A 144,179-nucleotide genomic window follows, 5' to 3' on the forward strand; every position below is an offset into this window, starting at 1 on the left:
TTCTTGTTGATTCCACGGAGGGCTTATGCTTATAGGAAATTGTGGTCACAGGGATGCAGGTGAGCACAGACTAGACACAGAATCAAGTTCCCTGCTGGTTCAGTGGCAGACTTGTCATTTCCACAAACTGCTTAAATGTCACTAGAATATGTGGGGCTGGCCTGTGGGTCCAGAAAGTTATGAGGAGACATCTATAAGCTTTATAGACTAAGGGGACACATAGACAGAGTCAAATCTTCAGGAACTCACAACAACCACAAATATGTATGTGTCTAATCAGAGCTTCAAAATACATAAAGCAAAACTGGCAAAATTAAAAAGAGAGGCAACTTGGCAATCACAATTTTAAAACACCCCTGTCCGAAAATAATACAATATCTAGACATAAATAACATTGCTCAGGTCATTGATGTGATTATTGTTTGTAGAGCATTACTGCCAACAGCAGCAGAATACAAACCCTTTTCAAATGTATATGAGATGTTCATCAAGGTAGATCTTAGGCTGGGCCATAGAAAGACCCTACATATTCAAAAGGATAGAACTATACCAAGTATGTTCTCTGACCATGATAGAATTACATTAGTCCACTATGAAGAAAATCTTTTAAAAGGCCCAACTTTTTGGAAAGTAAACAACACATATTTAATATAATCTGTTGGTCAAAAAAATATGACAATGGAAATAACAAATATTTTAAACGCAATAATAAAAACACAGTATGTCAAAATTTGTGGGATTCAGCTAAGTCAGTGCTTAGGAAAAAATGTGTAGCTTTAATGCCCATACATAGATCTAAAAAAAGATCTGAAATCAATGACCTAAGGTTCCTCTTTAAGGAGCTAAAAACATAAAAGCAAAGTAAATCCAGAGTATGTAGAAGGAAGAAATATATAGAGATAAAAGAAAAAAATACCAATTAAATTTAAAACAGTAAAAAATTATCAAACTAAGAGAGCCCAAGTTCGGTTCTTTGAAGATAAAATTTCAACAAAATTAAGAAACACCTAGACTGATCAAGTAGAAAAGAATGAAGGGCAGTACAAATCAACACTATTGTGACTGAAAGATGTTATATCTGTTGATATTAAGTGTGTAAGATACCATAGCTACAGATATTAAATGTATATTAAAATAATATGAAGAACTTTATATATGCCAACAAGTTAAGCATCTTGGTGAAACAGATGCATTTCTTTAAAATATAACTTATCAAAATGGCACAAGATGAAATAAAATCTGAATAGCAATTTATAAAGAAATTTATAAAAACTCTCTAATGAAATACAGGACCCATGATTTCACTGATGAATTCTATCAAACATTTAAGGAAAAAATAGCACTAATTTTACACAAACTTTAAAAAAATACAGTGACCAAACATATCTCTTATCACTTTATAATGCCAGTCTAATCCTAATACCAAAACTTACAAAGACATTACAAAAATTACAATCATAAATCGATATTCCTCAGGAATACTAATGAAAAATACTTAACAAAATACAAGCACATTAACTGTAGCAATTCTTTGAGGCAGTATAGTGTAATTACTGTTTCCAACTCCAGCATCTCTTTCCAGGAACTGGAAGAGTTAACAATCTACGAGGTACCCCGACTCTCACAGTACTTGAAAGACTCATGTTAGAACTTGAACTTCCAAAGGGAAAAAAAAGTTATCTGAGTCCCCTAAAAGGTCCTTTTTCCCCCATCACTGTCCTCTCTTCTATAGACTCCACTTTATCCAAGCCGGGGCCCTTTGCCATAATACCCTGCCCACCAATAGCCACACCTCCTCCTTCTCACGAATGGAAGTGAGAGACCATACCTTCCTGAGGTTTTTCTTATGTCAATGAAAATTTTACCAAAATCCACTAAAATATATCCTCGTACATCTCACTGCTTGAAAGTATGTTTCCTGCCCATTGATAAACAAATTCTTACCAACCGGGCGTGCCACGTGGAGAGCAGCTTAGGCCTGAGCTTTCACCCCCTTCTTTGGCAAGAACAGGAATGACCCTGACAGATTCAATGTAATCAAGGGCCCAAACCTGGAGCTGGGAAGCCCCGGAGAGAGAAGGGCTGCAACGACCGCTGGGGGAACCAGCAGTGCTCACTGAGTGTTGCTGTCTGTGCCACAGGGAATGCCATCAGGCATGTGCAGGCTGCTTAGATTTCTGATGTGTTCTTTTCATTTTATATTTTGTGACCCGCTGGTCTCTTGCAAAGGTTTTTTAGTATCAATAGAACTAGTGAAAAGCTGAAGCACGGACCTATTCTGCCCTTACAGGGAAGACAGCGTGGCAGGAACACTTGGTTGGGAGGCTGCCGGTTCAGAGTCTGAGAGAGGATTCCAAATCAAGGTCTTAGGGAGACAAGATGCCTCCGAATCCGTCAGGTTCCCCCAGAGGATGGCGGGAAATCTGGGCGACTTTTGTGCCCTAATTGCTCTTGGGTAATATGGGGAAGATCCGGGTATTTGGAGAGCTGGGGAGGGAGATTTTGTGGCAGTGACTAACTCAGCAAAACGACTTCTAAGAAAATGTGGTCAGCTTTATACTCTCAGAGTCCAGGCTACACAGCACTCTAAAAACTCTTGCCTCTGTGGCCCGATTAGATGGGAAATACATTTTTTGTCTCAGATATTTATTTAAAAGTTTCATTTTCACTTAATAAATCCATAGCCATGGCATTCATGGAAGGTTTACCCAAGTGGTAATTTATGCTTATTGAAGAATTACTTTTGAAACTGCATGGGCTGCCTGTCACTGAGGGAAATTGTGGCCACTCAGTTTTTAGACTTATTGGCTGTTACAGATCTGGGAGTTGATATATATTTGAAATGTTTATGCCTTCTCTTTCTTGTTAATTATCGATCTAAACCTTTATGCAGTCTGAGACATTTGTGAACAAGGCTTTCATTAATCCCCGAGGCTGCTGAGGGGTCTGGGCAATGGAATTCCCAATTTACAGATATGCAGGGAACTAACAGGCTAATTTCCAGGGTCATATAGTGGGGCAGGGATGGCCATGCTTACAGAGTTTATAACAGGGGTACAAGACATCTAGTTTGCTCACCAAAGATGACCCTTCAGCTGTACCTAGAGTACACAGTCAAGGCTGCCCCAGAGAGAAAAGGGGACACAGACACATCCCTTCACAGTCCTCTGGGGCCTCCTTTACATCAGGGACACCTATCCTGTGCCCTGCTGCAGCCCCTGCCTGAGTGAAATCTCCCTCCTCGGGTATTTATCCCCCATTCTGAAGCGGGTGAGGGAGACTTCCAGACAACTAATCTCTGCGCCTCTTCTCCTTCCCCTACCTCCCACCCACCCAGCCCTCCTGACAATGGAGGGTCTTAAAAATATACACACTGGCTAGAATCTCTCAGAGAGGAGTCCAAGGTGAGGTGGTTTCTCAACTCTCCTTATTGGTAGGAGGCAGTGGCGGGTTCCAGGACCGGCCATGGACGCGGAGGAACAGAAGCTGCACCAGCCCACACATGGCCCCACCTCCTCGGGCCACAGGATGAAGGGAAGGGCATGGTGCCCTGTTCTAGGTCCCCATCTGTCTTCTTAAGGGCCTTGGGAAGAGCTCCCAGCTCCTTGCCTACTCCCAATAACTTCCTAAGAGGATTCCTTGCTCAAGAACAAAACTGAAACCTTTTCCTTCTATAGACAAGACCACCTTCACCCCCAAGCCTTCCAGAAATATTCTAGTGCCTCTGAATTCTGGCTTTGGCCTTGCTGGCACGTTTCTTACCTTCTGTTTCCTTGAAGGCCATGACTTTGGAGTAAACATACCACAGACTGATGGGGAAATGGAAAAGCAGACATCAGGTCCTACAGGCCTCAAGTGCTAAGGTAGAGAATCAGAGGCTGCCTTGGGGGCTGCAAGGAGCCCTTTCCAAAGTGCCTACTGGACCCTTTGGAAGCTGGAGAAGGCCCAGCCTCCTTCCTTCATGGGCCAGAGGCACTGTGAGCCCTGCAGCACTCCATGCCTTGTGTAAGATCTAGAGGGTTCTCAACTCTAGACCAGCCAGTCTCTCCCCGAGGGACACAGGACATCCGCACTGGAAAGGCCCTGAGAGCTCTCCTTGCCCAAGCCCATCATGTGGAAGAAATGAGGGCACTGAGGCCCCAAGTCCACGTGGAGGCTTCGGTCTTTCAATCACATGCTCCTGATTACGGATTCAAGAATGAGGGGCCCGATGGGGGTGCTCGCCTCCAGGAGGCCTGTGGTTTTATGTGTGTGAGCAAACATTCTGTTTAAATAGACCTTCCTCCTGCCCCCACCCCTGGCCCCGCCTCCGCCCCCCACCCCGTCTTTATTCATTGCTAACAGATGCTGCGCAGGCTGCAGCCAGACAAGAGCAGGAGCACACGGGCTCCCACGCGGGGAGGAGCGGGAAAACTGATGAGCTGCCACAGAGCGGGGTGGATGGGGGCCTTGGCTTTGAATTTCAATCCCCCCTCCTGCTCCCCTCACCCCCCACTAAGCAGGCCTTCAGACAATTTCTGCTCTGTGTCCTTCACATCTGAGAACAGCAGATGAAAGGCGGCCTGTGCAAGCTGCTCCAGAGTTGGTGCTCCTCTCGACGATTGCAGTAAGGACCAGGACCTGGCCAATGATCTCCTCCCAAGGTACTAGCTAGATGTGAAAGGGAGGGAGGCCGAGAGCCCTGGAAGAGCAGCTACCTCTCGTGCTCGTGCCCACCCCCTCTGGCATGGAAAGTGTACCCCGTCTCTGCAGCTCCAACCACCCTGACCCAGACACCGAGAGGCCAAGGCTGAGGAGGCAGCTAGGGACATGCAATAAAGAGACTTGCACTAGAGCCTCATGACCGCAGCTCTCTCTTGAGCCTCTTAGAGTCCATCTGAACACCCTAACATTCTGACACTGTACAATGTCACATGAAAGATCCCCTGTAGCAACAAGCTGGCTAAATGTCCTGCTGGTACAATCACTGCCCTAAACTCTAACTCCTGAATCCTCAGGGCCCAGGTCAAGGGACACCTCTCCCTTGGAGCCTACCCTGATCCCCAAGTTAAGGTGGTCATTGCTGCCTCTGGGCCCCATGGCTGGGCAAGATCTAGCACGGATCAAGTATATAACAGAAATCTTGATGGGCTTGGTGTCAGGGACCTAAATGAATCCTGGCTCTGCTATGCACAGCAGCTGTGTGACCCTGACCACGTCCCATGGACACATAAAAATGTGGCTTCCTTACATGAAAAATAAAAACTTTGGTATCATTCCTGCCATCTACACCTTCACTCTTGTGGGATCCAATGAGAAGCCAGGTGTTAAAGGGCTACGTCAGTCGTACAGCAAGTTCACAAGTAAAATGACAGTGTGATTGCTGTGCCTTTGCTACTTCCGTTGTTACTACTCCAGTTTCATGACGGTTCGTCACGCACACTGGGAGGACGGCCCGCCTGAGGAAGCCCAGTTCAATTACTCAGTGATCTCCTCCAGGAGTTAGTTTCTCTTCTCCTCTTCTTAGGGTCAGTTTCAGCACAGAGCGGAGCGGGGACAGGAGGTCCCTCAGCTCTGAAATCATGGAGATTGGGCCAATTCTCCCTCCCCCCGTCCAAGTGTACTGGCCCACAGGCCTGATCTGGGTGCTCTCATAGCCTCAAGAGTCCCTGGACTCAAAGTGGGCAGAGACCATCGTCCTGGATCTAACACTGTATGCGTGCAAGTTTACAAAGTGAATGCGCCACGAGAAGACATGGAGGAAATCTAAAGCTGGGTGGAAAAGGTGAGGGGATTAAGCAAAACAAACAAACTCACAGACAACAGCACAGCAATTGCCAGAGGGAAAGGGGGGGAGGGGAGGTAGAAAAGGGGAAAGAGGGATAAGTGGTGATGGAGGGAGACTTAATCGGGGGTGGTGAACACACAATGCAGTACACAGATGATGTATAAAGAGCTGTACCACCGAAACATATATAATTTTAACCAATGTCACCCCAATAAGTTCAATTTAAAAAATTAAAATTAAAATAAATAAGTGCATATTATTACTAAGTAAAATACGCCAATCTGAAGGACTACATACTATATTATTCCAACTACATGACATTCTGGGAAAGGCAAAAGTATAGAGACAATAAAAAGAGCAGAGGTTGCCAGGGGTTGTGGAAGTAGGGAGGGATGACTACGCATTGCACCAAAGAATTTTAGGGCAGTGAGAATACTCTACATGACACCTTAAGGATGGAGACAAGTCACTGTTCATATGTCCAAACCCACAGAATGTACACCACTAAGAGTGAACTGGAACCTAGACTCTGAACTTGGGGTGATAATGATGTGTCAATGTAGGTGCATCAATTGTAACAATGTAGCCCGGTGGGGCGTAGCTCAGAGCATTGGCTTAGGATCCAGGAGATAGGGGTTCGATTCCCAGCTGGGGGTGTGCAGGAGGCAGCCGATCAATGACTCTCTCATCATTGATGTTTCTCTCTCTCTCTCCCTCTCCCTTCCTCTCTCTGAAATCAATAAAGATATAAAAAAAATTGTAACAATGTAGGTTCATCTATTGTAACGATGTAGGTGCATCTATTGAGGGTTGCTGATAACCGGGAAGGGAATGCATGTGTTGGGGCAGGAGGTAAATGGAAAATCTCCATACCCTCCCCTCAATTTTGCATGAAACTACAACTACTCTAAAAATCATAAGTCTTAAAAAAGGGGGAGGGGAGGGGAGGATGTGTTCCTCATAACAGAGGCTAATTCTCTTTTTTGGAATCCTGAAAGCTGATCTGGCTGTTTGGCTTCTCATGGGACTTGGGACCATTTTCCAGGCTTCCTGAGGCACAGCAGAGGACAGGAAGTTAGCAGGGCTGTTAAGGACCAGAGGCAAACACAGCAGGAGGAAGTGGACAGGAGAAACACAGAGCAGGGCACGTCCAGATGCCAGCTCAGGCGCGGGCCTAGATGGAGGCTTGAGGCTTCTGAGTCAGGGTTCCTGAAAATGCTGCAGGAGCAATGCAACGTTTCTTGCCCTGTGGGCCATGGCATGAGCTAAGAAGCCAACCCTGGTGTTTCAGAGCACGGTTTGTTACACCAGACGCCAGAAATGGGGGCCAAGCCTTCTGTGTCCTCATGTTACTTCCTGCAGAGCTTCACCAATTACAGCCCTCATTACTGTGGCATCAGCATTGCATTTTGTCCCTTCATGGGCAGACCAAGAGCAGCAGGTGGACATTAGGGAGGGGGTGGTCTTGGGGCTCTTGTTCCCTGTGAGTCTTCCTATGGACACTGTCTCTAGATTTACCAGGGTGCTTCCTAGCCACTGTCCTGACTAGCTTTTCCTCAGAGGTACTCTGGGCCACAGCTGTGTATGGTGACCTGCAGGGGTGAACTGTGAAAAAACCTGGGGAGAAGCTGCAGCACAGGCCCGAGGGCTCAGAAAGTGCTGCTCTGAAGTCCAGGAGAAGAAAAAGTTCTGTTTGTGACCATGGGGATGAAACTCCCCTAGTGCCCAAGCACAGACTGGAGGCAGAACTTAGGCTTTCCCCTGGCTTGTTATGGCCCATGATGCTTCAGGGACACAAGTGCACATGGAAATTCTCTGGTAGACTCGAGAGCTGCCCTTCAATATGCAGTTGCTGAGACCTCCATGCCAGGAGCCAGCCATCCTTGGCCACCCTTCCACCAGCCCCAGAACAGGGTGCCTGTCCCTAACCTCAACTCCTATGTCACCCATGTTGACCTCTGCCCCTGAATTTATTACATGGTATTGAAATTATGTGTTTACTTCTCTGGCTTCCTCAAAAACAAATAAGCTGCCAGATGTCAGGGATCCCACCTGTGTGACCAGTTTTGGTGACCCGACCTGTCTTTGTGACAGTGGGCAGGCAGTTAGTCAGTGCTCAGTAAGTGTCTGTGGAATGAATGACGGAATACCAAACTCTTTAAGGAGCCAGGAAGTCACAACAGAGGACTAGAGGGGCAACCGGACCTCCAGAATCCAAGAGGTTTCAAGCCGAGAAAATAAGCAATAATAATAAAGTAAATGTGTAGATAAATGGGTACATACATAGATAGATACATATACAGACAGATACAAATACACAGGTACAGATAGGTGCATTAGATACTAGTCATAACACTGCATGTAATATATGGTTCACTATATGAGCACTAAATATGTGCTATGCATGTTACAGATATTATCTCATTTAATCTCCTACCCTATGAAGTTGGCAATACAACCCAGCTACTTCCATGTAGAAATGTGGTGCTGAGGAGGAAATCTTCGTCAGAGACACCCTCTACAGATCTCCTGCCTGTGCCTGGGGTGACTGATGGGTTCATGCTCCTGAGCATTTGGAGGAGAGGGGGACAGGAGACACTGCCGTTCACTGAGTGGCACATGTCCCAGGCAATGGGCTGGGTGCGCTACACACATATCCTCATTTAAGCCCACAGAAACCCTGAGCAGATTGTATTATCATTTACAAAACTTTAATAAATGAAGAAACCAAGACTTGAAAAGGGGATGAGATAAGGTATTTTGAAATGAGCCCAGGCTACAGGCAGGTCCACAGAACCCGCTATATAACTGGCACTCAATAAATATGCATTGAATTAAATGAAATGGAATGAAACTGAATATCCTCTCTTCACAAAGTCAGGTTCTATGAGGGTGCCTCATTTCACAGGCCTGGCAGACTGCCACCCCCAATCTCTCTGTAAAAGGCTGCAATGAGCCCCGGGAGCCATCTGGAGAAGCAAGAGCAAGAAGTGGTACCTCCCACATTAGTGAAAGTGTGCGGTGGTCATGAATTTGGGCTGAGGCTGCGGCCTGTGGGCCACAAAGTCTCACCAGCCATGTAAAGAGAGATGTATTTATGCAAAAGACTTGCCAGTAGGACTGCGCAGGGGTCTCCTCCCAAAGCACCTTAGGAAGGCAGTTCTGGTGGTAGCAAGAGTGGCTGTGAGCCAGCTGAGAGCAGTGTGCATGCCCCTGCCCTCAGAACATAATCAGAATGTCATTTATTATATTTGACACAGCTGTCTGTGGCACTTGGATGGCTGGGTCTCCAGCAGGGACCCAGAGAGGAACAGGGTAATCATTTTAAATAACTGAAAATAATTTGCTTTAAAAAATGTATATATTGGTTGTCTCCTACCTAGAAATGTCTCTCAGTGAGAGAATGATCATTTTGGATTTCTGCAGCTTGCTTGGAAACTAGCACTTACAACATTTTCAGTTGGTAGCACTGAACGTCTATCTAGCTTAATATCACCAGAATGGATATTTTAATTGGAACGCGAGCGAGACATTCCAGTGCATGAATCCTCCTGAGAACCCCGACATCCGCTCCTTCACCAAGCAATCTGGTCATGGAGGTGGCTTATAATCAACAAGAAAGTCAACTGGAGACCCCACCCTTTGGACTGTTTTGCTTGTCTCTTGAACAGGTCAGTTACTCATTCTCATGGCTCATAACTGGCTCAATAATCAGCAACTTCCCGAACTGCACAACAAGTGAGGGGGGAGGTAGATGCAGGAACGGGGAGAGCTTAAGAGCTTGAAGGCAACTGCAGTCAAAACAGGTCACCCCTTTTGTTTCTGCAAAACGTCCCTCCCTGCTACTGCTCCACAGGCGCCAGAGCCCGCTCCCCGCTTGGAAGCAAGCAGCAGCTTGCAGCAAGCTTTTGTTGACACAAATTCCATGTTGCCTGGTGCTTTTGTTTGTTTCACACATAATTCACATTTTTCTATCCTACATGCATTTTTCATGGTCCATCCTGAAGCAATGTCCTGGCTTCCATCTGGGACTCCCCGTCTGGGGTCAACATCCCTGCAGATAACTGGGCTCAGGGTGTTGATGGAACACTCAGCGGGATGGAGCTGACATAGAAGGAACTAAATTCCTGCGATACAGAGATTAAAAATCATCTTGGATCAGATCTGAAATCAGACATGAGAATGAGCCTCAGCTCAGGTGGCCTGGGATGAAGGACACAACAGAGTCAAATTCGCTCCTTCCTTGTTCTTTTCTAAATGAGTTTTCACAGAGGCTAGTGTGGGGACAGGAGGAAAGTGTGTAACTTTTGCATGAGTCTTGGAGGGGGTGCAAGGGCAAAGAGCAAGAACAGAGGACACAATGGGTATCATCAGTGAGACCGATGGCATTTGTGGGATAAGGGACTTGTCACAACTCCTAAAACCTTCAAGGAAATGTCCTGAAAGTGAAGATCACCTCTATCTCCCACCTCTATCTCCTTTCACATGAAAGGAGTTTTTCGAATGTAATCTGTTCCGGAAGACTGTTCGAGTTCTGAAATGTTCGAAAACTGAGGGATCCACAGCTGACAGCTGGGCTTCAGGGTCTTGCCCTTAGCAGAAGCCACATGGCACGTTCGACTTCCCAGGCATGTTCAAAAACCAAAGTATTTCCTTCCGGCTTTATGGTGTTTGTAACCCAAAATGTTTGTCAACGGGGACATTCGAAAACCAAGGTACCACTGGCTTTTTTACTTATAGCCAATCCCATGGTAGACCCCGTGGAAGGTTAGAATGACAGGACTAGAAAAAACACCGACGCCAGCTTCCTGTATAATGCAGGTCTCTGCTCTCCAGCGCCTCCCGCGGCACAGGCACCCCGCTAACAGGGCAGGGTGCTCACTGTCTCACAGGGCACCCATTTCCTTACTCCACACACCTCTCCGACCAAGTTCCTCCTTCCACTGAGACCAAGCTCAAGACCCCCCTGTCTTCCATCGACGAGTGTCAATTATGCTTCCATGCCACAATGAATGAATCCCTTCCTTTAACCATGGCTGGAGCATGTGATGTTCCCAGCATGGGTTTTGCCCTCCTTCTGTCCTGAGTTCAAGCCCCAGCTCTGCCACTCACTCACTTTGGGCAAGTTACCTAAGTTTTCCAACCCTCGATTCATCGGCAAGGAGAAAGAGCAGGACCCAGCCCACAAGACTGGTCTGTCTTCAGGAGACAGCACTGGCTGGGCCCCATGGCCGAGAGGGAGCGCATGGTGTCTTGTCCTAGCTTTGCCAAGGTAGGTTGTGTGGCTCATATAATTCACTTAACCTTCCTGCAACTCACTCCTGCCTTTTCTAAAATGTCACTAGTCCTGCTTTGGAAATCAAATGCAAACATGGGATTCGCACATCTGGGTACCCGTGGGTCTACGGCCCAGCCCCAGTGCAGGCAAACAGTTAGTGCTCAATAAAAGTCTGTTGATGAAGTTCCATCTGTCTTCCTGGGTGAAAGATGAGGACCTGTGGGCCCGGAAGGGAAGGGAAGGGACTTTAGAGGAGGTTTCCCACTTGGCAGGCTGTCTGCAAGGATCAAGTGCAAGGGAGCAGAGGTGTGTGTTTGGGCTGCCAGAGAAAGAGCTGGGAGGCAGGGAAGGATTTGGGTGTCACCTGTTGTGAAAGAACCAGAGGAACAGGAGTGATGAAAAAGCAGATCCCTGGGCTCCGGAAGGTGCTTTGTGGTTGTCTCCGTAATGCTGATCAAAGGAGCTTCAGGGGGAGGTGAGTAAAGAAGGGCCTGGTGTGCTGAAGGGATGGTGGGCGGACAGGGGCCAGGCTGGGCAAGGGCACAGGCATGAACCCCGCCAGGAGGTTTCTCAGCTGAGGGAGTGTCCCCTGAAGCCCCAGTGCTAAGGAAAAACAAGGCAGGGAGGGGTTGTCCAAGGACAGGATACAGCGCTTTGCAGTCAGTTTTAGGTTATCTCCCATCCTCCGAGTCTCACTTCTCTTTCAAGTCCAACCTCAAATTTACCTTTCCCAGAGGCTTCCCCTCAACTCCAGAGCTCCAAGGAACCCACCCCCTTCTAAAATCTGTCAGAATTTTGGTCTTTATACAGTACACTGTAGTTACAAGTGAAAATGTGACTTCTGGACAATTTACCTATTACTATCTTAAAATAAGGATATTGAACATTTTACAGGTAAAATATATCACGTTCCCCACTCAGCCACCTATCATCCCCCTGCAACACATGTCAATTCTACAAAAGGGATTCCTAGCCCATCCTGCTCTCACTTTGAACCCCCAAGTGCCTCACTTGCCCCTCGACTCTCGGTCCTGCTTCTGTGTCTGAAAGGACCAATGGCCAGCCCCCTTTTTCTGGCCATGGCCACCTCCGCTCGTGTTCTTCCCCGGCTTTCCCACGGCAGTCCCTCTGCCCGTACACCACCTCGTAGGGGCTTCCCCACCCAGTGGGCTCAGAGAGCAGCGAGGGACATGCTCCCAAAGAAGGCGTGGAGGCCCAGCTCTGTTCTCCTCTTTAATTTCCCACCACACCTACAGCAGAGCCGTCCACAAACCGGTCACTTAGGAAGGGCTGGTAAGCTCAGTCTGTCTTTGAAGGTTGTGGCAAAACAGCCAGTGAAAGGAGCAGTGAGTGCTGTGCATGAGGATCGACCGGGGCTGGGAAGAGCTGCCCCCAGACTTCCCTCAGTCACAACAGTGGGTCTTGCACATAAAAGGTGCTCAATATGCATCTGTTGAATAAAGTCTAGAGGTCAAGGCAGACGGAATAATATGGAACACCCCAGTGGAAAAGTGGGGAGGGAGGCAGTTACTGACAATGCGAAAGTATCACCCTAGACAGAGCCCCTGCCCTGAAATACTGGCCTTCACTTACAGTGCCATGCAGAGTGGCTGCCACTCTCCCCCGAAGTCCCCGACGAAGGCGGCCCCTGGGTTGTGCTGGCCACGCAGGTGAGGAAGGTGGCTAATGAAAGAGAAGTTAGCCCAGCTGACCGTCCTTCCCGCACCACCTTCCACCTTCCCTCTGCCTACGCCCGGACATTCCCAGGGGAGTGCTTCCCCAACAACTGGCTCCTGCCCTCCTGAAAACTCATTTTGCTGGAGTTCAGTTATGTGTTGGCATCGGAAGACTCCTAACCAGAGAGGTGGATGATTCATTTGTTTACCTATCACACTGGGATTGGGACGGAGGAACAGCCCTTAAGGACAGGAAGACGCATCCAGTGGGGATAAACTCCAAAGCTACGGCCATTCTGAGAAGACAAGTGCCCTGCTTCCCTTTCACCATCATCATGCCTACATCCCACCTCAATATGCCTCTTCAAATCCGCTCTTTCCCCACTGGTGTGTAGGCAGCCCAAATGGACCTCACATAAATGCCAGGTTCATGGTTTTGTTCTTTGTCGTAACAATTCTTTATTAAGTGCCTCTATGTGCCTGGCATAGTACTAAATGCTGTCTTATATTTTATATCATTTAGCCACTGTATCAATGATTATAAAATTACTATTGTTATCGTTATGTTACTACTGGGGAAATTTAACTGCAGAGAAGTTGAGTTACTTTCCCAAGGTCACACAGCTAATAATAATAAAGTTAGATTGGAATTCACAGTTTCTGAAGCAAAGACCAGCGCCCTTTGCATTATACCACACTTGCCTTTAACAAGTGTATACTACTGCTTATAAATTCCATGGTAGGGAAGACATATAGTTTTATGCATTACATTTAATTTATTAATATATCTGTAATTATTTTAGTGTTTAATGTAAATATGGAACTTTACTGTTGTTTCCATTGCTAATTTTGCAGTTATCCATCTGTATCAGCGACATTTCTAACATTAATTCTTTAGACATCTGCAATGAAGTACTTTTTATGTTTTCCATCTAATTTGCACTCCTCCCACAGTGGGTATGAACCCTACTATTTCCTTCTCAAACTGCACCCCGCAGGGCAGGTCTATAGCCTCCATGGTGGTAGTTCACACATATTAGGGGTTCAGTGGGATACGGTGTTTTTTAAGTCCTAAATAACACTGACTCGGGACTTAGTCAACAGGGAGCCATGGTCACAACCAACACTCACCATCCTGGGAAAGAGCAAGTGTCCAGGAGCTGAGGCTGGAGGTTATGCAGGTGGGATGTGTGGATCTCTCCTTCAATCCGTTTTGACATAAATCTGGGAATAAAAGTGGCTAGTCCCTGGCCCAATCATCTGGCCTGCAACCTAGTGGGTTTGGGGTATGTGCAGTTTGGGCTGAAAAACCCAAAGTGTCCAATAAAAACAAGAGCTTAAAATGGGAGACATTGACACAAAGTGGTGAGAAAACAAGCTCTGTTCCAATAAAGACACGAAAGAATTCCCCCTTCTGTAGCAGTGAGGAAAAGTGATGACATATTCGGTCTCAATCGGAATTCATGAAAACAGAGATTTCTTGCAGAGGGTGAAAACATATTATTTGGTGTCCTTGTTCAGCAGCAAATGCTAGCATTTCACAACAGGTGGACTTTGGAAGCAGACAGGGCAGCAGGAGAAGGCAGTCGTCCTAAGAAGAGAGCTTGGGCTCCTTCTCCATGTTCACATCAGAATTTCTGAGGCCCACTGTATTCTTCTACGTTGTTTCTGCCTGTTGCAAATTAAGTTTGAAATGCCTCCTCCTGACATGTGGCAGTTCACCTCGGTGCCCCTTCTCCAGAGAAAAGTCTTGCCCATCTGTTTTAGGGAAACTTGGCATCAGAATCTGATTTCTCTTGGAAATTTTAGGATAGGGCTGGTCATCAAAGCACATTAATCTCAACTAAAGCTGCAGCTGGACACATGCATGGAGTGCCCACTGCCTGGGGCACAAGTGCTCTCCCGTATGTGCTGCAATCCCGCAGCTTGCTCCATGGCACCACGTTCCCCTCCCCTACACACCCAAGCTCCCCATCCTGCTGCTGGGATGAGGTCCCTGGGCTTGTCTGCATAGTTGAGCTGCCGACTCCACCCATCCAACCTGCCTTCTCTGTTTGTCCACAGGAGCAATCAGCATAGCCCTAAGAACTCTGTGCTGGTACCCAACATGCTCGTACCTTTGCCAGCCTGCTCCTACCCACAAGTCTGGATATGTATTTCGAAAGTTGCCAGTTACCTCATGCATGTAAACACATATAGAGACACACATATACATATATATGTATATATAATACATGTAAACACATATATCATACATCTAAACACACACATATATAAATAAAAATATATATATGCCAAGTTGTGTTCTGTAGTGCCACCAGGAGAAATGCATCTATTGTATTAGAGAATTGCTGCTCAGGAACACGGGCCGTTTGCTTGGGGAGCATCCAGACCTCCTGGCCCATCTGGAAACAGAGAGAAATGGCCATCCTTATTAAATTTCCATTTCTAAAACCATAATGGTAGAAACACAAGTCTAACTTAATTTGAAGGGAAACACTGTCAACCCTCCTGAGAATGACTGGGTTTAGATTCTGGGTTCTGTTTCGGGGAGGCATTCTTGTTTTCTAACTGCCTTCCTTCTATTCCACAGAGGGCAGTTCCATTTCAAAGAGAATAGTAGTTAAGGCTGTTTTTCTGCATGGTAAGGGATTTGCATGCCACCTCATCACAAAGCTATTTATCTTTTTGAGTAAAGTAAAAAATAAAATGATACCAAGGTACGCTTGCCAAAGAAAGCTTAAAAACCCAATGAAGGGTCAGACATACGTGGTTGCTATAATCCACAGGTTTCTTTCAATTCAATAAAGACAGTGAGGCACAGAGAGAGTAAATTTCCACATTCCCAAACACAGGATTTTAGATTTGGTTCAGGAAATTGCCAGTATAATATGGGAAAGGTAATTTTATTCCTATTAAGTTAATTGTATCACTATTATTCATAACATCCTCCTTCCCTTTGCTTTTCTCAGGTTTATCTATTGGTCTACTGTTACTTCATTTTTCCAGATTAACAGTGGTTACAAAAAATAACATTAGCGATCACTTTAAATAACAGGCTTGGCCATCAGCTTCCAAGCAAAAGAGCAGTGTGCTCACCTACTCAGTTCTCCAGCGCGAGTTACAGGTCTGAATGGAGGAGTGACAAGGCTCACGAACACTGGCAGAGTTGAGGGTGCTGCTGAGGTGGTCTCTCTGGCTCCAGCCAAGTTTGAGATTAATTTTGGGGCAAGAATTACGTCTTTAGGGATGCTAAACACACACACATACACAAAACAGTTAGATGGCCACAGAAAGCATGGCCTCTCCACTGCTCAGGCAGCGCTCTCTGAGCGGTGGACTGCCACGGCACACCACAGAACTAAGGACAGAGGGTCAGGAGGTGGAGGGGACCATCCGTGTGGTGAAAGGCACTGTGTTGAGTCCCCAGTGTAAAGGCCCCACGCTGACCATCTGCAGCAGTGACAAGCAGTGACGCTGCTGGTCCTCATTCATTGTCTCTCTCTCTCCAATGGAAACCACTCCGACGCAGACTAGGGACGCCACTGGGTAAAAAGAGCAGTGGAGGAAAGTTGGGGACAGGCGATGATGTAAATGGACTCGTTGAAAAATCACTGTGTCTTAATTCTAATGCCTTGTTATTTCTAGCATATTGAAATTTGTGTAACTCCAATGTGCAACCAAGGGGCAGGTCTGCGTGGACTCCTGTCTTAGTAACAGCTGCTATGGAACAGTTCAATGAAAACTCCAGTAAGAAAGGTGTAGCGTCAAGGACAGCTCCACATGGGTTGGCCACTCTTGACGTTTTTACCAGTCAGATGTAACCAAAAAGTAAAAATTAAAAAGGACAATAAATTAGGCATATAAATATCAGTGTTAGATTGCCATTCCTTTAGTCTGAAATTATATTCTTCCAATACATTTTGGTGGTAAATCACATATATATAGTGGGAAAGGAGGATGACTAGCATTTGTTGTTTTTTGGGGGTTTTTTGGCATTTGGTTTTAAATGTTCTTACCTATTACAACAGAAAATTGCCAATTTTTGAATACTTATGTGCACTCCCCACACTATTTTGTTTTAATTTTTACTTTTTCATGAAATTTAGAAGTCTCAGTGCCACTGATTTGTGAAGCACACAGTATTTTCAATAACAAGTTAGGCACTATGGCAGAGCGCAAAAATGGCTAACATTCTCCATCTTCCCGGCATCCATGTCCCCCTGACTTCACAACTCCTCCCACAAAGGGGCACAGGCTACTCCTCTCCCCTGGGAATCCGCCTGGTCTTGTGACCTGGCAACAGAATACCATGGAAATGGTGTCCCAGTTCCAAGTCTAGGCCTTGGTCACTTCTACTCTGTTTCTTGGAATTTGCAACCACCATATGAACAAGTCCAGGCTAGCCTCAGGAGAACAGAAACCTTGTGCTCAGATGTCCCCATCACCCCAACAGCCAGCAGCCAGCTGAATCCCAGAAGCAGAATCATCCAGTACACACACAAGTGAGCCAAGCCCAAGTCGCCAACTACAGAGTCAAGTGTTGAATAAACGGCTATTACTCTAAGCCTCTGAGTTTGGGTATGGGTTATTACACCAAAAGCCTGGTATAGTCATGTCTACACGCATTGCCCAGAAATTGGAACAGACATTAGAAAATCTTGTCATTCAAAGCTCTGAAACCAATCTTGGAATAATTTCTTAACATATACCTTTATCTAAAAGATAGCTCGGCAATCGCCTTTCCTGGTCTTATGTTAAAAGTTGAAGAGATTTAGGTGCAGAGCTATTGTGAAAATCATGCAAGCTCACACAACTATTGGTAGAAAGAAGCTAGAAACCTAGGACGATAGAATGATTTCTTTTTATGCTCTGAGTGCACCGAAACTGCCTTTGTTTATATATTTCACAGAGATTAATTCGTGTTTTTATGACACTATGAGTTACACTATCAATCCTCTGTCGAATAACTGAGACTCCTGAAGGTTTTTTTTGATGATCCGATTAAAGGGACAGAAACCTCACCCCTCACAGGCCGAGCTGACCTCATTTTAAGTTAGAAGGATTTTCAGTGCTTGTCAGTCTACTTGAGAAGTTAGGAGTTGAGAGACCTCTATCAGGAAACATGGGTCCTAGTCCTCTCTGTGCTGGCTGCTGGCCCCTGGACAAGTTCCTTTCCCACTCTGCTCTTCAGATTCATTCCCCATCTGTGAGGTAAGGGGCTGGATGCAGTGACGTTTAGAGTCCTCACCATTCCAACAGCAGCTCAAGCCCTTAATCTGGTCACTCAGTGCTTGGAAACAAGGCCCAAAAGATAAGTGCATTTAAACTCTCTGGAGACTGAAAATTAGTATCTACTTTAGTAGAATCTAGTCTGTTGCTTTTCCAAAATCCAAACAATGGAAAATTTGTTTACAGGTGTTATTATTGTGGATTATTATGTTATTCTTACAAAAATAAGAATCCTACTTCATCTTCTTTTTTTTCTGAGGTTGCTTTTCTGCACAGTGACTGCTTTTGCACAGTCATTAAATATACTCTATGACTTGAGTTAAAGTGTATTCAAGGATCCACATGAAAATAAAACCAGGCGCATTGCAACCTCAATTGTGATATTTATCACCGATGGCGCTCACATGACTGCAGAGCCCCATAAAACTCTGGAGGGGTTACCTTCGCTTAATGGCGTCCTTCCCTTTCACTCACCAGCCACTTCTTATTGCAAACAGCTGCTTGGAAACAAAAAAACATTTTCTATTTCCAAGGGACACTGCTGGCTCTCCAAGTACTTCGCTCATTTTATGTAACAAATGTTTAAGTTTAATCAAATTTCTAATTCCAAAAATGAGCCAATCTTGCATTTTGAACCACTAGCTCATGAGACCTGTGCATTGAAAATAGTACAAAAGAAATCAAATTCAAGAGCCAAAAAATTAAATAAGTAAAAAAAAGTGAAGTGTGTGGCTCCTACGGCTTCAGCCTGCTCCTGCGATGGCTCTGCCACCCCCTTGGAGCAGCTGCTTCCACCCATGTGGCGATTCTAAGGGGACAGGCCGACTGGGCATGTAACGCAGCCTCCTTGGGTTTTGACAGAGAGCTCATTCTAAATAACCCAGTAAAACTGCATCAGCACCAAAGTGAGGGAGGAAAACAAGCGTCGTATAAACTTTATTAGCGCTCTTTATTGTGAAATAAACTAGGCTGACACTTCTTTTGGAGGGGGAAATGATGCACACAAAAAACATACCGTATTTTTACTTACTAACGTGCACTTGTAAAATGCATGGCATGCTGTTTTACAGGCAGTAGCATATAAAATACTTTTTCCAGATGTGGATTCATAATTCTCCAAAGACTATAACAGTTATCATAAGATTTATGGAGGATAATTTATTAATCACATTTTTTTTCCTCTTAGAGATCTGTTTGGTAAGATGAAAGAGAACTTTAAAATGTCATTTTAACCAAATGTAGATGGCATAATATCAAGTTACTCCTTTTGTTCGAATTATTTTTAATGACTTTATTTGTTTTATTGCCTCCACAAGTCAGTACCAACTTGGTGGTAATGATCTATTCAGGAAATCTCAAGATTTTTAGAGTAAAATAGCATGGAGCTATTTTAAAAATTAAATGAACTGAACTGTGTGAACTGATTAGTGTTCGTTTATTTGAGGGGTGTGGGAGCTCCTAAAGCTTACTTTTTATCAATTTGGAAGAGGCAAATCTTGTGAAAACTACAGCTCCCTGGACCATCACATCGCTTCCTTGAGAGGAATTTAGAAGCCCACGTGTGTCTGAAGTGCTACAAGTAACACGCTGTTAAATAAAACACACACTTCAAACATGGACTCCTTTAATCTGCCTTAGATTACTGAAAACACAGCTGTGTTACATCCACACGGAGGGCCTGAGTCACGTGACAGCAAAAAAGGGCAAATGACCTTTTTTTTGTCATCACTTTATTTGAAGTAAGTTTTGTCTAAAGCTTAACAACGACAAAGAGGAAAAGACAATTCTACAATTGAGGGGATTCGTGACACCTAAGATTTCCATCTTCTCAATCCCAGCCCCTCCTCTCCCATCCTTTGCTCCCTTGCCAGAGGCGCGTGCACCAGACAATGGCTAGAGATCAGCATTGAGCGGAGCATTAGCATCTAGACCCTTTTTCCACCGAGATTCTTACAACAGCATCAGGGTTTCCTCATTTCTAATATAAGTATAACAGCACCTTCTTTGCAAAGTTATCGCAAGGATTAAAATGAACAATGCATCCAAGTCACCTACAGCCTGGCAATAACTGGCATTCAACAAACAGGAGCTATTATAATTAGCATGTGTGCAGGTGTGTGAGAAGTGCATTTTAATTGAAAGAACAGTACGGTCTAGTGGTATTTATTGATAGATTTTAAAGTAAAAGGTATGAAATTATTAGGAAACAGGAACACGCTGAGTAGCTACCATGTGTAATCCACTATTCTAGTGGATTTGTAAGAGACAACAAAATATATGAGAGGAGCAGCTACATTTCAAAGTGTTTATGCTCTATGAGGGAGCTCCACACAGTGTTGAAACTTTTGACAGCATTTTAAATAGAAGGGATATGAGACTATGACCCAGAAGTATACATGAGGTGTCAGGTGTGGTTTCCACATGAACAGTGTGGACAGTGACTCCTGAAAGTTGAGAGGAGGTTGAGAACAGATGAGCAGGCCATGAAGATGTGATACAAGCTGGGCTTGAGAAAGTGGGGGGAGTCCAGGAGAAGGACAGTAAGGAGCAGCTGATATCTGAATTCATGGGTAATCTGTGCTACTGAACAGGCTGAGGAATGAGCCCGTGATGCCAGAAGAATGGATCTGAGAAACTAAGGACCAGGCTCAGTTTCTGTTTAGAGACAGAAGGCCTCTCCCAAACTCTCTGAATGGCAGAGGGAAGGCTGAGGTTAACATGAATGTCAGTCCCTAAAGGCCAAGATGCTCTACCTCTGATTAGTGTCTGGATGGGACTTTCACACATGGTTCGGACTGCGGCTGTTTTCCATGAGTGAGGACACCAGCCCTGGGGGAGCCGGTGCAGAGCAGCCTTTCAAGATCACAGCCCCCCGACCCATACCTCATGCATCGACCCCAGCAACAGGTTCTGAACTCCTGGCAACTCTCTATCCACCCACCGGATGCCACAGGACTGTGAGTACCTTGAGGACAGGGACTATTTTCTCTTGGTTTCCCCTTGATTGTGGACAGAGTGCATAGTCTGGAGATGTCTGCTAAATGGTCTGTCTTGGCTAGAAGGCCAGTGGTAATCGCAGTTGTCAAAATAAGGTGTTTACAAGACTCTGTTCTGTACAGAGAGTGCCATGTGCAATGAGGAGAACACAGAGGGTGGAAAGGGAGTCGTGGAACCCACTTGGGACACTGAATGGAAGAACTACCCCACACCTCCTTAGTCTATGAGTATAATAACCTAGAAATGCTCTCTCTAGGGACACTTTCAAACTAGCAGCCAACTGGCCATGGTGACCTACTCAGAATTAAACCAGACTCCATCTGGATTCCTTCTCTTCCAGAAGAGGCACCAGACAGGACCCGGTCATGAGCAAGAGGCAAATGGTCTTGCGCACCCCACCCAGGAGCCCTGTGCCCTGAGAATATGCAGACACTTGATCTCTGCCTGAGCCTTACAGCTCACCAAGCAGTAGACAACTCAGCACCCATGGGCTGTGGGGAATTTGCTCTCCTACTGAGACAGCTGTCCCTAATCTGGAAAGCAAATGAGTGTTCTATCCACACGGGACAACAGACTGTCCCTTGCCAGCACGGGGAAGCTCTCCCCAGGTCCACTGTTTTAGTCACCTGGTCAGAGTTCTTCTCACCTGGAAGGCACTATCGAAAGTCTGGGCGAACTACCCCAGAATAAACTCAACATCTCTTTCAAGCCATGGCTACTCTTTTCTTGACAAACGCTTCTTAGCTGAGACTGTGAACATAAACCAGTGGTTGACACATGTGCTCAACAACAGAGAGGCCATGTGGGGAGCAGTAAAGCAAGCCTCACAGGATAAGTCAAAAATACACCACCTTTGTAGTCAGTCCAATCCCAGGACCAAACTTTATGGCCCAGAAAACATGCATCACAGAATTTCATAGGTAACAGAGGAAGCAAAGGGTAGGTAAATCTTCTCTGAAGAGGGGCCGTGCCAGTCTTTCCCAGAGTGAAATGGTCAAGGAAGAGAACCCTGGGATATGTGGTTCTTTGTCTCCTTTTGCTAAGCTGGGGCCTGATCATGGCAGGCCTTGAATGGCTGCCAGAGGCATTTACACTGGGTGATGCGTATGGACAGTCATAGAATAAATCGTCAGCATATAGTTCACCTTCCTTCCTCCAGCCTCCTCTGTAATGATTCCTCAGGGAAACAATAGCTCACACATATGTCTCAGGCAGTCTTCTAGTGCTTTGCCTAAGTAACTCAATTACTGCTCACAGCCACCCTAGGAATCATACACTGTTTTTATCCCCATTGTTACTAGCCAAAGCACTATGACAGTGACAGACACCCTGGTAGGGAAGCCGGAGTTCCAAAGGGTGTTTTATCTTCTAATAGGCACATGCCTTTCAGGGCCCAGAGTCCATAAAAAAGTTAGGTCTCAACACACCTATGCTGAAATGCAGATAGTCTATGGAGCTGGAGACATAAGCAGCATTTACTTCATTAGTATGCAAACAGCACCACTGCACACTCTCTTCGCCAGCTCGGAGAACAGGAGTCAGAGCAAAGGTGGAAGCTCAGGGTGTAAATTCACCATCTGCGAGGAAATGTAACCAGATCCGAGGAGTTTCCACTTTGAAGTCTTCCCGAGTCTGTGTGGGTTACAGGTCTGAACGCATCAGCAGCTTTGACAGGTGGCTTTATCTTTCATTTCAAAGAGGGCAAAAGAAAAGCAAGGAAACCAAGCACAGAGGAGGCCTGAACATTCTCCCCGAGTGCTCACAGGGCACTTCTCCAAGCTCAGGTCACACGTCCAGAAGAGCAAAAGCAGTCGGGCTTCGGGGCATCCCAGACTTTGTCCCTCACAGTCATGTGAACAATGCCTCTCTCTAGCGCAGGGCATCACTCCTAGCCTGGCCATAAATGTGGCCAGTTACAACGCACAGCCTGCTAGTTACAACATACACCCTACTAGTTACAACACTGCTAGTTACAACACACAGCCTGCTAGTTACAACACTGCAAGTTACCACACGCTGCCTGCTAGTTACAACACATAGTCTGCTAGTTACAACCCACACCCTGCTAGTTACAACCCTGAGCCTGTCTAAGTAATACCTTTAACATCCTGAGCACAGTAGGACATAGAGAGGTGAGTATAGCCAATAGTACACTCTGGGTATGTGGTCATTGACATGTCATTTAAATCCTACCTATTTCCAAAAGGATTACCTGCTATTTATCCATAAAGATGCAGCAGAGTGAAGTCTGGGTGTCACCCAGTGCAAATTCAGACAAACACAAGCATAGCCTGCCAGAAATTCTCCAGCATAAGGTCTCCAGGAAGCCCCTGGAAAGGTCAATGCTGACAATCACCACATCCTACAGCCTGTGGGAAACGGGGCCCCTCTCCATGAGGCGGTACTCTGTGTGGGGGAGGAACTTTCTTCAGGAGAAATGGGTGTGGAGTCTGAGATCAGGCGAGTTACTCAGCCTTGCAGGGAAGAGTAATGGCATGTACCTGGCAAGGGGACACTCAAATGTCTTCCAGCCCATCTCTCTGGGCGGCCCTGGAGTCCTCAGGAGAGGGGTTGGGAGAGTGGGTCTCTAAACAGCTATATGGTCAGAGTTCCCATATGAGACTGAGGGTGCTCAGCAGCATACCTCATGGATGTCCTGGGCTGAGTGCTGGAGGGCAAGGTTTGGCTTATTTTCAATAAATGGCATTTATCTGACTTTTTTTCTGATTGCAAAAGTAATATATGCTCATTACAGAAAGATTGGAGGAAAATGGAAAAACACAAAGAGGAAAACAAAAGTCACCTTGCAGTCCCACCACCCAAGGCAAAAGGAGCATTTTGCTTACCCAAGCCTTTTTTTAAAAACAGTGAGTATGCTTTTTAAAAACAAAAATTAATAGTGCTTTGTAACCTCTTTTCCCTTAGCAATATTGCAAGAAACTGTCCCCCCTCAGTATATACTGTTCCACAATAAAGATTTAGTGGCAGCCTTGGCCGAAGGGCTCAGCTGGTTGGAGGGTCACCCTGTGCACCAAAAGGCTGCAGGTTCAATTCCCGGTCAGGGCACACACCTAGGTCGCAGGTTCGGTCCCTGGTTGGGACACGTACAAGAGGCAACCAATCAACGTTTCTCTCTCACATTAATGTTTCTCTGTTTCTCTCTCTCTAAAAATCAATAAAAAAAATCCTCAGGAGAGGATTTAAAAAAAAGTATCTGTACTTGAAAAAAGTATTTAAAAGAAAAGACTTAGTGCCTAAGGTCCCACTGTGCCTATCTGCCCTAATTTACTCACACTTCTTGCTCACCATTGGTTCAGTTCCATCTTTTTTGAGGTCATAACACAGAAGTGAACCTCTTCTATGCACAACTTTGTGTACCACTCTGATTACATCCCTAGGATAAAGTTTTTAATACAACCACTAGAACGAAGGGCTTGCATTTCCTATTTTCAAGATTTCTGTTATCTACTCTAATTTTGAAGTGACTGAAAAACCCATTCTGGGTTGCCTGGTTGATGCCCTTGGCTCCATGGAGATTGGACGTTACTCCATCTGCTGTGTTCCAATGGCAGCCCTCAGGTCAGTTATCCGATAACTGACCTTCATGAGTTTGTGAAGTGTTTCAAAGCATGGATTTGGGGGCCAGGAAGGCCTGGTTTTGGGTTTTTGCTTCTCTTCTTATTTTTCAACCTGGAGAAGATTACTTAACCTCTTTGTTTCCTTTTAGACTTACTGTTACTGCTCCGACACTCCGCTCACAACCATCTCCAGCCTGCCCTGAATTCATAGTTAATGATGACTGTCTTATGTTATGATTTAGTTAAAAGATATGAGAAAAAATTACTGTATCAGAATTTGCTGGGAGTTAGCAAGTGAGAGAGCAATTAAGAGTCAAGGGGAGTTCTAGAAAGTACCTTAGGGATCAACTAGACCCCCCTCTCATGGGGTCTTGAAATTAGGGAAGGCAAGAGAGGATAGGTGAGGGTCAGCTCTGTTGTCCAGGCTCTACTGCAAGTCCTTGTACTCGAGCGTGTATCTCACTGCCTCCCTCACCAGTATTCTATAGCTCTCTGAGGCAACAGAGGGAAACAAGGAAAGTAAATTGCATTCCCCAGAACTTTCAGCATGGAAGAATGTGAGGTATTTGACCTGCGAAGGTCTGATGAAAAAGAGTGGGAGAGTGTGACATCTCCCCCGGGGCAAGAGGGATACCATCTCAACCCCGCCACTGGCTAGAATTACATTTTGTGGGCCCTAGCCTTGAACCAAGACAGGGATGGGAAGAGAGCTGGGGTTCCAGTAATAAATGGTGGGCATGAGCTAGACAGTCACTCTTGGTCATCTATTCTTTCAACTTTAGTGGTCACTATAGGCTCGTACGTCCTGGGAATCACCATTAAAAATGAAGACTGACTGAACCAGGGGTTCTTGAACTGTGTGAACAATCATAATTCCTCTGAGGAAAAAATCTCTGTCCTCTCTACCCAAAAATTGAAATTCAAAGAAATTCTTGCAAATATATGAAAAACCATCCTATGATCCCAAGATAAAAACATGACATAAAGTTAAAACAAGGGTGGACTTATCAGGCACTAAGGTAGGCTTAGCACATAGCTGGGTTCTAATGTAAGTTCGCTGATTGCTAAAAACAACGGGGAAGCACATTGGTTTAATGTGGTTATTAGCTACAAGTCCAAAGCATTTAAATCCATCATTAGAGACACAATTATTTCTAAACTTAAGTTCAAGGAAAAAATTATCACACAAATCTTGATAGCACACAACCCAGTCTTCAACTTTGATCCCCTTCAAGCAATAAAACGCATCTATGAAATGGAGAGAACATCCCTCCACTGACCTAATTAACCAGTTTTCAATGATAAGCAAAGATCCCCGGTGCCCACAGCCCCTTCTTCCTGGTGAAGGAGAATCCTGTGGCCCGTCATCACTAAGAATCCCTTTCCTAAGACACGATGACTAGGACACGCCTCAAGGCCCATTATACTCACCCATTCATTCATTCACCAGTTTTTCTAAGGGCCTGTGCAATGCCAGAAGTTGGGTTAGGCATTGGCCAATAGGAACTAACAGACACCAGATAAGAGACTGAGAAACTACTGCCAGGAAGAGGGAAACTGATGAGACACGATCATTTTCACTGTGAATCTCTGCATGCCAAGAAGCAACTCTGAGTTATGAGAGTTCTTCTATACTGTGTGTGGTGCCAGAAGCTTGTTAAGGCTGGGAGCTGAATGTTGTGTCTGTGTTACCTGCAATTTTGATGGTGCCACTGGGTTTTCAACAATTACGTGCTGATAGAGGGGCTCACATCCTCTCCTGAGCCATTAAGTCCTTCCTTGGACACCTGCAGGTGTTCTGTCTGACTCCTTCTGGGGCCTGGGATGTGGTCCTTCTCTTGGTTCCAAACCTGGTCCCCCCAGTGCTGCTAAGACAACACTTCTTTTTCAAGCCTGACTCTGAGGACCCCTGTGGCTTTCCCATCTCTGTGTACCAGCCATGCCCTGCACCAGAGGGCCCAGACCAGCCCTGTTCATGCCTCAAGCTTCTGGCAACAGAAGTAAGAGATAGGCAGCAAAGTATGTCTTTCTTTTGTTACTTTTAGCTTCACAATAGTTACAAGGACTATCCCTGGTCTCAGTTGGATGAAGCAGAGAGCTGGCTTGTGGCAGTCAGGAGTTGGTCACAATGATGCGAGATGCTCAGTGCTTTTCAAAATAATTATTGAAATTGCCAATTTAAAATAATATTTAAGATACATACAAAAACCCCTACAACAATAATGACATAAAAACCTAATTCCTTTAATGTAGTTTTTAGTCTCCTATTTTTAAAGAAAAAGTTCAACCTTTAGTTTGGGTACTTCCACCACAACTACAATTCTGGAAAAATTTAAGAAAGAGGGAATAACTTTTAGTATAATTATTCCTAAAATCAGGCCTATAGGGAAAACATCACTGTGATGTAGAGCTGTGCAATATGGTCTCAGCTAAGGAAACCAGGAAAAGCCCAGTATCTCAGGAGACATCTGGTCTGTGGTATGAACGGGTTTTGCTGCAGTCCCTACCCAGCAGCAGCAGCAGCTCACATCCACACTGTGCTCTGTAGGGGCCTCCGCTATGATGAGCACTACACACATTATCTCATTTAACCCTCAGTAACAGCCCTATGAGTCTGTTATTACTACTCCCTTTCTACAAGTAAGAAAACTGAGACTTTAGAGGCTAATCATTTGTAGGTGACAGACTGTGAATTAAAATTCAAGTCTGTTTGAATCCATCATTCAAAATCTTTCTACACTTGACTACTGTATTATATTTAACAACTGCCTCTTATAAAGTATAGAGCCAGATCCTGAGATTTCTATATTGCATTTTCTAATATAATGTTACTTACCACAAGGGATGTTTTGGTTATGGTTATTAATATCACCGTGATTAATGAAAAACATCATAAACAATTATTACTATTGTTAAAACGACATGTATTTATGTCGTTTACAGTTTACAATGTACTTTTACAAAGACTGTACTATTAATTTTTCCACAACTCTATGCTGTAGGCACATCCTCAAAGAGTTTAACTGGCTTGTACAAAGTCTGTCAACCAGCTAGTGTTGGGCAGACCCCACACTAGTGTGGCCCTGAGAGTGATGCCTCCATAAATTTGTGCCACAGGTGCTTGCTTGCCTCACCTTAGACCCCACCTGAGGCTGAGCCTCTCCCTGAATTCAATTCTCTTGCTTATGCAGGTTTTATCAATTTTCATCATCTTACAAAATACTGATGTTCCCAATTAATTACAAAAGGTTGGCACAATAAATCAACAGTGAGTAAGGAAGCCCGAATACAAATGCAGCCAGAATTCCAAGACTCTTGGCCAGATGCAGTTTCCTCTTGGGCCCTCAGACTGGGAGCTCCTTGGAGACAGCAACTGTGAATCACTCATCTCTGCACCTCCAGCCTTGGACTTGGGCTTGAGGCACAGTGAATACTTAACGCTTCCTGAATGATGAATGGATAGGTCAGTCAGCAAGCCCTTCTGAGCATGGAGCTCTTCGGTCCCTTCCTGCCCTAGTGCTTCCCCTTTTGACTTGTTCCTACCATTTGGAGAAGATGGAAGGAAGGCAGGCAGCCCTGCTGAGCCCCAGGCCAGGTAAGGCGTGAGTAAAAGGGGCCATGAAGTACAAGCTTCTACTCCCAGCTCTCTGCTGGCCATGTCTCCCTGCTTTGTGTTGACTCAGATCCCTGACCCCCAGGTGCCTCCCTCTGTCCTCTTGGAGGTCACCAGGGAGAAGTTCTTGCAGTTACAGAGGCTGCCATTCACCTCCACTTCCCTGTCCCAGATTATTCTCAGAGAAAACTGGGCCCTTTTCATCTGCAATCCAGGGGCTTCCACCCCTTAGGAGGGTAAGATCCAATTTTACATAAAGAAGGGCTTCATTCATTTCTTCTTTCTATTTCAGGAAGAGAAGCAGGACTGGTCCCAGTTTTTAGCATGGACTGAAAATGGAGCTTTGCCAGCTTTCTATATTTTACCCTGCCCTGCTCTGCCAGCCAAGGCAGGGGGGGAACAAGCCGCCTGTGTTCCTGGAGCATTTTTCTGAGAACAGGAAAATGTCAGTGATTTGGATAATTGAATGTCTGGATTAAAATTTACCTGTGCCACATCTCCGAATAAAAAGGGTTTTGATTAAACAAAATCAGCAAAGCAGACAGGATGATAAAGCAGGATTTCTGTCTGATTTAATGAAGTAATCTTTTGCATTGACTGTATGTTTAAGTAATGTTAATTGTGATCCAATTCAATCTTCTTATTGAAAATATATCCCACAAGGCCCTCTACTAATTAGGAAACATTTGTTAGTCCAGTTTGGGTGTATAAATGGCTCCCTTGGTTCTCATTACTTTTGACAATTCAGAGTTAGTCCCTCTTGCCAGGCAGTGTCCAGGTCAGTGAGATTTCACTGGAAGATGTCTCCCAGGAAGGGCTGGAGACAGTTACCCTGCTGGTGAGTTTCGTGTTAGAACCAACAATGGCCTGAGAAGGGTGATGAAGCTGCCTGGCTGCTCGGGTGTAAGGGGCGGTAACTGTGGACTGACAGAGGAAGTGGAATATATATAGAAACGTCTTTGGACAGATTTCCAAAGCCAGATGAAGCTACTCTTGGGTTCTGCGATCCTTGGTAGCACTGAGACCTTTCAGCATGCTGCTTTAGGTGATAAGATGTGTAAAAGAGGTGAAGAAATTGGCCCGTGATGTAAGAATTCAATCTGTGCCCAGATATCTTGTAAACAAGGAGGGATTTCCAGTGCAGAGGGACTCTGTGCTTTCAGGGGCTTCCAGGGTAAGGCAGAGCTGAGGGAAGCAGCTGACAAAGAGCAGAAGGAGTCTGCTGAGGGCCCTGTTCCTTCCTGGCCCACAGGATCCTGCCAACCATCTGTGGGCACCCTGACTCCCCTTAGAAAATAAATCTGGCCTCAGAGCTAAAAGGGTCTCCAGATGTTACCTGAGCAATAGCATTACAATCAGCTTAAACAGAAATATCTACCTAACAAGACACCCCAGTTCACTGATGAGACCAACAGAAACTTAGTGATAAAGGGGAAATTCAGGTTTTCTGCCTCCTCAACTGAAGGAAATTTTAACTCTACTTGGCTTTCCATGGCCCTAAGTGCTTGCCCACCGCACTGACAGCTGAATGAGGAAGGCTCTGAACACTTTGCCTCCCAGACAGATCCGGCTGCTCAAACCCCTCCAACTGCCACCTTCCATTTGAATGTTTTATTGTTGTTGTTATTTGTTTCTGTTTGTTTTCTATCTGTAGGCTTCTCTTACTTTCCTCTCCACACACTATCTACCCATATCCTGCTTTCCCCGATGTGTCCCACAGAGTCCTCCTCTTCTCCAGATCTTGGAAGAACATGTCAAAGTGACCACAGCAGCTCTCCAGGCTTCTGCTTTCCACCCACCTACAACCCCAAACAATCAAATGTGCAATCAGAATAGCATCCTCCATCTCCCGTATAACTTCTATCCAACAGAGAGCTGTAAAATCAGCTGGCACGTCAACCTGAACCCCATCAACCTAGCCAAGAAGGCCTGGTGTCCTCCAAAGGGGAGGCACACCTGCCCAGACCACCTGCCCTGCTTCTACCCCAGGCCACTGAAATGCTCCCATGAGCTCTCAGAACATCTGTGTTACCAAATCCAGAGTGTTCCGATTCCATATCCCAGCTCCCTAGACGGTAACTCTCAAAAAACTGAATATATATCTCGGTCACTCTGCAATCCCCACACACTCAGGCCTAGCACGTAGCTGTGACCAGCAAATGCTGTCGAATGAGTAGCCACTTGGGCCCCACTCCTCCCTCACACAGATTTCTTACATACTCTGCCTTATGAGCTCTTCAGGCTCATGCTCTGCAAGCTATGGCTGCCCTGTCCTCCCCCTCCCCATTCTGTTCTCACTGCCACTGTGATAATATTTGTGAACTACAAGTTACCCCTCTAGGATTTAAACTAAGCAGTACCAATTCTTTTGCCTTTCTTCACAAAACTTGCCTTTTTCACCATTATCTTCCGTCTATTTGGACTCTCTCCAAATGGTCCGCCTCCCTTCTGAGTTGTAAAGCTGGGAAAGAAGTTAGGTTTAAAGGCCAAACCATTAGGTTTTATCTGCTCAGATGGGAGCCCAAGAGTTTGGCTTCTTGCTCCCGGAGGGTACTGTAAGTTTCAATTTAGCAAGAATGACAAAATCGCCCCAAGAGCAGCCACGTCTAGGCACTGGTCACTGTTGCAATGGGGTGTGAACACCGCCCATCACTTTATGAGCATGTTCTAGGTCTGTCGCAGGGAGGACTGTGTCTTTACAATGAAGGGGGAACTAACTGGCAAGACTGCGATGATCCAGGATCCTCTTGTGGTCTCCGCACTTCCACTGGGAGGCTTATCCTCCTCTTCTGTTTACTAAGGCCTTTTAAAAATTATTATTATTAAACACCTAGGATTGTAGGGTTCATGAGCTGTATGATAGGAAGGCTTAAGCTCAAGTTGTCTGAGTTGCTTTTGGAAGTTGATCAAAACCCAGGCTGAAGCTCCTTCCCGCCTGGCTCACAGGGCCATTGTTATTGTGTTTAGCTTTGGATAAACTTTCCTATGGAAGGTGATTGCTCACAGCAGTTCATTTTAAACGTGCAGGCTTAGAGCCGGCTTCATGTGTGAGCGCAGGCCTGTCATCGTGCATTCCAGGTCACTCTCCGAAATGAATTTGTCTTTCCTCGATGTTTCTCGGAGCCGGGGAGCAGACATTCCTCCGGCTCTGCATTAATCCAATTACTAAACACCTGCAGACATGCAATAACAGTTTGGGTGCCAAGAGCCTTAGAAATGGTTTTATAGACGAATGTAATCGGCTGTCCTGCTATCAGGAGTCACGTTACACACCTGCCAAGATCCAAGCCGAAAAAATAACATTCACGCTTCTCACTCCAGGCAGGAATGTTCGGGGCATATTAGAGAGACAAGGTGACAGGCGTGTTAGCCTGGCCGCCACAGAGCCCATGACATTACACGCTGTGCAGCTCTTAGTAACTGTATTCAAAGTCATTTCAGCACTAAAATATTTACAAGACAAGTATGACAAAACAGGATTTTTTCCCCCTGCCAGGGACAGTTAGGGCAGACTCCTTCCCCACCCCAGAGCACCCAGCGAGCACCATGACTCACGCTGATCCCTGGGCTTCGGGACACGTCAGAGGTGGCTTCTCGGGGGATAATCTCCAGGATGCCCCAGGGCCGCGGGGATGCCTGAAATGAGAAAATAATCCCATCCCACCTACTCTCTCCACCTCAGCGCAAAGCTCCTCAGGAACGGAGACACTCGGAAACCACAGAGGCCTGGTTTCCCCCCGGCCCGGGCGCGGGCCTACAGCGGGGCTGCGCAGGGCCTGCCGCGGAGAAACGCGAGACGGCCGCAGAGCTTTTTTTTCTTTTTTTCTTTTTGCTAAGGTTAGTGCAGGAAGTATGTTTTTTTCCCAATCACTTCTTTTTTTTTTTTTAATTGAATTTATTGGGGTGACATTGGTTCCCCAAACCATACAGGCTTCAAGCGCACAACGCAACAGACCGTCACCTGCACGCTGCACGGTCGCCCATCGCCCAAGCACAGTCTCTCCGCCCCCGTTTCCCCCTTCGCCCGCCCCCGCCCTCCACACTGCGGTCTGTCTCTATACATGAGGCGCATATACATGCTATTTTGCTTAATTTTTAAGTTTGTGGCAATTACAGTTTACGGTCAACATGACCGTGTGTTAGTTTCGGGTGTACAGCACGGTGGTTAGACTAGGACGCGGGAGAGCGCGTCAGAACCACCCAGGTCCAGCCCTGACAGAATTTCTTTTCCTCAACTGGCGCTGAAGAAACCCTACTGCTGCCTAGGGTGACAGTTAAAGAATTTGTCGTCGGCAGACACCCCTGAGTTCAGTGTTCTTCACACGAAATACTTTCCCTACAACCGGAGACGCCGTGTAATTTCATTTCCACCCACCTGCGCGCTCACAGGTTGGACACCCCGTCGCTCCTCGCGGAGGACACAGGACCCTGTGGAGACCCCGCCGGAAGTGCGGGTGCCGGAAGTGCGGTGGGCCTGGGGGAGATAGGCAGAATTAATTCCTGGGTGAAGGGTCATTTCCCAGGATGCACCACGCACGCCTGGCCGAGCGCGCTCCAAGTAAACAGAGGAAGCCCTTTCCCTCTCCTGGTCGCTGAGTCTGCGAAAGGAACCGCTGGAAACGTGGGCGACCAGGACACAGAGAGTACGAGGTGTCCCAGGAAGGAGGCACGGCCTCCTGAGTTAACCCGTTGCCTTTGAACAAGCCTCACTTTGCACCAGGAATTACAAATGGCCTCGGACAGGCCGCCCCTTCCCGCATCACCGCGCCTGGGGCCTGCACCCCTCGGACAGGCCGTCCCTTCCCGCATCACAGCTCCGGGGCCTGCACCCCTCGGACAGGCCGCCCCTTCTCGCATCACCGCGCCTGGGGCCTGCACCCCTCGGACAGGCCGCCCCTTCTCGCATCACCGCGCCTGGGGCCTGCACCCCTCGGACAGCCCGCCCCTTCCTGCATCACAGCTCCGGGGCCTGCACCCCTCGGACAGGCCGCCTCTTCCTGCATCACAGCTCCAGGGCCTGCACCCCTCAGACAGGCCGCCCTTTCCCGCATCACAGCTCTGAGGCCCGCACCCCTACTCCGCACTTGAGCAGGATGAACTCTGCGCCCTGCAGTCTTCCCCCCAAACCCCCGGCCGCCAGAGCTCCCGGGGCGGAAGCAGCCTCCTGTTTCTCACCTCGCTCAGGTTTGTCCCTCGCAGCGCCAGGGCCCAGGCACTCAGCGTACAGAGAGGGCCCCTTAGAGTTTAGTCTCCTTGGATTTTCTTTCTAAAAAAATACACAGCGCAGGGGCCTCATCCAGCTCGGTTTCCGGCTAGACTCTGAGGGCTCACTAATCAAAGTGTGGCCCCTGGGCCAGCAGCATTGGCATCACCTGCGAGCTGGTTAAAAACACAGATGCTTAAGCCCCATACTAAACCCACTCAATCAGCACCTTGAATTTTCAGATTCCCCAGGACATTCAAATGCATAGTAAAGGTAGGAAGCCCTTAAGCTTTGACCCATCTCACAATGAGACCCTGCAGTGCCCTGAGGATTTTCTAGCTCTGGCAGAGAAGATCTCCAAGCAGAGTTGTCTGTGTGACCCACAGACGCACAGCTCAATCCAGGCCCGTATAACAGACAAAGACACTGATGATCCAGGAGGTCTGAGCCAGAAGAGAGGAGACAGCAGGATCACCACGTGCTGGAGAGGACGATCCAAGGTCCAGAATTAGGGATCGCAAGCCAGAGGCGAGGCTCCAGAAGTTGGCTCTGAGGAGCATTCCGAGGCTGGGGCTCAATCTGCCAGCCCCTCCCATGCAGCCCAGCGTTCCCGGCCCACATGTAACCTTCAGCCCCTGCCCAGAGCAGTCAGCATGACAGTAATAATAGTAGTCACAAGAAAATGCAACCTCTATCATGCTAACAGCTTTTGAAAAGTAAAATGCTGGGGATATGATTTCAATTAAAACTCACCGTTGTCTGACTTGTCTCTCTGCATAGCAAAGGTTCACCTCCTTTCGCCCTCTTAGCTCCTCTTCTAAACTAAGGCAGACAGGAGGAACTGTCATGCCTGCTCCCACCTTGAGGTGCAAGGGTCTGTGTGCCTGGCATCACTTCCCATGCCCAGGCCTGCTGAGCTCGCACAGTTAAAAAAGAAAGAGAGAGAGAGAGAGAGAGAGAGAGAGAGAGAGAGAGAGAGAAAAGAAAGAGAGAGAGAGAGAGGGAGGGAGGGAGGGAGGAAGGAAGGAAGGAAGGAAGGAAGGAAGGAAGGAAGGAAGGAAGGAAGGAAGGAAGGAAGGAAGGAAGGAAGGAAGGAAGGAGAAAGAAAGAAAGAAAGAAAGAAAGAAAGAAAGAAAGAAAGAAAGAAAGAAAGAAAGAAAGAAAGAGAAAGAAAGAAAGGAAAGAGAAAGAAGGAAAGAAGGAAAGAAGGAAAGAAAGGAAAGAAAGGAAAGAAAGGAAAGAAAGGGAAAATGGCCTTCGTGCTAACTCACCCCAAATAAATCCCAAGGGCTGCAAGCAAAGTCTGAGTCTCTCTCCCTGCCTCTGTCTTGGTTTATGAATAAACAGTCCTGAACTTAAAAGGAAGCTGCTCTTGCACAAATGGAAAGAGCCTAAACTCCCTACCAGGGCTTGTCTCATGTAGAGAGGCTAAATGATCTACCTCATTTGTGCTGAAGGTGGCTTTTTCTAAATCAGTTTCGATCACCTAGCAGGTGAGTGCCAGGGAGCCAAGCAGGGATGGGGAAACACTGGCCTAGTCAGAATCCTGGTGCCTAATTTCCCCAAGGAAACAGTTGCTGTCATCCTGGAGATCTCTAGTGCTCCCTTTCCACAACGTGCTGATTAGAATACAACAAACAAGGGTGGCATCAGAGTCACTCGGCTGTGAGTAGACAAACATGCTTCCTAAGAAACATGCACCAATGCAACAAATATCTGTTGAGTGTTTGGCCCTCTTTCTGGACCTTCTTTCCATCCTTTCTTACCCAAGTAGCGCCTGTTCATTTCTGACAATTAGCTCAAATGCTATCTACACCAAAACTCTTCCAAATCCTCCCAGGTTTCCCAAATGCTCCCCCTTTCTGCTTGGGGTTAGTATCCTCTGATGGGGATTTTCAGGAAAAACAAAACTAGCAATCGTTGCTGAACCGGTATCTGTTTATTACCGTGAGGTGAATTAACTGTGGCTTTGAAATTCAAATGAAACTATTTCTGTTATTATGTTATATATGTGTTCCTGTTAGACCTCACATTTTGTAAAACCACACATTAAAAGCAGGGCTTTAGGGAAAATAAGGTTAAAGGCAGACCACTCAAAACACTTGAACTTTCAACCAGAGCACTGACAAAAATAGTAACAACGAATTACTGTTACACAAATAGTAGCAATTTGTTACTATTATACAAATTAAATAGAGTCCTTAAATTGCCACTGGTATTTGCTGCTGGCATGAAAGCATTCTATCCTTTCCATCTTTAATTTTTAACTTAGTCTTTTAATTTCTGCTTTTGAGACATAGGTCTTGAAGGGCATTTGTATCTAAATGGAGATCAGTTTCATCAAAATGAAATTCATAATCCAAGGCGTAAACCCTCTTAATCGTTAATATATATATATTTTAACACTAGGGGAAATCTGTTTGTAGGTTCTCTACTTGACCTTACAGCTTTCCCAAACAACTTGAAACAAAAGAAAGTGTACTGGTACTTACAGCCCTCATAACAGTCACCTTTTGCTCCAAAATAAAGCATTCTGCGGGATTTTCAGCTTTTTAAATATATCACAAAGGCTTTCTCTTTGAGAACAAGTTTGTCCCTTTTTTAAAAACACTGAAATGTTCAGTTAAAAATCACCATTATACTAATTACCATTCTTCCTATTGAAAGATACATGTTGTAACAACAGACTATACACATTTGCAACTAAATACTATTGTGAAAATAACATCCCTTAAATAGCAAGAGACCTGACTCCACAAGGTGTAATTAAGCTGATGATCTCATAATGGGGAGATTGTCTTGGATTATCTCCGTCTGCCCACAGTAATAACAAGGGCCGTCCTGAGAGGGAGACGTGATGACAGCGGCAGAGGCTGGAGTGATGTGCGACCACCAACCAAGGAATGCAGGCAGCCTCGGCCAGCTCGAAAAGTCAGAGATGGCTGCTCCGCCAGGGCCTCCGGAGGAACACAGCCCCCGACCCACTCTGCACCCCTGACCCCGGAACTGAGAGGAAGGTCGCGCTGCCGTAAGCCGCCACGTTCATGATACCGAGTTACAGCAGCAGTGGCGCTAATGCAAACAGCAAGGCCACCGCGGCAAGGCCAGCGTTCGCCATCATTACTTCGTCTGCCTCATTTACGATCGTCACCTCCCCAACTTTTCAGCTGGAGAACCATTATAAAACTTTTACTGTGGGCATACCACCTTAAGAATTTCACAAGCATTGCCTCATAGCAGATCCTCGTGTACTCAAAGATTGAAATAATATGGTGATGATAAAAAGTCCTTTGTTAAATATTCAATATAAACTAAATAAATTCTTACACTTACTTTATAATGCCCCAAATAAATAATCCCTAACGGTACTGCACTGAACAATATTAGACCGTAGGAGTCCGTCTAGCTCTTGTTTTCAAGGTCTGAGGATCAATTGCGTGAATAAGAGTATAATGGGGCGGAAACTTGATGTGATCCAATGTGGGAGAGCTGCGACTTGCTTGAACCAAGAGAACGTGGTGGAAGCTGGTTCTAGGCCAGGCCTTAGGAGGCCAGGCAGCTTCTGCTTTCTGTCTCTCAGAAGCCAGCCTCCCTGCAAAGATGCTTGGGTTCAACAGAAAGGTGAGCCGCCACATGGGGAGAGAATGGCCACATCGAGGGCAACCGAGGCTCCCAGCCAAACCCGCCTGGCACAGAGAGCAACATCTCACCACGTCCACCCCCATCACACAGTCATGAGCCAAGCAATGCTGGCGGTGTTTTAGCCAGTGCATTTTGGGGAGATGCGTTATGGAGCAACAGAAAAACTGAAATAGGGAGTCGGGAGTGGGCGGTGGCTAAGATCTCTTCTTGTCTTAAAATCCGTTGCTTTTCATTGCTTCTCAGCACAAAGTCATCATCTGAAATTCCCCAAACTAAGGTGTGGTAAGTTGAGAGGACGTTATTTCAGGAGACATCCTCCTACCTCCACCCCACAGGGCTCTGCAATTACCTCCTGCCCCAGTCATGACAGAGTTCAGAGGCCGAGCTGGCTTTCCCCAACCCCCGGCATCGATCAGGAGATGAGATGCCCAGGCCTTGATGCCCAGAGCCCCTGCCAGGGGAAGGGAGGGGGAAGTGAAACTGGTAGGGATCTGTCGGCCGGATGACTGAAGAGGATTCTGCTATAGTAACAATGAGGGTTGGGTTTCATAAAACCCTCGGATCGTAAGTTCATGGCTGGAAGCAAGGCCCCCGGCCCCGAGGCAGTTAGCTCGCTCGGCCGTGGGGAAGGGCCAGCCCAGCCTTCACGGCTCTGCCTCCTCCGCTCTGCCAGTGAGACCTGGTCTCCAACTGCAGGCGGCCGGGCGACAGGTGAGAAGACGCAGGTTGGCCCGGGGATGTGCAAAATCAGCTGCCCACCTGGTGTGACTTAGAAACGCCACCCAGAGAGGGGAGGTGGAGGGTGCGACCATCCTGGGCACCTGCGACAGAGGAAAACGGGAGGAGACCAGTCAGATCCTGGAGGAAAAAAAACACCCAAAATGAGCCTCGACAAAAAGAGGTCAGGAGAGCGTTCCAGAAAACCCCCAACACACGTTTACAGTTTAGCGATTTCTGCGTTTAATGATGTCAGGGGTGGTTTCACAGGTTACCTGGCAGGGGTGGAGGGCCTGTGATCTGGGTAATGACAACCACATTGCGCAGGCTCCCCTCTCAAGAGGCGCGGAGACCGGCTGCCGAGGAGGCCCGGGGAGCAGCCGGCCGGCTCTGCGAGGCGAGCCCGTCGCGGTCCCTCGGATCTGGAGCCGAGCCCGGGCCCGCACGCGCGACCCCCTGCGCCAGGGACTGAGGCAGCCCTGCTGCCTGGAGCCAGTGCCGCCCGCCAGGGAGGGCTCGCCGCCGGGCCCTCCCCCCGGGCCGCACGGCTCTGCGGGACCAGCTCCCGCGTACTTCCTGCGGCAGATCGAGACTCTGGTTGAAAGCACAGCAACAATAACCCAATCACACCCTATCGAGGGCATAGGAAAGAGCAAAAAGGTGGGGATACAGGGAATTTCAAAAGGAATTAGACCAGGGACTGGACACCCCGGGGACCTCCATAGGGTCTCCCTCTGTCTCTGCTCCCCCGTGTGCACTCATTTTCTTTGACAAGCTGCCCGGCGTGGAGGGGAAGGGTGTGGAGGCTTCCTCTAGGTTGTAACTTAAGGGTGGCAACTCCTGTTAAAAAACAATAAGCTAATGACCTGGTTGACCTGGCTTGGGACCTGTTCACCCCCGAACCATCACTGCAGCCAAGGCAACGGGGTGCTCTGTCATCCCCCCAGAACCACGTGCTCGTTGTAGGAAAGAAGCGGGTCCCACAAAGGAAGGAAAGAAACGCGATTTTGAGAAGACAAACACTAACGGAGCGTAACACTTCCCTCCCACACCGTCTCAGCTGGCGGACCGACCGTGTGGACGTCCTGAATGTTCAACAAGCAAGGCAGCCTGGGCTCTCACAGAGCCCCCGACGCCAGATCGGAGCCTCCCTTAGTGCCGAGAATCATCCTATTATTTGCTGAACTGTCGGGGAACAGAAGGGTTCCCGGGGGGACCCACCTGCACGGCAAGGACCGCGTGAGAACTCGAGAGGCGGCGGGAAGTGGGCGCCTGCCGGTCCATATGAAAGCATTTCAACGTTTTCACAGTTGGATTGGTCGTCCCACCGCACACAGGCTGCATACGGTCCCACGGACACGGCCTCCAACTAACTCCCCCAAGCGTCCAGCACGTGCTGAGACCCTTCACGGCTCGCGCTGTCGATGAAGGTTTCTGCTGATTGTTTCAGCTCTCACGTTAACAGCTTGCCTGGAAATCCCTGGAATTTTTAAGATAACCTTTTTCATTAAAAACCAAACCTCATGGAAGCCTGGAAACTCAGGAAACTGGCGTGGTCCCCGCAGCTGAAGGCGTCTCTGCTCCCAGGACGCCCAGGGACACCAGGGAGAAGAAGAAACTCCACATTCGAGAGCAAGTGTTCTCTGCATCAGGAGCCAGATGAGTCCCAAACGCTTGATGTTGCTGCCTCTAAAGTTTGGTAAAAACACAGATAGGGGTCTTTTAAGGGTTTGTTGTGTTTCTTTTGTCATTGTTGGTTCATGATTTTGCTTAAGATTTACCAAAACTGAGAACCAGGGCTAAATATTCCTCACAACCCACTAATTGTCCTACAGACACACCTTTCTGCTCCTTCCTAATCTCAACTGGACTCAGCCCAACTGGACGGAAGCAGTGAGCTCATCAGGCCGATTGAACCCTCCTGCCACACACGTGCTCCCACCTCGGTCCCCAAATGACCATACTTTCAAGAAAAAAGACCACAACTGATACCACTGAGATATTTCAACTCGTTTAAAAACGATCATATCCTTCCCTAGAGTCATTGTTTTTCTGTTCCTCTGTCTCTTTCAGGGCTATCAGAATTCTCTGAATTTTTTCCCATAAAGACACCTCCGGCATGAAAAGCCGCCTCCCCCAGCACACACACACTGGGCCATAAACTGTAGAATCAGTCAAGTTTTAAAGTAATAAAAAGTATTCTTTGTCAGCCAATCCTTGGGGTGCTTATAGGTTATTTGAGGCAGATTGTGGAATTTCTACTTAAAATAGAGGAAGCCCAGATGCCCTGGGGAGCAGTGGGGCAGAGTGGGAAAGAATCCCACGTCTGAGGAAGCATCACCCAGCTCTTCCTTCGTCCACAGTGCACTGGCCACTCTTCCTTTGTTAATGATGCCTGCTGGGCCCTCACCAGATTCATCTTTCCTGGCGTCATCGAAAGCCCAGGTTCAAGGCCGTCCCTTCCCAAACGTCAGGAGAAAGCTTTGCTGCTGACCGTGCATCCCAGAGAGCACGTTCCGGGCCTTTGGAGGACAGGCCTGTCCTGCTAAACCTCATGGCGTCAGCTTCCCACACGAGTGCCTGGAGAGCTCCAGGGGCCCCTCGGAGAGCGTGCGAGCTCTGTGCTGATCGGGCTCCTGTCCCTGTCCCTGCTCCCCTCACTGTGCCCGGGGCCCTCCCTGTGCCCGGGGCCACGGAAGCACCAAACCACCCTCCGTTCTGCGCACACAAACGCACAGCCTGTCCCTCTCATGCTCTCTGCCATCTGAAATGCCCTCCTTCCGCGTTACCTGCTGGAACATCAGCAGAGTCTGCTTGGCAGGTGATGGAGAGCCAGGTAAGTCACTGGCATTCAGTGACCGGCAACTGTTCTTCTTTATCGTCGTCATCGTCGTCATCATCATCATCATCATCATTGTCACTGTCATCGTCGCTACCATCATCGTCATCACTGTCATTGTCATCGTCGTCATCATCGCTACCATCATCATCGTCTCATCATCATTGTCATCGTCATCATCATCATCATTGTCATGGTCATCATCATCGCCACCATCATCGTCGTCATCATTGTCACTGTCATCGTCGTCATCATCGCTACCATCATCATCGCCTCGTCATCATTGTCATCGTCATCATCATCATCATTGTCATCGTCATCATCGCTACCATCATCATCATCATCATTGTCATCGTCATCATCATTGTCACTGTCATCGTCGTCATCATCGCTACCATCATCATTGTCTCGTCATCATTGTCATCGTCATCATCATTGTCATTGTCATCGTCGTCATCGTCGCTACCATCATCGTCGTCGTCATTGTCATCATCATTGTCATTGTCATCATCATCATTGTCGCTACCATCATCGTCGTCATCACTGTCATTGTCATCGTCATCATCGTTGCTACCATCATCGTCGTCATCACTGTCACTGTCGTCATCGTCGCTACCATCATCGTTGTCATCATTGTCACTGTCATCGTTGTCATCGTCGCTACCATCATCATCGTCATCATTGTCATCATCGTCATCATCACAACCATCATTGTCATCATCATTGTCATTGTCATCATCATTGTCATCATTGTCATTGTCATCATCATCATTGTCACCATCATCATCGTTGTCATCGTTGTGATCGTCATTATCATCATCATCATCGTCATCATTGTCATCGTCGTCACAACTACCCACCACCATGCTTGCAGTTATTATCCTCAAAGATGCAGCTCAAATGCCACCTCGTCTGAAAAACACGTTTCTGATCTTCCTTTCAGAAGGAAACCACCTCTTCATACTCGGTGCTTCTTGTCTGAGCTCATCACTTATTTCACTTTACTTTGCCTTCTAGTCAGCCTACACTGTCACTGCTACTGCTGTTATTTTTATAAATAAGCTCACCCATCAACGTCTGCTCTCCCTGAGAACAGGAATCCTGTCTGATTTTTGGAATGTCCACCCGCATCTCGGTCATGCGTTACTCTTTCCCTTAATAGGCGCTTGGTAAACACTAGTCGAAATACATTACCAGTGAGATTACCTTATTTTGTCCATGTTTTAATTCTTGATCTGGGTTCTTAGTTTCGCTGTACTGCATCACGTACCCTATAACCTCCTTTGTGAAGTTAAGCATGCTTATCTTTTCAAATATTTATTTCAGAAACTGATTCTGAGACCAGTACATTAATGGTCTCAATCAATAATATAATTTGGATACTCTAAAATGAGCTTCACGCCATGCAAATGTGATTTCCTTTTGGATCTATGTAGAAATAAAGGCTAGGTTGCTCTCAGTATTTTCACAGGATATCCTCTGACCCCTAAATTAATTTAAGTGTACTGTAGGAAGCAGCGAAAGGTTTGTTTGGGTTTCAAATCCCAAAACCTGACCCCCTGACGCTCAGCACCAAACTACACAGGAAATTTCTAACAGTAAATCAAGAAGCAAAAGTGCATTTATGACAGAGCCAAAGAAAAGGAAAGTGAAGACTGGGAATGACCAGTAAGATCATTTTTATGCTCGTTTAAAGATAGTCTGTCAGCATAGCAGAAATCTAGTCATTGGCTGCACCGTGCCATGGTGTAATTCTTTATGAGAAAACGCAGTTGTCCCATCTTTATGCTCAGCCACTTCAGCAGGGCTCATCGCCCTGGCGCTCGAGGTATGTGGAATACACTGACCACAGTGCCGTTTCCCAATCAAAGAAGTCACTTCCCAAGGCCCAGACATCAGTTCTTCGCTTGCAGTCACCCTACCTCTATCCAGTCTCCCCATTTAGATCTTACCTCTGTGCGGGTGGCTCTCAGATTTATAACTGAAATCAAGCCTCATTGAGTTTAGGACCATATACCAACTCAGCACCTCCAGCTGCATAATCCACAAGGACTCACAATCAAATGCCCAAGGCCACTGTCCAGAACTCAGACTTCAAAGTAGCCCCTACACTAGCCTGGCCCCATTACCATCAGGCCATCTCTCCCGGGAGGGATGTCGCAAAGCCCCTTTCGAGAGGTTTTTCTTCTTCGCATCCAACTGATTGCGCTGGGTCATAATTCTTGGACCATGCTTTTCATTCCAACCTTGCAGCAGTTCCCTACCTACCCCTTCAAAGGACCGCATGTGTGGCTCCCCTTAAGACACAGCTCTGGCCACGTTGTTCCCCGGCTCAACCACCTTCCATGGCTCCCATTCTCTCTCTGTCCAAGGCTAGCCGATCATCCTAATCTCCACCCAAAACTCCGTGCACACCAAGCACACGTGCTTTACGCTACAGTTACATGTATAGTCTACATAGTATAGTCTATAGTGCTCCTCTCTGCACCCCCTCTCTGCACCCCTCACAGCCTTGCACTGAGCACACGGTAGGTGCCATTACATATTTATGAACTGAATCTCACATTCTTGATTCTGGAGCCCTATGTCTGGACTCCACTCAAATGAAGCCTTTCTTTCTTCATATACTATTTTGTACCTGATGCAGATTCCCTTACTTGGAATTTCTGATAATTTGGCCGTAAGTCAGGCTAGATTTTATCTTTGTCATAGCTACTTGAAAAGTAAATTAATCATGTAAGTTAGCTAGCATGGCATATGCTTCACCCAAAAATGAACAGTTTCATGCATTGAGAAGGACTTTTTATACTCAATTAGTATGCTTTTTAATATATATTTTCTTATATCTATCTAACCCTGAATGCATCTTAAATTTATCAGGATGCATTTCTTGTTTAATATTTTATAATCAGACCAATCCCACTTCAATGACTCAAATCAGTGAGACTCGTCCTACTTTTCAGTGATAAATGCAAAGAGAGTCTCCTCTGCATGACATCAAAACTGACTACCCTTTCCTACTTCAAATTCATGTACAATTATCACTGCAAGCCTGAGGTGTCCTCCTGGAGGCGAGACCAGCAGCTGCACCATCTTGCGCCCCTATGCTTTGGACACCTGGATGTCCTCTGCCTTGTGGGCTCCTCCTCTGAAAAGGACAACAGTGACTGGTGCCCTGGTGTCTAGGCTCCAGCAGGGCCTGGCCATGCGAACCCAGAAGCATCTCCCTTTGTCCAAGCAATGAGGACTGGTTAGCTGAGTTGCAAAGAATAAATTCTTACTCCCTGGTTACCGCCAGGTGAACATAACTGGCTCTGGAACCAGCCTGGAGTCTGATTTTACCTTTTTACCGCCAATCTGCTGTCCAGGCCTCCTCCACAGACCTTGAGGTTTCTATTATCCCCACTGTCCCAGCCACAGCACTCAGTCATTGCTGCTTCTAGCATGACATGGGAGAGATTTAGAGAGTTCTAGGTTACAGTGGCTACGGACATCATCAAACCGGAGGGAAATACTTGGTTGGATGCTTCATGTGGCATTAATTAAAAACAACCTGCATTTTCACAATGCAGCTGCACCACCCACTTCACTCCTCTGCAGTTTCCAGTCAGCAACTACAAAAAACTTCTCAGAAGACACCCCTAATTCACTCCACGGCACAAAATTCCAAAGGACCGGCTCTTAATTAAAGTGTGTAGGGGAGACATTTTCCCATGCAAGTTACCATGTGAGTGGCAACCCAGTGTCGCCATATCCCACCCCATTTGCCTTTGCATTCACACAGGCAGGGAACTTGAGACCTAAGGAAACCAGCAACTCCTTGGAAGGCTGCCACCTGCTATCAGGTTACTTCAGCCCAGGGGCTGTCCTTCAGGATATATCACATTAGGAAGGACTTGCCTGGGAAAGCGGAGGTTCAGGACAAGTTATTGAGTGTGGGCTCATGTCTACAAACACAGATATTTAGGCAAGACCTTGACGTGTTAATTTAACTCTCTAGGCCTTGGCTTTCTCATCTGTTCAATGGGGATAATCATTTCCACTCGCTTTTCAAGGTCATTTTAAAATAAATGGACATCGTTAGTAAACAGCAGCTCAATGTGTGATGCAAGTCAAGGGAAGCGAGCACAGCGCCGGGCTGTGGCAGGAGGCCCCTGCAAGCACGCCGCCCGCGGGACCGCCTCGTAGCCCGCGGTGAGCCCCAGGCGGATGCGCAGGCCCTCACCCCTGCAGGAGGACCTGATTGAAGTCGTGGCGTGCACAGGAAGCTCGGGGCGATTTCACGGCCACCTCTTCCGACTTGGGCAAAGGGCACCACTGTTTGTTTTCATGAGAACTGAGCTGGAGGAGCAGAAGGTGTTTCCAATGAAGGCCCACCTGCTCCATGTTAAGGAACACACAGGAACCACGGCTTTGAACTTCAGCACCGATGACTATTTGTTTTTCAAGCAAGGAATGGAAGAGCAGCCTGTGAGTATCCACAGGGTCCAGAGTGGGCTGAGGATCGCAGATGCCCCCCCGAAGCAGCAGACATACCCATCACGCTGGCTCCGGACTGACCCTGCATGCTGGGGACCCGGCACTTCAGCACAGGAGGCCACCCTTTTTACAAAATCAAGAGTGGTTGCTTCCCCCAAGGTAACCACACACCATGCCCCCCAGCACACCCTCCAGAACATGCCTGGGCTGGACTCTCTCCTGCCTGCCTGACACTCCACTTCTCAGGAAGGTCAATGGGAAGGAAGCCTCATTCTGCTTTGCTCCCTCCCAGGCAGCCTCAGAAGTGTGGAGGTGACATCTGAGTTGTCCAGGATCAGACGGACCTCAAAGCCTCCCAGACAGGAGCACAGGGATCTGGAGGCAAAGCTTCTCCATGCTCCCCCAGCGCCCCTTACACTTCCTCCCTCTAGTGTGGCCAATTGGTCTACTCTCCTGGATCCCACAGTAGGCATCGGTCTTCTAGAGCAAACAAGCAAACGAAACAAACTTGCATCACCTTAGGACTGGATCCTTTCCTAAGACCCCAAAGGAGAGTAACTGATCGCCCAGCCGACACTGCAGCGACATTAGTTGCTGGCTTCCATTCTGTCTTCCTCTCCTACAGGCATCTCTGGCCTAACCAGAAGACTGAGGCTTTGCCAACAGCGGGATTTCTGGCACTGAGATCTTTGACTGGTATTTGGCAGCATGCAGTCCTCTCGAGGGCCCTCTAGAGCCCAAGTGGGTGCCCTTCATCACCCACATTTGTGACTTTTCCACTCAAACTACAGTAAAGTTAGGCCCCTGAGCCCACAGGCTGAGCTGCTGCAAATTGAAGAGGGCCTGCCCAGGACAGGGCCAGGACAGCTGCCTCGTACCCTGGACCGCTTCTGTGTCATTCAGCAAGTCACACAGGACAAAGCAGGCTTGAGCCCCAGGTGTTCCCAGGGACCGCTCTGCTGTCTTGGAGGATTAAGCGCCTAAGCTTCAATCGTGTCTGCACTAACGTAAAACTGGGACGCTAACAAAGGCATCTGCCTCTGAGGGTCATGGTGAAGACCCAGCGAAGTCCTGGGAAATGTTTCGTGAACTGTAAATACCGCAAAGGCAGGCATTTCTAGGATGCGAGGAGGCTAAACACAACATATGAAAAGCCCTATTGGAAATGCAGCTTCCTGCGTAAATGTCCACTCCGTTTTCTTGTTACTCCTGCGCTTGGATGGTGCCTCTGTAATGCATCGTGTTCCGTGCTTCAGGAAAAGCATCGCAAGTGTGAGACACAGGTCCTGCCCTCCACGCATGTACCGTCTGATCGGGAGGCCAGGACACACGTGTGAAGTAATGACACAAGCAATGCTGGACAGACATCCTCAGTGCTGGTGCCTCATTTACAAACACAGACTTGGAAACGATTCATATTCAGCAGTCGTTGCCCATCTGACCTCTTTCAGCAGCTCAGCTGTCCAGGACTCCTGGGCGGGACCCCCCCTCATTGCCCCCCCCAGCAGAGCCCCCTATCCTGCCCCCACTGTTCCTGCCTCCATGCCAGAGCCCCTCCCCACCCGAGCCTGGGGCAGGCATGTGGGTTTTGAACCATCCCAAATGGGCGATGAGCCCAGTGGTATTAACAGGGCCCGCCCCTCCAGGCCGGTCTAGATGCCCCCCCCGTCTGGGCTGCCAGGAGCCCTTGCTCACTGCACCAAGCGCACGCACTTGAAACTCCCTGAGATCAGGATCTGTATCCAGTTCCTCTTTATACCCGCAATGGCTAGTACAAGACCTGGAACAAAATATTTGTGGGAAAAACAAATGAAGAAATAAACCACATCATGGACTAAATGAGTTTGGCGAGGCCAGCCTGAGAACCAACCTCATATGCTACCCTGGGAGTTAGTATCAAACTAAAGCACAAAGAAAGAAGGGTTTAAAATGGCACAAAATAGTAAAAATATATATGGGCATATGTGTTTGTATGTAAGTACACAGCATAGAGAAAGCTGGGGGGAAAACATACTGAGTTATTAACATAAATGGCAAAAAAATGAGTGCCAGAAAGAAGGGAGACAAAGATAAAAAAAGAATTAAAAGAAAAAATCTCCAGTATTTATAATAGAACCATGTACGTGTATCCATGTAAAATGGGGGGGGGGGGCGATAATTCTCTGGTAGAAGCCAAATAAGAACTAACCCAGGTAAGGAATTGAGACAAATGTTCCCAAACACACATGCGGAGAAATGAGAACCGAGGCCAGGAACCCGGGCACCTTCATAGTGGCAGGGCTTGGACCGGGTGCTCCCCTAAAAGATGCAGGGCCCCCAGACTGCTGGCTCCGTAGGCTCAGGCTCTCCCACTGGCATGTCCAACTCTAGCCGAGGACGGGTCCAAATAAAATGGTTCACACAGCTACGCCTGCATCATATGAGCTGAACTAGTATCAACAATTACATCAGGAAAAATGTGTTTACCTTGGTTTCCCGCCACAGAAAATGGGTCCAAGATGATGTTGAACATACGCCTTTCAATCCCGCTCCTATTAGAAGGGCAAATAATTTAACAGGTGGGACTCAGAATTCCATGGTTCTGGTTTTTACTTTGTGGGGGTTTTTTCTTTGGTTTTTTTGTGTGTTTTTTTACTATGGAGTATTAAACATTCCATTTTTGGTCAGTGGATTCTGGAAGCCTCCTTAGCAGGCCTTGGCAAGCTCCGTATATTCTGCGAAAGCCCCCTCGTGCCCCGTGGGCAGCGCGCGGGAAAGGCCGGGGTCCGGCCCGACGGTCGTGCTGTCCACGCAATAGGTGCTTCAGCCGGGACACCGATGCTCTCGCCCCTCCAGGGCCGACCCAGACGGCGAAGCGAGAGGGTCCGCTCTCCTTTAACAAGGCAATTGGTCCAGGCTCCGTACAATATCATTTCGGTCTAGAAAGTTCGCCGTCACTGCCAAAGACATCAAACAGAAACATTACAGGATTCCCTGAGCTTTCCTTCTCCGAAGACGGGCTGGTCTGGGCCCGAGCAGGAGGGAGGGAGTCAGAGGGAGATGGGCTGTGGGGGTCCCACGGAGCATCGGCCTGATTCTCACGGCCGGATTTCCAAGCTCCACAGTTAGGAATAAAAAGTTAATCAAGTTTTGCAATTAAGGACAACCAGAAGCTTCCCCAGAGCCTACTAAAGACTCTGACCATGTATATCAGATAGTATCTGACTCAGCTTTCTCTCTCTTTTTTAACAATGTCTTTTTTTTAAATGTCTTTATTGATTTCACAGAGAGGAAAGGAGGGGGAGAGAGAGGTAGAAACATCAATGATGAGAGAGCCATTGATCAGCTGGCCACCTCCTGCATGGCCCCTGGGGGATCGAGCCCGCAACCCAGGCATGGCCCTGACCGGGAATTGAACCATGAGCTCCTGGATCCTAGGTGGATGCTTAACCGCTGAGCCACACCGACTGGGCTGACTCACCTTTCTCTTTTACTTATGTGCCCTATATGATCTTTTAATAGATTACTCGGAGAACTCCAGTGTTTACGCTAGACATCAGCTGGAAAGTATTCCAGTGCTATTCCCATACAAATCAGAGTGCATTAGTTAAGGTAACGCTAAGTGCTACAATGAACAAGCCCCCAAATATTCAACGTGTCAAGCACAGCAGCATAAATAACTTGCTCACATAAAGTCCACAACAGGCCGCAGAGCCTGGTGGTGGGCTTTCCATATGGGACTAGGGAGCCCATGATCTTTCTATCAAATGCTAGGTCCTCCGCTGGGACCAGGGAGTCCACCGTATTTAGCCAGCAGTCAGGGGATCAGGGAGTGGAAACGCTAAATTCATATCTTAAAAACCCCAGCCGAGAATGATACCCAGGACTCTCACTCGGGATTCATCGGTTAGAACTTAATTACCTAGCTACTAAGAAAGCTGAGGAATATCGTCTAGCTGTGGGTTCTGAAAAGAGAGGGAACGCTTCATGAAAAGCTAGCTGCTGTCTGTCACAGACGGCCAACTGGAATAATCTGTACACTAAATTCTGCTTGTGTTATAATCACCATAGTAATTGGGGAATCATGTTTCGGCCCTGTGTGTGTGTGTGTATGAGAGAGAGAGAGCTGGACTATGAAGGCCTAGCTTCAGACTCAGACGCAGTTCAATACCTGCCACCTGCCACCTGCCACAGATAATCCTGGAGTGGTGTCTCACTATAAAATTGAAGCCCAAAGTGACTCAGATACACATATGACAATCAAACTCTGAGGCAGAGAGATTGTCTAAGTAAGAAAATAGCTGCTGTGTTCCAGCTTGTTATAGGCCGCAAAGCATATCAATAATTCTCCTTTGTTCTAAAGAAACCCAAAAACCTTTTATAATAATCAGAGTAGGGATTACTGTCTTATTTTATTATCACTATTATTATTATAAGACTGGAAACTGAAAGCCTAAGTGACCTAAAGGTAAATTACAGGTGGGACTTAAACTCAAAACACAAAGGCCATTCTCTCCTCACCTCAGCCCCCATCAGTTCCCTAGAAAGACTCTGACTCCAGTCATCCCAACAGGCACCATTGGCTTCTTATACCGACAAAGATCATTTTCATCAGATCATTTCTAGTGCTTGTATTTAACAAGAGAAAAATCTACCACACACTGTTCCTTGTACATGATGGAATCCTGCCAAGCAAAACTCATAAATCCTAAACTTTGTTACTCCAAGTATGGGGCGTGGACCAGCAGTGCTGGATGCCCTTGGGAGTTTATTAGAAATGCAGATTCCACGACCCACCCACTGAACCCGGTTCTCTGTTCAAACAAGATCCCCAAGAGGTACTCAGGCACATTAACGTCTGAGCAACACTGCTCTAGGATACCCTTTAGTACATGAACTTAAATGCTCAGGAGAGGGGAAATGACCTAATATAAAAAGAGCTTATATAAATCAATAAGAAAAATGGGTAGAAAACAGACAAAATATAAGAACAGCTAACTCATGGAAGACATGCAAATGGACAATAAATATAAACATAAAATGCTCATCTTCTCCAGCAATTTGGGAAATGCAAATTAAAACAACAACGTATTACCATTTTTACCAATCAGATTGTCAACACTTTTAAAGTCTGATAATTTTCTAATTGAAACCACATTGGGAAAAGTGCATTTTCTTACACTTCGGAAGCTTAAATGGTTATTCTCTCTTTGGAAGACAATTTTTCAACACCTATCTTTTTAAGTTTCAAAGATTTTGACAAAAAATTTCCATTTCTATAGAAATTCCAGTCTATAGAAATAACTGTTAAAGTGTCAAAGACACTTCATTACTCCATTTGAACTGTGAAATATGAAGGGAATCTAAACATGCACCTATAAGGAAACAGTTTAATAAATTAGCCGTATCCATAACAGGGAACTATGCAATAATTAGAAAATTTAGTGTCATAAAAAATGTCCATGGCACATCACTGAATGCATAACAAGTTATGGAATAGTAACATAGTATGACCTCATTCCTATATTTTAAAACCATTTCAGACAGAGGTGTGGATATTTGTTAAAACTCATCAAACACTAAACTCAAAATCAATGTATTTTATTTTAAGGAAATTATACTTCAATAAAATCGATTAAAAGAACTGCATGTGTAGCCCGGCCAGGCGTGGCTCAGCGGTTGAGCATTGACCTAGGATCCAAGAGATCGCGGTTCGATTCCCAGTCAGGGCTCATGTCGGGGTTGTGGGCTTGATCCCCAGTTGGGGGAGTGCAGGAAGCAGCTGAAAAATGACAACTCTCTCGTCACTGATGTTTCTATCTCTCTCTCTTTCTCTCCCTTCTTCTCTCTGAAATCAATAAAGATTTTTTTTTTAAAAAAAAGAATTGTATGCGTAGATGTTAGTGGATGTTATGTACATGTTTACAAACCTACAAAAATGGTCTGCAAGGAAACACAACAGACCTTTAAAAGTGGCAGAAGCCTAGGAGAGGAGATGTGAGAGAGAACTTTCTGTAGGGTCAGTATTTTTTTCAAAAAGCATGTACACTTCTTAAATTTTAAAAAGCCCAAGTTAAACATCTAAATGAAATGAATGGAGCCAGGTGCAGTAGGCCCGAGTCAATATGGAAATCCACTCCAGCTTGGCCTTATTAATTGCATCCATGGACTGTCTAGTCCTTGTGTGAAGGTCCACATTTATAAGAATTGTCAACATCACACACCCAATTGCCAGACTTGCTCTTTATAAACATCTGCTTATTACTTCATACATAACTACTGCGCATCCTTAAACATTAAACTCTACAATAAAAACTGTACAGGAATTTGATACAATACTGAAGACATGGCTCCAGTCTGGGCTTCATCACTCTTCTCCTCTTCTCCTGAAAAAGCCTAAAGCCTTCTGCAAGAAATAGTGTAAAACATCTAAATCTGTTAGTCCAGCTTTAAAGACTCCTCTCCCTCCCTCACCATTAAGCATCAGATATCATTATTTCTCTTTATTTCCTGTCCACTCTGGTCAGACTGGCCTCTGTGCTGTCCTACAAATAACCCAGCCTTTCCCTCCACTCTGCCTCTCACCTGGGCCCTTTCTCCCCCATATTCCGTGCTCTCAGCCACCCGACAAGCTCCATCTCCCTCCCGCAGTGAGGCTGCTGCTAAGCCCCGAGGCCCTCAGTCGCCTCCCCTGCCCACATGCTGCTGTGTCGGAGAGTCTTGTGTCTATCAGGAGAAAGGGGCCATGTCTCTCTTCCCTACCTTCCCATTGTCTTGCATAGTACCAAGTACAGGAACTGTCCAACTATCAATGATTTATCACTTCATAATTTTTAAATGTTGGACAAAGGTGAGACAATGAATAGGAAAGAAGTACTTTTCCAAAAACCTGCAGAGATGGTATTTTTCCCATTTTATAGGTGGATAAACTGAGGCGTAGGGATGCTGGAAGATTTGGTGGGGCTCACACAGCTCATAAATAATAGGGCAAGTCTTCAAGCGTACTTCTGAGTGTCTCTAAAGCCCAGTCTTTTCTCTGCACCAGGCTGCCTTCCTGACTTGTCACTTAGGTGATCTTGCTGAATTCTCGCATTGCTGTCTCAAGAAGTACTTGTTGACTGATTGACGACATTTTCAGTAGCAATGTGGTCCAGTTACAAGGGTTTCCCACAGCTGAATTTGATGAAAAGCCCCTGCTGAGCTCAGAGTGGTTTAACCTGCTTCAAACTCTGCCACAATATCATCAGTCTCAAGCCCAAGACCTGTGCAATATATCTCATGAAGATGTATATACTCGCAGAGCCTGAAAATAAAATCTTAGGCAAGAGCGTTCAAGCTCCTGCCCTGGCATCTGGGCGAGGGTCCAGTGCTGGGGAGCCCACCATCCCTCAGCCTCTCGAGGTTATCTCTGGCAGTTGCTTGGCCATGGGTGGGCTGGGCTGCCTTGGACAAGCTTCTTTGGCATTATCTCCTGAGACATGGGTTGTTGTCATATGAGCAAAGAATGCTGGAGTCCACAGGAGTGTGGGGACACAGTGAAGGCAGAAGGCCATCACTGGAAACTCCAGAGTCAACAGACTGGGTTCCAGGTGCAGTTCTCCATTAACCAGCAGCGTGCTCTTGGGCAAAATCCTCAACATTTCTGAGCCTGTTCCCTCGATATACTATGGGGATAATGGCACCTTTCCTGCCTACCTTTCAGGAGATTTTGAGAGGCAGAGAGATTCTATTTGTGAAAAAACTGTATAAGCCACAACCCCTACATGTATACCATATGCTGAAGAGTAATTGTCACTGGAGGAGGTGGCATGCGGCATGGACAAAGCACTGGGCAAAAATGTCAGGAGATCTGGTGTCTACTCCTGACTGAGCTGCCAAATCTCTTCACGACGAAACAGCCAGGGTGCTCTGGACTCAGGAACCCTGTGGGTCAGAAAGACATATTTCCAAGTGCACTTCATTGGAAATGACATATTCTTCCTAGCTGAGCGCTGCGGCGGACAAACTTAAGTAGCGGGGGGGGGTGCATGGATAAGCCACGTCCTTGGGTTCATTTCAGCTGCCACACCCTGAGGTTCTGGGACTCCACACACAAATGACCATCTCCCTCTTGGTGCCTGAAGCCTCCCTTTTTCATCACTTTCATTAGTCACAATTCTGTTATCTTTTAACCATCTTGATGTCAGTGCATTTTAATCCCATAAACCCTCTCAAATCCTTTTTTGAACCATGTCATTTATAAAACGCATCAATTATCAAGCAACTTTCTTTCATCTTAGTAAGTCATAGATTTCAGGGCTGGAAAAGAACTTCGAAATCAAAGTCAACCTCATACGTTATAAATGGTCAGATGGAGACCCAGAGAGAGAGCAGGGTGTGCCCCAAATCGCACATCCAGTTAGAGGCAGAGCCGGGATGCAACCTCAGGGCTCCTGGCTGGCAGCTCATTTCTGTCTTCTCATTTTATAGGAAAAGCCTTGGTCTCTGTTTCTCCAGCTATAAAATGGAGAGAGTAATATTGTGGTCTTGCAACACTGTACATCAATGCTATGTAAGAAAAACCGTTGCTATAATTATTACATGTCATTTCCCAAAACTTTAATCACAGCTAACTAATGTTCTTCCTGAAAACTCATGGGAAAGTCCTTGGGAACATATGGTCACTGGGTCCCGGTTACTCGTGCACTGAACCAGCTCCTTGTACGCTCTGCACGGGGCTCTCAGACCTGCCATTCGCACACGGCACAGAGCTGCTCGTGAAAACTCGCGGAGACCAGCTGCAGGCTGGCGGTGGAGACGGGCGAGGCATGGAGAGGGCTCAGTCACAGTAGCTCAACACATCCCTGTTCTCTCCGAGGCAGAGAGGGCGACGTGGGCCATGCACTGGAGGGTCTTAGGAAACACGCCGCACCTCACCAACTGCAAAACAGGCACCGGGGCTCCCTGACCAACGACACGGGCTGAGCGGCCTCAAGCAGATTGAAGTGCCAGCAGGGCCACTTACGAACTCTGCGATCATGTGCGAGTCACACACATCTTAGCTCAGGTTCGTCACTGATAAAACAAGGGTAAAAACAATATCCACCTCATAGGGTGTCCATGGAAAAGAAATACATGAATAATGTAAATAGCTCACAACAAGGCCCAGGGGATGGTGGGCACCTACTAAATGCCAGCTGGCACCCGTTACTGCAAGAGAAGAGCCCCCGTGTCGCTGGACGTGAACCTCAGGCCCATGTGTCCCGGGTTCTCTATGCAGTTGACAGTTTAGGGGTCTTAAAAATCAATTTTCCAACGTCAATTTCTAAACCACATGACAGGAACTTTCTGTTGTACTTTGGGCGTTCACAGAAAGGGTACAGCAAAGGAGAGCACAGGAAGCTGTGCTTGCATTCGGGGAGTCTCCCCCGCCAGTGGGAACACGCAGCCGGGAGAGCAGAAGCACCGAGACCATGCTGCCAGCCTGTGACAATGGCCAGCCTGCCCCTGGCCCTGCCTGTGACCTCACGGTGGACCCTGTGTAAATCCCCAGGCCTCCGGAGGCCTCCATCTGTGAAAAGAGAAAGTGGGCTAAATGATCCCTATATTTCCTCTGGCTCCCCTTCCCTTCAATTATTCTACTTGCTACTCTTTTCCCAATGTGAAGAAATCCTAACCAGTCGCTAGAGAAACTTATGTAGAGCAACTGAGTGATGTTAAGCAGTTTCTGTAAAATACCTAGGAATTACATCAAAATTATTAAACAAAATGACAGAGGCCCAAAGCACACTCACAATACTGGATGGAAATGGAATCTTTAAAATTCTCGGTCAGTCCCTTGGAACTGGCCAGGCAGGTCCCCCCCGGCCACTGGTGGGCTCAGGAACACTCTGGCCAGGGAAACAAACATTTCCCCAGCTCTCCATGCTCTAATTTTGCGTCGCAGAAATTGTTCACGGTTTCCCACTTAGAGAACTGAGGTTGTTTCTGCAGGTCTCTGCAGATTGCCGGAGACTGGCCCAGTCAAGTGCAAACAGAGCAGTTCTCAAGACCCAGTGGGTGTGGCAAGACTTCCGTCACTCACCAAAACACACAGACCTGGCCAGAGCTGGGCACACAAAGGCATTAAAAAGGGCCTCAGAGCTGGGGCCAGACCTTCTGAAAGCAATCCCAAGAGGTGCAACATTATTTATCCAGGGTGGCTCTGTAGGTCATTTTTTAAAAACCCAAAGTAAAATCCAACAGCATTAAATATAGAACTTAACAACAGAAGGCACTTGATACAGTTTCCGGAATAAATACATGTGTTTATTTAGACTTCTAGGACTGTGGCAGAAACAGGGAGGGGATGTGTCCCCCTTTGTACTCCTGACGCTCTCCGAGTTGAGCACTGCTCTCTGCAGAGACCTGAGAGGCGCGGTCGCTCTTCATGCCCAATACGTGGGGAGCATGTTCAGCCCCCCAACCTCAGAGGGCTTTGCAGCAAAGAAGGTGAGCGCTTCCCTTTCCACCCCCAGCAGACTCGGGAAGCTGGCCTCGTCCCTCAGGGCCTCTCGAGAGGGCCCACGAGGCGGCTGCCGAGAGCTCTGCCTCCGCGCGCGTGTAACCTTCGCGGCTCATTCATCCATCGAACAAATACTGTTGTGTCTACATTATGCCAACTGCATGCATGAACCCTGAGGACACAGTCATTAAGAAGGTATTTAATTTACATCAAGAGTTAAATTTTAAAGTAGACGAGCAATTTCAGGAGAACTGCCCTGAAGAAAAGAAAGGAGAGAAATGGGCCAGAGCGTGACTGAGGGCTGGAGACCAGTGTTATTTCAGGAGAGCTGGTCAGGAGGGATGTTGCGGAGAAACCTGTCGCATTTAGAGTGACGTGCCTCACCCCACGATGTGACTCTTGTCTGCACACCCTCCCCTCTCACCCAGGCCCTGCCTCACATGCACACGCCACAGGCTTCAGTCACACAGTCATGCAGCCTCATGAGCCTGTGAGTTGTCTCCCACCTTCTACACCTTTGTTCAGCAGAATCGTCTCTTTAGATTGCCTGTCAGTGGCCCCTCACCTTCCGTCCTCAGGTCAAACATCCCTTCACCCAAGTTTGTCCTGATCCATTACCTCTGGCTGCCCTGCACTGTTCTCGAAGCTCTCACTGAACCCTGCACAGGGTACAGCCATTAAATTCTTTTTAACACTCAGTCTCATCTCTCATATTCTATTAGAACTATTGCTTCAATCATCTGTCTGATTGGGTACAACCCCCACTTCATGTGTCTGGCATCCCCTTGCTGCACTTGGCCCAAAACACTCTGTGACACAACAAACCGTGACCTTCGCAAACGTTGAGGTGGTGTAGATCCTGATTCCACAAATGAGGGAGTTGAGGCCCAGAGAGGTGAACTCTCTTACAGAAGGTCACACGGCTGGTAAATGGTTGAAGCTGGAACTTAAAACTAAGTTTTCTAAAGCCAAACCCTACAAGTAGATGGTTAGCACCCAGCTAAGTAGGGTCAGAGAAGGAAATCTGGGCCTGAAGCAGCAGAACCACTGGCAGCCCCTGTACAGGTGTCACTTTGAGCCTCCGCAGAGCTCTGCATGAGCCCCTTTCCCCGCTGGCCAGAAACTGAAGCTTATCTGTGGTATTTAAAGGTCCAAGGAATTGGGCAAAGTTTCATGATGGGGATGGAAAATGTCTGCTCCTGTCAAATTTCAAAATCTCGCAGTAGTTGTCTCATTTTTTAAAAAATGTCCTTCATTCTAAAAATATTCTCCCCACTCCCCCTCCAAGAAATTCCATTTTGTCATTTACAAGGTCAATGAAAACCCTGAAGGAATCAAGACGTGGCAATTCAGGGTGCTGGCAAGGGTGTGGAGAAAAGGGAACCCTGTGCTGCTGGTGGGAATGCAGACTGGTGCAGCCACTGTGAAAACAGTGTGGAGTTTCCTCAAAAAATTAAAAATGGAGCTGCCTTTGACCCAGTGATCCCACGTCTAGGAATATATCCTAAGAATCCTGAAACTCTAATTCGAAAGAGTATATGCTCCCTTATGTTCAGAGCAGTGCAATTTACAATAGCTAAGATCTGGAAACAGCCCAAGTGCCCATCAGTAGATGAGTGGATCAAAAAGCCGTGGGACATTTACACAATATAATACTATGGGGCCATAAAAAAGAAGGACCTCTTACCCTTGTGACAGCATGGATGGATGGACCTGGAGAGTATTATGCTAAGTGAAAAAAGCCAGTCAGAGAAAGACAAATACCATATGATCTCACTTATATGTGGAATCTAATGAACAAAATAAACTGATGAACAAAATAGAAACAGAGGCACGGATGCCTGGAACAGTCTGACAGCTGTCAGAGGGGAGGGGGGTTAGGGGGCTGGAGGAAAGAAGGTGAAGGGATTAGCCAAAGAACATACATGCATAACCCATGGACACAGACGACAGTGTGGTGATGGCCAGAGGGCAGGGGGGTGAGGGCTGGGTGGAGGTGGGCAAAGGGAGGGGGAGGAAGGGGACATCTGTAACAGTGTCAACAATAGAAATAAAATGCTGCTTTATTATGCATTTTATGGAACATCTTGGCAAGAAACTGGTGTGGCTGACTAATGTCATTTTCTCGACCCAAGACAATTGCAAAAACTGTGAGGTCTTAAGAAAAATGATGCTCAAGGGCATGTCCAGAGCTCTGAGTAACATTTAGAAAAGCAGACACTAGGGGCCTGCTTCTTGGGCAGACTTCCTTTCTGTCCTTCATATAAAGAGGTCTAGTCCACACAGGATGCCTAGGATGAGGGGACTGAATATCAACCTGCAGCATATTCTGCGGAGTGAATCAGTTCTGGCAGTATAAGCACTAGGGCTCCTTGGGGAAATATCAAGGCAGAGTCAGGCCTTGGGGCCGGACTCACTCTCCTTCGCTGATGAAAGTTGCCTATTGAACCTGGTTCCATTTTGGTTGGTATTACTCTACAATGCTTCCAAGGTTCACGTCACACACAAAAAACTGGCAACTAGACTAATAAAGTCATTGCATACCATACGCTGAATTATTGCTTTGGGAGAGGTGATTGGAGAAACCAAGTCCTCATACCCTCCCTATGTCTTCTGAGGGCCATAGGCTTTAGACATGGTAGCTGGCATTATGTGGCATCCACAGGCCAAAAAAAAAGAACCCCCCTTTCTTTTCTGTGAAAGTGGCTGATGTCTCATTGGAAATCAGAAATACAACTAAGTCCATTGGCCCTAAACTCCCAGCAATTGAGTCAATCTGCCCCAGGCCCATAGACAACCCTACTGCAGAATGAAGTAGAACCAGGCTTAGTTTGTTTCATCTTGCCAAAGGAATGCTATGATAAGTCATGTTGCCAATGGCATGATCTGCAATATTACAGAAAAATAAAAATCAGTGCCTCTTGGTCCTAGACACAACCACAATACTTTTATAGTTCCAAATTCTGGAAGCTATGATAGTGAACATCTTGTTCACATTGATTTTGGCAACTTCCAAAGATGTTTTGTATATCTTCCTGCTGCCCACTAAATCTCCCACCCTTGCCACCTCATCAGTGACTCCAAATTTATAAAGAAAATCTGCATAAAAAAATCCCCACTCCTCATAAAACCAAGATCTCTATACACAGGAATGTTTTATGGAAGAAGAACTTTCAAATGAAAGTTCTAAAAAATATTTAAACAAGGATTGTCTCATTGTTTGGGTACCAAATAAAAAATGAATGTGTATCACAGTGAATGATTTTTAAGCTCTGTGCTCCATACGGAACAGTGAAAGAGATCCAACTCCAATGTAAGCCTCTTGAGGGACCAGGGTTTAATTAACTCTGTAGCCCCAGAAACTATCAGAGTTCTTGGAACATGGCAGACAATAAATATTTGTTGAAAGACTAAATGTCAGACTTTACCACATTGGGGGCCACATAATAAATCCTGTATACCAACATTTGAACAGAACTAACCCCACACCCCATTCCCTCCCTCTGTCCTTCAATATCCACACACCCTCACACAACACACACAACACATACACCATCAGATTATTGAGGCTATTACATACAAAGAATAAAGAAATAAAAGATACGGTTTTTCTATCTGAAAATTATTACTTAGAAAGGTCAGGAAACATCCAAGATTCTGGTTCCTCCTCCTGAGAGATTATACACGTGATAGAGGTCAAGGGAAAGTGCTTTTATGAGTTCCTGGTGACCATAAAGGTCTTGAATTCCTTTCTAAACAGCACAAACATATTTCCTCTTTTGGGGGTACCAAGAGTTGATTCCAAAGGCTACGGTGAGACATCCTTGGTCTGTCTATGAGTAACCGAAGACCACCACTTTACTGACATAAAGACAATCAGGCATCAGTAAAAGTCAAGGTTCTTTTTCAAAGAGAAAGACACATGTGGTTTGAACGTGTTTAATGTGGTGGATCTTGGAAATTACTGTTTGCTAATGAATTGCCTCAATGACCAAAAATGCCCATCGATACCACTAAAGATGCAGCAAATTTATTTTAAGGGATGGAAACTTGACTTATATATACATTCAGGTTTTTTACTTACATGATGTTAGGAATAAAGCCCAATATTTCTATAGGATGCTGGAGTTTGCAAAGCTTCTTTCCTTGCATGACCCTTTTTAAAATCTACTAACATTGACCTGGCTGGGCATGGCTCAGCGGTTGAGTGTCAACCTAGGATCCAGGAGATTGCAGTTCAATTCCTGGTCAGGGCATATGCCTGGGTTGTGGGTTCGATCCCCAATCGGGGGTCTGTAGGAGGCAGCCGATCAATGACTCTCATCATTGATGTTTCTCTCTCTCTCTGTCTCCCTTCCTCTCTCTGAAATCAATAAATATATTTTTAAAAAATATAAAGAAAGAAATAAATAACATCCACTAACATCTATTTTGCTAGGTAGACAAGACGGGCTCTGTGTAATTTGTCTGCACCTCAAATGGAAGGGTGAGAGGAGTTACAATGGGATTCTTCCTAATAGCACATTATAAAATGAGCTGCCCGCCAATGCAGGACTTGCAAAGGAAATGTTTCAGAAATCATAGTTGCAATCCTTAGTCCAACACCCACTCTAAAAATCTGTGAAGTTAAAGAGATCCAGAAGAAAAGATTTATTTGGCCAAAATGCTGATCATTAGCACCACCACACGCTCCCTGAGAAAAGAGAGGGGATGCATCCCTTTTACCTGTGAGAGGCTTCAGGATTATAGTGTGAAGACCTTGCGCTGAGGTCTGAAGGCACAGGGACTGGGGTTGGTTCTAAGCTTGAAGAAACCCAGAAGAGAGAGATTTCTCTGTTTTTAGGGTAGCCGGTGTGACCGGGCCCCCTTTCCATGCCCCACAAATTCTGGTGCTTGTCATTAATAATGGCACTGCCAGCTCCTGGGAACCAGTCAGGGTCCCCTCTCACTAATGTCAGGTAACAGCATTACGCTGGTTTTTCTCAAAGTCCCAGTGGCTGGTCTGATTAAGTAGGTTCTTCCCAGAGGGTCTTGTGAACCCTCAGTAACCTTTCTAAATTTCTTTCAGTGACTCTGACCATTTAGAGAGAAAACAAACCCAGACACAGAGGAGTTTAAGGTGTTATTTTAACTTTGTATACCATGCATAAAAAGTTGCCCTTTAACTTGAATTTTTGAATATAAGTTGGAAAAAGAGAAAAGTTTTTGATACATGTTCTCCAGGTGAATGCCCCAGGGCCTGGAGCTTAACCCCAGGATCCCCAACAAACACCTTTCTCTATCCCCTCGCCCTCTCGCGTAAACCCCAGGTCCCGTCCCCTCCCCACTGTACCCCACCAGCCACCTGTGAGCTCCAGGCCATCTTTCAGGCAATGGGGGCTTAAAGCAAGAACTTTGCTCCAACACTCAGAATTTCTTCTTGATTTTGTCTTATTACTGCATTGTTTAAAGAGAAATTAAAATCAAGAATATATTGTCACTACAAGAGCGTAGAACATCCTCATGGCACAAAATCCGAACACACAGACCAGTAGTTTTTCAGAATGTCAGAGTGTTAATTTGTATTCATATCTGCTGATAAATGAGAGCAAGTTTTAAAGATTTCTACTAAAAATAATTAAAATATAAAAAGCCTCGGTCCGTGGGGAAATAATCATCACTATGTGGGGGAATCGCTGTGGGGAAGAGCTCACTCCTTGGCCACGCATATGTCCTTACGTCTTTTTTCTCACATACACAGATTCAACCTTACTTTCGTTCATCAAGTTTTTACACAGATAGTTCTGCCTACCCCATTTGACATACAACTGGTTCCAGCCACAGAGAGTGGAGCGTTACACAGAAGCATGGTGGATGAGACCATGTGTCCTAAGGTTTTATTAAGAGAAACTCATTTGGGTATTCCAGAATGTGTTGTAACCACCAGAACACCGGCGCTCTGCTCAGAATTAACCTCCACGTTGCCTAGTCCTACGACCCTGGCTTCTGGGGAGAAACAAGAAGTCAGCCAGCTACCTGAAAACACACGCAGGTCTTCTGGAAGCTTTGGCCGCCACCCCAAGTAACCCTTGGGTGACCTGCAAAGGGTACTAACAGCATTTGATAATTCAATCACCACTCAGTTCCCCAGATTCGCCAGTGCGGAGAGGGGGCGTTCCTGGCAAGCGCGTCGCACCCCGCAGGGCTGAGGGTGCGCCCCGCTCGGTGTCGGCCTTTTCAGCTGAGTGGACAATCTGCTTGAACAGTGGATGCTGGGAGCAGGGACACTGGACGCCAGAGCTCTCCTGGTCCTGTTGGTAACTTCATTTCCCAAACGTTCATAATTAAACAGCTTTTATTGAAGTCACCAGCATGAGCTCCTTAGCTTTGTTTTTGCAACCAGTATCGTGTTTATGGAGCCAAATATGAGAGACTTTGATACCGAATACCTCCTCGATGTGTTAACGTTGGCAGGGTCCCTAGATTCTGAAGATGCCGGGCTGCTCAGCACAGCTCCCCGCCCCCTCCCGCTCCCCCCGGCCCCCCACCCCCGGCCGCAAGGCCCCGGGCCCCTGTAGGCCTCGCTCCCGCTATTTCTCCCGAAAGTCCCAGGGAACGGTGCGCAACTGAGACGGGGTGAAACACGATCTCCAAGTGTCTGCCGGACCAGAAGTTTTCAAAGAAAACATTTCTTAAATCTTGTGTTCACTGCTGTTTCAGCAGGCCAATTAGATTGGATGGGACTTGGGGGGAGCTGTCGCCAGTCGCTGCAGCAGAAATAGCAAACAAGGCTTAAAGCAAATAAACGAGCCCAAAGCTGGCCCCCCGGGGGCCCCTGGCCAACGACCTCCTTCATTCCCCAGGTGGGACAGCCAGCCCACCCTCTGGGACCGGGGGCCAAACTGCAGCTTAATCAGATGGGACATTCACTAGCAGCCTCGATTACTAGAAAGCAATTAATCAGGGACAGTCTGCAGACGGGGGAGAATGACTGAGCGGGCACAGGCGGCCCCATCTCGGCTCCAGAGAGCGCCCCATCCGGGTGTCCTGCCGGGGGAGGGCCCGTCGGCCTTGTCCAGTTCCTCTTGGGAATCGTCGTGACATTTCTCACATCTGCCTAGAAAATGAAAAGTGAGAGGGCTCTAGACAGAGATGAGAGACTTTGGAAGAGCTATTTAAGGACCCGGGGGGATCTCGTGGAGAGATTTTCCCTGTCCCGCACATCCTTTCACATCGTGTGTAAACTGACTCATTTTGACACGGCACAAAACCAGGTTCTGCCTGGGCCCCCAAACTCCCGTCCACATGCAGACAGCCAGGGGCTCAGGTGGTGGCCGTAGGTCTATGCATAAGGAACCCATGGGGTCATTAGCCCTTTGAGACTCTGGCTTCAGAGATTCTCAGAACAAGCTACAAAGGGCTCAGACCACCTGAAAGAACTGGCCTCCTCTCCAACATTGACTTGGGTTGGAAAAGAGGGGAGAAAATGTAGTTAATGCAAGTGGAAAGTGTCAACCATTGATCCTGCTTGACCTGACGTATCACATCAAATAGGGTAGGTCATTCGTCTGTGTTGTCTTTCTCCTTCTGGAACAAAAAAATGTCAGCAACTAGAGAATGTGTGTAATATAAACACGGCTGTGTTAGCTCAGCGCGGGGAAAGCACACCCCAACGTAAGTCAGCACGAGACATCCTCTGCTCCCAGGACAAGCGCAATGATTTTAACCTAATGACCCGCTCTTAAACAGCTCTACAGCAAATCACAATTAAATAAATAACACTTAATAGCAGAGATTTGTTTTACGGCCAGATTATTTGTGGGGAGAGAAAGAGAAGGTTGGATGAGTCACTTAAATCTTATAAAATTAAGGTGGTTTCCAAATATTGTCATGAATTGAACCTCAAGCTGAATTTACAAAATGCCACAAAAATGAGTTACAGGCATTCTGGAACAAAACGGAGAGGCAGGGGACGAGAGGTGCCGCCGTATACCAGAAACCGAGGGTGCTTCCTTTGTTGTCTTGAGCTACAGTTGAGTCTAGGGGCCCTCCCTCAGCCGAGTGGTGAGGGACATCTGACCAGAGTTGTGTAAAATCATGGCGAAGATACCAGTGAATGAGTGAAAAATGCAGCCACGTGTGTCTGTGGAAAAATACAGACCTGGGGTCAGGAGAGCTGAAGTCAAGGCCTGGATCTGCCCATTTCTGGGGCACCAAGAAGGGACTGGCTGCCATGAAGGTGGGAGAGCGATTACAGCTTACTTAAATCTTATAAAATTTAAGTAAGACACTGAGAAAGCGCAAGAGCATTTGCAGAACTAGTGACCTGTCACTCTTCCCCAAAGACAGCTCGCAAGCACAGAAGACACCACTTCCCTCAAGAACTTATTCACCCTCCCGCGTTCACCCCCTCTCCTTGTTTTTTCTGTCTCATTATTTAACTCTGATACTTCTGACGTGTCTGATTTTTTCACATAGGTGCCCACATACACACCTTTGAGCAGGTGACCTGGTGATGGCTTTGTGACCTCAAAGAGAGTCCAATAACACTTCTATCTTGCCCTCCACAGGCCTTTACAACCTTAAAAAAATGATGATTGTGCCCCCGGGGAATATTGAGACTCAATCAGAAGCCAAGTCCTGCAAAACCTTTTCCTCTTCGTGCCTCAAATGATCACTAAAAAACTAGACTTTCCAGAAACAGCTCCAAGTCCATCTTCCCTGATTGCACGCAACTGCTGAGATCATAAGAGGCACTCGTGATGCTAGTGGGACCACAGGGGTACAGCCAAGCCCATGAGATCATGAGCACTTCTCAGGAGCGCTCCCTCCCCAAAATCAGCTTCTCCAAATTCACACGTAGTCATTCGCTGATCATGCCATGAGAAACCCGGGTCAGTCTTTGTGAGGGCAGGTGTCGTGCTTTCTCCATTACGGCGCCTCCACCCCTCGCTCCTAGAGGGAGGCGTGACCATGGTACTCGTCATTTGTTTCATATCAACCAAGCAGCTGCCTGGGCTGGGCACTCTGCTGCCTGTGAAGATGCATAAAAATAAAACTCAGCGCCTCCTGTAAAGGAGCTGATAAGGGACACAAATATATGAATGGACAGTCATAATCTTGAAGGGCACATGTGATGCTAGGTGATGCCGGACCATGTCAGATGTAACCAGAGGGTGGCCATCTCTTTCCCTTAACCATCCATGTCAAGTCATCTCCAAGTCTATGGATCTCTAGAAATCACTCACCACGGCAAAACCTTAGCAAATGGCTCTTCCTGGGGCTCTTCCAGATGGCACAGGCGACGGTCTGTGTGAGTGGAGCTCCCTCGAGATGGGCATCATGCAGCCCAAAATCACACGCAGTCACCCCGTGCTCATCTCCACCTGCTGGGCCCACAAGAAGGGCCGTTTGATGACTTTTGGTGAATGAGGCCCACGGCTGTGTTCAAACGTATGAAAAAAACTGCCGTGTGAAAGACGGAGCAGACTTTTATTGTTTCTGTTTTTGCCCGAGCAAAAGTAAGGCCAGTAGATACAAAAGCAAGAGGGAGGTAAGACATTTTTTAAGTTTTAAAGAACTTTCCATTAAGCAGCACAGTCTAATAACAAAAGGGAGTGACAGGTGGGCGGCCGTGAGCTCCCTCTCGCAGACACTAACATGCAGAGGGTGGGAGAGTGGCTTTCAGGGTTTGGAGAGAATATTCTATTCTTAGAAGAGGAAGTGGAGGTTGGGCTCAAGCCCAAGGCTGCCTTTGGGTCTCAATAAAGAGCAAAACTGCCATGAGCAGACCCCTGGAAGGTCCCAGAGCCTGGCAGGAGGTAGCACAAGTGGGGCCCAAAAGAGTTAAATTTCTGTTCAGCTCCAGACCATGTCTAAAGTTATTTCTTGTGAACTCAAAATGTTTCCAAGTGACTCCAGGTCGGAAAATGCCAGGCATAGCAGCGTGGGTTTGCTCAGCAGGCAGAGGGGCCTGCGATGTTGTCCGACTGCATTCTGCACACAGCGGAGGAAGGACGGTGTCATCTTCCTAATCTGATGAACCCCCGTCGTAAATCCTGCCCGGGCTGTCGGCAGGGCGGCTGCTGGCACAGGGCGAGGGCTGGGGGTGCACTTTACGAGGGCCAGCGGAGACAGCGGGCCGCCCAGGCTCTGCGAGGAGCCAGTAAATCAGCCGTCGGAGGGAGCGCGGCAGGGAGACAGCGCCCCCGGGGCCTGGCAGGGGCCCAGAGCACAGGTGAGCCGGCGAGAGGGCAGTGCTCTGAGTTGACGTGGAGCTGTAGGATCCCGGGGCGAGAGGGAGTGAGGGTGCGGTGAGGCACCGTTCCACACGCTTCCGAGAGCCTCCCTTTCAATCAGCAAGCACCACGCTGGATGCCGGGAATACAGGGCCACCAACAGAGAGGATCTCTGCCAATCAGTAGCTCACATTCCTGAAAGGGAGACCCCATCAGGAAAGAAAGAGCTTCTTTCTATCAGTCCACTCGAGCTGCCCTAACAAAATACCATAGACTGGGTGGCTTAAACAACAGAGATGTACTTTCTCACAGTTCTGGAGCCTGGAAGTCCCAGAGCAAGATCCCACAGAGTCACTTTCTGATCAGGGCCCTTGTGGAGAGTTGAGCTAAGCTAGTCTGTGACACTGGGCCTCGGCATCCACTTCGTTTGGCCCAGCAGCCTGCAGGGACCTTAACCCGAAGCAGCACAGACTCGCAGGTGAGCGTAAGCTCCTGACAGGACCGCCCTACAGCCCTGTGATCAATAGTCCCCTGCCTCCCAGTGCCTGTCTGTCTTATGCATCCCTCAAGTAAGACCCCCGTGGGGCTTACACAACCCTGCTCTTCCGGTTTGAATTGACCAACCTGGCCTTAGCCTGGGAGCCCCAAAGCACTCCACCCACGGATGCCCCAATAAAGGCACGAGCACAAGGTCCTCCCTCTCTGCCTGAACTCTGCCTTGATCTTCCCATGTAGCCCCTTGAGGCATGCTGGGTGCTTCCTCTAGAACCTCTGAGTAATGCCCGTCTCTATTTCAGTTTCTGTTGTAGCCCATTGTTGAACTTGGACTCACCATCCACACCCTGTGCTCTTCTTAACAAATGTAATTTAACAATGTCATAGCAGTGCCCTGCAGGGCTGCTGCCTTCTTCTGGGTCCTCATGTGGCAGAGAGAAAGAGAGTGAGCTCTCTCTGGTGTCTCTTCTTACAGGGACACTAATCCTATTGGAGCAGGGCCCCAAACCTATGATCTCATTTAATCTGAATTACTCCATAAAGGCCCTGTCTCTAAATACAGTCACATTGAGGACTGGGCCTCCAATTCAACATAGGGATTTGGGGAGGGACACAAACACTCAGTCTATAACAGAGCTCTAGAAAACAACTCTAATAAGAGATGATCAATTCTGTTATAGAATTAAGCAAAGCGATGTGGAATGATTCATCTGACAGAGGACCTTGGGGTGAGAATGGAATCAACGAAAATTCTATAAAAGGGGCATCTCAGAGGACCATATAGAATTAGAAAATGCCCACCCAATGAAAAAATAAAGGGAGGCTACGTAGAATGGTGGTGACAGGTATAGGCCTTGGAGTCAAGCCATGTGGGTTGGAATCCTGCCTCTGATCCTTAGTTCTGTGGACAAGCATTTTAACCTCTCTGAACCTTGGTTTACTCATCTATAAAATGGACATAAAAGAGTCTGCTTGACAGGGTTGTTGTGGAGGCTAATGACTTAATTCCTAAAAGGGGCTTAATCAACAAAGTTAGCTAATAAATTCCAGGCAAGCAGAACACAGTGACAGCCTGTCAATCACCTGGAGTCTCAAGATAGATGACTGACTTAGGGAAAGGTGAGCAGCTCAGTGCAGCAGCTTCAGGAGCCTGAAGGAGAGACACGAAAATGGGTTGAATGCAGACTGGAGGTTTATTTAGTGCTGCACTAAGGAGTTTGAACTTGTTCTGAGAAAGCTATCGGGGGACTTGAAGCAGAAGAGTGACATGAAGAGGCCTAGATTTTTCAGAAGATCACCCTGCTGTCCACCTGAAGCAAAAGCTAAAGAGGGAGGGAGAGATGGGCTGAGAACAAGGCTTGGGTACCCAAGATGGCAGCCAAGGAAACGTCCCCTCAAACGTTCTGCCTGGCAGCTTAATCTCTTTTCACTTCAAAAAGCATCTGCTGAACTTTCACAACATGCAAGGCCCAGTGCCAAGGGCTGTAATTGAGCCTCTGGTCCCGCCCCCAAACTACTCAGCATCCAGGACCCTCCACAGTCTTTTCCCAGCACACCTCTCCAGTCTCTCCCCCGACACCCCTCGGTAGGCATGTTGGGCTCCAGCCAAAAAGACTGAAGAGCCTTTCCAGATGGAATGAGCTCAAACTATTTCTTCCCTTCATGCCCTTGCTCTTGTCGTGGGAACCTTCATCACTGGGTTTGAATCACTTCTTTCCTACTTCCTAGCACTGGGTGACCTATGGCAAATCGCTTAACCTTTCTGAGCATCTGTCCCTTACTGTGTGTGATTTAGATAGTGATAAGTACTTACCTCTAGGCTTATTGTGAGGAATATGAGAGCATTTAGCACAAATCCCAGCAGATGGCAAGGTCCTCCACCAGGATCTCTTTGACCACGAGCCTGTTCTGGATCCACCAGACATTGGGACCCACCACTGACCTCTAGAGCCTGTCCCCTCACTCCGCTCTCAGAAGCTAACATACAGTCTAGTCTTCTGGGCACTTGGTTTTCTTCACCCCAAAACACTCCCTGATGGAGCGGTCTCACAATATATATACACTATATATTTTTTACCTATGTATCCTCTCAGCACTGAGAGACTGTGAGTGTGTATAGATATGAACTAGGCAGATATCAGCATGAAGTTTGGCTACCAGAGGTAAACAGCACAACACCAGGACGCACCATCTAACACGCCATGCCCACGCTCCCTTGTAAGTATGTTTTTATCCTGCCAATAGTCCCTGATGATTGGATCGGGAAAGGGCACAGACCCAATAGAAGCCTGCTAACAACAAGGCCAGTCACATAGGACATGGCCCAACCAAAACCACGAGCCAAGAAACCAGATTCTCTGTTAAGAACATTGTTAGGGACAGGAAGACAATCAGGCGAGGGGAACAAGAGGTGGAACCGAAAGGAGTATGGAAGCCCTGAAGTCAAGAGAGAGACGTTGAGGAGTTTAGAGTTCAAGTCACAGGAGCCCACAGCAAGTAGAAGTTATGAGAAACCAGAAATTATTAGTAAAAATAAAAGTTACATGTATTGACGATCTACTATGTGCCCACTCCACTCACAGAGCTGAGCAATACACGGATAATCTTTTTTTTTTTTTTTTTCATTTTCTTTTTTCAAAACCTCTGTGCGTGGGCACTATTATTAGTCCCATTAGAAGAAATTGAGTCACGGGTTGGTAAATACCATAAGCTCCCTGTTGCCCTTCTTGCCCTTCAGTTCATTACAATAACCCCCATGCTATTCCTCATGCTCACCACCCATTACTAAGTAAAGGGGCAAACCCCTCCTCCTCGTAAGTTACAGGAGCAGAAAATTCTATGGAGACAAGGATTGAACACAAGACACGGAAAACGTGTAAGGAGACGACATGCACCAGTGCCCACTAACCATGGCCATGACCAGCCCCCCGGCGTGGGAACCACCCGTCGTCTGGGCCTGTGGCCTGTGCCGCATGACTACGGGCCGTCTAGTGCCTTGAAGGATCCTGTACGGACCTCGCTCCCCTTCCAAGCCGGCTCGTGAGTGCCTTGAAAACAGAGATCGAGCCGCCTCCCCCCGTTGTTTGTTCTTTGGCAAATGAACACTTACAGGAACCATCCCCTGGCCCTGTTCAAAGCGCCAGCGATCCCACCCGTGTACCCAGAATCCTTCAGGGCCTCCGAAAGCCCCGGAGTCCTCGGGTGTAACCTGAGAAGCACCAGCCGAATAAATAAATCCCTGCCCTCGTGGCAAACACTTCCCTCTGCCTCTTCCCCCGTAAAAGCCAGTTCTCCAGCCCAGTCTCACAAGTGCTCTCTAATGGGTCTTTGTTTTGCTCACGCCACTAAGTTCAAGCCAGAAGCAAACAAGAGAAAGTGCGCAGGGACCGCCTGGCACAGTGCACGGCCTAGAGTCGGGAGCTGTGTGCTTCCTCCGATGCTGCCTTATTTGAGGAGTGCAAACTTTTGTGTTTTAAATGGCTGCAAAAATGGTTGGGCAGTGGGCGAAGGGTGCCATTGCCTAGAAGCCTGCTTCTCGGCACATGGGCTGAGTTGCCACATGCGAGCAAGAGCCATGTAAACTTTCGGTGCTCATCTCTGGGTCCTCCAGATGCCCTCTCGGATGGTGACCCACGGAGAGTTGACTAGCCCACATCTCCCGAGTGGGGATCCAGCCCGGGATCCATCTGCAGGCTCGGCCTCAGAACTAGTTACTTCTGCAGGGCTGAACTGGAGATGTGAGTCCTGACCTTGGGAGAAGGCAGATGCTGGGACCTGCAAAGCTGGAAGCCTCACACAAGGTTCCAAATAGCAAGAAGGGAGTTAAAGAAATCCCCAAATCCAGGGGTCAAAGTCCAGTTATGGAGACTGGAGCCCAAGCAAGCAGGTAGGGGGTCTACAAGGTGGGGGGAGTGAAAGAGAGGGGAAACGAAGGCTTTCACAGTGACCGATACAGTGAATTTCAGACAGTTTTAGTAGATGAATTCCTTTATAAATGAAAGCTATGCAACCCTAACAAACAGGTTTTTAAAAATCAGTTAGTAGTAAATTAATACATTTACCAATTATAAAGACAATTGATAAGAACAACAGTTATTTCATTAAGATGAATATTTGAAATGGAGGATGACAGTTGCCATTTTATATCACCCTCAGCATCCAATTTATCTCAGTATTTTGTCCTGGTTTTATAGTTTCAAAAGGAAAAAAGAATCGTGGTCACAGAGACCAGGATTTGTTGCATAGAACAGTAGTTCTTTTTAACCAATTGTGTTTCGATGAAAATAATCTCCAACGAGACAGCAATGGTACAGAAAACTTTATTCTGAAACCTTTTTTTAAAAAAATGAGCAAACATGTTGAAGAACAAATCAGATTTGCATAATGACGAAAGAAGAGATACCTTTGGTTTAAAAATCCCCAGCCCAGATCATCTGCTAACATTTGCCGCTTGAGTTCATAGGCTGGCGTGGGCTGGAAGCGTGGACCAGTCGCCTGCCTTAAAAGTCCTTCTGTGCGAAGTGAATGTAGGCGCCAAAGAGGCCTCTGGTAGGGAACTGGTGAAAAACCCAAGAACTCAGCTTAAGAAGGAAGCAGCTACCAAGTCCATATCATAAAATACTTTAAAAAGGTCATAGAAAGAAGCAAAAGATGTCAAGTCTCACAGAGTCCAGTTGAAACCCCACATGTATAATTTATTAGCTATGGGACTTTGGGCAAATTGTTTAAAATTTCTGAGCCCAAGTATACTTATCTATAAAATCAGGATGCTAATTTCTTTCACTGGATTGTTACAAATATTAAATGAGGTGCAGTGTGCACACGCCTGGCCCTTCGGCGACTAGGAACAGGGTGGAGCAACAATGGCCTGAGGGAAGGGTCTCAGGGGCCTGGTGGTCATCTCTGGGGAGCCTGATCCAAGCTTGCAGGGGGTGGGGGCGGGGGCTCAGGAGCAGGCCCTCATCAGGGCAGAGGGGAGGGACAGAGGGGCTCCCGTGGTTCTTCCTGCCTCCATGGGAATTGACACAGAGTCCACATGGGGCCCAAACGAAACACCTGAGGAGCGAGAGGCTGAGAGTAACAAAGACCAGGAGATGCTCGCAGTAAACGCTGCAAGTCCAAGGAGAACCAGGACGTTTGTGCCCAGTGATCACTCTTCCCAGGCTGCTCCGCATGCAGCCGTCTGCAGAGGACACACCCTATTCACCCTCCTACCCAGTGCTCGAGGGCAGGTGGCAGCAGACCACGCAGGAAGGGGGCGCGGAGGGCAATGCTGGCCGGAGGTGTGAACCCCAGCCCTGCATCCCGAACACACATGCACCGTGAAATCACCACTTCACTGATGGAAGTTCTGGGCATCTCTCCTTGTTCAAGTTCAAAGTCCTGCGTTCTCTTATTTCTTCCCAAATTAAAATAGCCGCCTGCCCCCATTCACATACCTGATTCTTACAGAACTTGCTTCCTATATTCAACCCCAGCGTGATCCCTTTACTTAGGCGGGATTCCAAGTTTTCCTTTGCCCTGGGCTGTTTACCACCACTGCAGCCAGCTGACTCGGTCCACCCTGCAGCTCTGCCAGCCTATCTAATCCCCGATTAGAGATCAGCCGAGAGGAGATGACAGGGCAGATTCTTCAGCGAGAGGAAGAAAGCAAAGCCCCAAACACCGAGCCTTCCCCACAAGGTGCAGGAAGGAAACACCCCTCAGCTCGGTCTGACACCCTCTTCGAGCAGAGCTTGCCGGCTCCCAGAGGCCCTCGTGACTCCCACACTGCCAGTCTGCGATCGCACCCAGACCTTCAAGCCCCGGGAGTGAAGGGCCTGGTAGGCATGTGGCTTCTTGCTGGAACAGCGTAGCAAAGGAGAGAAGGAGTCCACACCCCCTCCTAATGGCTCTCCTAACAAGCTCACATACAGATCACCAATCTCCAGAAATCATTGTCCTAGTGACAGGGAGCTATAATGGATTATTGTGACTTAGAAGCTTAGAAAGTGATTCATTTGGGCGCCATCATCTCTGTCAATTTTTTTTTACATATATTTATTTACATTATCAAGCATGATATACATATAGGCAAGCCCGATTTGAAAGCAGTGAGTTATTTACCTGTACTTTCGGTAGAACTATTATTGTTTATATCGTTGGTGCTCGCGTTATAATGAAATTATGAAGAGAGACGACTATTGTGACTTCGATGTTTAGAAAGTGATTCATTTGGGCCCCATCATCTCTGTCATTTTTTAATGGGAAGGGTTGGGTGGTTTGTAAACACGGTTATGACAGGCGAGGAGAGAACAAACAGAGCAGAGGGAGAGAGAGCCAGAGAGGTCCCTGCAAGGTGAGGCCTGTCTTTCCCAGAAGGATCAGGCAGTTGTGTCCGAGATGCTCTTCCTGCAATTGTCCTGCCCCAGGGCCACGGCAGGACCCGAGCAGTGCAGGGCCCACCACCACCTTCCCAGGCACCGGAGAGCATCAGGCTCGGAGCTCCACAATGGGTCAATGGAATGAACGACCTGGGAACTATGGTCGTGTTATTTCTAAAGGGTCCTTGACTCACCTACGGGACACCCACAGCGGAATTAATTGGCGTGCCGGTCTTTACCGAGGGCGCACTCCAGGTCAATAACCGAGCAGCACAGTCCTTACCCTCACTTTACAAATAAGATTGCAATGAGCCCCAAGCGCTTGACTCCCTGTATGAAATCCTCCTCTCATCGTGATCCCTGGGAGAAAGTCACGTCTTAGTCACCTGACCCCGTCTCGTGTTCCAGCGTGACGCGTGCGCACAATGGGTACTCCCTACCGCAGGGCACTGGAGTGGGTGTGTGACCGGTACCACTCACTTCACCAAAACACTCTCACTTCTCTTCGTAACGTTGAAATCGACCAGTTTAGTCCCTATCATATCCAAGTTTCTGGGATAAGTTTCTCTTTCTGGGGACTTCCTTTGCCTAGAATTGTCAATGAATCAATCCAATGTTTACTCAAACCAAAGGGGCTCCTCCAACTTTCAAATTCCAAGTAAAGTGAGAACTAGAGAATCGAATCTGTCTACAAGTAAAACCCGGTTTTCAGCTGCTATGACCTTTGTTGTTGCTGCGCAGATCCGTCAAAAACAGCTGTGCCCGGGCGCACTGAGGCCGCTTAGGTATTTTCTCTGTTGAATGGGTCACTCACGTCCTTGGCCTGTTTTTCCACAAGGGTTCCTCTCTTTTCCATATTGATTTGTAAATTCTGTTTATGTCCTAGCCATTAATGCCTTGTCCATATTAGACATTGCAATATTATCCCAAATCGTTACTAACTTCATTCATAATGTCCTTAAATTTGACATGATCAAATTCATTAACAGTTCTGCCTCATGCCTTGTATTTTAATGGTTTTATTTAAAAGTGTCTTCCTCTCTCCTAGGCCTTTAAAGTATTCTCCTTTATTTTCTTCAACTAACATTATAGTATTTCCTTCAACAAGTCTTTAATCCATCTGAGATTCACTTTTGTGTTATAAGGTTTATTTTTCTTTATATTGTGAAGCAGTTTTCCCAGGCCCAACTATTAAGCTACTTATTTCTCCCCAATCCTTTCATTGATTTGTTGTGCCAGTTTTCTTGAATATTAAGTTCCCAGATGGAGATATAAATATACATGTAGATAGATATACACATATAATGCACACACATATAGATAATAGATACGTCCATAATACATATAGATAATAAAGATATAGATGTTTTAGATATAGATGATATAGATATAGATAAGTAGATATGTATAGGTATAGATATAGATTTAGATATATAGACATAGACATAGATATGTATACATATATAGACATATAGATGATATATACATAGATACATATCTGTCTCTGAATTTTTTATTCTGTTCAATCGGATTATTTGTCCCTTTTACATGAATATTATTCTTTGTAACATCTTAATATCTGGCAAGAAATCTTCCTTCTTTTCTCTATTTTTTAATGTTCACTTACCTATACATGGACCTTAATTCTTCTATATATATCTTTAGAATGCACTTATCAAGTCCTTCAAAATATCCCACTGGAGTTTTAAATTTTAAATGAAATTGTGTTGAATTTAAGCTGGGAAGAATAGAGCTTGATGATAAGACTCATCCTATACAAGAAGAAGGAGTGTCTCTCCGTCTGGACAAATCGCCCTCCGTGTGGGCTCCGTGCCGCCAGGTTGGCTCTGGCCCCTCGAGGCTCTGAGCGAGTGCTGTCCGCAGGCTCCTGGCCTCAGCCCGCGCGGCCCCTGCACAGTCGCGTCTGGTCAGCCTCCCCCTTTCCCTGCTGCCTTCTCTTTTCCCAGCATTATTGTCTTTTCCAAAGAATCCTGCCTTCACATGATGTCCCAGAGTAGGCTGCACGCTAATAAAATGTCACTTTTCTATAGAAGTCCGCGTACTCTTGATTAAGCTCATTCCTAAATACTTCATAGTTTTATTAACACGATGAAGGGCACCCTCTTATTTTATTTTTGGTCGATGGTTGATTATTGCTAATAAAAACAATATTAAATATATTCACCTGATCTGGAATCCAACAAGCCTGTTGAACTTTCTTATTCTAACAGCTTGCCTGGGTTTTTAGCTTTGCTTTGTTTTTAGAGAAGCTTCTTTTGATTTTATCTTACCAATTACCTCCCTGAGTTACAGCAAATATTCCTTCTTGGAATCGCTTTTTCTTCCTGCTGTATAAAGATGACAGGTCAAAAGGGTGACTAGGGTAAACACGAGCTAAAGCTGAGAATACGTCCTTCCCTTGGCTCTTAGAAGACCTGTGAACACTGGGTAGGTAATGTTACGCATTGGTGACAAAATTAAGACATAAAGGTTGTGCCAGCGTTTACAAAAACAGGTCTTTCAGCAGCTCGTGGCAAGAAAACTGCGAAAAGAGCTGAAAGTGGGTTTGTTATGCGGTGACACTGACAGCTGTAAAGACAAGGACAGCCACCCAGCCAGGACGGGCCACCACGGGGTCCTCCCAGCACATGTCGGATGCCAGCCCGCGTCCCCTCTCCTGGTCTCCAGTCTACACCCTTCGCCCCCGGCCTCTCGACTCCTTTGGCTACAGCACGCACAGGCCCGAGTGAGCCCAGCTGGAAACACTTGTGAGCAATGTCCCCTGTGCCCTGAACTCTGGCCGCTCGGCTGCGCCCGCTCCGGCGGCGGCAGATGTTCCCCGGCCGCCCGCAGCCTTCCCCGTGCCTCCACAGCGGGGAGCGCCCGAGGAGGTGGGCGCTGCCTCGAGGTGAAGGCCGGGATGCCGGGTGCTCGGGGCAAACCCCGTTTGGAAGGGACAGGTCACGGTGTCAAAACCCGCCTGTGCATTTTACAGTGACAGTCGTGACCCTGACCACACAGAAGTCATCCGGCACAATCCTGCTCTTTCCCACCGAGGCCTTTTCCTGGTTCTGTGCCTAGAGCCTATCGGAGAACAGCTGGAAGGTCTCCAAGGCTCCACCCAGCAGCAAACAGGAGATGGCAGCCCCGCCTCGGACGGGGGCCCAGAGGAAGCACGGGGGCCCCCCATCACCAGGGCAGCTCCCCAGGAAGGAGCTGGGGCCCGAATCCCGCTCAGCTCTTGAAACAGGCGCATGCCGCCACCTGGTTCCCGTTACAGCCCCGAAGCCGCGAGGCTCGCCCACCGAGGCACCCAGGTGGAAGAGCGCGCCGAGGCCCTGTGTGCTTGGAGACCCGAGGACGTTCCCAGCGTATCACAGTTACAGAAACATCTGTGCCCAACAGCTTTCGGCTGAACGGCTGTGAAAATTTACAGTGTTCGATTGCTTTCAGAATTTCTCACTTCGCAGCCGGCGGCAGGGTGGTCTCGAGGCTGCCAGGGAGCTGCCGCAGGAAGTGAGAGCGATCACAGTTTCCAGGGTTCGCGTGAAATGTGGCCTGAGGGTGTGGGGGTGAACCCGGAGCCCTGCGTGCGGTGGGCCTCCATCAACTGATCATTTTTCCTTACTTTTGTTTTCCATCAACATGTTCATGCTGAGCGTGGTGTGAACTGACTTTACAATGGATCAAAGTCTGAGTAATCGTTGGCCCTCCAAGAGCCAATAACTTAGTGAGAGAGAACCAATTGTTGAAAATAATTCAGATGATATAAAATATTTATTTTGAAACCACAGACAACAGTGAGAAAGCTCTCGTGTGTTCTGCTAACTACAAACAGGTTTGAAAGTATCGTCTAGGACAGCACCACTCTAAGGTCCCCAGAAGCAGCTGGATGCTTAACAAGTGACCAAACCTTCAACCTTCCGACTTCCCATCACATCACATTTTTCCCTCTTTGTTTTTTCCCATCTTTATTGAGGTATAATTTACAAATAAAAATTGTGCATATTTAAGGTATACAATATGATGTTTGATATGTGTATACATTGGGAAATGATTAGCACATATAAGCTAATTAACACCTCTATCGCTTCACATAGTTACCATGTTTTGCGTGTGGTGATCTACTCTCTTAGCAAATTTCAAATATACCAGAGTATCACTAATGATAGTCACCATGCTAATTCAAAATGATTTGTCTTCTCTCTTCTACGTGATCAACTCTGTTGTTGAAACTCTGAGTTTTTTCAGTTCAATCAATGTATTCTTCAGCTTTGAAATTTCTGTTTGGTTCTTTTTTGTGGTTTCTATGTATCAAACTTCACATTTTGTTCACATATTGTTTTCTTGCTTCTTTAAGATGATTATTTTTAATTCTTTGTCAGGAAATTTGCAGATTGCAACCCCGTTTCTTTGGGGTTGGTTATTAGAGCTTTGTTCATTTTCTTTGATGGTATCACGTTGGCCTGATTTTTCATGATCCATGTAGACTTGCATTGGTGTCTTTGTGCATTTCAAGGAGCAGTCATCTCTTCCAGTCTTTACGGGACTGGCTTTGTCAGGTAAAGATTTTCTCCTGTTGTACCTCCAGGTGATGGAATCGTCTCTGGAACCGCAGTTGGGCAGGGTTAAGGCCAAGTCACATGGCTGCTGCTGGGTCCACACTTAGCAGGCCTGGTACCAGGAGCTTAGGCGGGTGTGGATCCTGCCTAGTCCCAAGGAAGACGGGACTGCCTTCCAGACCTTGGTCAGTAGGGTTGGTGCTGGGACAAAAGTCCACTTCAGGGTCTGCAGTTGGATCCAATGACAGCGGGACTGTTCCAGGTGTGTGAGGATATGTTCCCACCATGAACCTGGGAGGGCTCTTGCTGCATCACTGGGCAGATCCCTGGGTGGGCAGGATGGGCCCCAGACCACGGTTGGGTTTACTTGAACCGAGTCACAGAGTTCCTTCAGGGTCCACAGCAGGACCAAGGTCAGCAGGCCTGCCTCTAGGGACACAGAGGAGAGTGTCTCCTGCTAGGTCCCTGAGTAAGCAGGACTGATTCCAGACCATGGCTGAGAGGAACTGCAGGCAGATCATGGGCTGGCAGATGGCACTGGCAGGACCAAAGACAACTGAGGCTATAGTCAAGTCTACAGGGGATCGGGGCTGTTTCACAGCCTGTAACCAGGACCACGGCCGGTGAGCCTGCCCTGAGGGTCTACAACCGCCTTTCTAAATGGCCCTCCTCAGCCTTGGGCTCCACTGGGGTTTCTCAGCCTCCTACTTGGACCCCAAAGCTCCACAAAGGCACTTTTGTCCATTGGTGGCTCCCAAATGATTGTTGCTGTGGGGAGAAAGGAATGGGGGACCTCCTATTGCGTCACTTTGCTGACATCCCATTTTTGTGCTTTGATCAAAGAGAAGGTGAGGAAGGAGCAGGCATTGGCAATTGTGCAAGAAGCTGCAGCTCCTGTGCAGTCCCTGATCTAAATCAAGGGTAATATTAGATTTCATAATGCTGGTTGGGTTTTTTTCGTTCTGGTTTGGATGTGGGTTTCTGTTGGTTAGTTGGTTCACTGGTTTGAGGGGATTTTGTTTTGTTTTGATTTGTTGTTTCTTTTGAAATCATTGATCTGAAGGAAAACATGATTTAGAAACAGAGCGGTGAAGAGGCATGTAATAAATTATCCTAAAAATAAACTATGATCGTGTAGCCAACTGTGTAGAAACAGGAAGAATTAATCTCCTCGGCTTTCAATGTTTTTCTTGATTCAACCAGTGAGCAAGACCAGAAAAAGAGATGAGATTTTTCAAAGAAAAATCTGGATTCTGGCCAGACATAAATATGTGCTCAACTTGTAAATATTTGACAGAATATAAACAAGAAAAAGGAGACCTTGCATTTAGTTGTCAATGGGAATTTTTAAATAATCAATGAAAGTCAGGAAATTCTCTTGGGCTGTTCCATGGGAGACCTTTTCTATACTGTCCTTCACGTAGGAGACAGGGCCACGAGCTGGCATTAACACGTGAGACATACAAGCACGTGTCAGAGAGAGGGACACAGCATATGAAACAGAGTTAGTGGCATTGAAATATCAGCCTTTGAGGCACAGAGCATAGAGCTGTAAGGGCCGCTGGAGAGCTTCCAGAACAGTCCCCCATTTAATAAACAGGGAATGTGAGACTGTAAGAGGAGAAATGGGGGGGGAAACAAAAAACAAACATAAGGAGGCACTTTACCTAAGAGAAAATGCAAATAACTATAAACTATATATAAGTTGGTCATTTTCATTGGAAATGAAAGTTGCTTGTTAAAACAATAAGATATATTTTGCATTCACCATATTGACAAAAGATTTAAAATCTGATGATACCAAGTGTTGGTGAAGAAGTAGAGAAATGGAAAGTCTCTGTTCTACAAGTCAGAGAGCAAATGGTGATGACAAATTTAGAAAGCAGTTGGGCGTAAATCTGAGCATCCACAACTGTGACCATCCCAAACAGATACATACCCCAGAGAAACTTCAGCAGACATGCCCCAGGAGAAAAGTCTAATAAAGTGCATTTCAGAATTGTTTCTAATATCAATAAGCTGCAACAACGAAATGTCCATTCAGAAGAGACTAAAGTCACATAATTGTATTTCATTTACTACTGAAAATAAATGAATTGTAACTACATGGCTGAATTTCACAACTAGAGTTAAAAGTTTAAAAAAACAAGTGAAAGGAGAATACATTACAATGTTTCTCAGTTTAATAAAATACAAAAACAAGCAACACTAATCAATATATTGTTCAGGAATCGGATGTATGTATGGTATATAGTGCATGTATATAAAAACAAAAAAATAACATAAAACCAAAATCCAAGGTAATTGTTAGCTCTGGGGGTGTAGTGAGGACGGGGTTTGCCACAGGAGGGGAACACATAGAAGACTCCAAAAGTATGCGCAATGTTCTCTTTCTTAATCTGGTTGAAAGATATCCAGGTATTTGTTTCATTAGTCTACAAACTACGCATGTGCACTTTTGTGTTTATAGTCATCATTAAAAATAAAATTAAACTTGTAATTCTAAGACAATCAACATAGAGTGGTCAAAGGGTAAGTAATTTTCCTGGGTCATCTGCAAATCAATGGCCAAACCTGGACTTGAACCCAGATGATCTAGTCTCAGTATCCAAGCTCGTAATGACTATGTTATTGAGCCTATCATTCCACTACCCAATTTGCACTCCACTCCTTACCTAGCCTGGCTGAGTCTTGGCTCCCTCATCAGTAAAATGGAAAGTAAATATGTTTGTGAAGCTGCAAGCACATTGCTCAGCCCATGTTCTGTGCTCAGAGATAACCAGAGTGAGGAAGAGAGAGGGAGGGAGGGGGGGAAAGGAAGACAGAGGGAAATGGAGAGAGGGGGAAGGAATGAGAAAGAAAGAAAACACCAATGGGGAATGGCAGCCTCCAAAGAACTGCACACGCTCCATTTAGAAAATGCACCGAGTGGAAGTGTAAACTAGAAAATCTGTTTTCTCTTCATTGCTGCAGGCCCCAGAGCATCTGGTCTCATTATAGGTGCAAAAGTCGAATAGCCGATTGAAAATTCTCTTTGGTGTAGGAAATTAAGTTAAATTAAAAACATGACCTTTCTCTCAAGCTGGCAGAAGTGATCGCGCTCTGTAAGCATGATCGTCTCCATCAGCAACACATCAAAACCAGACGTCGCGGTGGGACTTCTACGGCTGAGCCATCGGCCTCCTCAGAGACTCCCGTTTATTTGGCCGCGTTCAGGCAAAGAGGATCAGGTTCTTTATAAAATCCAGAGAAGAAGGCGATATCCACCCGGGGAGGAGGGTTGCAGGTCTTCTCTAACGTATCGCAGGCCGTTCACTGGGAGGCAGGGCCGCGGGCGGCCTGGAGGTGCTGCTCTGCTCCACTTTGGATACAGCTTGGGAGCAGGCGGTGCAGACGGAACTGCTCTCTCGGGCAGAGACTGAGTTGTGAATTCAACAGTAATCCTATAAGGCCCAGCTGGGGAGAGCCCCGGGGACCCCCACAGGATTCTGGGCAGGAACGTGTACGTGCCCTCCCTCCCCTTGTCTCCGTTTCGCCCATCCCATCCCCAGGCAGAGCCTGTTCTTTCCCTAAAGAGATCCCCCATAGCAAAGGGGCATCACTAGTCCAGTTCACCATCCAACGAACAGCCACAAAAGCCATCCTCTTGCAACCCCACTCATGCCCAGAGTAATTCTGGTCCCTCTGGGATCCAGAGAGAAGGCAAGGGGAAAGGAACTCTCCAGAGAGCAGAGCAGCTGCACTAACAGGACGGAGCCCAGAGCACCGGCGGCCCTGGAGGAAAGGACTGGCCTTCTGGAGCCAAACTCCAGAGAGGTACTCAGAAGTGGAGATAAATTATTCATGCATGGGCATGCCAACTGCAGTGTTCTTTATAGGCCCAAACTGTCTAAAACTACTTAATTGTCCAGTTTAGAAGACAGTTAAATAATTGTGGTCTAACTATACCATATCACTTAAAACAGGGTGTGTCGTGAAAAACTAGTCCACAGCAGGAACATTTTTTTTTTCAAATTAAATTATTACTATTATAATGTATATATTAATTTAAATAGAACTTTACAATTTACAATGAGCTTTTCTTCTATCAAATGTATCCCATTTAATCAGCATAAATAATAGGCCAGGTATTATCCACATTTTATCGATAAGGAAAGAGATGCCCAGAAAGATGAAATGATTTGCCCAAAGTAGTGCACCGAACGAGTGGCAGAAAAGAGATTTAAGTGCAGGGGCTCGACTTCTACCCCCAAAGCTCCTTCTCCAGCGTGGGGCCCGGCCCGCCAGTGGGCGCTGCGCGGAGCAGGGGACACAGCAAATGGGAGCCTCCCTCGAGGGGCCAGCGGACAACTGTGAAGTGCACTGGAAACGTTCAGTCACTGTCAAGGAACAGAAAGGACTTTTGACACGATCGTGTTGAAAGAGCAAAGAAGTTTACAGTCCTGCAGAGGCGCTCACGCAAGACCCTCTATGCTCGGGTCTGCTGAGAAGATCTAAGGGGGGAGCTGCATCTAGAAGTTAATTAGTAATGATCATAAAAAGGAGGGAGAAGAGGGAAACAGAAAACAAGAAGAGAAAGGAAGGAAAGAGAAGAAGTAATGGTGCTAAAATATTTATTTTTTAGTTTTCATGAGCCTTTAACAACTCCTGAAAATCCCCTGAAGGATTACTTAACGGGAGACCAGAATCACACAGAGCATATTTATTCCCTTCATGCTTTTCATTGTTTTCATCTCCAAAAACTTTTCAGAGTAAAAGTAAGGACAGAAAACCCTCCTTGAATATTTTAGTTATCTTCTGGTCCTGATCCTGCTGGGCTAGTAGGGGATGTGAAGCAGGGCTCTGGAGGGGTGTTAAAATCACACAGTGGCATCATCCACGATAGCTGAGACCGGGAAACGACCACAGGGGCCATCAGCGGATGGGTGGGCAGAGAATGTGACTTACATACGCGACGGAGTATTACCCAGCTGTAAAAACAGAGGGAAATCTTGCCATTCGCAACAACATGGATGAAACTGGAGGACATTATACTAAGTGAAATAAGCCAGGCTCAGAAAGACAAACACTAAGATCTCACTTATATGTGGAGCCTAAAAAAGTCAAACTCGTAGCACCAGAGAGTAGCATGGTGGTGGCCGGAGCTGGGAGCGGGGGGGACGTGGAGGCGTCAGTCAAAGGCTCGCACTCTCGGTGAGACGGGGAACGTGTTCTGTGGATCTGACACAGCGCGGCCACTATAGTTACCGCATGCTTGAGATTTGCTAAGAGAGTGAATCCTGAGTGTTCTTACAACACACACCCAAATGGTCACCAAGTGGGGTGATGGATGTGTTAATTAGCTCGAAGGTGGTAATTGATATGTATTTGTATAGCAAATCATCACTTTGTGCACCTTAAATACATACACTTTTATTTCTCAATTATGCCTTAATAAAGCTCAGCAAAAACACTCAATACCTATAGGTGAATTTCCATTCAGAATAATAATAATAATTAATAATAATTATAAATTATTTATTATTATTAATAATTATTATTATTATTACAGGACAAAAACAAGTAAACAAAAACATGCATTGAAATATGAGTAAAGGCAAAATTATACCATGGGAAGAGATATGAAATTGTGTGTATGCATGTAAAATGAGGAGAAGAGGGTAGTAAGAAAAAAAATGACTACTTAATTCCATCCAAAGAGAAGAAAGTTAAAGCTACTGCACAAAATACTGTTACACTCACAGGTTTCAAACAGACCCCTAATTTCTGGAGGCCACGGTCAATTCATATTTGTTCATCCGGCCTTTGCAATGGAGCCAGCTGCTGCTCATGGAAACCTACAATTGTTGTTAATGAATCCAATACTCTCCAAGTTTTCCATAAAAGACTCTTTTAAATAAATGGAGCTTGAGCAGCTAGGCTGTTTTTAAAGGAATAGAGCGGGGATTGTGCAGTGTTACTTTCCCCACACTCTGCCGGGCACCAAAGCCTTAATTAGGGCCCCAGCTATCTGAACTATTTTGGCCTTTGACTTTACAGCACATGTAATTCCTATCGGTACAGTAAACCAGTAACTTCGGTATTTGTTAAAACTAAATAAAGTTTATAAGCCTATCAAAATACCTCTAGTTTCTTGTAAATGTTTAGGAAACATTTCTGAAATGTTTCTAAAGTTAAATCTTAAGAGTTAGCAGGATCCAGTGACCTCACTTTGCACTTTGCTTCCTTCCGAATGAAGCGAGCCCTTCACTCGACCAGGGGCAAGGAGAGCCACGGGCACGTGTGGGACAGGGGCTCAAACAGGGGGTGGGCCTCAGCAAGGACAGACCTCTCCCGCGGCCACACAGGCTCCTGAAGGTGGCACGCTTTGTCTGTTAATGGCCCAGCAGCATCCATTAAAAATGGCACCTGTATTCCCAAGAGACACGAGCGGCAAATGAGGGGGGCAGGGAGAGTGAGGGCCCAGCACACACAGCAGCCCTTGGGGGAAGCTGCCTTCACTCAGGCCCTGTATCGAGTCTAAAAAATCATCTCACATCGTTGCCCTTCAGCGGTGCCTGGAAATTGTGCCTCCCCGGAAAAGGTAATCAGAGTCAGAGCCCACCAAATACTCCAAAGGACCGCACCTCTCCTATGTTTCTACGCCTGTAAGACAGACAGAACTGACGCCAACCTCACTGGGTTGTGAGCGGCAAATGAGAGTCTCCGTGACACGCACTTAGTATAATGCTCAGCACAGAGTGAGGGCTCTGATGTCCTGTATTAGCTGTTTCTATTATTGTTCTTGCTATTACTGTTATTGCTGTTGTTGCTTTATTTATCACAATTTAGCCAGGCTTTTGATTCTATTACTCCACCAGAAATGCTCTTATGAAGGCCTCCTGTGACCTCCAGAAGTCAATTTTTAGCCCTCACCCCCCCCATTGAAATATATTTTTCCCTTCATATAATTCACTTGGTTCATTTCCAAATTACTCGCCTTTTCCTAGTCAGTCTCCCTCCTGAGTCTCTCCTTATCTTCCCACCTTCTAAGCGAGGAGTGCTTCAGAACCCAGGCCTGTGGACTTTTATTTTTTCTATATTGACAATCTCAATACACTTTAATGACTTCAAAATGTGTATCTCCAGCCATAACTTCAGACTTGTATCTCTAACTACACACTCAGCATCTCCATTTAAATGCCAAATAAGTGCATCAACTTGTCGCGTCTCAAACAACATTTGGCATTTTCACTTCCAAATCTGCCTCCACCACTGTCCACTGCTCAATGAGATGGAAAGCTATATGGAAACCACAAGAAGAGAAATGACATGACTTAGGTTTAAAAGGACCTCTGGGCACATTGATAATAAACTGTAGGAAGTCAATGTCAAAAACAGGAAACCAATCAGCCCATTTTACTAATCTAGACACCAGATATCAGTATTTACTGCTGTATTCCCACTGCCTCAAACAGTATCTGCCTTAGAGTAAGTGCTCAATGAATGTTGTTGCATAAAGTTGCAGCACCAACAGATCCTGGGGGTCTGGGTCAAAGATCAGGGTTTGTCATGATAGCAAGTAGATCAGACAAGCTACTTTCTAGATCTAAAACACAAAACAGAACACCAGAGAGTATAATATGCAATAGATGCTCAATAATTGCATGCTTGGCAGTGGTTAATTGGCGGAAGGAAGGAAGGAAGGAAGGAAGGAAGGAAGGAAGGAAGGAAGGAAGGAAGGAAGGAAGGAAGGAAGGAAGGGAGGGAGGGAGGGAGGGAGGGAGGGAGGGAGGGAGGGAGGGAGGGAGGGAGGGAGGGAGGGTTAACTAATACGCAGACATTAAGAGGCAGACTAGCCAAGCTGCTCAGGAAGCTTGGGCCTTTGTAAGAAGAGGGGAATAGAAAGCAGACCCAGAGAAAGTAATGTACCAGAATCACCACCAGAGAACCCAATAAAAGGAATGGGGGAGACACTTGCCCTTCCAACTATCAAAACTTCCAAATATCAAAAAAACTTACATTTGAAAGTGTGTTTAATTTTTAATTTTCTTAAACTATACCACATACATTATAAAGTAATAGTTTTATTTGCTCTGTGATGTTATGAAAATTACATATATTTTATTGAACCAAAATTTTAAAATATCTATTGAAACACTGTTTTAAGCCAGGTGATAATGCTACCTCACTTACACGATCCCCGCCCCCTACGGTCCTGCTAACTACGCAAACTCATTACTCGGGCTCAGGCTCGCACAGCCCGCGATCACGCAGCACGCGCCTTCCTGCGATCAGCAATTTCAGCCGTGTCTGGGTCTGTGCTTTGCTCATATAAAGATCTGAGACTGAGATGTCTCTTTTCTAGCTATAGAAATTTCTCAGTGACTTACCCAAAAGCCGGTGTTAGTCTGCTTCTCTTCCTTCACGTTCCTGGCTCAGGGTTCCTGGGAGAGGCTGAGCAGCCATCAGCGGCGGCCTGCGTTAGAAGTGACAGCCGTGACCTGTGCAGTGATAATTCAGCACTATGGACAGCAGTGTGCACGCTCGCTGCCTCCCCACCCCGAAGGTTTTAAATACGCTTTAACTTAACACGGGTACCCAGAATGTACCCATATTACATCAGCTTGTGGAAACAAACAAACAAACAAACAAAAAACCAGCAATAATAACAGGTGAGATATATGGAATACCTGACACATGCCAAGCACTGTACTAATCTATTTTATGTGTTACTATGTTTAGTTCCCTCAAGATAGGTATTATTATTCCCAGTTATAGATGAAGAATCCAAGGTTCAGAATGATTAAGTAGCTGGCCAAATGTCAACAACTACTAAGCCTTCCGAGCGGGTCCTTGATCCCTTGCTATGCCATCTGCACCCCCACATACACACGAGTTTTCCACCCAGGAGTCTGATAAGGTCTGAGTTCAGTGGGCCACCAGCTCATTTCCTGATAACAAACACTGAGAGCAAGGCCCTACCTCGGAAAGGAAAACCTGATAACCATCAGGTGCCATCCAACGAAAGCCATCATTGTGCAAGGAGATAAAAGGGGCCTCCAAAGCAGGGTTGTCCCAGCCATATCTACAGGCTGCACCCAAGGTCTCCTGGGCACTTAAACTCCAATGATAGGCACAGCCCTTTACAAACACGTGCGTGTTTCCATTTTCATGTCTCTGATGTCTACCTTTCCCCCCAAGCGTATCAGTTTTCTAATCAGTCCCGCATGTCTGTTCCCAGCCGTGTTGCTGAGAGCCAGCCAGGCAAACTGCAAAGCCCTCGGCCACAGAAGCACCTGGCTACCCAAGGATGTGTGCCTCACTGTCTTAAATCTAGTGAAGGCCCTTTGATCTCCCTGCTTAGACAGGATTGCAGCCAGGCCCTTTTACAGCATCCTCCCCGGCCCAGCACTTCCCCTTCTCTCTGATCCCTTCCTTTGCTCTTCACTGGCTCTAAACTCGCCCCTTCCTTTCTTACCTCTCATACCTCGGAGCAGCCGTACCTCCCCTCCCTGAGCCCTCCTCTCGCCTCTGTGACACATCCCACAGCGTGCACTCTCTGTTACCAGGGACAGGCACATGACCAGCTCTCTGACTAGACTGTAAACTCACTGAAGACAAGAACTGCTTCTTAAGGAGCAGTTTTGATCCTGGGACTACCTGAATTTTAAGCATTACTCTTTTGACTTTCTATGGGCCTATATTTTTATCAGTCCATGGATTCTAATTTTGACAAATAAACCATGGTCACCACACTCACAGCTTTGGATCCCTCACATTGAGTGTTCCCCCTTACTCTAGGACACTACCTCCTAAAACACATGCACACATATAAGTACATATGAATATGTGTGCATGAGTGTGTGTGTATGTATCTGTGTCTACATAGCACTTTCTCTGATACTTAACTGCTGACTTACTAGACTGCTGACTTTCTCTAATTCTTCCCTGAACTTCTAAATTCTGGTGCTTTTCCAAGCACATAGGATGTGGCCAGGTATTTGAAAGATGGGTTCAAAAGCAGAACATGGATACTGACCTGTAATTTTTTCTTTTTCTTTTTTTTTTCTTTTTTTGTATTGTCTTTACTGGTTTTGGTATCAGGGTAATGCTGGCCTAGTGGAATGAGTTTGGAAGTGTTCCTTCCACTTTAATTTTCTGGAATAGTTTGAGAAGGATAGGTATTAATTCTTCTTGGACACTGGTCTTAGCAACATCTTTATGGATATGTTTCCTCGAGTAAAAGCAATGGTAAAAATAAGCAAATGGGACTACGTCAAACTAAAAAGCACATGCACAGCAAAAAAAAACCATCATCAAAATGAAAAGGCAGCCTACTGAATGAAAGAAGATATTTGCAAATGATGTATCTACTAAAGGGTTAATATCCAAAATATATAAAGAACTCATACAACTCAACATTAAAAAAAAAAAAAAAGCAAACAATTCAATTAATAAATGGGCAGAGGACCTGAATAGACATTTCTCCAAAGAAGACATACAGATGGCCAGCAGATATATATAAATGTGCTCAACATCACCAGTCATTAGGGAAATGCAAATCAAAACCACAATGAGGTATCACCTCACACCTGTCAGAATAGATATTATCAAAAAGACAATAAATAACAAGCATTGGCAAGGAAGTGGAGAAAAGAGAACCCTTATGCACTGTTAGCTGGGTTTGTAAGTGGGTGCAGCCACTATGAAAACCCTCAAAAAATTAAAAATAGAACTACCATACAACCCAGCCATTTTACGTGTGGGTATTTATCCAAAGATTATGAAAACACGAATTCAAAAAGACGTATGCGCCCCTATGCTCATGGCACCAATATCTACAGCAGCCAAGATAGGGCATCAACCTGTCAACCAAGGTAGAGTCCATCAGCAGATGAATGGAGGTGATATAGACAGATACAGAGATAGGGATAGAGATAGAGATATAGAGATAGAGATAGAGATAGAGAGAGAGAGAGAGACAGAGAGACAGAGATGATAGAGACAGAGATGATAGAGATAGATAGAGATAGAGATAGAGATAGAGATAGATAGAGATAGAGATAGAGATAGAGATAGAGATAGAGATAGAGATAGAGATAGAGAGAGAGAGAGAGAGAGAGAGAGAGAGAGATGATAGAGATAGAGAGAGAGAGACAGAGATAGAGATAGAGATAGAGATATTATTTATACACACACGCATACGTACAATGCACTATTACCCAGCCCAAAAAACAATGAAATCTTGCCATTTACAATGACATGGATGGACCTAGAGGGTATTATGCTAAGTGAAATAAGTCGGACAGAGAAAGACAAATACTGTATGATTTCACTGACATGTGGAATGTAAAGAACAAAATAAATAAGCAAAACAGAAACAGACTCATAGACACAGAGAACAAACTGAGGGTTGCCAGAGGGAAGGGGGGGGGATGGGCGAGGTGGTGAAGCGGGTTAAGAGGTACAAACTTCCAGCTGTAAAATAACTAAGCACAGCACAGGAAATATAGTCAATAACATCATAATAACCTTGTACGATGACACATGATTACTCGGCTCATCATGGTGATCACTTTGTAAGCTACATAAATACTGAATCACTATGTTACACACTTGAACGTAATATAATATTGTATGTCAATTCTACTGTAATTTTTTAAATGCCAGAAGAAATATACATACATACATACATACATACATAAATAAATAAATAAAGGCAGAACATTGCATTAAATGTGGAAATGAGAGAAACCCTCCCACGAGCCTTATCTGGAAGAGCCTAGCCAGCTAAGCCTAACCTGTCTGTGTGCTGCTCCGGAGCTGGGAGACAGCGCCCACTCACCAAGCCCACCCCATTGCTGCCCACACGGGTCCCTGACAGGAAACACCTTTACACCAAGCACCAAAGCAACTCACCCACGAACGCCCACTGATCACCTTCTACATGCCAGACCCTCCAGAATAAGAAAGTAATGAGGTTCAATTTATAACTGCTTTTTAAAAATACTCAGGAAAGCTGAATTCATACGCAGGAGATGAAAAAAAGAGAGTTAGCTGTTCTTGCTGAATACCTACTGTGTGTCAGGTTTAGTACACATAATATCTCATTTAAGCATCACAACCAACCAGAGAGAGACAAATCACTTTCTCCAACTCAGGGAGCTCTAGAAAGATCCAAGCCCTGATCTGAGTGCCTCACATGCACGCTGCAGGCCTGTTCCCCTTGGGGGATGCCAGACTGATCATGCCAGCATCCCTGCTCCATTCGCTGAATGTTTCCCTTTCTTCTATAGGCCACTGGAGATGGTAAGCCAATTTGAGCACATAGCACAGTATAGTCTAGTAATGTTTCTTTATGATAGTAAAGACTTCCTGTCATAATATTAAATACCACTTAAAGGAGTACAGATGCTGAATCTGAGCAGATTAGGCAAATTATGGTATAAACTCCAACTCTCAGAGTTGTATCCCCAAGGCAAAGTAAAATGCCCGGTAGCGGTTATCCCATGCCTCAACCAAAAGCAGCTTTCTAAAATGTGACCCACATAAAATACTGCATTTCTTAAACCATGTTGGCTTTGGGCTGGCTGCATGTTTTCCACTGGAGTTCATACCGCATATTGAGGTATAGGGACTTAAGGCAGGCATCTAATACAGTGAGCCATTTACACAAACCAAAATCTGACACAACACTGCACTCCACACAGTGTAAGTCATGTTACACTGCTTTTGGTCCTCACTGAGCCTTTGCTTTGCAATGTGGAATCCTTCACCTCTGGCCTCAGCTCTGGGCAAGCAGAGCAGAGAAGCATGAATTGGAGGAGTAGATGAACTTAGTGTGTGTCATCCAGGCCTTGCTCTTTGCGAGGCCCTACCACTACCCTCATGAACTATCGTATCCCAGCTTTCTGTTTCAATCTCAGACCTGGAAAAGACATGCTTCCAGGCTCCAGACTTCCAGCTTCCCCTGGATTATTCAGCATGCCCTCCCCACGCCGGAGAACTGCAGTTCCAAAGGAGCTGATGCTTATTAAACACTATGACGTGACTGGCGCTGGGCTGAGCTTATTATATGAATGATTTTATTGACTCTTCACAGCTTAATCAGGGAAATACTTTTTCTTACTCCCATTTGACAATAATGAAACTGATACAATCCTAGAAGACAAGTTCAACAGTGACTTTATTTTATGTTGCTATATCTCCAGGGCCTACAGTAGTGCCTGGCAAATCAGTGCTCAATAAACAATCACTGAGAAGAGTGCCATCATCAACATGATGGAATAAAAGTTCTCTACCACCACCACCCCCAAGAATACCAATGTAGACCATCACTCATGGCTGACAGTGCCTTTGTGGAAGTCCAAGAGTCCAGTGGAGAAGTTCTAGCACACCAGTGGAACTAAATAAGACCTGAGATTAGATGCATGAAAGACGGTTAGAGGAACAGTTACCTATGTGACCCCTTCTCCAAGGTGCCACAGCTCAGTGCCAAGGGAAACCTTGGCCCGTGATTCCTCCCATAGGTTTAGTGAGAGTATGTGAGCGATTGCTCAGCTTCCCCGGCTGTGTGGGGCACCATTCAAGAGATCCGGTTCTTCTCACCCACTCAGAGAACTGGAGCATGCTGCAGGACTGGGGAGTGGGAGGCAGCTGGGGAAACAGCGGCCGGGGCGTGTGGAGGGCACCGAAGGGACATGGATCCTACACACTGTGCTGAAGGCTCCATCAGGAAGCCCATTTTCCAAAATAAAGGCTAGATGGCAGCTATGCTAATGCTGACCTTGTCTAGGCAGGTCCAAGTTAGTGGTCAACTTCACAGCATAGTGTCGGGGACAGTGCACAAAACCAGGAAGGACACAGCCCTGAGTCGTGGTCTCAATTCCACAGCCTGCAAGGTGCCATTAGACAAGTCACTGAATCCTTCTTAGCTTCAGCTTCCTCACCTGGAAAGTGAAAATCCGTAATAGTACCTATTTTTCAGTGTGTTGGCAGTCATTTTATAGTAATACTTAACTTCACCGCACCTAAAAAGAAATGATAGTTTCAACTTCACAAGGTTGATAGAAAAATTAAGGGAGACCGTAAACTGCAAGGTAACTCTCCTAACTAAGAAGTAGGCAAATGTGACCCTCACAATACAGAAAGGCTGAGTGGGGAAGACGGATTTTCCAACATTGTACATAGTCACTGCTTCCATGACCTCATCAGAGAAGCCTCAGCTCTCTGCGCCTTGCCTGCGGCACCCAGCCCATTGAGCCTTGGGGCCACTAGCCAATGTTCACACAAAAGATTTTGCATCGGGAAATTTCAGGCACGGCCTTAATGCCAGGCTATCTGTGTCCCTGTACTTCTATCTGCAGGAGTTAGCAATCAAACCTGGCATAGTGGCCCCACCCCACTAGCAGGCTACCTGCCACCCAGCCAGCTTTTCCAATCTTTGCTGAACTAACTACATCTGTGTCATCTGCTTTAGTTCAAGGCCCATGGCCAGGGGATATTATTCAGGTGGGCCTGACCTGATCACATGAGCTCTTCAAAAGAAGGTTCTCTCCAGTTGATCACAGAAGCAGCAGCCAGAGATTCAAACACAGTGAGGGTTCACAGCACCAATGCTGGCTGACAGATTGAGGGGGCCACGTGTCAAGAAAGACAGGCAGCCTCCAGCTGCTATGAGCAGTCCCAGCTCACAACACAACCAGCAAGGACCTCAGCCTTAGGGTCCTGAAAAACTGAATTCTGCCAACAACAACGAGCTTGGAAGTGATTCTTCCCAGAGCCCCCAGAAGAGAACGTAGACCAGCTGACACTTTGATTTTGGCCTTGTGAGTCCTCAGCAGAGATCCCCACCATACCATGCAAGACTTCTGACCTACAGAAACGGGAGCTAACAAATAAGTATATTTTAAGTTGCTGAGTTTATGGTGACATGTTTAACATAAATAGAACACTAATGCAGATATATTCACCTAAAATATTTCATAGGTGTTTTCATTAAAAGTGCAAGAAAATTGGGAAACGTTTATCTTAAAAAAAAAAAAAAAAAAAGCATCAAATGTTAATGTTCATTTTAAAAGAAAACAAAGCCAAATATACACAATCATCACCATTTTGTTTTGTACGTGTAGAAGAAAGACTGCATGAAAATACATCAAAATGCCATTAGAGGTAGTGTCTGGTAAAAGGATTATTTTAAATTTCTCCCTTATACTTTTCTGATCCAATATTTCCAAAATGAGGGTATATTACTTTAACAAGCAGAAATAAAATCAGCAATACTTCAAGCAAATGCCAAGAACAGAGCATCTGGTTTTGAGGGGCTGCTAGAGTACTTCAGCCAGTTTATCAGTGAGATGGGAGAGAACACTTAGACAGCATCTTTACAGTAATATTATAAATTAAGCTCTGTTGTGGAGTAAAAATACATAAACACGAGTCAAACACAATGGGACTGTTGTGCCTCCGACCACTCTGGGGCCGGTCCCAGATGGGACATTAATTCTGAGGCCTGCGTGCGCCTGCCCCGTTTGGCAGCCGGGCAGCCCAGCCTCAGCTGCTGTGAATGAACTTTGGAAACGCTGCAATATTAGCCTCACTGCTAATCCTGCTAATGCACTCACAATCTATTTGACAGGCTGCCCATCACAGCCCCTCTGTCAGGGTGAGCAGCCTTGGAGGTGGCTGTGACAAGGGGATTACTGAAAGGACTGGGAGGACAGCCGGGCCCTCCCTCCGCTGCATTCTGACCAGCTTTGTAGATAGGCCGCATACCACGGAGGGCACAGGACAGAGCTCGTCCTCAGTAGGGACCCCTTGGCACAGAGGTACCAGAGGGAGACGTTCACCAACCGGAGGCAAGAGTGTTTCTGACGGCCCTGTCATTCCCCCTCCCCCAGTCCCATCGTGGAGAAAGCAAAAGAGGTGAGGGGAAGGGGAAATTCACAGGCTGAGGCTTCTGGATCATTCCTTAATGGCAGAGCTCCCCCCCCCTTCAGAGACCCTATGGGCTACAGAAAACTAAAAACAGTTCTGGCCTCTGGGGTTGAGTTATAGCACAGCCCCCCACTTCCCCTCTCCCCACCAGGTTCCTCCTGAGTGCTTGACACTCCATAAAAGCCTCATTTACAGCTTTGTCTTCATTAAATTAGCAGGATTGCTTTATTTGCCTTCTAAATTTTCAAGGGGTTCATTTTAAATGTTTCATTTTATATACAAGGTGGAGTGAAAATAAAAGGCATGGCCATCATGCTAGCAGATTATAAGTATTTGAAAAACACACTACAGCATTTGCCCCAGAGCAAGGCTGTGGGTCCCTTTTCGGGAAAAGCCCCCTCTAGCGCCCCGCTGGCCAGAGCTGGGCCGGAGTTTCTCACCCGCAGCCCAGGGGACCAGGAGGCTTCTCCCAGACAGACGGTTAACCGGGTTTTCTTTCCCCCAATTCCCAGGAAGCTGCCCTCATTCCTGCAACGGGGCCAAGGCTGTTCTCTGGGTCCCAGCTCAGCCAGGGCCGTCTCCCCAGGCCCGGAGTCCCAAAAGGCACGGAGTGCTCACACGCAGTGTGATCCAGTGTTAGAAGCGCACTGGCTGAGGTTTCGGTAGAAGCCCAGGGGAGATCTCCAGGCAGACCGGGAAGGTGGGAGGGTCCGAGGCCACAGCCCGAGTCTGGTCGGGGTGACCCTGCTCTCGCTGCCTTCTCCTGCTGGACTTCATGGGCACCTCCACTGCAAGATGCACCTCTGAAGCCAGTGGAAAGTCTCAGCCATGTCACATCACGACAGCACCCAGAGGCCCTTCAGAGGCTGCACTCCCCACACTGCCACCAGCCCTGACGTGCCCAGCTTAGGTGCTCCAGCATAATTCAGGCTCATAAGCTTATGCTCCAGCCAGTGAAACAAACAGAAATGCAGAGCCAGTTCTTACAGGCCACACTGCCCTCTCCAAGGAGCTGCACCCTCTCCTGATGGAAGAGAGGCAAGGGAGCCCTCCTGCAGGCAGGGGGCAGCCACAAGCCCCTGCTCCCCTGCTCCCCTGCTCCCCGGGGGCACACCATCCTGAATGACACACTTTGGCTGGTTGCCCCACGGAGCAGGAGGAGGCCTCTGCCTTGTGCTGAGAGGTGGAGGCTAGGACCCCAGCCTGCATCATTCCTGGGTCTGTGCTCAGCCCACCTGACCGACCAGCTCCCTCCCTCCACAGGAAGGGTTAAAGCCCAGAACTCCTGGTCCTCCTGGGCCAGGACTATCTCTTGATGACTCTCCCTTCAGGTTATAGGGAAGCAGTCCAGGACCTTGTGAGTCATAGACTTCGGAGTCTTAAGAATCTGGATTTGAAGGCTGGTTCTACGACATATTTTGTCACTTTGTGCAAATGTATATACTTCTGAGTCTCCATTTCCTCAACTAAAAAAAAATAAGATTAACATTCGTGCCTGTCAGTCTCTCTGTGCAGTGTTTTGTGTATGGTAGGAACTCAGTAAATGGTAGCTACAGAAGATCTCCTGCCCCTAGGTCTGCATTCTAAGCATCAGTGCTCACTGAGGAATGAAGGGTTCTCATGAGAAAGTGAAGGATTCCAGGCCCCCAGGGAGCAGGTAGGGATTTGTTTGTTTTCAAAGGGAGGGAGACTCTCATAGGTGTCACTGAAATCACCCTCCCAACAGTAGTGCCTTCAAGTAAGGCAGTTTCTGTTCAGGACCTACTGACATGCCTCCCAGGCCAGAGGGAAACATACCCCGAGGGCCACGCGAGGCCCAAAGCCAGCTTTGCACCCAACTTTCTGACTGCACATTGATACAGGGGTTTTCTGGGTACCTCAAAGGGCCTGGGGCCAGCCAAGCCTCAGAAGACAATTGCCCCATTGTGGAAAGCAATGGCACCAACCAGCTGGAAAGGGCAGAGAGCACTTCCCTGGCTCCCTCGGAGGCTACACTAAAAGATCCTCACCGATACAGTCCATGCCCTCCTGGCTCCTACCTGCCATGCTGCTCAGAGCAATTTACATGGCAGGGAAGTAAACCAACATTAGACACACAGAGAAAACTCGGAACGCTGGCTTTACACTTTTTCTGCCAATCAAAACTGTGCTTAGCAGCCAATTGTGAACTGACCTTAAGGTCCCATCCACAGCTAAAGTCCATGTAATACCCAGCTTTGGCTCAATCCCTAATTTCAGATTGTGAAGATTATAAATAGCAGATAAAACCTGCAGGGAGTCTTTGTCCATTTTTTGCCACATCTAAGAAACAGTCCAAGGAGGGAGGGAGAGATCTTGCCCCCATGGCGGTGGCGGGGTTTCTTGTCTCCTGCTGAGGGCCTTAGACAGAAACTCCATGTTCAGCACAGCTAGATGCAGTTGGTGTGGTCCATCCACCACCAAGCCTCTTCCTCTGAAATCTGACATGAGTTTGTCTTGTTCTCTAGGAATAAATATTTACGATGCAAACCTTTGTGTTCATTATCTCCAAATGTGTGTTTTGTAATTGTTATCACTTTGTGAGCAGTTGGTTTACTTTCATTGTGCTTCTGGGACAAGTCAGAGTATCCACACGCTGCAGCATATTTCCTAAACGTGAGGCTGATTTTTCTAACTCTAGCTATTTCCATCCATGTATGTCTGCTACACAGTCCTACAAACCATATGCAAGGCCTTGGCCTGAATCCTCACGGTGACATCACTAGCGGCCTGACAGCTACAGAATCAGAGCATCCTGGAGAGAAACATTAATCTGGTTCCTACTTGTAGCAAAAATGGAGATAGCCAACCCCGTAAAGGAAGTCTGACATTCTTTTATAGCTATCCCAAGCAGCCTTTGATTTGCTTTATCCTAAGACATTTTTGAGACCAAGAAGAGCTGAAAACCTGGGAGCCTCTGCAGATACTTTTGAAAGACTAAATAAAAAGAGGTGGATAGTCTTTAGCAATATTATCTATATTTATGGCACAAGTTAAATTTTTAATTAAAAAAAAATGTAGCAGTTAGAAGAGATAAGTATTTTTAGTCTAATCAGCAGGTAAGGAAATTGAGGTCCTGACGCGCTATAGGACTTGACTAAGGTGACCCCGCAAAGTTTAGCGATAAAACTTGCGCCGAGACAGAAGTCTCCTGCTTCCTAGTTCCTTTAATCCGGGTGATCTACTTAAGTCTGCCCACTCTTAGTGATGTAAATGTTATGTTGTAACAACATATATTTAGAAAAAGCATATATCTGTTTTCCTCAATTTGTATGATGTCCACACTTAGCCTATACTCTGGCATAAGTCAGGTGGTAATCAATAAATAATATTAACTGAAGAGAAGCTTTTGTTTCAATAATTATATCTCTTCCTGACTGAGATAATGCTAAGAAATCTACAAGGCATAATTTTAGAGAAAAAAAAATCCTATCCATTTAGGAAATTCTTTGAGGAAATACTTTGACAGTGAAGGAAACTAACCTAATACTTTAGGAAATTTTGGATAGATTCCTGAAATTCTATTGCCAAAAATTTAATGAGGCTTAAAATTCTATGGACAAATTAATATTAAAATTATGATCTGAAAACCAGACAAGGGAGTAGAATGAAAAAGAAAACCATGCTCCCAACCACCAGATACATTAGATTTTTTTTCTTTTCATAAACAAAATAATAAGATTCAATGTTACTCAGTCAAAACTAAGAGGTTGCAGCTAATCTAAAAATAAAACATCAACGGCTCTTTTTTGTCCACAGAGACCCTACATGCCAACTTTTGAGAGTAAACACAAGTTTTATAACTTTATAATAAAAAATACTCCAATGCATTTTATGTCAAAACATAAAGTGATAATTTTGCCTTACGAAATTCAGGATACCACAGTGCATTAGAGTGGTGACCCAGGACCACCTTAGAACAACAAAATGAGAAGTGACCCCAGGAAGCAGGAATTTATGGAGAAATCTGTCACTTGGTGTACACTTCTGGAAGACCAATACTGGTTCACTTACACAACAAAATAGAGGGTCAAAAAGCCATCAGAAAAGACTGAATGGGGAGCCTGGACTTTTGTCTTTGTCTGGCTTTATAAAGGTGCTCCTCCCTGCCCTTCGGAGGAGACTAAGTGGGGGAATCAAACATATACCATCACCCAGGGGTAACAAGGCCTACCACCCGCCTGTCAGTAGAAGCCACACAAGGAAAAAAAAAACCACCTCTCCCCCTCCCAGCCTTGGAGGTGTCAGTGGAGGTTTGGGTGGGTGGGTGTGTGGGGGAATCTAAAATCTCACCTCCATTGAGTAGTAAGCTGTACCCCTTTCCTCCAAGGATGTCAAGGGAGACCAAGTTGGGATCCTGGATGTTCACCCTACGTGGTAGTAGCAAAGCAGCACCCTCCTTCTTTCCTAACCAGCACAGCAAGTCAGAGACTTGCTAAAACAGACTTAAATAAGATCCAGAGTCTTATAACATAATACCAAATTGTCAGGGATACAACCGGAAATCATATGTCAGACCAAGAACTGGGAAAATCTCAACTTGAAAGGGGAAAGATAATCAGCAGACATCAACATCAAGATGACACAGATGTTGGAATTATCGACAAGAATTTCAAAGCAGTCATCATAAAAATATTTCGGTGAGCAATTAGAAACCCTTGAAACAACAGAAAGTAGAAAATCTCAGCAAAGAAATGGGATATAGGAAGAAAAGCCATATGAAAATTTTAGAATTTAAAAAATACAATCATTGAAATTTTTAAAAACCTCAAAAGCAGAATGGAAGGAATGGAGGAAAGAATCGGTGGACTGGAAGACAGAAACAATAGAAATTACCCAAACTAAACAACAGAGAGAAAATAGACTGAAAAAAAAGAAATAATAGAACCTCAAAAACCTGTGGGGCTATAACAACGGCTGTAATACTTTGAATCATGGGATTCAAAGAAATAGAGAAGATAGTGAAGTTAAAAAATATTTTAGGAGAAATCATGTGTAAACTTTTTCCAGATATGAAAAAGAAATAATGGCTGAAACATTTTCAATCATGGAAAAAGACACAAACGTATAGATTTAAAAATCTGAGCAAATCCCCAAAAGGATAAAACTAAAGAAATCCATAGCAAGAATCATCATAATCAACCTTCTGAAAATTAAAGAATTAAAGACAAAGAAAATATCTTGAAACCAACAAGAGAAATGACACCTTACACATAGCAATTCAAATAACAGCAGACTTCTCATCAGAGACCATGGAAGCCAGAGGAAGTAGCACAACATTTTTCAAGCGCTGAAAAGAAAGAACTGTCAACCCAGAATTCTGTACCTGGTCAAATTATCTTTCAGGAATGAAGGAGAAATAAAACACGTTCTCAGGTGAAGAAAAATTAAGAGAATTTTTCACCACCAGGCCTTCCCTAAAATAATGGCTAAAAAATGTTCTCAAAAGAGAAAGGAAATAATAAAAGAAGGGAACCTGAAACACGAGGAAGGAAAGAACAATGGAAAACGCAAAAGCATGGCTAATGCAATAGACTTTCCCTCTCCTCTTGAGTTGTCTAATTTATGTTTCATGTGTAACTTAGGTCTTCAGTGTATGTAAAGGAAATATTTAAGACTATTATGTCACAAGCAGACAAGATAAAAGGGATTAAAATAACCTGTCTTGGTCAGTTCAGGCTGCTATAACAGAATACCCATGGACTTGTTGGCATAAACAACAGACATTTATTTCTCACATTTCTGGAGGCTGGAAATCCAGGATGAAGGTGCCAGCGACCCAATGTCTGGTAAGGGCTGTCTTCCTGGTTTGTCAATGGCTATCTTCTTAAGTTATTTCTCCACATGGTAGAGAGCAGGGAGAGAGGAAGCAGGCTCTCTCATAAATACCATTCATAAGGGCTCCACCCTCATGGCCTAATTACCTCCCAAAGTCCCCACCAACACACTGAAGGGTCCCTCATGAGTATTGCTGATTGTCAAGGAGCGACAAACCTGAACATAAGTAGGCTGGGCTCATGGATAATCTGGTTTTCCCAGCAGCTACCTAAAGTTCAAAGGAATTAATTATAATAACGCTACTTATGTGAGAAGCTGAGACACCAGAATGGTGAGAAGTGTGGTGATGGTGGTGAAGAGCCAAATAAATTTGGGGTTTTATATATATCAGTATATATAAAATAGTAAAACTGCAAGAAGAACAGGGCAATTCTACCATCATGGTGGGAGTTTGTAACACACTAAAGTACCAAAGTTAGTAACAGACAAAGAAACTTAAAAATTAGAAAGAATATAGACGATATGAACCTCAGAATTAAAAAGATGGATCTTATGGTACATAGATCCCTGTAACAGTTAATGACTCTGCCAGCTGCCTCACCTGCCTTAGAGTGTTCCTGCTCATTAGTTCAGAGTTGGCTAATCTCTCCAATGACAAGGCCATACAGACTGTTCTGGTAGCTACAGCACCATGCTTGTTCTGGTTCTTGGCCTTCTGCAGACCTAGAGGAGGAGCTATGTATGCTGTGAGATACCGAAGACATTCTGAACTCTGGCTGCACAAATATGCTCAACTCTTGACTCAGGTTAAGAAGAAGTAAACCAATCTCACAAGTAAATCTCATTATTTAAGTCCAGGCCCGAATTCTCTGGAAGCTCGTATTGCCTCTCTGGTCCTTTAAGAGGGAAAGGATCATTGGCCACTACTGCCCCGTCTCCTCTAGCTTTCTTCCATGACCCTTGTCAAGTTTCTCATCCCATGCCACCATCTACCTACAGGCTCCAAGTGGTATCCACCCTGCAAGTGACAAAAAGCAATCCATCCTTGCCCTTGTCATGACAAAACTCCTTATCTTATCTCACTAGCAAAAGAGTTCAATCTAACCAAACATTGAAAATAAATTAATTATGCTTTATACCTCCCCAGAGATGGCTAAGCTGCTCAAAGCCAGCTCAGTGTTTGGAAAAGAGAAACAAAACTGTCATCCCATTTACCCATGCACCCATCCGTTCATCCCACGTTTCTGGTTAGTCCTTCTATATTCTCATTGCTGGAAGTGGAACTAGCCCTGGCCAGGAAAAATGGCCAATACTGTCAACAGAGAGCCAGGCCCTGGTGGCTGAGTGAGAGACGAGCCTTCTTGAGGCTGTATCCATGTAACGGCATTTTGTGACCAGCTTTTCTTTAGGCTGGGACATCCTAGCAAAGGTCAAAGCACAACCCAAACGAGATTATAGCGGGGTCTTTCACTCTGCAGGCTTGTGTTTGCAGAGTGAAAGGCCCCTGACTACCTACGCAGTCACACTTGCCACATACATGGGCCCCACCCTGCCCCACACCTGCACCCGGTTGGCATTTTTTCTCCCTAGGCACATGCCACAAAGAAGTGGTGAGCAGGGCACTTACATTTTGTCACCCGACTTCCTCTCTCAACCAAACATGACAATAATCTGTGAACTGATTAATCCATTGATCCAAATGCAGTTTTAAAAAAGGGGGAGGGGGAGACTTCTTTCAAGTGTTCCTGGAGGTTTCAGGAGGGCCACCAGTCCAGGTGGTACCCTTCTTCCATCCCGCTTCAGGATCCCCCCGCGTGTTAAAGTGAAGATGAAGGGAAGAGTCTCCTAGGAATCAGGCAGCTTGGGAGGCAGGCGACTTCAGGGTGCTGAGCAAGCATTTCTGATAATACTTTTACACGGCACTTCATAAATGCCACAGTGGTTCTGCAACACATCAGGGCCCGGTTTCTGGCTCAAGTAGGGAACATGACTGAGAAAATACGAGTGGCCTTGACCTGTACATCAACTGAAGGAGGGAGCTGGGCAGAGCATTTCCCCTATAGGGAGAAAGCAGGCCCGGAGCAGCGCAGGGCCTGTGCTTGCTCAGTGGCAGGAAAAGCTAACACTGGGTCTTCTGGCCCCTGGCCTCGCAGGACACACAGCTTCTGATTCCTGCGCTGCCGCGGACACGCGGTGCGGCCCCCACCTAGTATCTCGGGTCCGCAGTGCACTTTTCGTCTGCAACGTGCAAGCCGCGCCCTGCAACAGTCTGGCTCTCTCCAGAAAACCGGGCTGAGCAGGTGGCCTAAGGGACCAAGTCTGCGCCTTAGAGAGCTCCGCCCGGAGTGGGGCGCGGCGCGTGCCCCGGACCCGCCCGGGAAGGAAGGGGCCGCGCGGCGCCCTCTGACCTAAGCCAGGGCCGGGCGGCAGGTCCCCGCCGGCTCGAGCCCCAGGCGCCCGGGTCGGGCCAGGGTCTCCAGCCCCCATGAGCCCGGAGCTGGCCTCTTCCCCGTCGGCGTCTCCGGCGCTCACCCCCGCCGGGCCGGTGTCACCCCGAGTTTGTAATCCCCGAGAGCGGGACGCAAGAGCCCGCGGCGCTGCCCCGACTCGGCTGCGGAACGGCGCGCGCCCGAGTCCGCGCCCGCGCCCGCGGCTCCGGGCGGCGAGCTCCTGCCGCGCCTGCGCGCCGAGCCTGCGCGCCCCGCGTGCGCGGTGGGCGGGGCGGCCGCGGGAAGGGCGGGGCCGGTGGGCGGGGCCGGGTGACCCGGGGAGTCATCCCCTCCCCCCCGCAGCTGGTGGCCTGAAAGCCCGCGGGCGCGGCGGCCGCGCGTCCTCCCCCAGTTCGGGTTCCAGCCGGCGCTTCGGGTCTATGGGTCCTCTGGGTGGGGAGCGGACATAGAATCTTCGCGCCCCTCTGGGCAGGATTGTCTGGGAGAGGCGGGGGAATGTGGGGCCCTTCTGTGACGTCATAGAAAACGTAAATGCGAGACCTGGAGAATCTCCGACTCTTTCGTCCCGGGGCTGGTTCCACGTCACGGTGCCGGCCGCGGGACGCCCGGACGCGGTGCCCTAGATCCCGGGGAGGTGGGGTGGGACGCGCGTGAGCCCGCCCTGGAGACGCGAAGATTGCGCCGGGGCAAGGAGAGGGGCTCTGTGTCCCAGGGCCCACGTCCTGGGAGCTGAAGTGGCAGGAGCCCTAGGGCACCCCACCGCGTGTCTCCTCCGCCTCGCCAGGGCCCAGTCGGAGCCCTGAGCCCAAGGGCAAGGCGGTCCGCAGGAAAACGTCCCTTGGTCCCCACCGCCTTGCCCCCCACTGCCCCGCCGCCCCAGCTGCATTCCAGCAGGAGGAGGTGGCACCTGGACTCCTTCCAGCTGGGGCGAAGCCCTGCGGGGTGTTCTCTCCCCGGGTCGCTCCCGACCTTTCCCCAGAGCGCGCCCCAGGAGGCTCCAGGCTGCACCGAGGGTCCCTCGCGCCTTCTGCGCGGCCCGCGGAGAGGTCCGGCCCGTAGCTCCCGCACCCCCAGCCCCGCGCAGGAACCGCAGGCCTAGCATCGCTGGGAAGGACCCCAGCTCAGCTCCTGCGGTCCAGAGCCAACGGCCTCCTTCGCTCCCGAAACCCGCCCGAGACGGTGGAGGCTGGGGAGGGAGACGGTGGAACAGGACTTCCTAGGGGTGTCTGGGGGGGGGGGGGGGGAGTTAGCTCCCACAGAGCGGACAGGCCAGAAAACCCACCCAGCATGTTTGACCCTCTCATGGCTCTTTTCGTGTGACCCACAATGAAGCACAAGCGGCAAAATGTCCCAACCACGTCGCCCGGGGATCGCAGCCTGCGTGGGGTCTGGCGGCCCGCGGCCTCGCCTGCCCCTTCCCCTTGCAGTTGTGGCCCCGCACGGTCTGCGCAATCACTGTCAGGGGGACAGACCCGGGGGAGCTGCGCTGAGAAGGGGCTCTGGGTCCACCTGCGTGAGAGCAATCGTGCGTGGAGCAAGCCACGGCAGGGGCGTTGCGAGCGGGCAGGAGAGGTCTGAGCAGCGCCCTGCCCCCTCCCTCGGGGCCCCTGAAAGCGCTGCTCTGGAAATCCATTCCTCCGAGGAGGCACACTTGAAATTGAAAGGATGCTGAAAGTTTCTCCCTTGCGGGGCCTAGGGGGGATTCCTGGTACCAGAAGTGGGGTGGGCCAGAAGGGAAAACCTCACCCTCTTCACAGCCTGTACCAAGTCCTTGAGGCTAAGTCCTTGGACTGAGCGCAGAGGCGCTGCGTCCCCAGGGGAGTGGGGGGCGGAGGAGTGTGGGGGAGGAGTGGGCAGCGGCGGGAGTCAACCCCCAGGGAGAGGGAACGCGGGAGAGAGCAAAGGGGCTGGGTGGGGCTCTCCCTCGGGCGCTCAGATGTTCCCAAAGCTCTCGTGTGTGTGCGTGTGTGTGTGCGCGCGCGCGTGTGTCCTCGCACTCTTGACGCTTTGGGACAACCACGGCCCCAATCTCAGGGGATTAGTTAAGGAACTGAGGCGGCTCCTGCCATCAGCTTTATCACACGGACAGACCATAGCACTGCCTGCTCTGGCTGGGCCCAAACTCACTGACTAAAGCCCCCCGTGCACCCCGAAGTCGCCGTTCTCTGGGACCTGGGTTCCGTTCTCGCCTGGCTTCCATTCCCTCTGGGCCGGGTAGAAGAGGGACTGGGGTCTTGCCTGACCAGCTGAGCTCCTACAGACGGGTCCCGACCCCGCAGCGCCCTCCGCTCATTCGCTGGGGGCCCTGGGACCAGTCAAGGGGGGTTTGAGCCCTGTGAGCGGCCGGCGAGTCACCCAGGGCTGCGGGCAGGACCCAAAGAGGTGCGCGCAGTGCCGGGCCGCCCCTCCGGGCCTGTCCAGCAGGGGGCAGCACGGCTGCAACCGCGGAGGGCAGGGCTCATCCGCGGGGGCCAGGCTGAGGCCGCGGGGAGGCGGTGGGTCCCGAGCCCGCGGGGGCCGAGAGGCAGCCCGGGAGGAGCGCAGTGGGGGTGGCGCAGTGCAAGGCTGGAGCGCTTTAACTCCGCCAGCCCCCGCCCGCTCCCTCAGGCCGCCGGGCCCTGCCCGAGGCTGGGATTTGGGGTTCTTAGTACTGTGAAGCTGGACCCCCACAGTGCCTGCGGCCGCTGAGCGCGGGTCACAGCAGCGCGGGAGGCCGCGCTCCGCCTGGGAAAGGCCGTGGGCGCCCCCGCCGGCTTCACCCCGCGGTCAAGGCGCTGGAGCTGGGGGAGCCCCGCCCCAGCAGGGGAGCCCCCGGCGGCCTGGCCTCTAATTGTGGGAAAACTAGACGCCCCTTGGAAGGTTCAACTTGTGGAGGGCGGACTCCGATTTCTCCTGAACTTCCCGGGCCTCCCGGAGCGCCCGCCCCCGCGTTCCCGACCGGCTCCAGCGCGGCAGGGAATCCTCGGGCCGGGGTTCCGTCGGGATCCTAGGGGGAGGGATGCAGGCTTGCGTCGGCGGGGAGGCAGCGGTGGCCATGTGTTTGTAGCTGGGTATTGGGGCCCTGGGGACCGGACGGTTACAGTGTGAGGCCGGCTGTGTGAAGTCATCCTTCCCACGCCAAAGCTGAAGCCAGGGGCCAGTGGGGGCCGGGGGCACGGGTTGGGGAGGTGGGTGACATTCTGTTGTTCCCTTAATGGACCCTAGGCGACCCGGGCACCCAGAGATGTTGGGATTTCTCACGGCCAACATACTGGCCGAAGCCTGGGCTTCTTTGTAACGTCAAAGCCCCTTGGAGACAAGAAGTGGGGAGACTGAGACCCTAAGACCAAAGTGGAGAAAAAAATTAAGAAAATAAAAATATGGGCTGGGGTCCGAGGTAGACCAACACCGGGACAGAGGGGGCTTCTCCACCCACCCCTTCCCTATCGCCCCAATAAGGCCGCGGTTCTGACAGTGGGACAGGCTGGGGTCAGCAGGGAAACCCGCACCACCCAAAGAAAGGCGCCGCCCAGTTTCCTGCGTCGGGGAGGGAAACTGTCCATCCTGCAATGCCTGTAAAATAACCGTTTATTTCATATTTTTTTAAAAAACTCCAGTGATAAATGTCCGTTACCGATGGTCAGCATAAAGTGCCAATCGCAATACAACGCCCTGCTCCTGGCCAGCAGCTCGCTGCCCGAGACGGGCGCCGCTCGGGGGCAGCGGGAGGCCAGGCCCCCTCCAGCCCCGGCCCGCGCCCCCGCCCCGCACACCCAGCCCCGCGCGCGCCCTCGGCGGGCACCTCGGCCACGGGGAGCGGGCGCTGCGGGGCCGGTCGGTCCCCGGCGGCTGCTGAAGCAGATACATGGATTACACTTTGGCAGGCTCCCGGGGGTGGGGCGGGGCGGGGTGGGGCGGGGTGGGTGAGGCGGGGCGGGAGGGGGGTCTGGAAGCTGCGAGCGCGCAGAACTTTTCCTCTCCCCTCTTCTCCGCAGTCAGAGTTACAAGCTTATATGGTCAAAGAAAAAAAATTAATAAAGAAAACGTATAAAATAACAATAGAAAAAGTAATACTTCTGGGAGAGGCGCCGCTGCGGCTCCGCGGAGCTTTCGTGTTTTGTTTTTTTAAATGCAGTTTCCCTTCCGCCACGTGAGTACCGCCTTTTGGCCAAGAGTTTAGCCGCGTCCTGGGGGAGCCGCCCTGGCGGCCGGGTCAGGGCCCCGGGCGCGGCTCCTTAGTTCTGCGTGCGCCCCGGACCCAAGGGACTTTGTTTGGGACCAGGGAAGGTCCGGGAGCCCCTCCTGCGGTCCGCTAGAGTCGCCTTTGGGATTCTGGTCCCTGTGGAGGAGGCGGCGGTGCGCCCCAGGGTCCCGGCGACCAGGAGGCTCTGTTTAGCATTTGATCTTGGAGGTTTTGAGCTCCTTCACCTGTGAGTGTAGCGTCTTGTGGACAGCGAGAGTCCTGGACTGGCAGAATCCTTTCCCGCACTCTTGACACTTGAAGGGCTTTTCTTTGGAGTGAATATATCTGAAGACAAAAAAAAAAAAAAAAAAGACAGAATTAATTAATCCTTGCAAAATGATGCAAGCTATAAACAATTGCCCAAGATCCCCTCCCACTGCTCCAAGGCGCTTGCCTGCAAAAAAAAAAAAAAAAGGGGGGGGGGCTATGGGGTGCCTAGTGTGGAGCTGACAAAAAGCTGAGTTTGTGGATGGAGCAGGGAAGTGAAAGAGCGCTGAGCAGTCTCTGAGCCCTAGAAGGTCCAGCCAGGCCCAGCGCCCGCCTTCCCCAGGAGGAGCCAGCGGGGCTCCTTATAAGGCCTGGGTCAGCGCCGAAGGTGAGTGAGGGGGCCTGGGGTAGGACAGTTTGCTGGAGCTGCACTGTCCAAGGTGGAACCCACTAGCCACATGTGGCTATTAAAATTAAAATTAAATAAAATTTAAAAGTTAGTCTGTCAGTCACACTTGTTCCAACATTTCAAGTCCTGAATTGTCACATGCGTCAGGTGTCACCCTCTGTTACGGCAGAACTCTATTGGACAGCGCTGCGGATGGAGGAAGGGGTATGGGAGTTACGCCTGCTTGTCCGGAGCTCATGGACACCTGACTCAGCCCGTGCTCCAAGAAATGACCCCTGAGCTCTGTATAGTTTAGTTTCCTTCGCAATTTGAGGGAATTCCCAAAAGCTGGGGAGCAGGTGGGGGGGTCTCAAGAACCCCCTCATTAGAGAGGATGATGAAGATGACAGAGGCAGGCTGGCAGCTCCTGCTAGGACCACCCATAGTGCCGCACCTGTGGTCTCTTAGGTGGTCTTGCCTCCGGAAGGCTTTGTGGCAGATGTCACAGGTGTAGGGCCGCTCATCCGTGTGCGTCCGCTCGTGGATGAGCAGGTTGTAGGACTTAGTGAAGTGGCGGCCGCAGAACTTGCAGACGAACTCCTTCTTGGTCTTGGAAGGCAGGCGTCCTCTCGTGGGCTTCTTTTCCGGGGACAGCTTGGTCACATCCAGGAGGGCGCCCAGCCCACCAGCTGGGGAGCCGGGACCCTCCCCGCGGCCAAGCTTGGACGGATCTTCTTGCGTGGCGGCCAAGGCCAGGTTGGCAAAATCAAACCGCGGCTTGGTCTTGAGCGCCACTGGGCCACTGCTTCCAGCAGTGATCTCCGGCTTGGGCTGGATAACGTGGGGGAACCAGGGAAAGGCGGGCAGCTGGAAGCGCGCGTCCACCAGGTTGGACATGGCTCCTGGCACTTTGGAAAAAGAGGATCTTGGCAAGTGCATGGCCGGGTAGCCCAGCGTCCACTGGTGCAGGTGCACAGCGTGCAACGCGCTGAAACCATACAGGTTGGGCAGGTGGTCCGAGGGCACCGCGGGCAGGCCGTTCACTGCCTGAAGGAAGGAGTAGTTGGTGAGCTGCAGGGAGGGATGGATGGGCACTGGCGCCGGCAAGGTTTTGCTACCCATTGTGGCAGGTGTGGTAGGTTCTCAATCAGGATCTGCAAAGAAAAGAGGGGCGTGGGGAGAGGGAAAGTTCAGGGTCATCATCGGCCTTCTGAATTCCAGCCCGGCTACACCCTTTCTGTCCCCTAGGGCAGAAGCTGACACCACCCACAGAACCCACAGACCTAAAACAAACAAACAAACAAAAGCCACCCCCAAACCAGGAACCCTCTCTGATCTGAGGGCTCCCTCCAAATGGCCTCTGGCAAAAACACGCAATTTGATAGAGAAATCAGCAGGAAACTAAATCCAATGCAATGCAACCGACTGAAACGCAGGACTATGGTGTGTACATGAGACAGAGAAAGGCAGAAACGGGGAAACTGACATGTAGAAACTTTCAGCCCGAGTCCACACAGAAGTACACTCTCCTGCAAACACAACAGGAACTCGGAAGCACACTTACATATCCATGCGCAAATAAACACAGAAACGCACACTGACAGATCCACACGTTCCCAAGCAGAGTTGACAACAGGGTGCAAAGATTAAGTGGGACGCCAGTGTCCCGCCACAAAACAACACGCAGGGAACAACACACACATACACGCGAGGGATCACGCTGCACTCCACGCAAACACAAATCCACACAAATCCACACATCGCCCAGCCCCCCTGCGTTAGGTCTCCCAGCTGACCTTCGGTTTGGCCTCTAGATGCATCTCATTTTCTCCTTCAGACTCTCAACTTTGACCACAAATGTGCTTTTCTGACTCACCATTAAGGAGCCCTGCTGACAACACCCTCTCTGAAGCTGTTTGTGGACTGACGCCCTTGGGGATCACCTTCACTTCAGGGAGGACACTGACACCCATTCTGCATTAACAGTCAAACACCTGCAGTTGCACACAAGGGGGCTCCAGTGCCCTCCCTACGGCGTAAAAAGGGGGGCAGGGGCTTTGGGGTCTCGGGATGTTTGTATGCAAAGTGAGCCCTGGGCAGGTGGGCTTGCCCATGGGCCAAAGGGAGCAACAAGGCCTGCCTCAGCTGCCGCGGTCTCGCCACCACCCAACTGTAAGACCAGGGAGCTGAGCAAGGCCAGAGGGAAGCCACGCTGAAGTGACCACCCGGCTGGCATCTCCTGGCCTCTTTGGTCAGAATCTCCAGCCTCCATGGACAGGTCTGTGCTCCGCAGAGAGACCTTTATCTCTGTCCTTCCCACACACTTAAGTCCTTCTAGTGGAGGCAGAAGCAAGGAGCACCGCCGTGAAAAGCACACCCTCCCTGAAGCTGAGCTCCCTCTGGTCCCGGCCCTGGGCTGAGGGCTGCTCAGGAAGGCCTTGTGGGAGCAGGGTGCTTCGGGCAGCTGCCTCCTTTGCCTCTCTCCATCCCCGCGGCCCCCTTCCTTTTCCCCTCTTCATCCTCTGCTCTTGCTCAGGTGTCCCCTCTAAAGGGCAGTGAGTCCCCTTCGCCGGGATGCCGGGACTCCGCCGAGCTTCCTCTCCGGCGCACACCGACGCCGGCCTGGCTCACCCTCCGCCAGGCCCGGGCCTAGACTCAGCCGCCTTTCCCTGCCGCGCAGCCTTTCAATGAGCAGAAAGTGTCGCGCTCCTGCCGGGAGGAGCGCGGACACTCTGGACCCGGGAACTTTTTCCGCAGGAGGCTGGCAGGAGGGTCCCTCGCTGTGCGTTGGACCAAAAGGAAAGAGGCTCTGCTGGGGGTAGGGGTGGGGGTTTCAAAACTCCCAGAGCCCGGAAAGATCTGCTTGCGCTGGTTAAATGAGCAGCCAAATGAAAACCTAGTCTGACCGCAGCAATTAATTCAGCCTTGGGGCTACGGAGGCAAGGATCCGCGGAGATCGCGCCTCGGGAGCAGGAGTGCGCGCGGGCGGCGCGCAGAGCCGCGGCCTCCGCGCCAGTTTTCTCTCCTGCTCGGAGCGAGGGTCGCGCCGGGGACACGCCGAGACCGTCCTAGAACCTGGGACGCGGAGAGGCAAAATAGGAGCTGGGCCAGAGAGCGAGCAGGGCCGTGTTGGGGTGGGGGGGGGCGGGGAGAAAACTCGCCAACTTCAAAGGTCGGCGGGACCTCCGCGAGGTGACTGCTCTTTGGTTCGCTGTCACCTCATCTACCCCTCCAGGCGCTGGAAATCAGACCTTATCTCCGGCTCGGCGGGGCCAGCCAGGCGCCGCCAGGGCCTCCGCTCCCTCCTCTGGGGGCTCGGCCTGCCCCGCGGCCCAGGGCGCCCCGAGCCCGCTGTGCGCCCGAGGGGAGGACCCACAGACCCCGCGCGCGGACCTGGCCTTTCCTCGCGCACCCCCAGGAGCGGAGACCCGGGCGCACAGCGGGAGGAGGGGGTGCCTGCAGCCACCGCTGGGAGCCAACCTTCCCGGGCTATCTGCCTGATCTTGTTTCCCCCAACACTCAATTTATTTTCCTCGGCGGCGCGGCCAGTTTCTTATTTTCTGCCGTAGTCCGAGGCCGGGGCTCCTCAGACTCTCGCCAGCGACTTTCCCCGGGACGAAATTCGTTCGAAACGTGGCTCTTTACACTAATACCAAGAATGGGCCGAAGGGACGATCCGGTTCCTGGCGGGCAGCTGCGAGGAAAACACGGCCGCACACCCTCCCGCCAGCTCCGGAACCCCGGTGTGAACGCTTTGGATCTTTCAAGAGGAGAGGGAACCCCTCTCCCCAGGCCAGGCACCCGCTCGGCGAGGAGCTTGGGCCTCCGGGCCGCGGAGGTGCGGTTAAGGGTCCCGACTGCTCTCAGCAAGCGCACTTGGCGGTTGGAAGCGCGGGTCCCGCGCGGTGGAGCGCCAGCCCCGCGTCCGCGGCCGCCCGCGCCCGGCATTCGGGGAGGGAGCCGAGGCTATTAAAGTGGTTTCTCCGGGGCTAATTGAGCGCGTGCGAGTTAACTGTTTGCATTAATGAGGAAGGCGCGAGCTCCACGAGCTTGCGCCTGGAGGTGCCCAGCAGTAGCCCCAGAAAGTCACCCTTGACATCGAATCCCCAACACAAGTGACAGGCGTCTGAACCCCAGGCGGGAGGATCGTCCAGCCCCGGCTACTTTTGTTGAATTTTCCCAAAGTATTGGATGGAACGAATCCTTCAGCGAGGCGGCCGTCCCGCCGCGTTTAAATGCCCGTTGCGTCCTTAGCGATCCGCTCCCCAATTTTAATGAAATCACAGTTACTTCAAGGAGCCTCTGGTGGAACATCTACCCACTGGGCTCCCCCCACTTTGACCCCCCTGTGAATGCCAACCCCTCTCTTCTCAAGGAACCTGGGAAACTAACTAGCCTTGCACGTGGTTTCTGTTCCCAAAAGCCAGCACACGGCTCTTAGCCCAGGTGAAATTTACCAAATTGTGGCAACAAAGAAACCCTCGTAGCTACTTCACACCCCGAGCGCCTGCCCCGCCGCTGCCCCAGCTGCTGAAAGGGGGCTGGATGTGAGTTTTCATTCTTATCAGAGACATCTCTGGGGAGAAATTAGCTCAGCAGGCCGCCCCTCACCTCTTTCCCTCTCCTCTCTCGATCCCACCTCTCCTGAAGGCTGGCTTTGCGGACAGTCAGCGGAGCAAACGAATCCTTCCCTCCCAAGCCCCAGCCTGGAGACACCGCCATAGTGTTTCTGCCGCTGCGGGTCTCGCATCCGAAAGCGGTGCTCGCGCCCCCTGCGCCACCCGGACGGCGGCGGGTTACCCTCCAGGCCTCGATCACAGGGCGCCGTCATCCCCAAGGGAACATCCCAAGGCCGAGCGCGCGAGCCAGACGGGGTCCGGCGCGGGCCCTGCGTCCCCCGGCCGAGCCCCCCTCGGACCTGAGCGCAACTACGCAAAAGACAACTTCGCCAGACGGCGCGACCCCGGGAGAGGCGTGCACCTGTCCCTGGCGCGGCCCGCGGCAGCCGTGGCCATCCTGGCACCCCTCTTCCTTCTTCGTCAGCTAAGTTCAGGCTGAGCAAGGCGCGCACCTCAGGGAGTCTGTGCCCGCTGAACTGCTCCCCTTTCTTAGAGGGGGGCCCACGGGCTGACTCCCAAGTCCGCGGGCACCTCGCCGGGGCTCCCGCGGAGTCTGGCCCCGCGGGGGGCCGTAGCGGAAGCCCACCCCCTCATTGCCCCGAGGTCAGAGGCCGGGGACCCCGCGCGGGAAGCCGCTGAGCCAGCACCCCAGCCTCCCTTGGCTGCAGCGGCTCTCACTTTCGCAAAGGTCCTGCAGCCTCCTTGGGCAAGAGGAGCTCCCTCCCGGGACGGTGAGAGAGGAGACACCCGACGCGCGGTGACAGGGAGCCCGGGAGTCCCGCCCGCGTTCCCGTCGCCGTGCCGGCGCCCAGGGCTGCAGTTACCTTGTTCGGCCGCGGTCCGGGGCTCCGCGCGTCTCTGGGGCTCCGGCTGCGGGGGACCCGGGAAGCCAGAGGCACTGGATTCCACTGGCGGCCCCGGAGCTCTGGGGTCCTGGCCCCTCTCCGGGTGCGGGGACTCGGAGCGCCCGGCGCGCGGGGAGCGCTCGGCGGCCCCGGAGCTCTGCCCGCCGGGGAGGGTGAGTCCTGCCCGCGGCTCCCGGGTTGAGTCTAAACCCGGAGCAGCTGAGAACGTGCCGGGGAGAGACCGAGCTCAGACTCACTCATCCCTTCGCACCGAGCCGCCTACTTATTTTAACCCACCACCCGCCCTCCTCCCCCGTCCCTCCTCCCGCGCCTCGCGAGTCCACCCCTCCCTCCCCTGCCCCCCAACCCGCCTGCGCCTGCGCACTGAGAAACAAAGTTTTGCTGACCCGGACAGCCGACTCTGGCAGCTGCGCTCGCCGAGCCCCGGCCTCCCGGGACCTGCGTTCCCAGCTCTGAAGTCCCGGGCGACCGCTTCTGCGTCGTTAGGCCCACGGGGGCACCCGCGTCGCTCTGGAAGAAGCGGCCCCCAGCAGATGAGAGCGCCGGTCGCCTCGCGTTTCGAGGTCCCACTCCTGCGCGCCTGGGACACAGCCCGCGCCCCGCGGACGTGGGGGGCGGGGGTCGCACCGGGATCCGCGCGCCGTAGCTTGGGCTCAGCGCGCTTCGGGCCCAGGGCAGAGTCGCCTCTTCTCCCAGAATCCCTTCCCGGAGTCGGAGGGTCCCCGGTGTGCCGCGCTCCCGGGCATCCCGGGGTGTTTAACCCCAGGGCGGCAACCAGAGCTGGGTTATGAATTTCCCTAGAAAGATCAGAGGCAGAGGGTAGGGGGAAGGAGGTGAAAAAAAAAAAAAAGCTATTTTTCTGGGACCCAGAACCTTCTGGGATTCCATCCTAACGAACAGTCGCACCCTCTAATCGTGGATTCATTTGTTTTGGAAGGATGGATGGATGGGAGTTTGGAAAGCCGCGCGGGCGCGCGCTAGACAAGCGGCAAAGTTTGTCCGAGTCCAAGGAACTGGCTCAGGTGGAGTTTGGGATCTAAGAGGGGTCAGGGTCCTGGCTGCGAGAAATTCAGCCCTCACTGCTTACGCCTTAGCGGAGAGTGCCATTGCTGCGCTCTGGACTGCCCACTCCTAGGAGCTGACCTTCACGTGACCCCAGCCCTGGAACACCCAGCCCTGGGTCTGGGAGAAGGTGCTGGTTCCCCAGGGCGGGTTGGGGGTCCAGATTCACACACTGCTCTCCCGGAGCCTGCCTCAAGGTTGCTGCTGAGTGACTCTTCCTAGCCCTTGGGGCTGGATCCTGGCATTAGTGAGTCTGCAGCATGTAGGCACTGCCTCTGGAGAGGAGTTGCCACTGGGCTGAGCTTCAGTCTGCAGGTCTGCTCTGCCGCTTTTAGGGTCTCACTCCCTGACTAGGGAGAGGATAGTGGAAAGGCCCCCAGAAGACATCGTTGGCGGAGACCCTTGTCTCATCAGCGGGCCTTTAGGACAGAACCTGCCCTCCAGCCCCAGGTGACTTTGGTTTGTACAGGAGGAGGCACTCTCAGCACCAAAAGGGTCTCACTCACCCCCGTGCACAGGTTAATGCTGGAACAAGGGTCCCACAGATGTGAGCAGCTGGAGTCCTAGGACCTGCCAGTAAGGGGCAACTTTCAGGCCAGGGCCAAGCCCCTTGAGAGCAGAAGGGGGCTGCGATCACTGGGCACCTGGCTGCCCAGACAGTTAGGAGACATGCCCAGGAAGACGGTATTCAGGTGGGATGGGTGTGGGGGTAGGATCCCCCCTCCTGCTGGAAAATCCTCAGGGGGCAACTGTGCTTCCTCCAGCCTTCCACTTGCCTTTCCCCTCTCAACCAGGGCCACTGGCCAACATACCTCAAAGACCCGCCGCTGGAAAACTCCAAGCAATGAAGAACTATTGTAGAGAGTTCTTAGGGATCGAATGAAAGGACCATGCGACCTGGTTGTTTAATGCGGCTTTTGCCAGGTTATCAGGAAGACTGATCCTGACTCAGGGCAGGATGGGGAAGCAAGGTTGGGGCTGGTCCCTCATGGCCCAGCATCCTCAGGCCTTACCTCCCAGAGGAGTCCTGGCTGCCTCACCTGGAGCTGGTCTGCAGTGTACCACAGGACAGGACAGGACACAGTGAGCCTGTTTGGGACACCTGGCTTCACATCGCTCCTCCTAGGTGCCCCACAATGCCCATCCCCAGCAACCCTGGGGGCAACGAAATTCAGGTTTTGCTACTTGCTGAGGTGTTCTCCATCGCTATCCAAGCTCCCAAGGAGGGTGACCCCCACACCATGGCCTCGGTGTCCCCTGGAGGCCAACCAGGTTCTGGTTCCTGAGGCAGTAGAAAGAAGCCCAAGAAGCTGGGAACCCCTATGCCGCAACAGGGGGAAACCCTCCCCCGCCTAGTTAAGAGAAATGAATCCGGCCCTAGGCAGGAGGGTGTAGGGCGCAGCGTGCCAAGCCTGGTGCCTGGACTGGGCTTGAATGGATTGAAGAGGGCAGGACCCAGGACACGTTAGGGCTACCAGGGTAATTTTTAGTGAAGTCCTAGGCGTTTAGGACTAGCGAGGACATCAGGTTTCGAATTTGGTAAAGGTCCTCGACAGCCAGGACCCAACGAAGGCAGCGAAACACGGGTCTGGACGCCCGTCCCATTCCAGCGCGCCTGGCGCACTCCGCCGCCCGCGCTCCCGCAGCCAGCGACCGGACCCGCGCACCTCCCCTCCCGCAGGCTCCTTCTGGCTCCGGCTCACAGCCTGCGGGGCGCAACCGCGGAGCCCGCGGCGTCCCAGACTCTGCCGGGACCTAGCAGCCCTGGGCAAGGGTCCTCCCAGTAGCGACCAGGCCTCCAGGTCGGGGTTACGCGCCCCCCTACCCCCCAGTGCTGGTGAGGTCCGGCAGGGAGCGACCACCGAACGGGTTCGAGCCTCCCGGTCATTGACCACGCTGCGCCCAGTCTAGGAGCGAGCCCTCGCGGCTGCCTTTTCCTGGGCACACTTGGGGTGCTAACAGTTTCTGCTGGTCTCCCCGCCCCAACCCCAGCCCCTCTCCTGACTCCTGTTCGCTGGGCAGGAAAAGTGTCCCCGCCTGTGTTTGGAGTGAAAAATTGAGCAGCTTCCAGAAAATGAACTAGAACGTGGCCTATATTGCCTTGGGGTGTTGTGGGTTAAAAATGAACCCCACCTCTAGCCACACAAAAAATGATCTCATTTTTAAAAAATGGAATTTACTTCGCACTTGCGAGTTTTTTCTTCCAGGGCAAGCTCTCCTGTAACTGCATTGTGGACAATTGGGGGTCTGCTCATTAGACCCCCCTTTATGCCTGTGCTGAGGTTTCAAATAACCGGGAGATTTAGGTATCCCTCTGTAATCATTTACATGATGGATTGTAATGGCTCAATAGTTCCTCTGGAACCATTACGATCAATCAGGTCAAAATCCAGCTTCGGGGGCAGGTTTTTCAGCACGGGAGGTAGGCAACGTGACAGCCACATACACTTTGGAGATAACGCGCCCCGATAACACATAAGCAACTCCAGGAGAGTAAATCCCAGGTGAACGCCAGAGCTGGTGTTTATCGCGACGGCGAGAGACAAGTTACAGTATCAAAAGTGAAAGGGAAAGTGAGCTGTGTTTCCAGGCAGTTCCCGTGTCGTAAGTTCTTGGGAGCGCATGAGTATCTTGTAACCATTTGGCACCTTCGCAAATGCAACCGCGCTCACGGGAATGCATCCACCCTTGGTTTATGAGAAGGGGTAAGGAGCTGGAATGCGCGCGTGGAACTGCGTGGTCTGCGGGCACAGGATCGTGGGGAAGGTGAGCTGATAAAACCTTATGTTGTGAGCAGCCAGCGTAACATGGGTGTAAAAGGCGTGACGAGCTTTTACTTTTTGCACAAATCGGAGCTGTCAGAACTATTTTCGGCACATGTAACAGATCAGTGTTCTAAGGTTACTGAACTTTTCCTCTATCCAAAGGTGAAAATAAGTATCTTGGAAAGGATGCAGTGTCGAACCGAACTGAGGGCGACGAAGAAAAGTCATTGTAACTGAGTCCCGCGTGGTCAGGGTGGAAACCCTGCGGGTAGCACCCACCACCCCCGCGGCGCTACGCTCGCGAAGGGCTACCTCGGCGGCGGCGGCCGGCGCTGCAAAAAACGAGCATTCGCGGTAATTAAACATTTCCAGACACTGGAGGGTTATTATCTGCAATAGCGATTTCCGGCGAGAGGACTCGGGCGTCTGGCGGAGCCCGTCGGCGGCGAGGTCGGGGCGCAATCCTGAAGAAAACGCGCCACCTGCTGGTGAGGGGGCGTCACCTCCCGCGCTCCCTCCAAAACGCTCCAGTCCAGTGGTCCCTGCTTAATCTCACCTGAGTGTTTAAAACCCAAACCAAACCAAACCAAAAAACAAAAACAAAACCCGCTTTCTTTTCTAAGTTGTGCAATTCGCCTTTACGCGTGTGAAACTATGCACACTCTTGCCTTTCCAAAGAGGAAGCAAAAGAGGAATTCCCTTTTGCTGCAGGGGTTCTGTTTTCCCGGCTCCAATCCAGATTTAATGAGGGTTTTTTTTTTCTTCTGTCTCTCTCTTTTTAATCTGACATCCTTAGCAAGGATCTGCCACCATCAGCTCTGGTCCTTGGAATAATGGTGTGCCAGGATCTAATCTTCACTGTCTGAGCTGGGTCAGGGCCCCCTTCCAGGTAACTCGCAGCCCTGAGAGTGGCCAGGCACTTCCTACCCACGCCTTGCTCCCAGGCCGTCAGATTCCAGGTCCTTTGCTGTTTTCCTTCCTCTAACCTCACCCCCCCCCCCCCGAATATTTTAGCTGGACTCTCTCCTCCTTGGCATGAAAACTGCATCTTTTTCAATTTATTGTTTTCAATTGAGATGTAATTGACATATAACATTGTGTAAGATGTATACAATGTATTGTTTGATACATTTTTCTATTGCAATAAGATTACCACCATAGCACTAACACCTCTATTACTTCATACAATTCTTTCTTTTGTATGTGTGTGTGGTGAGAACATTTAAGATGTAGTCTCTTAGCAATTTTGAGGTTTCTGACACAGTGTTGCTGCCTATAATCACTATGTTGTAAGTCAAATCTCCAGGACTCACCTACTTATCTACTAGCATCAGGTTTGTGCCCTTAGCCAACATCTCCCCACCCCCCTCACTCCCAGCCCCTGGCACCATCCTAATGTTTGTTTTTACGGGTTGGGCAAAGCTGCCTCTGGGATGGTGCCTTTCCCTTGTTACGGAAGCGCCAGCCTTCCCCATAGGAACTGGAAGAGAGAGGTCCTAAGGGTGTACCTGCCAACGCGCCCTGGCCGGCCCCTGCCTGCAGAAGGGAAGGGGTAGGAGGCCCTCGGAGCGTCCCTGTGCCTCTATGCACCTTCCTCACCGCCCTCCTCGCAGGCACACTGCAAGCACAGGGCTGCCACTTCCACTGCACGACCTCTAGGAGGGAAAAAGCAGAGGCTGAGGCTGCTTCCAGCCACACTGCGTCGACCAAGTGCCTGGGCAAAGTGTCATCTGTTGTCCTCGGGCTTTCCAGGACCCATGGTCGGCTCTGATGCTACCCCTTGGAGCAAAGGCTTGAGACAAGTGAGAGACTGAGGGAAAGGCGGACTCCCTGCCTCTGCTCTAGGCAGTTAAAGAAGGCTGGGCTCACCTGCCACCCATCAGTCTCTGCCCCAGTGAGGGGTAGGGTCTCCTAGCCCCTCACCCTGAGCTTGCAGTGAAGGGGGAAAGGGAAGGGGCCCGGCCTAGGCATTCCTAAGGACTACTGAGGGCACCAGCCCTCCCCTGGTGATGTGAAGCCGTGGGGCGCCTCACCTCGGTGTATGGATCATGATGCCAACTAATGAAAGGGGATCAGGGGCTACTGCCTGCTTGGTGTTTATGGCAGGGGGTCCCTGCGTTCAGACTGTCACACTGAGGAAGCCGGGGTGGCAGAGAGGAGCGATTGCCCCGGGAACTTGGAAGGCATCCGGATGCAGCTCTGATGGTGCCCCTCCCCCGGGGGCGACAGAAACCCCAGCACTGGCTTTGGGGAGGTACCGGGTGGTGTGAGAGATTGGAGTTGAGAGTGTTTCCTAATATGCGACCCTTGGGAAAGCCCAGAGTGACCAGCAAGGCGGGAGAGAACCAGCCCCCGTGCTAGAGCAGCCCTGCGTGCTGTGATTTCTGTGACGCCAGACTCGGGGAGGGCAGCGGGGTGTTTGCGGATCTGAGCCACATCACAGCCCAGCGAATATTTGCCCAGGGCAGGAAGCCACGCTCCCTGTGGCTCCCTGTGGCAGCCGACCGCAGGGCCAGGGCGCTCCTCCGCCTCCTCAGCTGGATGCCAGTGTGGTCACTTAGGATGCCAGCTCCCACCCTCGCTCCCTCCATCCCCAGGTGGCTCCGGGCAAACCCATTTGCCCATCACGCCTCGTGTCTCTACAAGAGAACCTTTTCTCTGAAAAGCATTTGCTGAAACACTTTGAGCAAATCCAAAATACAAAAAAAAGGGAACTATATTAGCATATGACACTTCACTTCAAAATGACTGTCAGCCTGGGTTGTTTCGTATATTCAGGCATCATTTGCATTTCACATGTTCACAGGAAGGAAACGGAGGGACAACTCGAAACAAAAGTATTTCTGGTATATTCCAGATAAAGAATTCCTGGAATCGTGACTTAGTTTGCCAAAAAAAAAAAAAAAATGTAGCCTGCTCAAAGATTTCAGAAGATTTATCTAAAAAAGGGTGAGTTGAGGATCGTAGTGAGATTTGTTGTTCCTTAACTTTCTGAGAAGATAGCCGGGGGAGCTGCAGAAGGCCACCAGGCCCACGTGAACGGAAGAAACTAGCCTCTCAACGGCCAGGGTCCCATATAGGCAACAGAGTGACGGGGAGCTTGGAGTGCCACGGGGGGCCGGGCACAGGGCATGTCCGTCTCAGCCAGCCTGGTTCAAGGGCCACCCATGAGGAAAGAAAGGGAAGGGCCAAGCAGACAGAGCCCGCCCGTCGGCCAGTTCCTGCCTGTGGCAAGGGACAGTTAACCTGTTGATGGTCTAAGAAAGCTCTTTTCAAAAGTCCCATGTCACAGGATTTTTGCCCTGTGTCTGAGTTTGTCCCAATGCAGATTCCTGGGCCCTGTCCCCAGAGTTGGGAGGCCTGCAGTGGGCCTGGGGGTCTGCATGTTTTAAGAGCTCCACGGATGGTTTGGATCCCGGTGGTCCTTCGAGCACACCCGTGCTGGGAATCACGACGCTGCCCCGTGGCGTCCGGGTCTTGCCCAGGAGAATTCCCAGGACTGAGAAGTCCTCCAGAGTCAAAGCAGTGGCTCTTCGTTAAAGCATCTTATGCCCTTAAGTAGGCGTTTCTTCTTTAAGCCCCTTTACTTTAAGAGCACTGCACACGATGATCGGCCAAAGTGCTCCCAGTTGTTAGACTTGAAGATTCCACTGTGGGTTTTGTTAAAAAAAAAAAAAAAAAAAATGCCCATCTCAGCCCACGGAGGGCTCCCTTGGGCATAGAGAGGACCAGGATGGGACCAAGGAGCAAAGCTGCCCCTAAGGTTAGGTCAGACAGAGGCCAGGGGGCGTGTGGCTTCAGGCAAGTGGGAATTCGCTTTGGCCTTTGGAATGTGATTACATTTGGAATAAATGGAGGGAAATGAGGCCTCTAAAGCCACCGAGTGGGCCCTTTATTCCAACCCATAGTCTGTCCTGTGAGTGTGTTAGAAGCTACCAGGAGAAGGAAGGTGCTGTGGGCTGAGGAGTCCCTGGTTTGCAGGTTCCCCCTGCACGTGGGACAGACGGTTCCTCTCCACAGAAGCAACACTGCCTCAGCTGATGATGCCTGTGTTCCTTGGGGTCAGGACATTAGGTGCTACCAGTAGTTTTTTGTGTGTTTTTTAAATGCTTTTATTTTGGCAGTACTTTCCACTTTGGATTTGGTAAAAACTCATTTACATGTCTATTAATTTTCAAAGCTCTGTAAACTGTTTTATGAGTACTAATTTGAGTCCCCTGTCATATGTATAGATGAGGTAACACACATATCAAAGTGTCTATATTGATTGATTTCCTGAAGTTAGGTACACACAGGGCCCCTGGTTTGATGGGAAGGAGCCATGACTTCAATCACTAACACCACTGGAGTGTCTTTGGTAATGAAGGAGCCAAGTCCATTGAGCAAACGTGGCTCTGTTGTGGGTGCCTCCAGAAGGAGGCATCTTTCCTGCTATTCCTGTTCTGTCAACAGAGAAGTGGGGTCTAGGGGCCTCCCTGAGGCCAGGCCAAGGGTCATGAGTACAACTCTGGAAGCAAGTGGGTGACACCGCAGAGGCCTTAGCCAGACACAGTACCCCCCAGGTCCCTCTCCTCTCCTGAGCGGTGGGCCTTGCACACTTGTATGATCTACCTGAATCCTCATGGCCAACTGAATAGGTGGGTACAGTGATGATTCTCGCTTTCTATCTAGGAAATTCAGATTAGAAATATCACATAACTTGTCCCAAAGTCACAGAACTGGGTAAGTCTGGAGCCAGGACTTAAATCCAGGTGAACTTTATTCCAAGGCTCAAGTTCATAGAAAAGGTGCCCTTAATGCTCTACATGTGGTAGCATCAGCCTCACCTGGGAACCTGTCAGAAATGCAGAAGCTCAGGTCCTGCCTCAGACCCACTGACTCGGAAGGAGAGCCAGCTGATTTTAGCAAGACCTGCCCCCAGATGTCCACCCATGAATGTTTGCAACACACATAATCTGACTCCCAGGTCCAGGCGCTGGCCCTTCTCAGGCTCCTTGCCCTGAGATGGCATTTCATCTCAGCTTCTAGAACAGAGAGGCGAGCTGCTGGATGTGCAAAACCAAATCAAAGGCCCACAGAGTAAAGTTTTGGAAAACTGTAACACTAAACCACAAGTGGCCCGTGGACCCACAAACCCTGCTGTGGCCCAGAAGAAAGCAGGGCGGGCTGCCCAGCAAACTGGCCCTGGTCTCTCCACATGGCCACTTTCCTTCCTGGCACCAGCAGGTTGAGTGCCTGAGCAGAGCATCCATGGAGAAGGGCGAGCAGGGCACAGCTGCTCTGTAAGAACCGGTAGCTCCAGAGCATGTCCTGAAGATGGACTGACGACTGCAGCGAAGCCTGATGTGGCCTTGGGAGCAATGGTACCTGCCTCTCCCTCCCATTTCCTAGTTGGAGAGAAAATCAGAAGAGGCTCAGAGGATCTTCTCTGGTGAGTCTTGAACTTACACAGTGACACATGTTCTTGATGATATTGGCACGTTAATAATGCATTGTTCATGTGTCATTTTAACAGAAATTCAAAAGGAACTCGTAATTAGTGACAACACGCTAAAATTATGCCAAAGGTTGGTCTCTCACAAATCAGAAAGCTCTTAAATATGCACTCTTACTTAATGATCCCACTCTCAGCCAGTGTCCCTACATTATCCTCGCCAATGCTCTGCTAACAAAAGGAGCCTGGTCTTAAAAGTGTACTTCACCCTCCCTTCAGCTCCCCTCTTTAAATTCAAATCCAGGAGATGCCTCAGTTGAGGTGCTGTGGTGCATCCGGCTCCTCTGAGAGGGTCAGCACCCGGCCCTGGGGCCCTGGGGCCCTGTGCTGATGTATGGTCTCCCTCTCTAGGTGTCATCTTCTCTTGCAGGAGCCCAGGGCTTCCAGCCTGGCCTGGGCTGACTTCTCCCTCATCCTGAGGTTGGAGGGTTGCAGGAATCTGCACATGAAGGGAGAGGTAGGTGCGTTTTAAGAGCAGGGTCTGGAAAGATTCAGGTTTAACCTCGGAGATTGGCATAGACATGGTGGAGTTGCCTCCATTCCAAAAAGCACAAATAAACTCTTGGAGGAGCCTTAAACATATCATCTTTGGCACCTCCGTTTCACAGATGGGAAACCTGAACCTTGAAATAGGCTTTTCCCCAGAACCGCACCGGCACTCAGAGCTGGCTTTCCTGACGTCGGCGGGGCCCCATTACCTTTTGCTCCCTCTCCCCATTTTCGTGAGTTAGTTCTTAAAAGGAGGGGTCTCGGGAGGGCCTCCCTTTGTTCTGCATCTTCAGGGGAGAGCCTGCATCGGGCAGTGATGCCCTGGGTGAGAGGCCCTGCGCAGGGCCCGAGGCGCCGCGTGTCCATGCGCACCGATGCTGGGCCTGGGGCTTGGCTGATGGCTGCTCGGTGTAGCAGCCTTATGAAAACATTAAATGTCATTACTTATTTCTTCATGTCCAAAATGTACACTTCAACATTTTTTCTCTGCAGACAAGTGTCACTTTTACTGCAATCTTCAGGCCAGATGGTCCCGGTGTAAGTGGTAACAGCTGCCACACTGGCAGGAGGGTGGCTCCAGCCAAGTCACTTTCCAAAAGATTCCAAGAGCCGGCTCTGCAAAAACACTGGCGGGAGAGAGGAAACCCATACCTGGCCCTCCCTAGCTGCTCCGTAACCACAGTGGAGGCTGGGACAGGGGCCTTCGGGCGGGCACGTTGCCAGGCCGCGCTGAGTCCCCCTCTCCCTCGGTGATGAACCGGAGTCCCTGGGCAGGGGAGCTGACTCTGCCTCCTCCCCGCCGGGCTCCCTTTCAAAGCAGTGTTTGTAGTGCCATCACCCATTATCCACAGGCTCGTTTGTCTCCGGACCAAGTCGTTTCCCTTGCTTTCTGTCACCCTTGCCACAGCCTCCTATGATCTTCAGTTGACATTCTATTGTTTCTGAATTTTGCTCCAGCTGCAGCCGCCTGGTAGCATTTATCTCCTCGGTTCCCTCGGGTCTTGGTGAATTCCTCAGTAAGGTCCCATCTCGACGTTTCCAGAAAGTACAGGCATAATGTGCTTCCATCTTCAGCTAAGACTGGAGACTTGATTCAGCCAGAAAATAACTCTCGCCTTTGCAGTGTTTGGCTCTTTGGATGGAGAGCCTGTTGCCCGAGAATATCATTCATCCTGTTGAGGAAGGTTGAATTTGTAAGACAGACAAATCCACGGACAGACACACAGACACACACTCTGTTGACACTGCACAGCGTAGCTATGGGTGGCTGCAGCATGCTTCCCCCTCGAGGCGGTGAGCTCATTCACAGGCCTTGCTCCTTCCCATGCGGGCGAGGCCAGCGCTGGGCAGGAGTAACCGCTTAGTTTTTGCCAGAACCTGGCTAGACATGAACTCAAAGGGTGGAAGATCCTCGTGCCCGAGCTTTCAAGGGGCCAGTGATGGCAGAGGTCGTTGGCCAGGGTCTCCAGGAGTGGTCCGGCCACGACATTCCATCGAGGAATATGGGCCTCAGCCCCGTGAAGAAGCAGCCTCCACACAGAGGGACCAAGAAGCGGCGGAAAGAGCTGGATTCTCGGTCCACTTAGAACTGGTTTCTAGTCCTGACCGTGCCTCTTCCCTGCGGCTGGGTTTCGGCCAAGCTGCCCAGCCACTGGAGGCTTCTGTGCTCTGCCCTGCAAAATGGGATGAACACTTATTCTATGGGACTGTTGTGATTAAGGAGCCAACCTTTGTAGAGCTCCTGACACAAGGGGGATACTGATGACTGTTATTTCTTTCTTCAGCTGGGACCAGGGGATGGCTTCACCACTTCTTGAGCTGAACGGTCTTTTAGGAGAATTTCTCCTCAACATCAGGACAGTTTCCAAATCTGATGCTTCAGGCACAGTCAGACTGTGCCGTCAATGCCCAGCGTCTCTCGGGCTTTCTCTTGGACTGTGGATCGGGGCCAGGGAAGGAGACTGGAAGGCAGGTTGCCCTTCGCTCAGCACCGCCAGGTGGTTCCGGTCTTCAGCTTCTTAGGGCTTCTCATCAGTCTCGGAAGCAGCTCAGGTTCATGTCCTAGGAGGGCGCCATCACTAGCCGTCAGCCCCCTGTCCTCGGAGGACTGAGCTCTGCTCCACGGATTCCCTTTCTGGGCCCCTGAGCCTCCCAGAAGCAGAGAGGAAGCGACGGCTCCCTGGAGGGCTGAGTCGCGGCTCTGCAGGGCCCGTCCTCCGAGCTTCCAGGTTCTGATCACCCCACCCTTTGCCCTGTTTCCCCGCCCGTTACCTTTGTGTGACTGTGTCTTCCTGGACCTCCCACCTCCCGAACGCATTTTCTCCACTCGGGCTCCTCTGCTGAAACGCCCAGCGTGGTTTCTGCTTTCCCGACCGGACCCTGACTGATTCAGGGACCACGTGTCCCTGTCGCCTAGACCACCTGGATTTACACTGCTCTCCTGGCATCTTGCCTGCTTTAGTATTTGTTCCAAACAAAATCGTCTTGGTTTCCACGGAAAATTGTAAGGTCACTTTAGATACAGTTGTCCCCTGTAATAGGCCATGGGGGGAAAGCTTTAAACACCTGCATATATTGGACTCCTTGCTGCAGATTTTTAAAATTTCCCTTTGATCCAGAGCCACATTTGTACTCTCTACTCTGGAACAGGGCGTTCCCGTGAGCTGTTTAGAAACAGTGAGTATGGGATGGCAAAAACATCGCCCAGCCGGCCTCCTCCTCGTGATTCTGTAAACCAGCCCATGAAGCACCATCTTCAGTCTCCTAGGGAGTGACTCCCCCAGTTCCAGTGCTTTAGATCCAAAGACCTTATTTTGTTATTTTGGCTTTTTTCTTTTAAAAACATGGCCTCCCTTCCTATGCAGTCCTACGCTGCGTGGAATCGATGCCAACCGCAGCCTTGGCCCCGCGCGGCCCCTTCTCCTGGCACGGCCTCCTGCCTTCGCACCGCTCACTGGTTTTCCTCTCTCCTGCTCAGGCCTCACCGCCTCCTTGGAGCCTCCCTCCCTTCGCCCCTTACGCGCCCATCCCATGTAACTCTCTGACTCACCGTTGCCGCTTCACCGCTGCTCATTTGGCTTGGTATCTTTATACCGGGGTCGCAGATTACTATAAGTTTAAATGCATCTTCAGCTGTCCACTTGACCGATTAGTAAAACTGGTTCCTTGATAAAACTGTCTATGCTTCATTTTTTAATCCCTCGCAGCCCTTACCAATTTTTTTTTCGTTAGTGACATCGTAATTCCTCTGTGTCGCCCCTGTATGTCCACGCCTCTCTTCTGCCCCACGTGTCCCGGGCCCTTCCCATGGTAGCGCTCAGGTTCCTGCTGTGGCCTCGCGTGGAGCTCTCCGCCCCCTTCGGCCTACGCGCCCCTCGGGGGCCCTCTCACGGGAGCTCCCTCCGACCCTCGCGGCTGAGCTACGTACCCTCCCTCTGTGCTACCTGCAGACCCTGTCCCACCCCATCGCCGCACTCACCACATTAGGCTGAAACCGCCTCTCCTGTGTCTGTGTCTTCTCTCAGACTCCTCCATAAGCTCCAAGGATAAATGACGTGTTTCGTGCACCTCTGTGCTCGCAGGACGTAACACAATGCCTGTCCACAGAGGAGGCACTTGATAAATGTGTGTTGACCTAAACTTAATACATTTCTGCTGAATGACTGAGTGACATCGAGGCGGCAGAGCCATGAGCTGCCTTTCGCTCCCTAGACACGTATTTATCTCCTTCGGCCCCTGCCAAAACCCCGGCGACTGCCTCACTATGTTGTATAATCTTTCTGTCAGGTCTCTGACACACAAAACACATGTAATCATTCCATTATGAGGCCTGGCACAAAGTTTAAGCTGAGTGTGCAGATTTATTAGATCTTGTACCAGGAAACCAGCAAGGCAGAGAGTTTAGGGGGATTTCCAAAGGGATGTAAAATGTTCACGGGCCCTTGTATTTCGAGGCAATTCCGTGCTCCTGTGGGAGCTCAACTGTCCTTGCAGACTGTGTTTCTCCACCTTCCTTTGAGATACGCAGGCAGGCCACCGCTGCGGACTGACATGTAGAAAAAAGCCCGGGTCAAGGGCAGGGAGCGGCCTGCACAGTCAGCACCCCCAGCCCCGCTCAGTGACTGCAGTGCCCTGCACTATTGACGTGCCGTTTCTGTGCAAAGCCAAGCTGCACACAGTTTAGACATCTGTGCTCTTGAAAGCGCACTTTGCACACTGACTACTTTGCTGTGCGGATATGACTCTGAGCTTCTCTTCTTGGAAAGGAAAGGGATTGGGTGCTAATGATGAGAATGCCCAGTGGGTGCTCTAACATTCCCCGAGTGTGTGCTTCTCTGTTGCCCCAGGAATGTGTCCTTTCTAAACCCTCTCCAAACTTTATAGCTCAACTGAAATTTCATCTCCTCTAAAAAGCTTCGTTCCCAATTTGGCTTCTTGGACTCCCTCTTAAGTCTCTGGAGCTGAATGGCTCCCAGTGCAGCACTTGATTGCATTGTCTTAAAAGGACAGTTTAGCACAAAGAACAGGAGGCGGGGGCTGGTTGCAAAAGGCCAAACAAATTTGGGAAGAATGAATGAAAGGCACAAGAGGTGCAGTGGTGAAGGAGGCACAGTCCCTGTTCTTTCTAGGGTTTCCAATCTACTGGGGGACAGACTAGTGGGCAGGCATGGCAACGCAGAGTGGTAGGATTGTCAGAAACTCTGGACACCAGCCTGTGGGCTCATAGTGGGCAGAATGGTCAATCACATTGTCTAGGCAACTCAGAAATAATGAGGGAGCTATCAGACAGAGCTGGAAAAACTCAGTCCACGTTGGGATTGGCTGGCTATTTGCAAAGAGACAGACTCTTCTGTATCTCTAATTTTTCCTTTTTGGAAAAATGCCTAAAATACACTTTGGACATTGGTAAACTAAGAATCAAGGTCCCTGTGTTAGGGTTCTCTGATACTATACCTATACCTATCTATATTATATCTGTCATCTATCTATCATCTATCACACAATTATGGAAGCTGAGAAGTCCCAAGATCTTCAGTTGACAATTTGGGGACCCAGGAGAACTGATGGTGTGATTATAGTCTGAGTCTAAACTCCTAAGAACCAAGAGCAGAGATGGTATAATTTCGTCTAAAAGCTGGCAAGCTTGAGACAGGAAAAGCAGATGTTTCAGTTCAAGTTGAAGGGAGGAAAGGATGGATGTCCCAGCACAAGGAGTCAGGCAGAAGAAGTTCCTTAGTCAGCCTTCAGTTCTATTCAGCCATCAACTGATTGGATGAGGCCCACCTACATTAAGGAGGGCAATCTGCTTTGCTCAGTTTACTGACTCAAATGTTAATCTCATCTAGAAACATCCTTGGAGATACATCCAGAATAATTTTTGACCAAATGTCTGGGGACCCCATAGCACTGTCAGGTTGACACATAAAATTCACCATCACAACCACTACCTCCTTTGTTTTGTCTCCTGGAAAGTGTTAACAGGGGGAAGAAAATGAGGAACATTGTGAAACTGGTCTTTTAGGGCATGGAGACAAGAGGTCATCCCACCCCACTGTTTTGCAAGAATAACAGCAGTCAGAGTAGATACAGTGGAGATTGAAAAGGATCAGGGGTTATTGCTGGGATGTTTTGTGCTCTAAACATGAGTAAGTTTTTAAATTCTTACTGTATCTCGATTGATTCTTATTTTCCCAAACGGGCTTTAAGTTCTCTGAGGGCAAGGAGTCTCCCTTCCTCCCAGACACACACCATTCCCCCAAGGCCGAGCTTACTAAATGCTACAGGATTTACACACAAAGCTACCAGGTCTCAGGCAGCGGTCACCTGAAACATGTATCGAACTCTTTAAGGGGGAATACTCCCCCTCTTCAGAATAGTCTAGAACTCTGTAGAGGGTGTGTAAAATATGTAAAAGCCCTAATTTCTACAATATGGAATAAAGTTAAACAAATCCATCACAAAACCATTCTTTAAATGAGGACTTGTGTCTCATCCCTGTGTTGTCTAAGCCTGGATCCCTACACCGTGAGCAGAAATTCAAACGAGCTCATAAGAAACTTAAGTGCATAATTTGTGGGATGAGTATTAACTACTTTAACAAAGGAAGAAGCATTTAACTAAAATAAGTGCACTCAATTATATTAACTTAACAAACCCGAATTTTATGTTTTTCTGCCAAATCAAAGTGTTAGCTATATAGACATAGGAAATGTATGTCACTTAAAAATATCATGACCATATATATTTTAAAATGTTGTCTTAATTTTTATGTGGCTATATTTTAAAGCTCCGATTTATAACAAGAAAATTCAGATGAGAGACTTCCATTCCATTTCTTGTAAAATTATAAATTTAAAAAAATTGAAGCCACTCTCCAGGTAACTCTGCTCTACGTTTAGCAGAAAAAATATATATATTTTGGAAAATTAAGGTGAGGGCCACAGCATGGAAAATGTTACCAATTCAAATCCTTATGTTTGTTTTCAAAAAAGAAAATCAAAGACTTTGGATTCTGTGTGAAGTGTGAGTCTCGGAGTAGCTAAGTGCCTCTAAGATCACATCTGGGCACTTAAATTTTAAGAGCACAAAAAGAAGTTATGTGGAAATTCTTCTAAATAGAATAAGAGATACTTGGTTTCCAAGGAGTGGTCTTTGTCCGGCACAGGTAGACATTTACTCAGAGCCTGGAATGATGGCGCGTGAACAGCATGTTCTGGCCCCCTGCTGGGAGCTCGCTCATGCCTGCTCTGTGCCACTGGGCCAAGAGGACCAGCTGCATGGGAGAAATGGGACTGGCCCCCGGTGGCCAAGGTCAGGAAGGGCCCTCTGTTCTGACTTGGGCTCTTCCTTGACCATGAGCCCTGCCTGCTCCTCTGCATTGCTGACCTCATTGTCTGTTGGCTGCCCTGTGTTCGCCCAGGGCTGACCCGAGCCAGTCCACCCTGAGGCTGGCCTGCACCCACCCCTCTCACTGACCTGTCGCTCTCAGGGGCTCTGATTAAAGCAGCAGCAGCTCCCTCTGCTGGACGGTCCCAGCTTTTTATGACAGTGAAGGGCCCCCTTATAGGTGGGAATCTGGAGTATTGTTTGGTCAAGAAAAAGCTGAATTATAGATTTTCCCAGTTTCCTGATTTTTCCTACATAATAACATGGACGCTGTCCCACAGCAGCCCGAAATTATCCAAGAAAACTTGGGCACTTCCTGATGTGGCCAAGTCTGGGGTCACAGGAAAACAGAGGAGGAAAGGAAAGAACCATCTGTATTCTGGATGGATAGCTCCCTTCTCACGACTCACCTCCAGAGAGCTTTGCTAAATGAAAATTCCCAGGACATTAGGCTTTGACAGGACCCTTGAGATTTTATTAATCCCTTGATTTTATAGTTTACAATACTGAGACCAAGAGAGGTAAACTTTTTAAAGTTAGGATGCTAGAGACAGGCTGAGCAGGCACTGGAATCCTGGCCTGGGTGGTTCCCTGCCCAGTGTTCTCGCTGCTCTACAAGGCTGCACCTTGAAAGAGTTGCTACCTTAGGAACATCTTCAAACCAACTTTTGACATTCTTAATGCACAAGGTACTGGCTAAAATGGGACTTTGCCCAAGGATTTGAAAACTGTTTTGTGGCCTCTCCACTAGGTAATTTACTCAGATGGATGTCCTGCCTTCGAACAAACAGATGGAGAGATGGGGGGCTTCCGTCCAGTCTGGGGGCACTGCTATATTAAACCACCGTAGGCAGGAACCTCATGCTTATTTTTAGCCTCCTGCCCCTTATAAATAACCAGATTTGCATTTCTAATACGTGAAATGGTTAACTCTGTAGAAGGAGAGTCAGAGACGGTACCTAATCCCAGCTTGATGCAATTACTTTAACATGAACTTAAAATAAAATTAAAGTTAACAGTTTCAACTGATGTTTGAGGGGGTTTAAAAGATTTAGTTTCCTCTGGAACCGCTGTGTTATTTGATCTAGTACAATCATTTTGAGCTCCATGCATAACATCTCTACCCAAGTACCATTACTACTAGATTATGCCCATAGGTTGAGTTACAAATGTCTAAAAATCTTAAAATTATTAAGCTCAGATTAGAGTGTTCAAAGACTATGGTGTTATTTTAGTCTCCTGCCATATCCTCCGTTTACTATAAACTTGTTATATTGGCATTCAAATAAAATGTCATGAAGCAAGTATGTAAGGAGGTGTTTGGGGCTTATTTCAGGGTTCTCCGAGCCAAGTTTGCATGGCAACCAAGATGTAGACCAGAAACACTCGCACGGCCTTCGGAAAGAGAAACGCTGGGCAGAGCCCGAGAGCAGGACAAGTCCTAGGTTGGGCAGACCCTCGAGGCCGGTGGGAGCAATGACTGGGGTCCAGATGGGGCAGCATGCCACCCAGCGTCGGCTCCATGCCACTCCCAGTCCCTGCTTGCTGTGGCCGCCAAGTGCTCATGAACCGAAGGCCAAACCTCCCGAGACGCAGCTGCACGGAGTTTGCAGATGTTACCATCGGAAGGACCTTTGGCGTCATCTTAACCAAGCCGCTTGTTTTATAGGTGAAAAAATGGAGGCCCAGGGCTATGATTTGCTCACAGACTCGGAGGGCAGCTTGTGTGCTCCAAGCAAAGAATGTGAGCATGTTCTCACCCGTGTTCTGCTCAGTGACTTCTCTGTTGCTCTCCCAGTTCAACCTAAGCTGCGACTGTTCTGGATTAGGATTAAAGAAAGCAAGGCTGGGTGCAAAAGGCCCCCCGGGACCTTGCCTGCAGACTCCAGGGGAAGTCTGTCTGGGCTTCTCTGATCAACCTGCCCAGCAGCTCTTTCCCAAGAAGACCGACCTCATGAAATCAGGCCGATGGTGCTTTGCTTCTGCTCCGGAGAAGGGATCTGTCAGAGCTGAACCAATCCACCTGCCACCAGAAAAGCAATGGTGTGCTCCAGTTATCCCACCCCCTTTCTCCCTCTGGTCTTTAGGGTACAGAAAGCCCCTGAAATATGCCTTCCAGGCGGAAAATATTTCTCAGCTGAGATGGGAAGGGACTTGGAGGGAGTTTTCCCACATTGTATCGACACAAGAGAAGAAGGACTGGCTGGGGCTGCTCAGCTCGGCACGACACAGGCTGCAGAAAGGGCATGCGCGGTGGAGAGAGAAGATAAAGTTGATAACAGATGAGAGACAAAGGGGATGTCACAGGCAAAGCAGAGACAAACGATCCAGGCAGGACGACCTCAGGGGTGAGGTGTTCCAACAACCGAGTGAGGTGAAGTTTGTGGAGTTAAGAAAACAAACCAAGGACCAAAGCACCACCGAACATTAATTAATTATGTTTTCTATGTCACAGAAAATATAATTAATTAGAAACAGATTGCAACAGTTAAAGTGAATTACTGGCACATAAGAAAGGTTTAAAATAATCTTAATGAAAAGGGGGGAGATTAAGATATTAAAGCAATTAGAAAAGGGGTGATACAAATAACCTAACGTTGACTAGGGTCTCTCAAGTGAAGAATTCAGTAAATGAAACAGAATGTATACTGAAGTCCTAATAAAGAAAAAAATTCAAGGGATTAAGGAAATATTGAGTCTGTTGATTGAAAGTCAAACAATTTGCAAAGAAAAACAGATACTACAGAACAACTGAATCTATGCCATAGTCAGCTGAGGTAATGGATTTCAAGGAAACATTAAACACTGACACCATAAGATGACAAAATTAAGACAAAATATGTATATATGTATGGCATATTAAATTAATTATATGAATACATGCAGACACAACAAACTAATTTATTAAAAGTTTTATAGATTGGCTCATAGAAACTAAATTGAAATATGTGTTGCATGCAAGACAAGCACATAAAACATGACAGAAATATTAATAGTAAAAAGATAAAAAATAAAACACATAGAAACCTTACAGCCAAGTTATAGAGGATTCCTCCCATGTTTTTTTTTTTTGTTTGTATGTTTGTTTGTTTGTTTTTTAAAATCATAAACACTTTATTGTGCCTCAGTAACAAAAATATGTATTATTTCATCATTCTTCATGGCTTTGTCCATACTCATATAGTCCCTCTTTTTAAAGTTTAGATTTACTCCCGTGTATATTGTGAAACATGGATCCAGTTTTTTAGCTTTTTACAAATGATTCTCCAGTTTCGCCAGCATCGATATGAAAAGTTCATCTTGGCCAAGCGACTCAGGAGCCACCATTGTCATCGTCTAGATTAACACACGCAGTTCCGTCTATTCCCGCCTGTTCCCGCCGCCGTTTTCCTGTGCACGCCCGCACCTCGGCCTCGCTGCGTAAGTTGCTCAGACGCCTTTGTGATCTATTTAGACACCTGGGGCCGGTCCTGCAACTCCTCCTTTTCTCTGCCTCCCTGGCCCCTCTGCCGTGTTTCCTTTCCCATACAGACCCTGGCATCCACTTGTCTGGGTCTGGAGAAGGCTTCTTGGGCTCACATGCGTTTTATAATCAGTTTAGAGGGAACTTACATCTTGATGATGTTGCAGTGTCCTGAGCAAAAACAAGCACTAGCTTTCCATTTCTTCAAGCCTACTTTTGTATCTTTCAGGGATCATGATAGTTTTCTTTTCATATAGGAGTCAAACACCTCTTTCTAAGTTTACTCCTAGGTATCTTCTATTTCTGTTGCTATTACAAATGGGTTCTCTCCTTCATTGTATCTTTAGCTGGTTATTATTTGTATGTGTGACATTTATTGATTTCCTCAGAGCTTCTCAGAACACAATGTGCTGATATATCTTGTGTCACCCCCACTGTGTCATGGGCTGGTAATTGGCATCACTGAGCCCAAGGGGAGAAAGGAGCTAATTCAGCTACAGTTTCAGGTTAGGGCCCAGGACTGGCATTTGCCGTCTCAGCGGTGGATTATTTGTTCTGGTCAGATCCATCCCTACAACCTAGAGGAAGGCACCTGGGGTGATGGAAAGCTGTGATCTTTTCTGATTATATGTTACCTGCCCAGCTTCTCAAAGGGTGTGAAGTCCAAGAATATCTTCCTCAGGGTATCACCATTAAAATGCCTTTAGCATAAATTTGGCCTGGACTTTTTTCTATGGAAGTCTTTCACATTTTAATTTTGATAAAGTTTTCTCTATTACTTCCTACTGCTTGTGTAACTACCACAAACTTAAACATTTAAAGCCACACACATTTATTCCTGTGTTCTCTCTACATGGGTTAGAAGCCCCATGGGTAGCGCTGGGTTAAGCTCAAGGCTTCAGTAGGTCAGCACTTCCTTCTGGAGGCCCTTGCAGAGCAGGTATTTCCTTCCCTCTCCCAGGTTCTAGAGGTCGCCTGTTCTCCTTGGCTCGCAGCCCCTTCTCTACCCTCAAAGCCATCGTTCCCGCCTTCGGTTCTGCCACATCTCCTTTTTCGGGCTGAGGCTTTCACCTCCCTGTTATGAGGACCCTTGGGGCCCACCCAGATCATCCGGCATAATCTCCTCCTATCAGTATCCTTAAGTAAATCACATCTGCAACGTCCCTTTATCATGTAAGAAAACATATTCACAGGTTGTGGGAATTAGAACGTGGGCATCTTTGGGGGCCATTACTCTGTTTACCGTATTTCTCATTTTTGTTTTTGCTATAACTTCCTAGTTGCAGGAATATCTAGGTGGAGTGTGTTTAGATGCCTCCTGGCAGCAACAGAGCGTGGAAAAGAGCTCACGCTTGAGCTGGATAAGCTGGGTTTGAGCCGTGACTCTGCCTGACTAGCTGGGTGACCTTGTGGAAGTAAACGTTTTAAGCATCATTTTCTCCATCCAGAAAATTTTGTGATAATAACAGTGTGTACTTCCTAACGTTGCTAAAAGAAAGAAATGAGTTGGAAATGTAACATATCTAAGTCAGTGCCTGGCACACAGTAAGCACTCAATATCCGTTCGCTGTGGCCTACCCGCACTCGATCCAAAAAACAAAATACTTTTTAATGGTGCTGCATAATTCCCTATTTAAGTTATTTGGGCATTCTTGGACATCAAATACGTTAACCAATCCTTTGGTAACCCAAACTGGTCCCTGGCTTTACCAGCCAAGAAAGGACGCACCATCCAGGAAGCCATTTATCAACACAGGCACACAAGCATCCCCCGCGCCCCCCCCCAGGGGGGTCATAAATTGCTCCGGCCGAGTGGCGGGGACAGCGGCGAGCTCTGCTGCCTGAGTCAGCACAGGAAGCGCTGAGCCGCGGGCACCGCCTCCCTGCCACCCTGTACCTGGCATTCCAGCTATTAGCTCTGCACTCTTTTAATTATACAAGAATCGTCAGATCATTTAATCATCATGTCCGATCACAGTCTCGTCCGTCCTAGCCCCTGCCCACCTCCCAATAACTCTTCTCCTGGGGCGGCAGGATATCAAAGAGGGATTCTTTTCATGGTCTGGCCCCAGATTTTGTTACTCTATTTTGCAAGCTGAGCTTGGCAAGTCCGTCTGCCAATGTACCGGCTCCTACATCTGCAATTATAATTGAATCCACACAGTTAGGTTTAATCACTCAATCTCATATAATATATTAGTTATCATAGTTTTCTGCTACTTTAAGCATATCTCGTTTACAGGCTACTGTATTCCTAGGGACTATTTTTGGCAAAGAACTTTATTGGTATCTACAACACGGCCTGCCTTCCAGTTTGATCTCGTTGATGGGTGTGCACGTTTACAAACGCAAGCAAAAGAAACAAGTGAGGCCTGGCCAGTGTGGCTCAACGGACTGAGCATCGGCCCAGGCACAAGAGGTCGCCAGTTGGATTCCAGGTCAGAGCACATGCCTGGGTTTTGGGCTCAATCCCCAGTAGGGGGCGTGCAGGAGGCCGCCGATTGATGTTTCTATCTCTCCCTCTCCCTTCCTCTGTCTCTAAAAATCAATAAAAACTTTTTTTTTTTTTTTTAAAGAAACAAGTTAGAATGGTTTTGTCTTCATAGCACTTAAACTCCTCCTGGTTCAATTTTTCTAGTCAATAAGAGACTTTCAGGGATTATCCATCACCTAATCCCTTCTCAATTAACATGTAAAACATGTTATCCAACTCTCAGTGGTTTCAGAATTAAAGGTCTTTTAATTTTAATAACACAGAAGAAATATTAGGTAGGAGATGCTCTCTTATTCTATGCACCACCCTCGTACTTTTAAATTAGTTTTAGACATACGTTTCTGTTTTGATCAGCATTTGCCCAGGATATTTTATTTGGTTAGAACTTAGTAATGGAGTAAAACTCAATTAGACAAATAGTTATTGAGGGTCTTGATCCTCTAGTTTGCCTAAGTTTCTCAACAAAACATCCTGACCATTTTTCTCAGTGAGTTGAGTCAGCGTATAGCACAGATTGTGGCTTTTGTACAACAGACTCCGTCAGTCAGCAGGCCCCATCACTGCAGCAGCAGAGCTAATCCCTACCTGGCCTCGCTCACCATCCTGAGCCACAGCCCTCACTGTTTATTTCATCTCCCTTCCATTTCCCATGAACCTTTCAATTTAGTGGCTCCGATGGCCAGTAGGAGACTTAAAATGACCTCAGAGACCCCAAAGCTTAATACAATTTGGATAAGTTGTATATGTGAAATGTTTTATTTTTATCTCGTTTTGTTCTATATTCTGTATTTTAACTTGGAGGCAGGAAGATGTCACACCTCCCCTTAGCAGGACTTCAAAATCAACTTAACCTTTTAATGTGACTCGATAGAGGAAATAATTAAGGCATTTGCGTTAAAGGGTTAATGCTAACAATACTAGAAAAATACCAAAATAAAAGATTATATTCATATATGACTTTCATGGAAGTAAAAATTGTAAATGTTACTGTGGATACTACTTATGTAAAAAGGCATGTCCCAGGCAAATGCAGAACACCCAAAGGTGACAACCATCATTCAAAAGTAACAGCAAATATAATTACGACGAGACTTCTGTAAGAAAAGGGAAGTTGCCGATTGTATTAAAAACTCAGTCAGCTCTCTGTTGCTTATATGAGACACACTTAAAATCCTGAGACCTAAAAGGACTGTGTGTGAACGTGCGGCCTGAAGCCAGAGCTCAGCGAGGACTGTGCATGTGCAGCTGGGGCCCACCTGGTCCACGCCGAGGTAGATTCAGTTCCACGTGGAGACCCAGCTATTGATGCAGACAGGGAAGCTGCTGGTTTTCTCTGGGAAGGAATAAAATCCAGAGCAAAGTACTTGCAGAGAGACCATCAGGGCAAAAGATGCGGCAGGAACATGTGTATTAGATGCCTGCCCTCTGCTGCGGCCTGAGGACGCTGATAAGTAAGGCCCCCTGGGGTCTGTCGTCAAGCGGGGCAACGGGCATTTGCTGGCCACCACTGTCCCTGTCCATGTACTTAAGGGTTACCAGAGGCAGTGAGGAGCAGAGGCCTGCTAGCAAGTTTCCAGCAGTCCAGTTGCCAGGATTTTCTGTGATGGAAAGAGATATTTGGTGGTCTGGATATATTTACCAAGCAGACCCACTCTGGCCTGCACAGGGAGCCTCCACAAATTATCACTAAACAGTACTCTATCTATCTATCATCTATCTATCTATCTATCTATCTATCTATCTATCTATCTATCTATCTATCTATCTATCTATCTATCTATCTATCATCTATCTATCATCTATCTATCTATCATCTATCTATCACCTATCTATCTATCTATCTATCTATCTATCTATCTATCTATCTATCTATCTATCTATCATCATCTATCTATCTATTATCTATCTATCTATCTATCATCTATCTATCTATCTATCTATCTATCTATCTATCTATCTATCTATCTATCATCTATCTATCTATCTATCTATCTATCTATCTATCTATCATCTATCTATCTATCATCTATCTATCATCTATCTATCTATCTATCTATCATCTATCTATCATCTATCTATCATCTATCTATCATCTATCTATCATCTATTTATATCTATCATCTATCATCTATCTATCTATCTATCTATCTATCTATCTACCTATCTATCTATCATCTATTTATATCTATCTATCATCTATCTATCTATCTATCTATCTATCTATCTATCTATCTATCTATCTATCATCTATCTATCTACCTATCTATCATCTATTTATATCTATCATCTATCTATCTATCTATCTATCTATCTATCTATCTATCTATCTATCTATCTATCTATCATCTATCTATCATCTGTCTGTCTGTCTGTCTGTCTGTCTATCTATCTGTCTATCATCTATCTATTTATTTATTTTTAACCCTCACCTGAGGATATTTTTTCCATTGCTTTTCAGAGAGAGTGGAAGGGAGAGAGAGAGGGAGAGAAACACCCATGTGAGAGAGAAACATGTCGACTGGTTGCCTCCCGCACTCGCCCTAACCAGGGCCGGGGATCGAGCCTGCAACCAAGGTGCATGCCCTTAACCGAAATTGAATCCGGGACCCTTCAGTCCACGGGCCGACGCTCTAACCACTGAACAAAACCAGCCAGACCAGTAAAGATTTCACAGAAAACAGCGCAGAGCCTCTCACTGACTTCTGTGAGTGACACTGACCACATTGTCCAAAAACCCAGAACTGTTTTTCTACCAAGTCATAAATCACCAAAAAATTTATAAAACTTCATTGCTCACTTTGGTTTGACAAAACAATCAGCATTCTTTCAGAAGCTGAGACCAACACGTGAAAACGTTGTCTGACTCTGTAAACCAAGATGACAGATTGAATACACTGCGCATACCTTACAAAATCCTAAAAGGGGATGGAGTGGCTCCGCGCCTGCGCGCGGCCTGCCAGCCGCGACTGTAGTCGAAGGTGCGGGTTCCTTCTCAAAGGAAGCGGGGGCTGCTTTGCTGACACGGCTGCGTGCTTCAAGATACTTAACTGGAGACGCTTTCCTATAGGTCTAGACATGTAACTACGTCTTCATTGTCTACTAAACCCAGTCTTGCCTTAGTGCATCTAGAAGGTGGAAGAGGAGTCTTTGAATCCATAAAGGCGTCTTGAAATGAGAATGGGGAAAATGAAACCATTTGCTCCGGTTAACAAAAATACTTGATCCCACTGCCAAGCCCTCGCTTAGCATTAAGCACTTGTGCCACAAAGGCCCTGCCTGTTGTTTCCCCTTCCGGCATTCCTCTCGGGGTTTGCACAGGCTCCGCCGTGTGTCACCTGCACGCCCGGGCAGGTCCCCTGACGCGAGGGATTTGGGCTCTGGGTACAAAGTGGGCAAGCTCCACATGCCCCTCAGCTGAGCGAGACGCAAAGCGATGATTTGCCTTTTTCACATGCGTTGAACTCCCGGCATTTGTGGCAGCTGAAGGAACCTTGGTACCTGCGCGACTGTAATATCCCAGCAATTTCATAATGAAACTCACATGGAAGCCCCCAGCCCAGCCAGCTTTGTGTCAGCTTTCTTAACATGTTCCAGTTGCATGAAATACTAATTAAAGGCACTCATTGTTAACTGATATAAATAGTCCCCACTTAGCCCATTATAGGTATGGGCTGTAAAACAAACAATTACGTGACAGATGATACATGCGAACGCAGAGAAATTCAGTAATGACATTTCTGTAACACTGTAGCCTCTTCAACCACCATATGTTGCGCATTAGGAACTAAAAGGGGTGCTGATTGCGAAGGTGACGCACCCTCCAGCTTGTGACTTTCCTTCTAAGAATAGAAAGCACCTCTGAAGGATTTACATTACGAATGGAGTTGAGGCAATGAAATCATTCATGGGAGTTGGTTTTTAACTGTTCCATGTGTTTGGGATTCTGCGCCACGCTAAGCAACGGCATCGGGCTACCTACAAAGCTCCCCGACCTGAGGGGAGGGCAGTCGAGGGGTGCATCGTGTAAATACAGCCGAAGGCCATGGTTTGTCCCAGTGCACCCAGGTAGTAGAGACTTTGACACAGTGGGAAATGAAGTTTGAAATGTATTATTTTTCGTCAATAGATAAATCAGATACATGTCAAAATAATCAATTAATACAATCATTGATGAATTGCCAGGAATGCAATACTCCTGGCAACCAAGTAAACACACCGATTAATGAAATTATAAAATGGAGAACCATTCCCTAGTCCCTTGTCTCTATCTTATGCTCAACACAAATTACAGGTGTTTTTTCTGAAACACTGGCTAAGGAAAGATTGTGCGGCAGCTGAGCCTATCAAACAAGAGACATTGAAGTACTATACATTTTTGTTGAAGAGCAACTTTGAGTAAGAGATTGTAAACATTCTAGTAAAGTAGAAACTTTTCATGTACACATGGCAAATGTCTACATACCCAACCTCTAGTAATTTTTTTAAAATGGCACCAGTTCAGAATTACTAAACTCACTACCATGAATTTTTTTTTTTTTTTTTTTGACAGAGACAGGAAGGGAGAGGGAGAGAGAGAGAAACATTGATGAGAGGGAAATAGCAACATTGATCGGCTGCCTCTTGGATGCCCCCTGCTGAGGAGAGAGCCCACAACCCGGGCATGTGCCCTGACCGGGAACCGAACCTGGGACCTCTCGGTGCCGAGGTCAACGCTCAAACACTGAGCCACACCAGCCGGGCACTACCATGAATTTTTATTCTTGGCCTCTTTCTTTTTGCCAGGTACCATGTGAAAGACTTTATAGGGTTTATCTTGTCCACTTAAAAGTCTATAAGGTGAGAGAAAACATCAGTCAGTTGCCTCCCTTATGCACCCCAACTGGGGATGAAACCTAAAACCTGGGTATGTGCCCTGACTAGGCATCATACCCAAGACCCTTGGGTGTAGGGATTGACATTCCAACCAACAGAGCACACCGGCCAGGGCAAGATTTTTTTTTTTAAATAAAAATAGATATTTAATAAGTGTTCTTTCAACATCTCAGGAAATGATCACATGGCTTTTTCCTTCTTTTACCTAATAACAAATTGTATTATATCGATTAATTTTGTATGTGGACAAATCTTTTCCTTTCTGGAATAAAGTTAACTTGGTGGTAGTATGTAGTCCTTTTAACATGTAGCTGAATTTTATTACCCAATGTTATATTTGGTATTTGTGACTCTGTATTTACAAGTAAAATTGATCTATAGTTTTTGGGGGGTTTTTTGTGGGTTTGTTTGGGGTTTTTTTGCCTATTTTGGAAGGTTTTCTGGTTTTAAAAATGTATTAGGAACTTCATTTTTACCCTTTGGGACAGTTAGGCAGTATTTTCTAAAAATTCTATTCTTGAAGACGATAGAATTTACTAGAAAAACCTAAGGCCATTTTTCTTTTGGGTGGTATACGGTTTGTTGACAACTTTTAAGGTTGATTGCAATGCCACTGCTTATTTAGGTTTTTTACATCTAGAATTAGTTTTGACAACTTAATTTAGAAATATTTTCAAGATTTCTTTGCAAGGAGATATATGTTAAAACAACGACAACAAATCTGTGTCAGGTTCAGGCAGGGAAGGAACCGCTGCCCATCGAGACATCAGTACAGACCCTAGTCTCTGAGTTTGGGAATGAAGCAAGGTTATCATGAAAATCTCCTTAACTTTAGTCAGAAAAATATTTTAATGAAGGGACTTGAGAGTGTCGTGCGTTAAAGTCTGGGTACATTTTCTCTGTCTGGCTCAGGAGACAGAGGGAAACAACAGATCTGACCTTCTCTCTAAAAGGGCTCCCCTCCTGGTTACAGTTTTCTTATGTGATGAACTGCAATGCACAGACCCAGCAACACCTGAGCAGGGGCGCTGTGGTAGGGAGAGGGGGCCCCCCCACACAAGGGCGAATCCTTCACCGTCTCTTCCCACGACTGCGACGCATCGGCCACGCAGGACCACCGGCTCTTCAGCTCATTCTGGTTCATTCAGCTCTGTTTTGGAAGCCAGTAAATTTCCATCTCTCTGCACACCTGTCACTCCCACCCCCCTCCGTCCCACACCGTCTCCAGCCGGCCATCGACAGCAGAAACGTATGTGTTTCAAATTCCTCGTCTAGATCCCCAAAGAGAATTCTGTTTCTGCTCATGAAAAATACCACCGAGGCTGCTGCCAGGTTTAGATTATTGCGAGGCCCAGAGCGTGGGTGCAGACACACTTGGGTCAATGTCAAAATAGGACACTCAGCAGCCAAGAACCTGGGCTTCTTGGGAGGCTGGCACTGGGGGCCAAGATCTAAATAAAGTACTTTTTCCCCCCAACTTGGTTGCCTCCCTCTCTATTTCTCTTCAAAGAATTTCCGACCCCTGAGTGCAGGTAGCATTTAAGAGGGAAAAGAGAAACTGTGAAGAGATGACAGAGGTTGAGGAGAGGGGGGATTATTTGCGTGAAATTGCTTTTTTCTGCCTCTAAATGGGGAAAAAAAAAAAAAAAGTTTTGCAAATTTTTATAGCTTCTGAATTTAAAAACAGAGCCGAAAAGAATACTTTTGAAGCCCACGGGAAAAGTTCCAAAGCAGAACTGCTAGGAAACAGCGGTTGTGGGAGGAGAGTTCAGGGGCCAGCTGTATGTCTCAGTGCCCTCGGAAAGCCCTGCGAGGGGCCGGAGAGGGGTGGCATCCTGGACGGTCTATTTTATGATGAGTCTGAAAAAGCCAGAGAGAGGGCCCTGGGGAGCACATTTCATCACACAGCCTTCGGGGGCCCTGCACTCTGCTGGCAGCTGGCCACCCGGAGGTGAAAGGCCACTGAACAACTGTGGTGACTCTGTCCCATGCCTGGTGTTTGGGGTATTACAGTAACTTTATTTTTGGAAACAGCCCCAGAAGTGAAAGAGGCTTTGCCTCTGGGACCCCCATTTCCACCTTGAGTGCAAATAGAAGTTGCACAGAAAACTGGTCACTGGCCACCTAGGTGGACACAGCCAAGATCGGGTGGAGCCGAACCTGCGCCTTGAGGGGTCCGTGTGTAAAAGCTGGACGCGGGCAGCACCTCACGTCTGGGGAACAGGTTACAGCCCTGCCCTGTTCGCGGAAGAACAAAAAAAGCAACTTCCTAAGCCAAGAAACTTGTTGATTAGTTTTAAAAATAGCCAACTGTCCTCAATTGTCCACTGGGCGGAATGGCGATTAAAGGCCAGGACTGGCACTGCCAGAGTGACTCGGGACCAAGGCCCTTCCACGTTTGTTTTCCTTTGGTGACGGAGATTTCAGTGGAGAATCCACTGTCACCCTGCAGGCCCTCACCTGACGTGGGGGAGAAAGCAGAGCACACGGGGCAGCCCGAAGGCCGTCTGGCGGTCAAGGCGGGGTGTGGACTGAAGAGTCGCTGGGATGTGGGTTTGAGATCCGTTAAGCAGGACTAACTACCTACCACGGAAACAGATGCTTTCTTAGGTTATTATCTGGGTTTAAAAAAAAAAAAAAAAAGCCCAGAGAGGCGAGGGGACTGCCTGAACCCACACGGAAAGTTTGGTGCAGATGAGAGATGAGAAGGAAGCCAGGTCCCCCCCCTCCCGCTCGTGGCTCCTGCAGCCCCGCCTCGCAGTGCCCGAGTAGCCCATCAGCGTGGGCACAGCTGCCGAGCACCCCCCTGTGCCTGCTGCTGCCACGGGTGCCAGGGAGCGACGAGGGGTGTGGGGCAAGTGCTGCTGGGAAATGCAGAAACATAATAATATCTTATGCTTTCCTAATCCTTTCCAGCTTGCAAAGCACCAAACTTCCACTAATTAAATTTAAATTTAAATTTCGGTTCTCAAACAAATCTGAGAAGCATGTATCCTCAGTATATAAGTGAGAAAACCAAGCATTGCTCAAGGGGACCCAGGCAGTGACAATGCCAGGATACAACCCAGATGCTTGACCTCAAAAATGTCCAGTGTAGCTGGAGAGATAAGACATAAACATGTGAATCAATTAGTAAAATATATGCTATAGCACTATTGTTAATTTAATACATCCTTGCATGATTTAATGAGTTCTATCCATTTGAGATGTTTCTCAGTAGAGATGTCCGATAGATTGTTGAAACGCGTGGAATAGAAGGTTTGGGGCCCATCACATATAGATGGCAACGGAGATCATAGGAGTGGATGGATGTATTTGAGGTTGGCCCCAGTTGTCACCATTTTATTAATGGTGTATATGAACACACAGAGATAGGCTACTTTGTAAAAAGTCATCATTCATGAAACAAAAGGGTACCGAGGAATTGGGAATCAGCCTGGTCCATCTCCACTGGCTGTTTGGAACTTGAGGTTCTCCCAGATCTGTGTGAGCTCTACGAGTGATTCAGCCGATAACTCTCAAGAGGGTTCTTGGCCTGTCTCCCCGGCATCTCACTCTGTCTGTGCGGCTTAGTATTCAGGGCCGTATTTAAGAGAACCCCGTGCAGATCTGCCACCCTTTCCGTCTGTGGTTTCATCCCTGCTCTGCTCTGCCCAGCAGATCCCGGCTGCAGCGGCTCCCAGGACACTAATCTCTGTCTCCTCAATTCAGCAAAACCACCCGCTCTGCTTGGGTCCCCCTCCTGGGCTTCAGGACCGAAAATGCCTCCAGGAAGAAAGCCACGAGGCTCATTCGTTCCACTTGTTCCTTCCCTTTCTCGCCGGGAACACAGTTCTGAACACAGTTATTTCGTACATGTTACCCAGTTCTCTAGCTGTTTATGATGCGAGGGAAAGTCTGCTACTGGAGCTTCCAGCGTAGCGAGAGGCTTAAGTGTTCCCAGGTAGTTTGGAAGCGATGCACGTCTGCTGTGTGTGTGGAGATGACACCACTTGACATCCTAAAATTAATCATGGATGTTAAAATTTTAAGTATAACCATGTCAAAAATAAAAACATAAAACAAAACTTCCGACACAAGGGAGCGTGAGACAAGGCAGAATAAAGAAAACCTGACCGTTTCAGTAGTAGATGGGGAGGAACAGAAAAAACTAAGAAGAGCTTATAAGGATTCCAGTGCCAAGAAAGGAAGTCCAGAGAACCTGCAGATGGGACTGTTTACTCCTGACAATGTGGAGATGATTGAGGTATTTGGAAAAGACTTTAAAATAAATATTGGATGTCTAAAATTCTCAAGAAGCCAAAGGAGGAACTCACATCATGGAAGAACTAGAGGTTCTGAAAGATTGAAAGTAGACAGTGAAAACCATTAGAAAATTAGAACTGAAATAAAAGAATTAGAAAAAGAATGGACAGGAGATTCTGAAGAAAAAATATTTCCTTGGAAGATAGAACTGAGAAAATCTACCAGGGCACAGAACACAGGTGGTTAAAGAGATGGCCAGTTACGAGCTAATATATTCCTATTCAAACATGGGCAAAATATATAAAACTCGATAAGACTTAATTACAAAGAAAATTTTACCAAAAATGCTATCAGAGAGGGTGATTTTAACATACTTTCTCAGAAGTGATTTTGAACAAAAGAGCAAACATCTAGGGTTCTTGAGTAACGTGATTTTCGATCTTGATCTAACAAGTACACTGAGGCTCGTGGCTGGGACAACAAGGTGGGTTATACGTGGGGTGATCACGCGGATGAGTCTGTTCCTAGACTCTGGTCTTATTCTGTTACGTTGCTGAATGTGTCTGCTTACGCTGGCACCACGGACGTAATGACAATAGCTTTACAATCCACTTGGCCTTCCACTCGGACGGACAGAAGGTTAAGCTGTAGCTTTCTTTTCCCACCACATGCTTCAGAATTTTATAAATATAGTCAAGGGTGATGAACCATGTGCTAAAGCCTCAGATCTCCAAATTTTGACACTCTAACTGCAGGTGATCACCAAAAGCTTTGTGGCTTTCCTGTCCCCTGCAGCAGCCTTCTGCCAGAACCAAGCCTGGATTC

At 48.1% G+C, this 144,179-nt stretch overlaps 1 protein-coding gene and 2 long non-coding RNA genes across 3 annotated transcripts; all 3 read right to left on the reverse strand.

Annotated features, from left to right (window-relative positions):
• Positions 1 to 12,657: 12,657 nt before the first annotated feature.
• LOC107546385 (uncharacterized) lies at positions 12,658 to 32,598 on the reverse strand. Its single transcript, XR_001604126.2, has 3 exons — positions 32,517 to 32,598; positions 31,697 to 31,777; positions 12,658 to 12,728 (listed from the first exon to the last, which is right to left on the reverse strand). It is a non-coding gene; the product is annotated as an uncharacterized LOC107546385 (long non-coding RNA).
• A 6,581-nt stretch (positions 32,599 to 39,179) lies between these two features.
• On the reverse strand, positions 39,180 to 101,075 carry LOC107546394 (uncharacterized). The gene is made up of 3 exons (XR_001604127.2): positions 100,461 to 101,075; positions 47,488 to 47,957; positions 39,180 to 39,392 (listed from the first exon to the last, which is right to left on the reverse strand). It is a non-coding gene; the product is annotated as an uncharacterized LOC107546394 (long non-coding RNA).
• Positions 101,076 to 105,198: 4,123 nt separating this feature from the next.
• OSR1 (odd-skipped related transcription factor 1) lies at positions 105,199 to 111,828 on the reverse strand. The gene is made up of 3 exons (XM_016224747.2): positions 111,544 to 111,828; positions 106,555 to 107,254; positions 105,199 to 105,790 (listed from the first exon to the last, which is right to left on the reverse strand). The coding sequence occupies exons 2-3, from the start codon at positions 107,220 to 107,222 to the stop codon at positions 105,655 to 105,657; spliced, it is 804 nt and encodes a 267-aa protein (XP_016080233.1). The 5' UTR covers positions 107,223 to 107,254; positions 111,544 to 111,828; the 3' UTR covers positions 105,199 to 105,654.
• Positions 111,829 to 144,179: the final 32,351 nt, after the last annotated feature.

The sequence above is a fragment of the Miniopterus natalensis genome, chromosome 13 (genome assembly GCF_054644295.1).
Source record: "Miniopterus natalensis isolate mMinNat1 chromosome 13, mMinNat1.hap1, whole genome shotgun sequence".
Classification (NCBI taxonomy): Eukaryota; Metazoa; Chordata; class Mammalia; order Chiroptera; family Miniopteridae; genus Miniopterus; species Miniopterus natalensis.

Excerpts from the sequence above, each read along its gene's own strand:
- OSR1 (XM_016224747.2), bottom strand. The coding sequence starts at position 107,222 with ATGGGTAGCAAAACCTTGCCGGCGCCAGTGCCCATCCATCCCTCCCTG. Across the intron at positions 105,791-106,554 it reads GACCACCTAAGAGACCACAG|ATATATTCACTCCAAAGAAA; the intron begins GTGCGGCACTAT and ends TTTTGTCTTCAG.